This window comes from Phacochoerus africanus, chromosome 7 (assembly GCF_016906955.1).
Source record: "Phacochoerus africanus isolate WHEZ1 chromosome 7, ROS_Pafr_v1, whole genome shotgun sequence".
In the NCBI taxonomy this organism is placed as follows: Eukaryota; Metazoa; Chordata; class Mammalia; order Artiodactyla; family Suidae; genus Phacochoerus; species Phacochoerus africanus.
In genome coordinates, this window is record NC_062550.1 from 86574621 (window position 1) to 86718799 (window position 144179).

At 41.1% G+C, this 144179-nt stretch overlaps 2 protein-coding genes across 4 annotated transcripts in view; one reads left to right on the forward strand and one right to left on the reverse strand.

The window, feature by feature from the left end:
• ARL1 (ADP ribosylation factor like GTPase 1) overlaps positions 1–6121 on the forward strand; it is a 15792-nt gene extending 9671 nt beyond the window's left edge. The window contains exons 5-6 of the mRNA XM_047788185.1: positions 2500–2678; positions 3665–6121. Of these exons, the coding sequence (XP_047644141.1) occupies positions 2500–2678; positions 3665–3695 (210 nt within the window). The 3' untranslated portion in view covers positions 3696–6121. The remainder of the gene's footprint in view (positions 1–2499; positions 2679–3664) is intronic.
• Positions 6122–7686: 1565 nt separating this feature from the next.
• On the reverse strand, positions 7687–107962 carry UTP20 (UTP20 small subunit processome component). 3 transcript variants are annotated; one of them, XM_047788182.1, is made up of 62 exons: positions 107763–107962; positions 106754–106834; positions 103589–103655; positions 103341–103473; positions 102698–102886; positions 98731–98812; positions 97939–98076; positions 97116–97271; positions 96420–96566; positions 96194–96328; positions 94969–95046; positions 92655–92833; positions 86061–86216; positions 85826–85914; positions 84241–84346; positions 80592–80742; positions 79357–79419; positions 78192–78350; positions 76533–76609; positions 75722–75801; positions 75252–75495; positions 71420–71605; positions 67031–67121; positions 65871–65956; positions 64819–64944; positions 61635–61801; positions 58768–58976; positions 53409–53552; positions 52480–52559; positions 49921–50138; positions 49260–49404; positions 47570–47657; positions 46587–46730; positions 46342–46392; positions 46089–46241; positions 43281–43436; positions 42814–42954; positions 41724–41861; positions 38071–38210; positions 37728–37810; positions 35047–35336; positions 33317–33456; positions 32934–33090; positions 29989–30087; positions 29057–29224; positions 27373–27539; positions 26493–26634; positions 24672–24788; positions 22955–23125; positions 22590–22721; positions 22082–22192; positions 20241–20320; positions 19468–19537; positions 19177–19359; positions 17622–17753; positions 17042–17174; positions 14375–14562; positions 13352–13423; positions 11342–11605; positions 11010–11136; positions 8786–8931; positions 7687–8010 (listed from the first exon to the last, which is right to left on the reverse strand). In XM_047788182.1, the coding sequence occupies exons 1-62, from the start codon at positions 107805–107807 to the stop codon at positions 7855–7857; spliced, it is 8346 nt and encodes a 2781-aa protein (XP_047644138.1). In that variant the 5' UTR covers positions 107808–107962; the 3' UTR covers positions 7687–7854. The 3 variants fall into 3 exon arrangements, with proteins under 3 accessions (XP_047644138.1, XP_047644139.1, XP_047644140.1); XM_047788183.1 differs by lacking the exons at positions 98731–98812; positions 103589–103655; positions 106754–106834; positions 107763–107962; XM_047788184.1 differs by lacking the exons at positions 97939–98076; positions 98731–98812; positions 102698–102886; ... (2 more) ...; positions 106754–106834; positions 107763–107962 and adding an exon at positions 97734–97882.
• Positions 107963–144179: the final 36217 nt, after the last annotated feature.

Sequence of the window (144179 nt, forward strand, 5' to 3'; positions counted from 1 at the left end):
TCTGCGACCTACACAGCAGCTCACAGCCACTCTGGATCCTTAACCCACTGAGTGAGGCCAGGGATGAACTTGAATCCTCATGGATACTAGTTGGGTTCGTTACCACTGAGCCACAACAGGAACTGCAAAGTATGAGGAATTTTAAGGGACTGGTTAATTGCCTTGGGTATAACAGATTTTTAAAATAAAATCTTTATTTAGATGTAAATCATGTGGTATAATAGATTTTTATTGTGTAAAATATTGTAATTGTAGAAAAGAAATGGATTTTTAACTTTATTCCACAGTTCTCAAATTGTGCTAGATTGTTGTTAGGTTTTTTGTGGTATTAAGATTTGACTTGTATAATCTGAGGAAGAAAGGACTAAAAATTTTATTCATTCTTTAGAAAGTAACTTAATTCAATCAATAAATAATGATATAATGTACATATGGAGTAGGAGTCAGAACTACTATATTAAAATATATAGGCACAGGAGTTCCCATTGTGGCGCAGTGGAAACGAATCTGACTAGGAACCATGAGGTTGCGGGTACGATCCCTGGCCTTGCTCAGTGGGTTAAGGGTCCAGCATTGCCGTGAGCTGTGGTGTAGGTTGCAGATGCGGCTCGGATCCTGCATTGCTGTGGCTCTGGCGTAGGCCAGCAGCTGTAGCTCTGATTCAATCCCTAGCCTGGTAAACCTCCATATGCCACAGGTGTGGCCCTAAAAAGACAAAAAAAAAAAAAAAATTTATAGGCACAAAATCAATTTGTTTTACCTTTGTACACAAAAATTTTGTATATTTATTTACTTATTTTTATTTTTTTTTTGTTTTCTCAGGGCCACTCCCACAGCATATGGAAGTTCCCAGGCTAGGGGTCAAATTGGAGCTGTAGCTGTTGGCCACAGCTATGCCACATCTGAGCCTCATCTGCAGCCTACACGCAGGTCATGGCAACACCAGATCCTGAACCCACTGAGTAAGACCAGAGATCCAGTGCGTATCCTCATGGATACTAGTCAGGTTCATTACCGCTGAGCTACAATGGGAATTCCCCCAAATTTTAAATGAATTAAAGAACTAAATACAAAAATGGAAATCAGGGGAGTTCCCTGGTGGCTCAGCGGGTTAAATATCCGGTATTGGCATTGCTGTGGCTTGGGTCACTGCTGTGACATGGATTCGATCCCTGGCCAGGGAACTTCCACATGCCATGGGTGTGGCCAGAAAAAGGGAAATCATTATAAGTGTTTAAAATTTCTGAGTTGGGGAGGTCTTTCTGAAGCAAATGATTGGAAACAATTACAAAAGAAGAGATAGATTATATTAATAGAAACCAAAAAACAACCAAAGCTCAGATGCCAAACAATACAAATTAGGGTAACATAGGGAACTGCACAGTTTCATAACTAGTGACACTAGGATTAGTGTTCTTAATCATATAAATACCTTTTGCAAATCAATAGAAAAATGAGCAAGAGGCATGAACTTACAGATTATGGGAGAAAAGTATATTGCAAATAACATTTGCATTTCTAGTACCCTGGTAATAAATAAGTATATAATGATATGCTATGTGTGAAGAAATACAGTGTCCAGTTCTGCCAAAGCTGCATTGAAGACGGGTACTGTCATATGCTGTTTGTGGAGTTGGAATTGTTACAACCTCTCTAATAGCCTGGAAAAAATTTCATACTTTGATCCCATTTTCACAGAATAGTGATAAAGGAAGTAAAGATTTGCAGAAAGCTTTCTATGTAATGATTCTATCACTTGGGTTTCTCTAATACTTGAATGAAAAGAATCTACTAAGAATCTAATACTGGAAAACAGTTCTATCATATATGGCGCACGCATTCATAGTGTAGAGTATATTTAGCCATTAATTAAATTTTTTTTGATGATTTTGAAAAATATTCACAATATGTTTGTTTTTTAAAGGAGGTATGGAACCATATTTAAATGTGATCTTAAATATATGAATATATTTATTAAATAAACTATAAGTATCTGAATTACAGAGCAGTAGAAAACACCCAAAATGTTAAGCAGTGATCATGTTCAGGAGATAGGATTATGGGTGAAGTTTCACTTCTTCATACTTCTCTATAAATCATTATAATGAACATTATATATTAATAATTAGGAAATGTGCTTTTATTTTATTTATTTTTTTGCTTTTTAGGGCTGCACCCACAGCATAGGGAGGTTCCCAGGCCAGAGGTCCAATTGGAGCTGCAGCTGTTGGCTTATGCCACAGCCATAGCATCGCTGGATCCGAGCCGAGTCTACAACCTACACCACAGCTTATGGCGACACTAGATCCTTAACCCACTGAGCAAGGCCAGGGATCGAACCTGCAACCTCATGGGGTTCCTAGTTGGATTCGTTTCTGCTGCACCACAACAGGAACACCTAGGAAATGTGCTTTTAAAGTAATGGATATTTTGGCATTTTTCCTAAACTCAAGGAAGCAAATTGATTAGAAGCAATGAAACATTTTCTATTTTATTTAGGAAGAAGAGCTTAGAAAAGCCATTTTAGTGGTGTTTGCAAATAAGCAGGACATGGAACAGGCCATGACTCCATCAGAGATGGCAAATTCGCTTGGGTTACCTGCCTTGAAGGACCGAAAATGGCAAATATTCAAAACTTCAGCAACCAAAGGCACTGGCCTTGATGAGGCAATGGAGTGGTTAAGTATCATGTTTCTAGAAGTCATTTGCGTATTTGTGTGTACATGCCGCTGTGTACAAATGTGTAATTTCCCTTTAGTCTTGATGAAATTCAGATTACTTAGCTAGCTGTTTATCTATCATATTAAGTTCTTTTGGCCTTTTCTTCCACTGGCCTTCATGTACGTATGCCTTTATTTCACCCACACCTACCTTTTATACTTAGATAAGCCAGCTCTCTGCTCTGTTTCTAGCTTTCTCCCGCCTCACCCCACCCTCCATTTCCTTGTGCTTGCAGTTAAGGTTCTCTTCTCAGTAGCCTTCCCTGATGTGTCTCCATGCCCACTGCCTTGAGCACACACATAGGTGTCCTTGTCACAGGTCAGTGACCTAATAGAACTTGTTCCACTATCTTGTAATTGGTTTGTGCATCTACTCATTAGATCATCATCTCCTTGACGACTGAGACTAGTTTTCCTCCCTGAATTATCTACATCTTACCTGGCTACAGTAGAAGCAGCCTGGAAAGTGGATATTTGGTCTTTTTTGATTATTCATTCAAAGCGTAGGCAAAGTGAAAAACTAGAAAGATCCTCATGGAAATTGAGTCCATCGCCTTATTCTTCTGATATAACTATCTTAGCCTTCATCATTTAAAGTACTTTATTTTATTCTATCTTGTCTTTTTAGGACCGCACCAAAGCACATGGAGGTTCCCAGGCTGGTCTACTCCACAGCCACAGCAACGCCAGATACAAACCATGTCTTTGACCTACACCACAGCTCACTGCAACGCCAGGTCCTTAACCTACTGAGCAAGTCCAGGGATCGAACCCATGTCCTCATGAATACTGGTTGGATTCCTTAACCACTGAGCCATGACAGGAACTCCCATTTAAAGTGCTTCTGGAATCTACTTCCAGTATGAAATTTGTGTTACAAATGACCATGCCCTATACTAAAAATTTGAAGTTAATGTTATGGAACTTCATTTTTCTCTTCACAGGTTAGTTGAAACATTAAAGAGCAGACAATAATTCAGTCACTTCTGTTCCTCTGAAATGAAGACCACATCACGTATCCCTTTGGAAACAGCTAAGTGTGCTTCACACTACAAAATGTTAAAACTGTATGATCGCTGGCATATACCGAACTGACTGCAACATTTGTAATAAATATAACAAATAAGTGTCTGGTTGGAAGGGTAACTCATAGTGATTGAACCCACTGAAAGTCTGTTCTGTATAATGTAAAATACTCCTTCCTTGCTTTCTAGTGTTAAGGTATATAGTTTATTTGTATGGAATTCTTATTTAGATACAGTTCCATTAAAGAATGTACTTATTAAGGAAAAAAACCTTCCAGTTTTTAAATTAGTGGTTGCAGCTTGTTTGTATTAACACTAATAAATATCTTAACTCAGATGTTCCCCCCTAAAATGAATTTAAAAGGTTTTCCAAAGATTAGGAGCCATAGAGTAGGCTAGGAACCTAGTGTGGGTAATTTTAGTCCTTATTTGCTTAATGACCACTTTATTTAAGCTGCTTTATTTAAAAGCTTTCGGTTATAGGCATGAGTTGAAGTGATTATTCTGGTGGTTAACCTCACTGACTTGTCTGTAGTTATCATTTTTTAGTATCTATAGTTATTGGGACAGTTTTACAGATAATGGATCTACGAAGCTAGGACAGGATGTAATGTCTTCATCTTTATAGATGTGGACCCAGGGTTCTAATAGGCTTGTCCAAGGTTACCTGCTAGTGAGGTGAGTCTCAGATGAGACTTCAGGGTCAGAAGCTTGTCCCATAAACTATATCATGAATTCCTAAAAAATGCCAACATTATCAACAGAGCTCCTTATATTAAAATTTATGCTAATTGAAGTAGACACGGCACATTCAAAATAAAGTCTAGTGGAGGTAGTAAAAACAGCCCTGAATGGTTGTATTTGATGGAATTCACAACATACTAAAGAAAATTTCACATTAAAGGATTTTTTTTTTAAAGAGCTATTTTAAGAAGCATTGTAAAGTATGTCTTTTTGATTTCTTTTATCTACCTGTAATTGGACCTTTAAGTTTGATTGGTGAAAAGTCAAACTCTTTTTGGTTCTATAAGGAGAAATTAAGTACTCCTGAAGTTTAAATTTATGCTTACTGCTGCTAGGTATCAAAAACAATTGAACAAAAGTTTTAAGGGAACTTTTCAAACTACCCAGTCTGCTGCAGGATTGGCTACAACATGGCAGGTAAATAGAGTCCTTAGTAATTACTAAAATTAGGGGGAACCTTTTTCATTTTTCAATTTGGACAAGCAGTATTTAAAAAATTAGTTGCCAGTAAAGAGAACTTAATACCATTGTGCCCCTCAGGTCTCAGGAAAACTAGTGGTTCATTTCCTGTCCCTGCCATTGTCCTTCCAGATGTTGGCCTCTGGCCGCTTTCCTTCACTTTTGGTCATTCAGCTCTTCACCCGTGGGACTTATACTCTTATCCCCCAGGACCCTATCCTAATATTATGTTTTCTTGGAAATATTTTTTGGAGACCTTTCTCTAGGGACAAGTGTTCCCAGTGCACCTAATATTACTCACTGAGCATACAACTAAACATTGGTTCATAGTTTCCAAGGCACTCCTGAGGGACAGACTTATTCATATTTATATATTTAGAAACAAGTATGGTGCATGGCGCATTTCGGCACCTCAGAATATGTTCATGGTTGGGTTGGGTGTGTATCTGTTAGCTAGGAAAAGAGTACATCTGTAATTTATACTTGGGTCCCTTTCCGGCCAGTGGCCCACATATCTAGTGCTGGGCTTGTACTCCAATGGCTAAGTACTCCCAAGTAGTTGAGGAGCACTGTGAAAGTGGAGGATGGGGAGGTGCAGCCCTGGCACCAAAGGCGAGCAGTTGGATGATTCTGATCCCTCTGGTTTGTTACAGTGAACAGGCTGGGGTAAATACATAAGGTGTACACTTATTTTAATATGCTATGAATTATAAAGTATTTGTCTAGCAGGAAACAGTTGTACAGGTACGTCACAGGAGTTTGAAGTTCTTATTTATAAAAATCTACGAGTATTGTTTTGTGGGAAGCCTGAAAACAGGAAAAGCACCAAACCAGAAATCAGAACACATGAGTTCTAGGCACAAAGGGCCATTCCATCAGTTTTTTTTTTTTTTGTTTTGGACAAATGATATCAGAGGTTTCTTTTAGCTCTAACATTCTATTTTATAACTCTGGTTGGTAGTTGTGCAGTGTCATGTGATCTATAGAAAAAAATGAGAAATTGAGACTGGTGGAATTCTGTATCAGGATACCTGAGATGCACTTTAAATTGTGGAAATGTAAGCTCCTTGAGGGCAGGGACCACACCTTATTTACTGTTAGAGTCCCTTGCATCTAGTGTGGTGCACCGGGCACATACTAGGCACTCAATAAATATTTACCGATGAAAACAAAGCTGTGCTCAATATACTTGAGAGATTTATTCTTTCTGATTTTTGCCTCTGTATTCTGTTTTTTTGATCTAAAAACTTTTATAAAAGCAGTACATATGCTTTAAGTCACTTAGAATTGAGTCTGCCCTTCCAAGATGCCCTGTTTATCCTTTGGCACATTACAAACTCCTTGGAAGTGTGAGAACTCCTGTTTGAGACAAGACTACATCAAAGCATAGATGCTGAAGTTCATGAGTGTTTGGACACTTGATTACTATGTCATATGCTATAGTAGGCTAACCCCATAATTACAATTATAAACAGCATAGGCTTTCAGTCGGGTTTGAATCTTGACTTTGCCACTTACAACCTATGTCACCCTTAGGTAGGTAATTTAATATGAGATAAGATTCCTCATCTGTAAAATAAGTTTTAGGAAGCTCTCAGGAAGACTGTGAAGGTTAAATAAAACGTATAGGATGGATTCTTCCTCCCTTCTCCCTTCCACATACATTGGGCACTAAAGAATATGCTTCCACATCAAGTGTAGAAAAGAGGCAAAAGATAGCATATGGTTGAACAAGATAATGCCAGGTTATTTTCCAGAGTAATTTATTCGAGTTCCCTCTCTACCATGCTTGCCACCACTTGGTATTGTCAGCCTTATTAATCTGAAGGGTTGAAAGTGGAATTTCATTCTGATGTTAATCTGCATTTTCCTCATTATTAATGAGGTTGAATACAGAAGTGACTCAAAATATTTAGCAACTAAACATAGCTGATGCAGGAAAACCCCTAGTAAGTCCCGGTATTAATCCTTAAATTTCTGGGGTGGGGAGATGTGGAGTCTAGGGAGGCACTTGGGGGTCAGGGTAGTGACTACTTACTAACCAGTATAAGTACTTTAATATTTAAGAACTGGTATAGAATAGTAGCAAAATGTTAAGGTTTAAGGGCTATTTATATTTCTTCTGTGCAATGCCTATTTCTTTTGCTACTTTCTCTGCAGTATTATTTTTGTTGATTCATAGCTATTTGTTATATGGCCTGGGTACTCCTAATCCTTTATCAGTATATGGTACCTACCACATCCCAGTGGTGTCTTTTTATAAGTAGTTCTTAATTTTAATGAAGTGGGGCTTATCCCTCTATAGAGACCACTTTCTGTTTTAGTTTTCATATCCGACAGGGCAACCTTCTTATTCTCCTTTTTTAAGAACATCATGGTTATTTTTGATTTACTATCTTCCATATAAATTTCAGAATAAGCTTGTTAGGATAATATGAAGAACTTTGGGATTTTGCTCAAATATGCATTTAACCAGTGGGATCCAACTTGGGAAGAACTAGCAACTTAGGACACTGAATCTTCCTATCCATGAGCATGGCAGTACCTCTCCATTTGCGCAGACCTTTCTTAATGCCTTTTGATAAAGCTTTATAATTTCTGCCATAAAGGTACTGTAAATCATTTGACTTATTCCTAACTTTTTCTACATTGTTACCTTGCTACTTTAATGTGTATTTAAAAAAACTTTTTTGAACTATCACTAGCGTCACATGCTTTTTAGACAGAAGATACAGGAGTAGTATAAAATATTTTAATTAAAAAATAAGCACAATTATATTAAACTATATAATATACAATCTATGCCAGACCTTAAATAATAAACCTGCTATGATTTTGGATCAGTGGGTACATCAGAAAGTTCACGTTTTGGAGTAAGGTGAGACAGTGTTATAACAGGGAGCACTTTACTCCACCATTGCTAAATTTTTTAGGCTGTGGCTCTTTTGTCTCTTGGCCTTATATCCTGGACGTAGGAACTCTATCTTTCTCTTCTTTGCTTCACTTTTATTTTTGTGTTTCTTTAGTTTTTTCTTTGCAGCAATATCAGGATTAGTCACAAACTTGAAAAAAGAATAGAAATTTTATATTACTTTTAAAGTAAATGTTAAACCAATAAAAAACGGACCATTTTATTCACCTTAAAACATCACAAATGCAATATATGTCCATTGAAGAAAATCTGGTGCCCCAGCTACAAAGTCCCACTTCTCAAACAACCAATTCCTCTTTCCTCCCTGGGTAAGTCTGACACACATTCATGCACACACCCCTGTTTATTTATTTATTTGTCTTTTTAGGGCCGTACCCAAAGCTGTGGAGGTTCTCAGGCTAGGGGTCGAATCAGAGCTACAGCTGCCAGCCTACGCCACAGGCACGGCAATGCAGGATCCTTAACCCACTGAGCGAGGCCAGGAATCAAATCTGAGTCCTCATGGATACTAGTCGGGTTTGTTGTTGTTTTTTTGTTTTGTTTTTTTTTTTGTCTTTTTGCTATGTCTTGGGCCGCTCCCGAGGCATATGGAGGTTCCCAGGCTAGGGGTCTAATCAGAGCCGTAGCCACCAGCCTACACCAGAGCCACAGCAACGCATGATCCGAGCCACATCTGCAACCTGCACCACAGCTCACGGCAACGCCAGATCATCAACCCACTGAGCAAGGGCAGGGACCGAACCCGCAACCTCATGGTTCCTAGTCGGATTCATTAGCCACTGTGCCACGACGGGAACTCCATTAGTCTGGTTTGTTAATCACTCAGCCATAAAGAGAACTCCACACCCCTGTTTAAAAACAGTTAAGCCTAATGAACATGCCATATTTTCAAACAGCAGACCTACCTCTAAAGCTTTCCTCTTTTTCCGGAGTGCCCTTTTCTCATTAGCCTGTTTCTGTACAGAGGCAAAGGCTAATGAGAAGCTCTCAAGCCCAACCAGCTTTTTCAGTATTTCTATGATTTCCTGGGATAGATTCTTCAGTGAAGGATCTAATCACACAGAAGAGCAGTAATCAGAAACCCGTAGTAAAGGACACGTGAATATGTACAAATCAACAACTTGCAAAATTTAAATTCCCGAGGCATCACTTTGGGCACTTCAACATTAAACAGTGATCTGAAACTAGGCTCTGCATTTCTGAGATGGGAGAACAAGCAGAAGTGTTGGACACAGCACTCCAAGCCACCACCTCATCCAGGATGCAGCAAGAGATCAGAGACCATGAGGCAACTTCCCAGCAGAATCCTGGCTCAGAAGACATTAAAGTAATTTGAGAACTTGACAGAAATGTTTTGGGTTACTTTTATTAACCTGCTCAGCTCTGTGCAGCTGAGGGGAAAAAAGGTAAGTGTGTTTCTCTACGTCCTAATTCAGGGGTCATAGAGGCTTAGCTCTGGCTGTATCCTCTTTTTTGATCAAAGAGCCCTGTGAGAAGCTGACAAAAAGGTATGCTCTCCCATCCGTCCCTGCCTCTCCTTCCCAAATACAAATAAACCACAGATTTCTGCATTCAGTTTCAGGAGAGCTCACACCACCTGTTTGAGATTGCAAGTGTCTTGAAGATAGGGACTGTGCCTTTTCCACCACTGAACCCCCAGTGCCTGGCAAATGTTAGGTGCTCAATAAATGTTGGATGCTGAAAACCAATGCCGACCTAACCTTTACAAGGAAGGAAACTCAAGGTTGTAGGACTAAAATAGCTCCTAATTTTTACTTATTTTTTGACTGAAGGGTATAGACTTAATGTGGGATATCAGTTCTCAGACCAGAGACTGAATCTGGGCCCTAGGCAGAAGCACCAAATTCTAACCACTAGACCACCAAGGGAACTCCCAACAGCTCCTGTTTTGACATTTTTAAAACTCTTAACATCCACTTTACATATCCTCTTTCCAATCACTAACTCCCACTCTTCCTATTATCAAAGAGATTAACTTAGGATCAGTGAGGGAAATATACCAGCGTACAAGGCCAAAAAAAAAAAAAGGGAAAAAAACCCTGAAAATACTTGAACTAGAAAACTTTAATGTTTTTGCCTTATAATTTTTTTTTTTTTGCTTTTTAGTTCCTTTGATAGTATGAACTGCCCAAGTCTTAGGAACTGAGAATTGAGAGAATGGAGGAGAAAGTGGAGATGAAATGTAAAGATTAGCTAAGTTTCTCCAGGCTGTTTATGGTTTTATTTCTAAATTTGTCTCAATTTTTGTTTTTGCTTTTTAGAGCCGTAGCTTCAGCATATGGAAGTTCCCAGGCCAGGGGTTGGATTGGAACTATAGCTGCTGGCCTACCCCACAGCCACAGCAACGAGGGGTCCGAGCTGCATCTCTGACCTACACCACGGCTCATGGCAATGCTGGATCCTTAACCCACTAATCGAGGCCAGGGATTGAACCTGCATCCTCAAGGATGCTAGTCAGATTTGTTTGCGTTGCACCACAGTGGGAACTCCTTGCCTTATAGTTCTTTTTTTTTTTTTTTCCTTGCTGTTTTAGAGCTGTACTCACGGCATACGGCATTTCCCAGGTTAGGGGTCGAATCGGAGCTACAGCTGCTGATCTAAACCACAGCCACAGCAACCAGATCTGAGCTGCGTCTTCGACCTACACCACAGCTCACGGCAACGCCGGATCTTAACCCACTGAATGAGGTCAGGGATTGAACCTGCAACCTCATGGATCCTAGTTGGGTCTGTTAACTGCCAAGCCACGAAGGGACCTCCTTGCCTTATAATTCTTAAGAGGATGTAGACATTTTATTTATTATTGTTCATAACACTATAAGGTTTAGAACCACCCCAATTTAGTTTTCTTTGAGTATTAAATCTATGGTTAGGAGTCAAACATCATCTTTTAGGAGAGAAACATTCATTCCTAGACACGAGAAAGCATATGGGAGAAGACGGTCAAAAATAACACAAATATGCCTTATTTGTTTGCTGTTAACTGTCTTGCTACCTAGCACATTTTCATTCTGAAAACTCCGGCGGAGAGAGAGGACAGAAGGGAAGAAGGAGGCATTCAGGAGAGAAGTGAGGAAGGAAGGCTAACGCCCAAGTGTTCAGAATTACCCTGGTCTGAATAGGTGCTGTTCAGCTCCCGGAACAAAGGAGCGATGATCACTGGGAGATACGGCTTCACCTTGTCCACCCCAAGATCCATGGCTACAGCTCCAAGAAACTTAAAGATGCAAGTTCTCTGAAAGTACAGATCATTTCTCATTTAAGGTTTTCTCTGGTAGCTACAACACAGTTAATTTAGAAAACAGGTCTCTTTGGGGGCAAACTGCTGCAGTTTGGGGTTCAAAAGTTTCTAGAGATTTGGGAGGATAACTCATACCATTAAAATACTTAGAAAAAAGAAAAAAAAGACTACTTTCCGTCATTCTGTACATGCATCGCACCTTTAAGGGGTTTCTTGGTGAATAAGCAGCTTCCAGTTTTGCAATTCGGGTCAACTTCTGAATCAACCACAGCAGCGTGGCTGGCTTGCCAAGCTCTTCCTTCTCATCTGCACAGGCCTTGTGCTCTCCCACATCCTCTCTGGTCATGCCGTCACCTAAAACTTCTTGTTCTTCCACGTCGTCTTTTATGTCACCTTGCTTATCTCCAGAACCAGGTTCCAGTAAATACAAGACTTTGGCTACAAACAACAAATTCTTAACAACCTTAAAAGAAAGTTGGGAGGGGGGGGAGGAGTAAGAATTGGACTCTGACTTCAAAATAAGCAGAAGCTAACACAGGTATTCTACAATTAGGAAATAGAAAACTGGGTATTGCTTTATTGATGACTGCTCCATTTTTTTTTGGGGGGGGGGGATAACTCTTCACTTTTCCTTAGAGTGCATCCAAACCCAATGTCCATGTAACTTTCATCCATTTGGCCTATTTCTATTCATTAAGGTTTCATTGAGTAAATAAACAGCTTCATTCTGGCCCATCTATTTACATTTTTAAAGGGAGCTTACATTCTCATATTCCATTAAATTCCTTCATTCATTCTTCACAGAAGCAACAGTTTCCATTTACTGAACACTTAACTAGAACACTAACAGGCCAGGGCTGCTTTTTTAAAGTCTTATTTATGATAATGGGCTTGTTTTATCGAGTCCTAACTCTGTGTCGTCCAGGAAATCTCTGATGTGGGTATTTCACACCCATTATGTGAAGGAGGAAACCAAGTCGGTTTTGAGTTCCTTCATCATCCTGGCTACCTTAAGAGGAGCTGTGCGCCCAGTGTTGCCCTAAATATGGTGCTCAGAATACCACACACATCCAAGGCTAGCCTGGCCTTCAAGAGTTAATTCCAAGATTATCATTTCCTTCTGGAAGCTGGGCCTCCATGAAGACAGTACCAGATTTGGAGGCCTTTTCCCCTTGTAGCAGCTACTTCACACTGTTAACTCACTCTACGATTAAGGTGAACCAAAGTCCATAATTTCTTTCATCCTGAATCAGTACTAATAAATCTTGTCCTGTCCTGAGTTTGTAGGATTTGTCAGCCTCTATTAAAACTAATACCATGTGAGACTCCACTCATTGTCCAGCCTGGCATAAATTCTTTGGCCCCACTTTGCTCGATCCATTCCTTCCCTCCCGAACCCTGTCATATGATGAAGCATGTTATGTGCTCATTTAAAAAAGAGACAGAAGTATCAAAGTTCATGGCAGACCACCTGAGATCACTTGCAGATACAGCAGTCACTTAGTTTTTAGTGCCAAATCCCTTAATCTATCTTGATCCATTGTCTGTAATGGCTCACAACAGATGTGGTCAAGTGCCTTGCTTATATCCAAACACCACATCCATGTCACCTCATCATCTACCAGCCCAACTGTTTTATCAAAAGGGAAAAACTAAAATGGAGCTGTAGACCAACTATTCGAAAGCAATTTATATTTACTGCACATTTACAAGTGCTTTCTTCCCTATATTTTAATTACAGCTATATTTGATAACATGAAAACACAAGAAGCTCTTTAGTATTAAGGATGGACAATTCTTAGACCTTCCTGTAGCATGACCATTATTGCTTTCTCTTTAGCTTCCAGGGATAAGGGAAGGAAATTCGACATCACAGCTTAATATTAAGACAATCAATGTCCTTCAACGCTTTAGTTGCAATGTGGAGTGGATATGTTAAAAGTAAAGATGAAAAAGATTCACAGCCAGCCTCCCACTGCATCATCTTTCTTGGGAATTTTAAATGGAGCCAGGATTAATCTCAATATAGACCTCAGATTCTATTAGATATATACACATAATTGAACATGTATTTGAGTGTTTACTTTTCATTTAATTCCCCAAGCTTTAACTAGGAAAGAGAAAAAACCAAAAACCAAATGTGAACCTATTCCTATAATGTTGGTAGAATAGGTCTCTTCTATTTAACTGGGAGGGTTATAATACTCACCTGCTCTCCTAGAGATTGATCCAAGAATTTGGAATGCAATTGATGGCAAGACGCTAAGGAGATACTTTTCATCTGGGGAAAGAAAATGGACATTGGCAGGCACAATGCAGGGTATTTGTGATTGCTTTTAAAACACCAACTAGCCATAATAATATGTAATAAAGTAGGAGATTTTGCTCTGAATGACCGATTGTGTAGATCTGGAGAAGGAAGGCTCATGATGAGATATTATGTAACAGTTCCCTTCTCTCTGCCACAAGCATTTTAGCTCAAGGACATGGGATATTTGCAAGCTTCGGGGAGACAGAGATCATAATCCTTTAGATTACTGGTAGACAGCTTGGTAACATTCAAATACTTTTCCTTTTCCCTTCCATTCTCCACTCGTTCAATGTTTAGGGAAGTTCCACTCTGAGCCAGATGTTGTACTGAGCACCAGGAAATCAGAGACAGGTATCACACGTCCTTTAACATTTTCATCAACACCATCTCATTTAGTCAACAAGATTATGAAGGAGGCAGGACAGAGGACAGAGGGTGGTAATATTATTTTCCAGTCCCCCCCTTTTTTTTTCTTAAGGGCTGCACCCGCGGCACATGAAAATTCCCAGGCCGGGGATTAAATCTGACCCACATCACAGCTGCGGCAATGCCAGATCTTTTAACACACTGTGCTGGGCCAGGGATCGAACCTGCACCTCTGCGTCAACCTGAGCAGCTGTAGTCGGATTCTTAACTCACTGCACCACAGCGGGAACTCTTTATCTTCTAGTGTTGATAACTTAAACATATAATGTAAGATAAACATGGTAAATAAGCAAATCAAAAGTCTAGATTGATGGTCTAAAAACTATCTTTGAGGGGGACCCCTCTCTAGTTACTAACGCTCCTATGGATCCACAGGGGCATCAGGTTGACCGGAAGGGTTTCTACCAAGGGCTTGACCCCAAGACAGCGACGTGAACCTGGATGAACATCTCACACAGATTACGAGGGAAGGAAAAGGCCTGAGAGAAAACTTACCTTTTGGTCAAGATCATTTGTGAGGAATCTGATTGCTACTGGTTCTGAGAGTTTCTTTTTGGCTTTTTTAACATTCCGTTTTCTGATGAGTTCCTCTGGTTGGCAAGAGGCAAAGAGCAATCCGAAAACCTGGGCTGCGGTGAGCCAGACCCAGTTGTGCGGATGTCTCAGGTGAGAGTGCACGTGGCCTACAGGAACCAGAACACATTCTCAAGATGTCGCAAGGCCTTCTAGACTGGTGGTAAGCATGACGAGTTCTTGAGCATTTTGCTTGGATTTGGAAACCAGAGATGAACAAAGCTGCCCCTCCTTCCCAGGAGCTCAGGAGAAGTTAGGCGGAGGGACAGGAACAACTAGAGGACCCACTCCCACCACAGGAGATGGCAGGAGAGAGGGCGAGTAAGCCTCAGACAGACAGTCTCTTAAGAGCCAGCTTCAGATTCAAGGAGCTAAGGCAGCATTAACAATTACAATTTCTAAATTGAAATTAAGTATGTAGATGGGTACACACTTGTTTCTCATCATCACTGAAATCAGTGGCTCCTAAAAACGATCATTCATGGAGGTGGTTCTATGTGCCAGGCACAGGCCAAGGCTGTGACACGTATTACTTCCCTTAGACCGCACAACAGTCCCGTGAGGCTCGAGCTGTCATCTCCGTTTCACGGTTCCAGAGGGGCTAAGTAACAGGCCAAGCCAATAGGCAGAACCAAGCTTGGACCCCAGCTCAACCTGGCCCCAAAGCTTGTCCTTTTAAATATGACCTCTTAAAATATCTTTAGGATGATCCCTTAAAGCTTATGCTACAGGGCCACTCTCCATATACCACACTTGGAAAGAACAGCAGAAAAGCCTTGTGGTGTCAGGGGACAGCACTGAAATTCTAGATGACCCATGTCATATCTGAGTTACAGTCTATGCTGATCTATTTCATGAAAATGGTGTTGCTTTTTTTTTTTTTTTTTTTTTTTGCTTTTTAGGCCCCCAGGTTAGGGGTCGAATTGGAGCTGTAGCTGCCAGCCTATGCCACAGCCATAGCAACTCGGGATCCAAGCCACATTTGCGACCTACACCAGAACTCATGGTAACGCCAGATCCCCGACCCTCTGAGCGAGGCCAGGGATCGAACCCACATCCTCATGTTTTCTAGTCAGATTCGTTTCCGCTGCGCCACAATGGGCCCTCCCAAGATGGTTTTACTTTTGTTCCACATGAACCTCTGTAATAATCTCAGTGGAGCCGTGTTAGAGTAGGCTCTGCAGTAACTTAGAAAAAGGATTATTTCTCATAAAATCGTGAGTTCTCTTATAAAACAGGTGGGTATTTAAAGCATTCATTGCAATGCCTATTTCCTACTGACTAATCGAAACTAAAATGTTAAATAAAAAATTTCAGGATCTTATTTTCCTTCTTTTTTTTTTGTCTTTTGGCCTTTTCTAGAGCCGCTCCCACGGCATGTGGAGGTTCCCAGGCTAGGAGTCTAATCGGAGCTGTAGCTGCCAGACTACACCACAGCAACAGCCACATCAGATCCGAGCCACATCTGTGACCTACACCACAGCTCATGGCAACGCTGGATCGTTAACCCACTGAGCAAGGGCAGGGATCGAACCCACAACCTCATGGTTCCTAGTCGGATTCGTTAACCACTGTGCCACAACGGGAACTCCTCATTCTTTCTTTTTTATTTTGCTTTTTAAGGCTGCACCCACAACACACAGAAGTTCCCATGCTAGGGGTCTAATTGGAGCTACAGCTACCAGCCTACACCACAGCTCTCACGGCAATGCCAGGGATTGAACCCTCATCCTCATGGATCCTAGCCAGGTTCATTAACTGCTGAGCCATGAAAGGAACTCCGGGGTCTTACTTTTCATTTAGAGTTTATATATAACTTAAATATCCCGCAAAAGTGAAATGGTTGAGTAAGTTATGGCACATTTACATGATGGATTATTTATAGCCATTTAAAAGGATATCTACTAAATATATTATAATATATAATATGCTTACCTGGTATGGAATTACGCAACCTCAAAAAAACCCTATGGCTATTTGACGAAAAGAAGACTGGATGGAAATACGCAACAAATTATCAAGTAGCAAGAAGGACTGGGAAATTTCCTTTCTTTTACTCCCTCATAAGTAATATTCTTTCTTATTTATAAATGAAATACATTACTTATAAGGATGTGTGTGTGTATATATACATACCCTCATATATAACTGTCTATATATATATTTGTTATTTGTTTTTCCCCAGTTGTTATTGTTACTTGTTTTTTTTCCCAGAAAGAAATATTTTCACTGTAATCAATCTGAAAGGGCCTTTTAAATTTCTCATGAACCTTTCCCCTGACATTTTATACATCCAATGTGTTTATTTTTAGATTGATTGACTGATTTTGCTCTTTAGGGCCACACCCATGGCATAGGGAGGTTCCCAGGCTAGAGGTTTAATCAGAGCTACAGCTGCCACAGCCACAAAAACGCCAGATCCGAACCATGTGTGACCTACACCACGGCTCACGGCAACGCCGGATCCTTAACCCACTGAGCAAGGCCAGGGATCGAACCCGCAACCTCATGGTTCCTAGCTGGATTCGTTTTCACTGCGCCATGGCGGGAACTCCTATTTTTAGATTTAAATAAAGAAGAAATACTTACTCCAGATTTTACTTAGAGTCTCAGAGGGCTTGGTAAACTGAACAATATTACATTCCTTGATGAGTTTACTTATCAGTGTAAGAAAACTAAACAGAAGGCGATCTGCAGCTTTTTCTTCAGTCTCTTCCATGATCTAAAAATAGGAGGAATGTTAAATCAATTAGGACAATAATTTCAAAGTATCTGATGGACTTTTTTTACTCTAGCATGTAAATTTACATCAGGGGTTCTCAACCTCAATACTACTGACATTTTGGGTCAGATAATCCTTTGTGTTGGGGGGCTGCCCCGTGCACTTGGCCTCTCCTCACTAGAGGACAATAGCACCTCTCTACCCTCCGGTTGTGACAAGCAAAAATGTCTTCAGATATTGCTAAATGTCCCCTTGGGGACAACACTGTGCTGCTTAGGAAACTTTGATTGTTATGTACTATGGAAGATTACTTTAACCACTGAGTTCTTGTTTTTATTAACAAAAAAACGCTTCTAAAGACAAATAATATTTAACCTGTTAGCTATACCACCTCAAGTAAAAAGAAAAACTATTAAAAAAAGTTTTATTCCTTAGCAAATAACTTACATCTGTAAAGTTTTCAGGATCAATTTCCTTTTCAATCACAGGGAGAACAGTTCCAAGTCTTCTCTCAAAAGTGACTCCTTCGCTTTCCACAAACAATCCACAAATCAGGGCAGCTAGTTGTCTATTTAAGCTCTACACAAAATAAACCAACATAAGACAATATCAGCCCACCCTGGGAAGCTGTCCATTTCTAAAACTATAAAATGAAGAGAGGCATGACTCTGTCCTCAATAGTTCTTTATGATACTAGAAATCCACAGAATGTGGATTTTTGGTGGCTAACATGAAAAACAGAGAGAAATATTCACACCCCAGAACAACTTTTTTTTTTTTTTTTTTGGCTGTACCCGTGGCACGTGTAAGTTCCCGGGCCAGGGACTGAACCTGTGCCACAGTAGTGACCCAAGCCACTGCAGTGACAATGCCAAATCCTTAACCTGGTGCTCCACAAGAGAACTCTCAGAACAACATTTTTTTATTTTTATTTTTTGCTTTTTAGGGCCACACCTGTAGCTATAGAGGTTCCCAGGCTAGGGGCTGAATTGGAGCTACAGCTGCTGGTCTATACCATAGCCACAGCAACACCAGATCTGAGCCATGTGTGTGACCTACACCACAGCTGACGGCCATGCCGGATCCCCAACGCACTGAGTGAGGCCAGGGATGGAACCCGCATCCTCTTGGATACTAGTCAGATCTGTTTCTGCTGCGCCACAACGAGAACTCCTCAGAACAACATTTTTAAAAAGTGGTATTCACCATTATCCACAGACTAACACATTTTTTTCTCATTTTAAATTAAAAAAAAAAAAAGGAAGACGTTTCATGCCCCTTCCCCCCTTTCTGACTTTAATACTTAAAGCCAGTATTAAGATACTATGTATGTTTATATTCCACAAAGATGGGCCCGTGACAATGGGGGCAGAGTCAGCAAGTGGATATAATCACTGGCAAAAATTTACACTCCATAGTTCCCATTGTGGCTCAATAAGTTAAGAACCCGACTAGTATCCATGAGGATGTGGGTCTGATCCGTGGCCTTGCTCAGTGAGTTAAAGGATCTAGTGTTACCATGAGCTGCAGAGGTAGGCTGCAGATGTGGCTTGGATCTGGTGTGGCTGTGGCTGTGGCTGTGGCGTAGGCCGGCAGCTACAGCTGATTTGGCCCTTAGCCTGGGAACTTCCATATGCCGCAGGTGCAGGCATTAAAAAAAAAAAAAAAAAATCACTATAAATCAAATAGCAAAATTGGAAACAAATATATTCATCAATGGGGACTGCCTGAGGAAGTTATAATACCTTCATGTAATGAAGTAACGAGGTGACATGAACCATGCAGTGGGAATACAGGTGATTTTTAGCTACTCTTTTATAACTTCTTAGACTTTCTGAAATCTTACCCTAAGAATATATTATTACCCACAATTAAATACAAACAACACAGCTATTTGGGAAAAATTAATTCAACGATGTATGTATAATACGTATTCTTACTCAAAGCATGAACACTAAAAGCTCAGACTTTTCTTTGAAATATGACTAAAAGCAACTCAAACCTTCTTGGCCCCAAACCAGGTAGTAACCATACTGAAGAGCCAATCTTTCTTCTCAAGGCTGATTTTACTGAGTAAGGATTTGATTGCCATGGATGCCATCTTTTTACACGAGGCAGAGTCATCGTTCACCATCATTAGACAAAGAGGAATAAAGAACATGCCACAGTTCTCGTGGAGCAGTCCCTGAAAGGAGACAGAAGCTCATGAGCACACTCAGATTGGACCGTGGGCTCCCAGGGCTCACGGGAGCCAGAGCCAGCAAACACGGTTTGTCTCTGTGATTTGTGGTACCTGAGGGAATGTGTCAAAGAGATAAGCGATCATTTCCAAGGCGGACTCTCTCCCGGTCTCGTGTTCATAACTAGGGGAAGAAGATTAGAAGGACTTGTTAGTAACTTTAAATTTAGCAATAATTGTTTTTAAGGATTTAAAACACTGTCTCGAGGTGCCAGTGTATTTCTTAAAAAGTGGAAAAAAAAAAAACCCTCCATTTTCCCAATCTTAAAACATGTACTTAATTACTGTTTATTTTATTTTTATTTATTTTTTTGTCTTTTTGCCATTTCTTGGGCCGCTCCGGCAGCATATGGAGGTTCCCAGGCTAGGGGTCGAATCAGAGCTGTAGCCACCGGCCTATGCCAGAGCCACAGCAACTCGGGATCCGAGCCGCATCTGCGACCTGCACCACAGCTCACGGCAATGCTGGATCGTTAACCCACTGAGCAAGGGCAGGGATCGAACCCGCATCCTCATGGTTCCTAGTCAGATTCGTTAACCACTGCGCCACGACGGCAACTCCTATTTTTAAACATAATTTTGTTAAATTTTTACCATACTCCCAAATGGACTCTAATGACAACCAATGGTCATGCTGAATTGAAAAGCAACTTGCAGAACTGCTATATGAAGCCATGCGCAAGGCTCGACAAGTCAGTGATTCATATGACAGCATCCTCGGAGATGGGCCATCGCGGTTCAGCTTTGTTCTTTTCAAGAGAGCCAACACTTTGAAAGGAGCGAAGAACCTACCCCACTGCCCTGTGTAGCTTATGGCTTCAACTTACTTCAGCTGAGCAAGCATGAATTCCAAGTTTGGTCTCAATTTGTCACCCAGAGGATAATCAAGAATGTATTTCAGAAAAACCTAGAAACAGAAGTCACACAGGAGATTATTTGGATCCTGTCTCTCCAGGATTCCTCTTTCCTGAGCTGCTTTCTGGGACGCACAAAGCCCTTTCAGAAAGGTGATCCGTTAGGCGAGGTCTGCCTCCGGAGTCAATAACTGTGCCCTCGGCTCTCTTCCCACTTTGCTTCCTCGGGTCCTAAGAGGCAACTAGCATGGCTGGTTAGGCCTCCGAATCTCAGCCTGCACGCGGGCAGCTCCTCTCTCTGACAGGAGGCTGTGCTGGACTGGGAATGGACTGCAATTCAACCCCGAATTTCCTCTGAAATAAGCATAACAATTATGTGATCATAATACTAACTATTGCACTTCCTAATGGCACTGGGTTAAGTGTTCCCCAGTTGGTTTTTCATGATTTCCTTAGGAAGCAGGTGACATCATCCCATTTTACAGATGACGAGAATGACGCTGGCACAGAGAGTAACTTTGCTCAGGTGACAGGGCCAGAATGTCATGCCTTGTCTCTCTGCATCCAAGGGCTCTGCTTTTAAACTATATTATTCAGCTTCCTTTATTCATAAACGGTCAGTACCAAGCACATCACCAAGCTGTCCAAGGCCTGTTTTTCTCCAACCATAAAATGGTGGTACTATTTCTTTCGAATGATAGTTACAAATAGAAACCAGGTATGTAAATAAAGTCCTGGACGTGCTGCTGATGCTTCATAAATAGCAGCTGGCCCTCCTTCTTCCAAAATAAGTTCACTTTGTCTAAAGACGACCTTGGCAGCCCCAATCCTCCTTTAATTCTGAGTTCATATTTCCAGTTCAGACCCTTCCACCTCCCGGGGTGACATACGCACAGATCAGGGATGGGCACACTTACGAACACAAAGCTGCTAATGTCACTGCTCTGCCTGCTGACTTCAAGAGCTTCTGGTTATTCTTAGATGAAAGCGCTAAATCTGCCACAAGACCACAAGGTCTTGTTTCATCTGGCCCCCTCCCCCACCTCATTCAACTCACTGAACTCCCTCAATAAGCTAAGCTCTTGTCCACCTCAAGGCTTATCTTCCTTAGCCTGTGAAACTAAGCCTTATTCTTCCAAATTTTGCTTACATGCCAACCCTCAGGAAAGCTTTCCCCGACTCTCACACCAAGGTGATTCTCCACCTTGTCATATGCTTCTCCATGTTTTGTCAATTGTAAGGAGCAGTTTTTTATATTTTAACATATCCGAAATTGGGATGTGTCTTATAACTGATGCCATCTTACCACTGTGTCACGGTTTTTTTTCTTTGAGGTATGTAAGTAATGGTGTATTTTCTAAGCGATGAAATGTGACAGTACTTTTTCCTCCAGGCATCCCCAAGTGGATGTCTGTAATTAAATAACCATGTTCGCTTTGCACATACTTGCTAGAGGATAGACAGGCACTATGCAAATTTTGTTAACCACTCTTCCAGCAACACCAGGGACACACTGATATGCATGAAGTGGTCAATGACTGGACGAATGGAAAGAAATCTTTGCTGCAGAAGGGAAACCTATTTCTCCGTCCATCTGAAACATGCCACATATGGGCTACATTTAAAATGCTCCTTACACTCAAAAATGTCCTTACACTCTGGGTATGAATGGGTTCCTGAGTCTCAGGATAAAGCAACATGAGGACACAAAGTCATCCTCAGAATTCAGTCAGTGTTGACATCTTTCTACCTAAAGACCAAACAGAGAAGGCACCGCCCAGCCCTTGCTAAGGGAATACGCTCTGTCTACAAACCTGTCTGCACTGGACTCGGACAGGTTCACTCTGTGCAGAAATTGCCAACTTGGATACCTTCCGCATGACATCATCAATTTCTGGGACCAACAACTTTCTTGATAAAATGGCCTAAAATACAAAAAGAAAAGACATACTCAGGTCATGTTTTACTGCATACGGCCTGATGTTTGCTAAGCTGACCTGATGTCAGCTGTCAGGCAGTTTTCAAATATAATGGAAATATCTCCAAAAGAAAAAGAACATGAACTTTAAAAATGGTTAAAAATTGTTAATTTTATGATACATACGAGTAGAGTGCCTGCATTTGTACAGAATTCTCTGGAAGTTTAATACGGAGCTCACGTTCAAGTATTTTAATAAGATATATTAATGTATAATTAATTAACCCAAATCATAATAATCCTAAAGTCTACAGCTAGTCAAAATACTATATATTCCATGTTATTCTAAACATCTGACATGAGGCTCATAAACAGTACAATCCACCATTCTGGGGACACCATACCTTCAGAAGACCGAATGCGGTGGCTTGTCTTGAAATATCATACATGTCCTCCTCAGCGTATGCAAGTAGAACCTGGAGCTGCTTTTCAGTTATCCGGTACGACTTCACTTTCTTCACAAGTATGGTCACACACTGCAAGTTACAACAGCGAAGTTAACAGGCACGACACCCCGTAAGTCGGCAGCCAGCGGAATGATAAGGACTCAATACAACATCAAGCTTTTCCACATAGCATAATAACACTCTGGCCTTAGCAAATTCATCTGGAAGAAATTTTGACCAAGACCACAAAGGATGCTAAGGAAAATTAACTTTGATGTTAATCTTAGTCCTGCCTTTCCCAAGTGCAAGCAGAAACACCTCACCTTGAAACAGTTTACCACTAAGTGGAAGTTCTGGCCCCTGGCAGCACCCAGTCTGGCATAGTCCTTCAGCAAAAGGAAAAGGTGTTTTGTCAGCTGTTCTGCTTTCGTTTCTATGGAAGGCAGGGGGAACCTCAAGACCCAGATCAGACACTGCAGAGCACCTGTGATCACCTGAAAAACAAAACCCAAACCGATCTACTTGTGAAGTGACCAAACCCAAGAGTCCGGCACCTGAGGCTGTGTGGGCTCTAAGCAGCCCAGGAGACGGGACGCAACGCTCTGCTCAGCCTGCTCAGGAGGAAATGTGCTAAAAGGGTCAGAAGATAGAGGAAAGCTTCCTGGCCCCTGTGGTAGAACTCACGGCTTCTCCATAGCAAGGGAAGGTATTTCCCAAGCGAATGAGACAAGGTGCTCACTAAACACATTCTTTTTTTGTTTGTTTGTTTTCCTTTTTGGGGCCATACCTGTGGCATATGGAAGTTCCTGGGCAAGGGGCTGAATCGGAGCTGCACCTGAGGCCTAAGCCACAGCTATAACACCAGACCTGAGCTACATCTGTGACCTATGCCATAGCTTGGAGCAATGCCGGATTCTGAACCCACTTGAGCAAGGCCAGGGATCGAACCTGAATCCTCATGGAGACTACGCCAGGTTCCTAACCCAATGAGCCAGGTTCCTAACGCCAGGTTCCTAACCCAATGAGCCACAAGCTCTGATTTTCTTAACCTATTAGGATAAATGATTGGATGGGAAGGTTAATTTTAGCATTTGAGAAATAAATGCTAATTATAAATGACTTAAATTTTCTAGAATAGTACCTCAATTTAAACACAAGGCACACACACTACAGAGTATTAGAGATATAACGTTAAAAAGGATGCCATTCCTCATGTAAGGAGCAGACAGGTGACCCAGAAATTAAGCACAGGAACTATGATATAGTTAAATGTTGTGCATTTTTGTGGGGGGGGAAAAATAATAAATAAAAAGCGTCGGCACCAAGTGATAACAAAATAATCCCTGAACCTCCAGGCAGAACCTTCAACACTACCAGCTGCTTCACCTGGTTCAGCTGCACCCAACTGGCCCCGATGGACTGGCTGCTGGGGTGGCCTTATGGGCTGGATTCAGTGAAGACAGGAAAGCACCCAGCAGTCAGTAAGACCAGGGCTTCGATTCCGGCTCTGCAGCTTTATTACCCGTTTGACCACAGAGATGTCCCTTAACCTCTCAGCACCTTCGCTGTAAAACAGGCAACCTGGGAAAGTGGGAAAGGTGTGGGCTTTGGAGTCTGACAGACTGAGGCTCACATCCGAGATCTGTGACATGGGCCAAGTGGCTCGGCCTGAGGCCTGGATCTCTCATCTACGGAAGAGAAGCGGGAATACACGCTTCATGAGTTATGAGGATTCGCAGCTGTGTGCACTGGTGACAAGGATGACGATGATGAGGTGATGATTACTGCCTTGGGGACAGCACCGCTCGCCCTCATGAAGCTGTTATGAAGATCAAATGAAGTAAGTCTTGTACCCAGAAGGGCTTTTACGAATGTTAAGAGCTATCCATGATTGTTAAATTGCTGTGAAGGGAACAATTTGATGCAGGTGGTTCATGATGTTATAAATCTCTCTTAAAAATCATCTTGGGAAGCACAAGCCTAGACAGAAGTTCTAGGTACTCCGCACAGCACATCTCCTGTGAAGGAACAGATACTCACCTTCACGTCCATGGCGCCCAGGCAGTCTATGAGGAGAGACACAAAAGGATCCAACATTTCCAGAACGTGTTCACTTGAAGACTTGACCTTGGAAGTCTTCAAGCTAAGATGCAACAGCTAAAAGATTCAGAAAGAGATACATCACACCAGCTGCCTATAAGAGCAAATGAGTGGGGGAGTTCCCGTCGTGGCGCAGTGGTTAACGAATCTGATTAGCAACCATGAGGTTTCGGGTTCGGTCCCTGCCCTTGCTCAGTGAGTTAAGGATCCGGCGTTGCCATGAGCTGTGGTGTAGGTTGCAGACGCGGCTTGGATCCTGCGTTGCTGTGGCTCTGGCGTAGGCCGGTGGCTACAGCTCTGATTGGACCCCTAGCCTGGGAACCTCCACATGCCGCTGGAGCAGCCCAAGAAATAGCAAAAATAGACGACAAAAAAAAAAAAAGAGCAAATGAGTGAGGTAAAGGTGAGATGATTTTTTAAAGAGACAAATGTGAAAGAGTAAGATACTTCTATTTGAAATTGTAAAATGTTTGAAGAAAGGGGAGCTGCCTGAGTAATCTCAGGAAGTGGAGAAGGTGGGAGCTCACCCTGCAGCTGAGATGAACTGAATTCTAAGTTCATTTACCAAATGGTTACTATTCAGCATCTACTTTGATTCCAGGCACTGGCTTGGCATAAAGAAGTGGCAATAACCAAGACGGGCAGCTCTGATGCATCATAGCCAGGATGACAGACTCTGGGAAATAATTAACTACAAACGCAGGGTGCTTTGAGGGTTCTGTGGGGACCTGGGCAGAGGGAGGAGTGGAGGGTGAGGTCCTGGAAGGGAAAAGTGTGGTGACTTTAGAGAACTGAAGGGAGGGCACTCATGGCTGGGACACAAGTTGGAGTGTCACAGCGTGAGGCCACGCCCTTGTGGAGCAAATGAAAGACGGAGCGCTCTCCTGGAAAATGGGAGCCGATGAAGGATTAGAAGTATATATAAGTGTTTTTTTTTGTGTTGTTTTGTTTTCTTAGGGCCACAACTGTGGCATATGGAGGTTCCCAGGCTAGGGGTCGAATAGGAGCCATAGCTGCTGGCCTATGCCACAGCCACAGCCACGCCAGATCCAAGCCATGTTGACGGCCTATACCACAGCTCACGGCAACACTGGCTCCTTAACCCACTGAGCAAGGCCAGGGGTCGAACCTGCGTTCTAATGGATACTGGTTGGGTTCTTAACCTGCTGAGCCACAAGAGGAACTCCCAAATGCATATTTTTATTTTTTATATTTTTATCTTTTTAGGGCCACACCTCTGGCACAGGGAGGTTCCCAGGTTAGGGGTTGAATTGGAGTTGTAGCCGCTGGCCTACACTACAGCCACGCCAGATCTGAGCTGAGTCTGTGACCTACACCACAGCTCACAGAAACTCCAGGTCCTTAATCCACTGATCAAGGCCAGGGATTGAACCTGCATCCTCATGGCTACTAGTCAGATTCAGCTCCACTGAGCCACAACGGGAACTCCCCAAAATGTGTATTTTTAAAAGCTTACCATCTCTAAAAAAAAATTCAGAGTAGTTCAGATGTGCACACTCATAGTCAAAGCAACAGTGAAAGCAAAGTAAATATCAGAAGAATTCCTTCTGAGACAGTTAAATCACCAAAGTAGTATCAGAGGATAAATAGTAAATGGACAAATGCCCCTTAAAAAAATTCCATACTTTACTTAGGGTAAAGCATTTCCAGTGGAAATGAGCAGCACTGGAAATTCAGCAGAGGATTAACAGGCACAGACTTGCTGTGGGCAGCAAGCCTCACTTCAAGGTTAATTCTTACCCGAAGCCCAGACTCAATAAATATGTGCATGTTGGTTTTCTTGCTCACAACAGCTTTCTGCCCGCCTCGAACTGGAGTTGGGGGAAGCAGAAGACAGCTCTGGGGTGGCAGACGTGGATCTGGAGCAGGGGCTGCGGGATTTCTGTCAATCAAAGGAAATGAAAGCACACTGTGTGCTGCATCCCCGGAAGCTACTGTAGCCCTTTCTGATGAGAGGCCGGCACCAAAAAATGTGCTGTTTGCTGTAGGGCATTTCCTCCCTTAACCACAAGGTACAGAAGAGATGATGAGGTTGCTGAACAAAGTTTCTAGAACCCCAGAAAGAGAGGTCAGGGGGATGAATGCACATTCAAATGAAGATGAACAGCAAGGAAACACTCCTTTCCTTTGATCTCTGAAAACAAATGCCAAGGATCCTTTTTTAGGACGCAAGCAAAATCCAACGGACGTTTACAAATAAGGTACTTAAACATCTTTTGGAGGTCTACGTCTGTTTGATCAGGACAGAAATATCTCTTTTAAGTCAATCCTAACTTTGACTCAACATATACACATCTAAAACAGAACTGGTATCAGAGAAACGTCACAATAATTGGCTGCCTTCACAGCTGCCTCATGCAGTTGACATGTATCATTTAGAAGGACATTAGTTAAGGATAACTTGATCCCCTTGCTGTACAGTGGGAAAAAAAAAAAAAAAACCAAGAAGGACATTAGCCCAAATCCCACAAAGCAGTACCATCTACAACTCAGACAAATATACCTTTTATTTTTTAAACTAATGCAAATTATTAAGTGAACCCACATAAGAATAACTGAGAACTGAATGGCTTATTAGAAGCACACACCTAAAGGATAGTTAATTTTTTCCCAAACTTACTTTTCTTTTTCTGTTAACAGGGGGAGATTTTCGCTGACCAAACCGTAACAAAGCAACAGAATGGATTCTGCCGTCATTTCCTGGTTTACAAGCAATCCTGCTATGATTCGGCGTAAGGTCTCGTGAACTTTCCGGGCCAGTTTTAAACTCGTGGTATTTTGTAAGATCTAAAGGCAAAAACATAAATGCAAACAGAATTGCACTTTGTTAGAGCAGTGGTTTTCTTTTATGTATTTACTTTTTAAAATATGTTTTTCCCTAAATAAAAAAGAAACCCATTCTTATTAAGTTTCAGACATAGATGTAACATATACAGTCACGTTTACTCCTGACCTCAACCCCACAGATTCCCACTGCCAGCAGCATGTGCCTCTGGACTTCTTGTGCCTCTTGGACGATGTGAGCCTTCCAAGTGCATTAAAGGGGGTGGTTTATAGGCAAGTACATCCCCCCTCAACAAAATGCAATCACTCCTCACAGGAAGTAATGTGATGGCCAAGCCTCAGGGTTTGATATTAGTTACTGGGTCAAAGCAGAGGAACTTAATGGGAGCCCAGGACCATCAACCCCACCTCGACCCTCAGCACATCACAGCCGTTCACATAGGACATGGTATTAATAACTTTCATTACTTTGGAGGGACTTGATGACATGCATGGAAAACAGGTGTGCTTTTTCTGACTCTTCCTGATTCTCGACACATAGCTAACATTCTTCTTAGATCAGGCTCAGATAAGCTAAATGCATTCCAGGAACAATTAGGGAGTTGATCTAGCACCAAAACATATGGAATTATAGCTAATTGACATCACTAGATAGGGCTTTTTGATACAGTTTTAGTAATGAATGAATAGTGTTTATTGACTGTCCACTCCTGCGACAGGCACAGAGAACACCATGAACATAGGTAAATTACAGTCCCTGTCCAATAGGGGGCAGAATGAAAACGGTGGAAAGAATATGAGCTTTGGCTCAGAAGGATCTGGAATGAAATCCTGTCTTTTCTCTTTAGCCATGTTTCTTTTTACCTCTGAGCCTGAATTTTCTCATCTGTGAGATGGAAGTACTGTCGATCTCACAGGGTGGTTGTGCAGATTAGAACAGATAATGAAGCACAAAGCATAGCACCAAGAGCATAATATCTATTTAATAAATGCCAGTTCTCTTCCTTCTGAAAATTTGGCACTGCAGGCTGTGTTCTTAGCTGTTGAATGGACACAGCTGTAGAATTCACCCGCAGTTCAATTCTTTTTTTTTTTCTTTTTGTCTTTCTAGGGCCGCACCCACAGCATATGGAGATTCCCAGGCTAGGGGTCGAATCAGAGCTGTAGCCACTGGCCTATGCCAGAGCCACAGCAACGCGGGATCCAAGCCGCATCTGCAACCGACACCACAGCTCACGGCAATGCTTAACCCACTGAGCAAGGCCAGGGATCGAACCCACAACCTCATGGTTCCTAGTCGGATTCGTTAACCACTGAGCCACGACAGGAACTCCAGTTCAATTCTTGTTGCCTTTCCTCGGTTTATGGAGACTCTGATTCTTGGATCAGAATGCACATCTCAGGGCTGCTGGCCACTAGCACATGGTACTGGTGTCCTTAGCACCCAAGGAAATCACGGTGCTTGAGACTCTTCAAGAACTCAGGATGCTATATGGGGATCTCTTGGATTATATCCATACCTCTTTCAGTGGAAGAATAAGTTTTGTAACCTGATCTTTTCCTACAAACTTGCCCAAGATTTCGTAAGAATCATAACTCTTGCTTCTTCGTGCCTCCATGACCTTAGAGAGGATCTGCTTTACTTCTTTCTCTTCAGCGATGGCACCAAACAACTCATGGTTAAAAATCTTTAAAAGAGAAAAGCCGAATGGCAATTACATGCACTGAGCAAAGATATGCCAGCATAAGCAGTCTCTGAAAGGCTGTAGCAGGTCCAAATCAAGGAAAGCATGTTGGACTGGATTCAGATGAGACAGGAGGAACTCCTATTAGATTTCATGTTTTTTTCAAGGTAGTTTAGGGACCAGTTACTAAAACACATGCAGAAACACTTCAAGGTTTATATTAGTGGGAAACAGAAGAGGAATACTCTATAGATTGACTACACATATAACTGCATAATTACACACAGGCACATCTTCTTTACTATTACGAAAGCGTGGCTTAATTTCCCTTGAGGAAATTCTCACGATATTTGCAACTTAATTATCAAAATTAATGCATTTACTTAAAAATGTTAGTGACTACATCGTTAATGAATAAACACAACATGTGCCAAATTTAGTCTTTCTAATCCTACCCCCAAAGTTTTCATATTATTCAAATGTAAGCTTATTGTTATTAATTTTTCACTGTTCATAAATAAAGCTCTGGTGAATATACTCGTGTACAACCCCCAGACCACAACTCTGATTATACCAGCTCAAGACCTACTAGCACAGCAAGGTGCCATGTCACTTCACCTGAGTCTGAGCTTTTTAAACCGCTGTTAGCCTAAAAGATGAGGTAGTATATTACTTTCATTTTTATAGGCTATTATTTCTCATTTTGCGAACCAATTTGTGTTCTTTGACCTCTTTAAAAACTTGGAATTACTTTCTCTGAGTCCTACCTCAATCATTATATCCAAACAAGAGTCCAAATTCCCGACTTGAAGCTTATGGGTGAGGCCTTGCAGCAGCATGTAAACAGTGAAAGTTAGCACATGGACCTAAAATGAAATGTATAAGAATACGGATGGTTAAGAAGAGCATATGAGAAAAAAACAAGGTCTAGAAGTACTGCAAAGGGCACACGCAGACGCTCAGCTTATGTACCTGTCATTACCGCAGGGAGAAGCTCTGACAAGTGACGTGTACTTATACCCCTGTCTAAAATCCTTTAAGTGGTCGCTTCATACAAAAGATGCTCAGAAATGCATCACCATGCTTAGGGTCCATTATTGTGACTAAATCAGGGCATTTATTTATTTATTTGTTTTTTAAATTGTATTTTTTTATTACTCAATGAATTTTATTACATTTATAGTTGTACAACGATCATCACAACCAAATTTATAGCATTTCCATCCCAAACCCTCCGTGCATCCCCTCACCCTCCAAGAACAATGATTTAAAAGGAATAGCTCAAGTCTCTCCCACTGAGTGCAGCTCTACACTCTGAACAGAATACACAGAGCCACGACTCTGGGAACAACACCAGAGCGCAAGTACCACCAAACCTTCAGTGAGGTGACCCCTGTTTTCTAAACAGTTATCCCCCAGCCAACATGGAAACGGATGCTGTCAAGATGCACGGAACTCTGTTAAGAAGCCCCACAGCTGTAAGAATGGGAGAGGGAATTCAGAATGTTCCAAGATAGTAAGGAAATCTTTTTTTCTTTCTTTTCTCCATTTTCCTACACCCCAGTCCCCAGGGATCCTGTGGTGACAGTGGAGGCAGTGGCTTGGAAATGGGGACTGTAGCCACCAAAACTCTGCAGGAGAGACCTTCCTCTCCTTCTGCGGGACTGCAGATCTGAGAAGGTGAGCCAGCGGGCTGTTTTTCCCCTTCGGTCTTGCCACCGCTTGGCCCCTGTGTGGGCACAGCTGTGGCAAGTACATGGCAAAGTGGGAGAAATAAAGTCCCAGCTTTCTAGCTGGAGGTCTGAAATAAGTGCAAAAATAAAGTGTTAGCAAAGAATCAGAAGATATAAGAAACTAAATGGAAAATTTCAGAAATGGAAAAAAAAAACCTGCAATAACTGAAATAGGAAAATTCACTGGATGAATCCAATAGGAGGGTGGGGAAAAAAAAAAAAAGTCTAATGTACATTTCACTGGAGTCCCAGGAAAGCAGAAAGAGTGCAGTGTACAAAAAGCATTTGAAGATGGAAGGGCTGAAAACTCCCCACTGTGGCTGAGAAGTTCAACAGGCCTCAAATGGTAAATCCAAAGAAATCCACACTCAAAATGAAACTGCTGAAAAAAGAAAGTCTTTAAAGCTGCCAGAGAAAAACAATGCATTACTTAAAGTGAAGAATGATTTACTTATTCATCAGAAAGTCCAGAAGGAAGTGGCATGACATTTTTCAAGTGCTGAAAGAAAACTGTCTAAAGACAGAGAGAGAGGAGCTCCCCTCGTGGCACAGTGGAAACGAATCCGACTAGGAACCATGAGGTTGTGGGTTCAATCCCTGGCCTCACTCAGTGGGTTAAGGATCTGGAGTTTCCATGAGCTGTGGTGTAGATCACAGATGTGGCTCGGATCTGGTGTGGCTGTGACTGTGGCTGTGGCTGTGGCGTAGGCCAGCAGGCCAGCAGCTGTAGCTCCAGTTGGATCCCTAGCCTGGGAACCTCCATATGCCGTGGGTGCGGCTCTGAAAAGCCAGAAAGAGAGAAATAGCTGTCAATGCAAAAGTATATATCCAGTGACAATATCCTTCAGGACTGAAGGTAAAATGAAGACATTCACAGGGGAAGGAAACTACCACACTCACTCAGTGAGATCACCAAAGAAAATTCTTTAGAGCGAAAGAAAATGATACCAGAAAGAAAACTGAAAATTCAGAAATGAAGGAAAAGCAGTAGAAATGATAAATATCTGGGCATATTTGAGGATTAAAGCAATAACTAACACTGCCTCGTAGGTTTTCAATACACAGTGATGTGACATGTAAACAACTATTAAACAAAGGAAGGGTGAAGGGGTCTATATGGTGATAAGATTTTTACAGTCCACTTGCAGTGGTAAAATACTAATTCTAAGTAGACTACTAAAAGTTAAGTATGGATATGGCAATCCTTAGAGCAACCACTAAAAACTATATAAATGAACACTGATATTTTTAGTGTGTTAAGACTATAACTTATAGAATAGGAACCTTACGTGTGAACAAAACAGCATACGGAAAGTTAAGCTAACTACTAGGCGTCTTGGCTGGGTACTTGAACAAAACAAGCTGCCAGGTTTCTCAAAGTTCAGATCACTCAGGGACCCTATTAAAACGCAGATTCCATAGGCGGGTGTAGGGCCTGAAGCACCGCATTTCTAACGCGCTCCTTCCAGGGGCTGCTGATGCGGCTTGGCCCAGGGCGCACACTTGCAGTGGTGATAACTTGGAGCTTGACAGCCCTGGAACTACTCAAAGAGCTTTGTATTCCACCTGGCGCTCTTATTAATTTTGTAACATGTCATATCTTTCAACTCTTAAACAAACATGTATGTTCTTTCTTGTTCACATCTGTGGCAATGCATTTAATATACATTCAACACGAATTTTACTTCAAACTCAGAGGATACAAAACTTAATGTCAAGTGATTTGAGAGGAAAAACACAGGCTACGTAATGCAGGCCTACAGGGATCTTTTAAAAAATCAAGTATAAGGGCTTTTTTAAAGACAGATTTTTTTTTTTTTTTTTTACAATGCTGATTAGAAATGTTTGAATATTCTTACTTGCTGTCTTAGTGGATCAACTTTACTGAGGGCAGACCCAAAGTATCATAAACTTGTTTTCAAACTGCCAATGTCTGAATTCCAACCCAATCTGAATATCAAGTATATGATGCAATTTACCTGATAGCCACGGACAAGGGTAGTCTGTAATTCTTTTAAAATATATTGTAGATAATGCACACCCAGATCCTCTATTATTTTTGCAAGAGTGCTGCGTGCAATGTCTCTGATTTCCTGTGCTCTGTTCTTGAGGAGGGCACACACTTTCAGCAAAATACTAGAACATGAGAAATTAGAAATTGATGAATCAAATGAACAGAACCAAATAAAAATATAAATATGCTTTTGTCTCTTATTCATAGCCCAAATTATCCCAATTAGGATGCTAAATCACAGCAAATTTGTGGCAGTGCTTCTCTTCTGACATAAGAGAATCAAAATTCAGGAAGAAAGAACCAATTTTTGAGTCTCATTCAACTTTTCTGATTTGTCACAGAACATACCTTGGCAGATTAGCTTCCATAACTTCTCGTGGAAGGGACTGCATTAGTTTAACCATGGCAAAGGCTAAAGGCACTCGAACCACTTCCTCATCATTCACAACCTTGGATTTTATGAGCTTGTGTTCTTCTTCCCTTTTGGTCTTTAAGAAAAATTTAGGTTATAAAAGAAAATGGATTAGGGACCTATTAACACTACAACCTTGCAGCTCAAAGAGAAGCTCTTTTGATACATCTATGTCCATTTCTAAGTTTAATGTCTTAAAAAATCAAACTCAATTGTGCACTTTGATACCCCTCCAAAAGTTGTAAAGACAATAGGAACAAGAATATACTTTTCAAAGGAGCAACCAACCGACCAACCAATAAATCAATCAAGCCAAGTATTCAATGATATGGGATTAAGACTGATGTGAAGTACTTTAATATTTTTCCTTTTTAGGGCTACACCGGAAGCACATGGAAGTTCTCAGGCTAAGTGCTGATTTGGAGATATAGCGGCCGGCCTACGCCACAGCCACAGCAACACCAGATCCCAGTTGCATCTGCAGCCTACTCCACAGCTTGCAGCAATGCTGGATCCTTGAATCCACTGAGTGAGGCCAGGAATTGAACCTGTATTCTCATGGATACTAGTCAGATTTTTAATCTGCTGAGGCACAACAGGAACGCCAGCTGTGAAATATTTTAAAAATCACATAGAATTTACGTTGAGACTTTCAAGTGTTTAAGTGACATTACTGGTGTATAAAAAATAGAGTGCCTCAAATAAAATTTATTTACAATTATACAAAATGATGAAGTTGGTATTTTACGTCAGGGGTTAGAAAATTTTTTCTGTAACGGGCCAGAGAGTATTTTTGACTGTGTGGCTTCTGTTGAAGCTACTTGATTTTGCCGTTGTAACACAGAAGCAGAATTAGACAAGATATAAATGAATGGGTGTAACTGTGTTCCAATAAAACTTTATTTACAAAGGCAGGCTGTAAGCTAGACTCAGTCCATGGGTCACAGTTTGCTAGCCCAAATTTTACACTGAGACAGAAAGGCTCTGGCTTCATGAGAATGCACTCCTATCTAGATGTGACCACTACTAACCAAGGGAAAGATGCATATATATATATATATTTTTGTCTTTTTGCTATTTCCTGGGCCGCTCCCGGGACATATGGAGGTTCCCAGGCTAGGGGTCCAATCGGAGCCGCAGCCACCAGCCTATGCCAGAGCCACAGCAACGCAGGATCTGAACCGCATCTGCAGCCTACACCACAGCTCACGGCAATGCCGGATCATTAACCCACCGAGCAAGGGCAGGGACTGAACCCGCATCCTCATGGTTCCTAGTCGGATTCGTTAACCACTGGGCCACGACGGGAAACTCCAAAGATGCATTTTTGAATAGTAGAGGTGTGGCCAAGAAGTAGAAAAGGGAAACGTACTCCTATTTTTAATAACCTTTTTTTTGGAAATGGGAGTCATTTTAGTGTCTATGCAGGAGATAAAAAAGTATATATCTACCAGATCAAAATCATATGAAGGAGAACATTAATTACGACTTTAGCTGCAGGATAAGAACCTGAAGATGATAAGAGAAGACAGGTGAACTGTGAAGACGGAGAGATGAAAGAAAACCCCAAAGCTGATGTCAATCCACAGTTCGGAGCTGTAGTCTGACGGGGCCTCCAGACACCCGAGTTCACACAGACCTGTTGGGCCCCAAACAGAATGATTACCGTAGACGCCAGGCATTTATGGAGCCTGGGTAGGATGTCCCCAGTTATGGTTCCTTGGATATTTTTAATCGTTCTCTCTAATTCTTCCTTATTCCGAGGAAGGAAAGAGACGGCCTTTGTGATACACTCGGATTCCTTAGCTGCTGTCCCCTCACAATCCGCTGCGTCGGGGTGTTCCAGCTCCCCACGGTCGTCTGACGAAGTCTTACATTTATCTTCCTTCTTGTCCTCATCCACGTGCTCTACTTCCATGGCTTCACGCTCTGGCAATGCCACCATTTCTATGCCATCTATGTTTAGTAAACAACAAAAGCCACCTTAAGTCTGATAAGGTAACACAGTTGTTTACACAGTTTTTTCTAACAACATCCAATTAAAAAATATCTAGGAGTTCCCATCGTGGCTCAGCAGTAACAAACTCTATCCACGAGGACTTGATCCCTGGCCTTGTTCAGTGGCTTAAGGATCTGGCATTGCTGTGAACTGGGGTGTAGGCTGCAGACGTGGCTCAGATCTGGTGATGCTGTGGCTGTGGCATAGGCTTGCGGCTGTAGCTCCGATTTGACCCCTAGCCTGGGAACTTCCATGTGCCCTGATGTGGCCCTAAAAAAATAAAAAATACCTAATCACCAACTATGGGCAGGCAAGATAAGGGCTGAGGAAACAGAAGTAACGAGAGGGTTATAGTTCTTTGCTTTCTTACAGTTTAGAGACTAATGAGAAGTAGAAACAAGTAAACTAATTTAAAAAGGGGAACACGAGAGACTGGTGGGGGGGGGCCTTAACAAAAAAAAAGCTCTCAAAGCAATGTGGTTGGATATTTCCAAAAGCAAATCTCTGCATTTATGAGCATGAACATCATAATGGCAGCCAACAGTTCCTCTGTAAAAATGCCCCTTATTACAGGATTTAGCTTATTAAAGAAATTAGGCAATATTGTGTGAGCAAGTCCAGACTTGCTTTTGCCAACAAGCCATGTGACTACAGTCAATTAACTCAACCCTCATGGGCTCTGGATTCTTCACCAGTAAAGTGGGTATGGTACCTACAGGCTATTGAAAGGGTTAAATGTGATCAAGTCTATAATGTGCCAAATAAAATATGTTTCTGACACTTCACTGACTTTCAAAAACATGGTAACCATTAGTCTTTATTTTATTTACTGGCTGTGTGGCTTTGGGAAAGCTGCTTTATATTTGAATCTAAATTTCTCATATCAAAAATATGGAGTAACTAACACCTAAGGTTCTTGTAAGGTTCTTATGAGGGCAAATGAGATAATGTCTATAAAAGCCCAGTTCACAGGAGGTACTCAATAACGATTTCAAACTTAAGTCATATCTAAGAAGAAAACAGCTAAGAAAATTATTTTAATTTTTGAATGTTCCTGTTTATACAAAATTTCAAAATATAGATTCCGTTGACTGAAGATAAACTAAGGGGCTTCGGTACATTAATTATTTAAAACAAAAATGGTTCCTACAAATTCAGAACAGTCTTCTCTATTCATTAGTGATCTGACAATGAAACAAAGAATTAGAAAATTCGGAGTAGGAACACTGCAGTAATGCAAACTCAGGGCCAAAACAATTAGGATAAATACCTTGGCCTATATAAGTGTTTATTCTTTTCCTTATTTTTCTGTGATGGCCAAAACCTTTTGAGTTTGATGTTTAATATAAGCAATAATAGTACATATCTTTTACTTCATTCTGGTTTTAGAGCAAAGGCTTTTAATCTTTTACCACTGAGTCCAATGTTTCATTAGATTTTTTAAAAGACATCTTTTAATAGACTAAGGAAATTGCTATCCATTCCATGATAAATAATTGCTTTTATCATGCCTGGATACTGTATTTAATAAAATGTTCCACCTGTGTCCATACAGAGGCTCCTATTTTTTTTTGTATGCTAACGTGTTAAGTTCCATTGAACAAATATACCAATTTCATGAGTTAGTGGGGGCTCCTCTTTCTCAATCATCTGAAATAGCTGATATAAGATTGAAATTATTTACTCCTTGAGTGTAGAATTTGCCTATAAAAGAATCCTGACATGGCATTTCATAAGATTTTTAACCACAGATTCAATTTCCTTAATTGTTACAGATCCAGTCAGATTTACTATTTCTACTAAAGTCAGTTTTTGTTACTTTATTTTTCTAAGAATTTGTACATTTTGCCCAACTGTTCAAATTTTACCCTTTTCATTCAACAGCGATCTTTCAAAATTTCTAATATTTACTAATGCCTTCTATTGTCATTAGTTGATTTTGTCAGAGATTTGACAATTTATGATCTTTTCAAAGACTGATTTGCAGTTTGATGACCCTCTCTGTTGTCCCTACGTTACATTCCATTAATTGTTGCTCTAAGTTTTAATTTATTTACATTCTCTGCTTAATCTTCTTTTTGCACATTAGGGTGATATAACTGGATTTCTGTGTAAATAATCTACAGCTAAGATTTTTTCACCCATACAATTTAGACTGGATTCTCTACTGTTAAATAAGCTTTCACAAAAATACGCAAACCATTTTTAACTTACCCCTGACTCATTCATTGTCACTGCTACAAGAGCAGATAAAGAAAGTAAGTTGAATCTTGCCATCTTTAATTCATGATCATAAGTTATCCGAGGATAGGAAGGAAATCTAATTTAAGAAAAATTTAAAAACTTACTTTCTTCATTCTGAATTTTTCTTACTTGTTCTTCAAGAGTTTTGTGGTCAAAGTGGAATGCTTCTAACACTATCACTAGCAAACTGTTAAAAAAAATTCACAGAAACATTCATTTGGTTAATGATATCACTGGATGATTAAAACGAGAGGAATTTAAAGACGTATAAACATTAAAATTGTTTTTTTCACTAGTTTTAGGTATTTTTTACTCTAACAAGTCTTAGTATTACTTCATTGATACAAGGGGAAGTAAACTGAGATTATAGAAAGGCTATTTCAGAAAATAATCCAAAATTGACATTTTAAAAACAAAACAAAACAAAAATAAGACACTTGATCATACCTGACACCTAACTTTTGATTGATCTGTCCCGTCTGTAAGACATGAATGAAATGTTTCAAGTAATATGTATATGCTGGCCAAGAGAGGTGCTTGCAAATAGCTCCAATAACCTCTGTGGCAGCAATGGTTATATTTTCATGCTGTAAAACAAACCAAGAACATCAATAGAACAGTATTTGCAAATAAAATACATGGCTAACTTGGTAACATTAAAATGCTTATTAGACAGTAGATGATCAGCAATTATAGAATGGGAGGAAAACCCAAACCACATTCCATTTTCCCCTCAGCTCTAAGAAAAGATGCTGTCAGTTAAAGGAATGACACCTTCCTTTCATTAAAAGATGACATTTTGGATTCTATTCTACTCAGACCTTCCTGATGGGTTCTAAGCCTACAGACTGTGAACGAGGTAAATTCAGCGAATAAAAGTTCATACGTGTCAAAGTTAACTATAGATTGTACCACTTAACATTCAAGTACAAGGTCTCAGAGACTCTCTTTCTGACCACGATGAAGAACAGAGGCTGGATTTACTCTCACACCTTAAACTAGAAAAGTAGATAAAGACATATGAAACAGTCTTCTGATTACCGAATAGGTCCCTTTGGGAGAAAAGGGACCAATGAAATGAGACATAATTACTCTAATTCACTGTGTGAGGTGAACTGTCAGGTTAGAGCACAGGAGAAGAAACTCATGTGTCTCCCTGAGTTATGAGGGCAGAGTTGAGGCTGTGGAAGCCAGAGCCCACAGGCAGAGAACCAGCGAGAAGAGAGCTACACAGAGAGATAAGCTGCTCAAAGAAGGAGCCCCTTAAGCTTAAGCTGAGACTGTGTATGTGAGTAAGGAAGAGATGGGGAAAGAACCACTAAGAAGGAAAAGATAGAAGAATTAGAAAAAACCACACATGGACAAGAATGGTTCATGTTCCTATCAGCCAGAATGAAAAGCCTCATGATATATGGGACATGAAGTATTCAGGTACAAAGAAAGGTAGCAGGCTCAAATGAGCTCTAGACTAAAGGCTGTTCCTAACAAAGCTTAAAAGTAAACCTCAAGGAGTTCCTGTCGTGGCGCAGTGGTTAACGAATCCGACTAGGAACCATGAGGTTGTGGGTTCAATCTCTGGCCTTGCTCAGTGAGTTAAGGATCCGGCGTTGCCATGAGCTGTGGTGTAGGTCGCAGACGTGGCTCGGATCCCGCATTGCTGTGGCTCTGGCATAGGCCAGTGGCTACAGCTCCAATTCGACCCCTAGCCTGGGAACTTCCATATGCTGCAAATGCAGCCCTAAAAAGCAAAAAAAAAAAAGAGCCCAAATTGAACTTTTAGAGATGGAAAAGATAATTCTGAGAGGGAAGATATACAGGACAGATTAATGGCAGATTAGACACTGCATTAGAAAAGATTAGTAAACTTAAAGATACAGTAATAGAAAGATGAAACAAAATGAAACCGTAAATTAAAAAAAAAAAAAAGAGCCTCAGTGAGTTATGGAAATAACCTGGAATGGCCTAATACACAATGGAAACTCCGAAGGGGAACCCAAAATATCTTTGAAGAAGTTATAGCCAAAAATTTCAAAGTTTGACAAACATCACAAATACATAGATCCAAGAAGCTCAACAAACCCCAAGCACAAGACACTGAGGCACATGATAATCAAATGGCTTAAAACTAGGAATAAAGAGAAAAATTTAAAAGCCAGGTTAAAAAAAAAAAACCAAAAAACCCAAACCAAAAAACTTCCGCTCAGAGGAACAAAGAATGACTTCTTTTAGAAACAATATAAATCAGAAGTCAGTTGAACAGTACCTTAAAGTACTGGGGAAAAAAAACAAAACCTGTCAAACTAGAATTCCATACCTAGAAACATTATCTTTCAAAAACAAAGATGAGAAAAAACAAACAAATGCTGGAAGAATTCATTACCAGTAGACTTGAGCTACAAAAAATTTTAAGAAAGTGCTCTTGCAACAGTAAAATGAGATAGGATGAGTATCTGGATCTACACAAAGGAGTAAAGAGCGCTGGAAATTATAAAAATGGAAGCAAATACATTAAAAGACATTTTTAAAAATCTTTTTTAAGAGATAATTGATGGTTTAAAGGAAAGCTAACAGTGTATCAGGTGGTTTAAAACTAACATAGAGGTGAAACTTACAAAAAGAAATACCATGGTGATAATTACTAAGCCAATAGAGATGAAATAAAATCATTAAAAATATCCAATTAATCCAATAGAAGAAAGGCAAGAGAGAAAAATGAGACAAATGGAATATAAATAACAAGATCATAGATTTAACCCCAAACTATTAATAATTATATCAATGCAAATGGCCTAAAACCAATTAAAAGGCAGAAACTGTCATATGATAAAAAAGCAAGATTCAACTATATGCTACCTATAAGAAATGAACTTTCAAAAGTAAAACCGCAAATAGGTTCAAAGTAAAAGACTGTATATAGAAACATAGAGCATACTAATATCAACAAAAGCTAAATATAATCTATGTTTTCAATCTACAGGTCTTTCCTATTTTATTGCCATCTAACCCTGAGTTACTGGCTGTGCTTACTGTCTCTTCAAATTAGAATTTAAGGATGCATTCTTTCACCTACTTAGGAAATTCTTTAAACATTTTTTTTTTTGGTCTTTTTAGGGCCGTACTAGCGGCACAAGGAAGTTCCCAGGCTAGAGGTCGAGTAGGAGCTATAGCTGCTGGCCTACGCCACAGCCACAGCAACACAGGATCTGAACAGAGACTGAGACATACCCCATAGCTCACGGCAACACCGGATCATTAACCCACTGAGAGAGGCCAGGGATCGAACCCACATCCTCATGGATACTAGTGGGATTTGTTTCCGCTGCACCACAATGGGAAGTCCTCTTTAAACATTTTTGAATACCCCAAAATAATAGAGGAATCCTATCCCTGAACAAGATCATATAATCAACAGTATAAATGCAAGTCACAAATCCTGATATTATCTTAATTAGATGTAAATATTTATCAAGTCCTTACTGCGTGCCAGGCACTGTTCTAGGCACTATGTAGTATAAAGGTGACGACAGTCCTAAATTTGAATGATGGTTCTGACTCTGAATGTCTCTGAGAAAGTTGCACAACCTCACTTATTCTTAGTTTACTCTCCTGTGAGACAGCATAACAGTCCCTACCACATGGGGTTGAGTTGTGGTAAGGATGAAGTCAGATTATATATTAAAGTACTTAGAATCGTGCCTGTATCTGGTACAGCGCTAAAGAAAAGGGAGCTGTTGCTTTATTTCATTTCTTATGAGACACTTGGAGAAAACAATGAGTCTGCTTATCAGTGGAGTTTATCAAAATTAAGTCCTGTGATAAAAAAATAAAGGCACACCATCTTAGAAGGTGATCATTTCTAAGAGGGGAAATATTTTGTGGTTGGCCTTTATGCATTAGTAATAGTGAAAATGAAAATAACAGCCACCACCTTTAAGAGCATTTACTCTGTGCCAGGCACAATTTGAAGGGCTTTAGAACTATTCTAAGCCTGTAATTATGGTGACAACATCAGTGAGGATGCCGCCAACCCCATCTACATTTGAGAAAAGTGTGTCGTGGTATAGGGAGAGTTTTAGTGATTTCTAGATTTAATGTCCTACCTTGAGCATTTTCTCATCAAAAATGGGAGCCATAGCATAAGGCATGATGTAATTCTGAAGAGATTTAGAAGACAGCACGATTTTGCCTTCCATTAGTTGTTTTGCCAGTTTCTTCAAGGCTCTTGCTCGTCTGTGGATCTATGAGTTAGATAAAATATGAGTTACTAAATAATCTCACCTACAACCAGCTCCACTTCGGTAACCCGTTCCTTTTTCATGAAAAGATTAAAGGAGTGAAACAGAGTCCATGTGCTACATGAGCACACACCCAGGGCCTTGCTCTGCTTCCAGAGACATAATCCTTAGCCTTTCTTTACCAGTGGATCCTAGACATTTAAAATTCTTAGGAAATGGCATGGAAAGGTAACATTATGTTGCGGTTTATGATACCACCAAGGAGATCAGACCCCAGAATTATCTCCTACGCAAATCTTATTTTTTGTTTTTGTTTTTTAATTAATTAATTTATTTATTTATTTTTGCCTTTTCTAGGGCCGCTCCTGCGGCATATGGAGGTTCCCAGGCTAGGGGTCCAATCAGAGCTGTAGCCGCTGGCCTACACCACAGCCACAGCAATGCCAGATCCCAGATCCGAGCCCCATCTGCAACCTACACCACAGCTCACAGTAATGCCAGATCCTTAACCCACTGAGCAAGGCCAGGGATCGAACCCACAATCTCATGGTTTCTAGGAGGATTCGTTAACCACTGAGCCATGACGGGAACTCCTTTCCTATGCAAATCTACGATCCCAAAGACAAAGAAATGAGAAGTTCAAAACTTTTAATTATTTATGTGGCTGTACCTGTGGCAAAGGGGGATTCCTGGGTCAGGGACTGAATCTGAGCCTATGAACGATGTATGCCACAGCATGGGCAGCACTGGATCCTTTAACCCAGGGCTGGAACTCATACCTCCAGTGACTCAAGCCCCTGCAGTCAGGTTCTTAACCCACTGTATCACAGTGGGAACTCCCTCAATACCTTTTAAAAATTTAAAATAAATCTTTCAAAATGAGCCAGAATTGTTTGAAATGCTTGTTTCATGGACAGGAAAACAAACAAACAAAAAAAGCAGATTGGCCTTCTACCTGAATGTGCTTCATATTCTCAAAGAAGTCCATTTCTGGGTCATGGCAATCAGTAAGCTGTACCAAGTCTTTAAATTCTGGTTGATCTGGGAAGGTCTGAATTAAACAGGAAAGCAGTGTGGTATAATCCTGTTGAACACTCTGCAAATACCAAGTTGAGGAAAAAAAAACTTTGTTTTAAAAAGCATTTGCTTCTTAGGTATTATGAAGAAATACCAAAAAAGTCACTGAAATTTCGTTCTTAAAGTAAAACATTCCCACTGTAAAAACAAACTATATAAACTCAGAAGTGATTACTCTCATTTCTATTCCATTCCATTCCCCCTGTTAAAAGTGAATAATTATATAATCAAGTATTTTAATTACATTTACTAAGACCGACTGCTGCTTTGCACAACAAAAGCAGAAGTGGGAAAAAACAAAAGACCAAAACCCACAGAGTGGTACTTAATTGCAAACCCCAATACCTCTGTCTGGCTCTTCAGTCCTTTCCTCAGTTTCTCCAGGAGTGAACGATGAATGATTTCTCTATACTCTTTCTCTGTGACATTCAAGGCAGCAAGCTTTTTGATGATATTCATCAAGCACATGCTCGCATTATCACTTAAAGACATGTCTCCTAACTGGACACAGGAAAAAAAAAAATTATCCCGTACAACAACTATAACATGGAATAAGAGAGTTTGCAATATTTAGCCACTGTTCTGTTTTCTACTAAGAATTATCCCACCAGTACTTCAAACCTAAAGGAAGAACCAAATGAAGGGCTGTGAGGAATATGGCGAGTGACTTTGAAAACTCACGCTGAGAAGTGTCATTTATTTCAGAAAATACTACGAGGTGTTTCTATCGTGGCTCAGCAGAAACAAATGTGACTAGTATACATGAGGACGCAGGTCCAATCACTGGCCTTGGTTAGTGGGTAAGGATCCAGGTTGCTGTGGCTGTGGTGTAGCTCCAGTTCAACCCCAAGCCTGGGAACATCCATATGCTGCAGGTGTGGCCCTAAAAGGACCAAAAAAAAAAAGAAAGAAAATACTAGGAGATGTGCTTTTTAAAATTATTATTACTGATCCTGTCTTGATTTAAAAAGACAGGCATTTAATCCGCCATGGATTTTGTTCTTTTTAAAAAAGTTTTTATTTTTTATTTAAGTATAAATGATGTAGAAATATATTTTTTCATTAGCTTTATTTCTCAAAGCAAATAGTTTTTTCTGTTTTCAACATTAGAATGACAGAGTTGATTGTCTAATTCTGGTTAGCTGCTTCAAGAGTTCCTTGTTTGAGGAACAGAGGTTATGAGGATAGAGAAAGCAGTCCAAACTCTAAATCACCAGGCCGTGATTTAAAATTCCCAATGTTGGAGTTGCCATCGTGGCGCAGCCGAAACGAATCCAGCTAGGAACCATGTGGTTGCAGGTTCGATCCCTGTCCTTGCTCAATGGATTAAGGATCCGGCATTGCCATGAGCTGTGGTGTAGGTCGCAGACGTGGCTTGGATCTGGCATTGCTGTGGCTGTGGTGTAGACTGGCAGCTACAGCTCCGATTAGACCCCTAGCCTGGGAACTTGCATATGCCGCAGGTGCAGCCCTAGAAAAGGCAAAAAGACAAAAATAAAATAAAATAAAAATAAAGATAAAATTCCCAATGTTGAAATTTAATAAGATACATGAAAAATGAAGCTCCAGGGATTACCTTTTCCTACATTAATCCCTAATATCAAATGAATAACTATAAAATGTCACAAAGAGATTACTAATGCCAATATATGGTTAACTATTAACCAAGCGTTTCATTTTCCATGTTTTTGATTTTTAATTCATTTTAACAACATGACACTTAATACAGTTCCAAACCCCTTTTGTTTATACTATATCAGTAAAAGAGGGCAAACTGTCAAAGAAAGAGTCAAGTAACTTTAAAAATTGGTATTTAACTGACACACTATGAAATTCAAACTTTTATTTATTTATTTTGTCTTTTTGTCTATTAGGCCGTAAACGCGGCATATGGAGGTTCCCAGGCTAGGGGCCAATCGGAACTGTAGCCTCTGGCCTACACCACAGTTCACAGCAACGCCAGATCCTTAACTCACTGAGCAGGGCCAGGGATCAAACCTGTGTCCTCATGCTAGTTGGGTTCACTAACTGCTGAGCCACGACAGGAACTCCTGAAACTCAAACTTTTAAATGGTAGCATTCAATGGTTTTCAGTATATTCAGAAGGTTCTACAACCATCACCCCCCAAAGAAACCTCGTACCCATTCAAGTCATTCTCCATACCTCCCTCCCCCCACTGGCCTCTGGTAATCACTCATTCACTTTCTGTCTCTGTGGGTTTCCCTGCTTTTTTTTTTTCAGAACATGGACATGTCGCTTACATGCATATGCTTTTCTGCAGGTCACCACACTTTAATTTTGCGAAAGAAGACGAGCTCTATTGAGGAATTCATCCCCCCCCCCCCAGGGCACTGGTTCAACAGCACAGGCTTCTCTGCTGAAAAGCCTCCTCCGGAAGCTGCACTGCTCTCTGCAGCAGAAAAGAGGGCTGAGGACAAAACCCAGCGGGGACGGCACAAGTCTCTTGTCTTTTCCAGAAAAGAAGAAATCCAATTGGTGGAAAGAAAAATCATCTCCATGCTGGTTCCATCCGAACCCTGCCCATGGTGGGACGCGGTAGGGCCCACGGGACCCAGCCCCAGCCATGGGTGCCTGCTTGGGCACCGGCAGCCGGGCACCTAGCAAGCGGGCGGGTGAAGCAGTACCGAGCGCAGGCCAGAGGTGCGGGTACCGACCCGAGGGCCTGGATTTCCCTATTTTAATACCTTTTTGACTCTGTAAAGTGCTTCCACATTTATTATTTTACTCAAATCATGAGAATAACATGGTCTTTGCCAAACAAAACATTCCATAACTAAAGAAATTTCAGACTAAAAATCCCATTTCCCCCTAAAAAACCAAATTAAGAAATTAGGTTGTGAAAAGAAAAAAAAGTCCTGCTGTGGCTCGGTGGTTAAAGAATCTGACTAGCATCCATGAGGACGTAGGTTCAATCCCTGGCCTTGCTTCGTAGGTTAAGGTTCCTGCGTTGCCATGAGCGATGGTGTAGGCCGGCAGCTACAGTTCAGATTTGACCCCTAGCCTGGGAACCTCCATATGCCGCAAGCACAGCCCCAAAAAGCAAAAAAAAAAAAAAGGAAGAAATTAGGTTGTGTAGTTGTATTAGCCAAATAATAAAAAATAATTCACAAATTTCTGCTATAAAAACTTACCTCCATGTTATAGAAACAATTATGCATAACTGCAATTAGGTAGTTAACATCCACGGTTTGCATCTCTTTCACATAAGCGGTGATGGTTTGAAATGCTGAGAAGCGAACATCGAAGTTGATATCGTCAAGATGTCTTTGATCAAAGGTGTTAAGCTACAGGAAATGCCATTAAACCATATAAATGAAGGCATATAAATCTTAAGAAAAATAACAATACTTTCAAACAAAAGAGACATAAGATGTTCTTTCTTACCTTGACGACATCAGTAATGTATTTCAATCCACTCTCAAAATCAGAAAGGGTCTAAAAGGAACAAAAGCAGTATATTATTAATGAATAAAACCTTAACTTTTCTGCCTCCCTTCCTCTGACTCTGCCCACACTCAAAGGTTATTAAAACATTATATATCGGCATCAAGAAAGTTACAATATGCGTTCCACGTCATAATTATCTTTTGAAAAAAGGGTGATTCGGGGTAAAAATGAGTATTACAGACCTGGAAAACTGTACAAAGCAGTTGCCTTGACAACTTGTTCTTAATAACCGAGAAGAGTTTTGCCAGAGGCCTGAGGAAGCTTGTAGGCTCCAGACAATGTTGTAACAGGTTCTGTACTGTCATCAGAATATCAACCTCTGTATCCTTATGAAGAAATATTGAGAGAAATCATATATTAGTAATGTATAAAGCTGGCCCACTTGGCTTTAACATATTATTACACAGGAAATAAATAGGAATAAGTAAAAGGAACAGTAATCAGAAATTTTATTTCAGTCTTTTAAAAGTTCTTAGCATTTTAACTTCACCAAAAACCCGTAATAATGTCTGTTAACAGTTTCTTCCTTTAATTTTAACAGAAAATATGCATAATTTGGAAACACAATTTCTTCTATTTTCTGGTCGACAGAAGAAAAGGCCAGGAAAAATGAACTTGCTGAGGAGAAACAGACACTTCTGATTATTCACAGATCTGTGGTCTTCTAAACCGAATTACGATGTGGTAAGGGTCGTTCGGTATAAGTAAAGCCTTACAAATGAGTTTGAGAAATGGGGCGACTCTTTTGATGAAGACTGAACTACAATCTGAAAATCATATAAGAAAATCTCAGCTACGTCTGAATATTAAAATAGTCTGACTTTTCATTCAGTTTTGCCCCTGGCATCCATATATACATCTCAGATTCTGAATTTATTACTGATCAAAGTCAGAAAAAAAAAAATCCTGAAATGGTTAGAAGCTAAACAAAGGAAAACGAAGGGGTAACGCTTCTTTACTACAATGGTAGGTGGTGATGTCTTTATTTGTCCCCATTCCTACTTCTGCCCAATTTTTCTCCTCTATTTTCAATTTTCTATTTCTATATAAAGTCTTTTCACAAATACTCTGGGACGAATACATCACAGAATTGAACCAATAAAATTACTGTTCACAATGAAAAGTGCCACTTCAAGGAAAAAAAAAATGTGCTGTGAATTCCTACCTGGGCGACATTGCCATGGTGGAGGAAAGGAAGGAGGAGCGTGATGAGCAGAGAACTTTGCTCTTTGTCCTTCATAAACTTGCTGATCCTAGAGAAGGGAAAAAACGGGATGTGTAAGGAAGACATAGAGGTTAAAACTATTTCTCTAAGAAGTTAAACCACTTTTGCAGAAAAGTGTCAGTGACGGCTTTGAAGTGTGTGTGTGTGTGTGTGCGCGTGCGCGCGCGTGTGTAGTAAGTTTAACACAGTTACTTGGAAGGGCCCCTTTTTATTTCTTTCCAACTTCGGGTTCATGGCTATTATTTTATTATTTTTGTAACATTTGATTGTGCAGGGGGTTACAGTAAACCCCAATGCTATAAGTAGTAATTGGTATTGCTTATTTTATAAGGAAACGATATTTTATAAGTGCCAAGACTTGTAAGCAGGCTTTACATACCGAATTTCAATTTCACTCCCACAATAGCCCTACAATGTAGGAATTATTAACCCTACTTTGCCCAGAGAAAACTGAGGCTCCGGGAAGCTGACGTCATTCAGCAAGAAGTACGAGAGCACGCCTTTCAAACACTGTCTTCCTGGTGCCTAATCACTTACTGTTTTCTCACTATCATGTACTACGATAAAACCTAATGTGTTTGGTGTGCTTTTCCATTCTTTGTAACTTAAAAATATACTACTATAAACAAAACATTTAAAAGTTTCTGAAAGACTCTAATATACTCTTTTTTGCTGTGGTTGAAAGTAAAAGAAAAAATAAACTTCCAACAACTAAGCTCTGTAACAATCTAGAATTTAAGATAGAATCACTGGAGTTCCCAAGGTGGCGCAGTGGTTAACGAATCCAAGAACCATCAGGTTTTGGGTTCGATCCCTGGCCTTGCTCAGTGGGTTAAGGATCCGGCGTTGCCATGAGCTGTGGTGTAGGTTGCAGACTTGGCTCAGATCCTGTGCTGCTTGGCTCTGGCGTAGGCCAGTGGCTACAGCTCCGATGAGACCCCTAGCCTGGGAACCTCCATGTGCCGCGGGAACGGCTCAAGAAAAGGCAAAAAGACAAAAAATAAGATAGAATCATTGTTTGCACTATGATTTACCAACCAGACACTTTATAGAAATCACAATTATATTCTACCAGGTCTATTGCCAAAGAGAATACTTATAAACTCTTACAAGATCTTCCTGACTCTTAAAAAAACAAAGCAAACTGCTCTTTTAGATTATTTTTATGAATTACACTAAAAAAACCATGTAACTCAAAATTTTAATTGAACAAAATATGCAAAGGCTAATAAACATGCAAATCTATTAGTCTTAGAATTTTAAAGTCTGTTATCTTTTATAATTAAATGAAGGCAGATAAAAGGTCTATTCTGGCAGAGAAAGAAAATTCTACATTAACTTAAAAATAGAGTATTTAAAATACTGAAAACCTTTTCAGCTTATTACTCTGTTAAAACAAATGAAAAACCAAATATAATTTTTTATTTTTATTTTTTCTTGGCAGCATCCATGGAATATGGAGGTTCCCAAGCCAGGGATCAAACCTGGACTGCTGTTGTGACCTACGACATAGCTGCCACAATGCCAGATCCTTAACCCACTACACCACAGCAGGATCTCCTATAAATGTTTTAAAAAGTTAAAACTACAGGTGGTAATATTATCTTTTAAGGACCAATACATCACTTACTTTGAAAGAATGCCAAGTTCCTTACTGACTTGTGCTCTATTCTTCTTCTTTTTCACCTTTTCTGCACTTATTGTGGTTTTGCTGAGATACTGGAGAATTGCAGGCACATGAGGTAGAATTAATCGTCCTCCTATTGTGATAGACTCTGAAATAAACATTGACAAATGTACTGATTTTAACTATTCTCTTAAAGGATAATCGTATGGTATCTTCCTTAATGACAGAAAAAGAAATTACTCAATTCCCTTGGAAACTTAATAAATTTCAACTCTAAAGATTAAATAACTTTATTTTTAGTTAAAACATCTATATCATTAGCTAAATTAAAATTTTACACGAGACCCTTGAGGCTTTACTGAAACCACTTTTGGTTGGAGTAAAAGGATTGTTAGGATAATACAGTGTGAAGAAGTCAGAGACGTGACAGTGGAAATCATTTGAAAATGTCCTGGAGGATAGTTGAGATTTCTGGACTATAAATAATTGGAATTTCTACCCACGGCAACGAAAATTCAGTTTCCATCAATCAGTATGAAGTCCTAGAGAAAAGAAACCCTTTTAATAGTATCAAAAGAGTCAGAGTCTATCGAATTTTCCATCCTGAGGGCCCAAACAATACCTCAGAAGTATAAGCATCATTTGCTTTGGACAGCTAACATACCATCTCCACTTTCTGCGTATATACATCCAGTTACCGGCAAGCTGAAAACTGTTTCTGTGGGTTCGAAATCTGGCAGGCTAAGAAGGTCATCAGCTATTTCCATCACAATACTGGCTGTGGCATCTGAGAGATTCTTCGCTGAGAGAATTGCAAAAACATTGGTCAGGATGTCACATTCCGGGTGCCCAGGTTTCTGTTTAGCCAGGAAGGGGAAATATCTGCAAAAAACCCCCCAATGAAATAGTCACCTTCTTTCTCAACATGGTTATTTCTAAAAACATCTTGCATGTGAACTTTCATGTTGTTTAATGAATATTTATGTGTACATATGCTCACTAATAAGACTATTCAAGAGGAAAATTACTTTAAAATCTAAAATTCAATGGGAAATAATTTTAGGTAAAGCACTGTATTATCTGGGCACTTTATGTACATTTCTCATTTAATCCTCATAACATCTCTATGAGGTAGTAACACTGTCCCCACATTACGGATGAAGAAATTGGAGAATCATCCAAAGCCATTGAGCTAATGGCAGAGCTGAGCTCTGAACCACAGTCTAAGCTCCTTCCTAAAAGAAAGGGTGTTTTTCTATCATAAGCCTTCTAGAAGGTGAATGTTTATATGCTCACATAAAGACCAATGCACCACCTTAACGAAAATTAGTGGTGCAGATCAACAGCCCAAACAAAAAATTTGCTGTATCAGGATATGCAACATTCAGAGATTAGGATCATTTGTCAAGGGAGGGGGATAAATCCATTCCCAATAATGTAAGACTCACACAAACGACACCCTCAAAGGGTAGAGAATACAAAGGCTCTCTGGCCACTGGCAAACTAGCAACTGTTTTACAGCCAGAGATGCAAGCCCAACAATTAGGAGGAAGGCCAATCTGAAAAAATTCAAAGTTTGGCTTTAACCAATTCATCGTCCCTGGAGAAAGAGCTCCAACACTTTATCATACTGAAGTCCTGACAAACGGAAAGTTCTAAGAGGTTATATTCACATGTCCAAAAGACACTGGGGGTAAGTATGGGGAGGCACCAAGCAAGACACTTTACATATTTTCATCTCCATTACTGTCAATGAGCAAGAAACTGTAGAAGAGAATGAAGCGGCTGCTGTGGTTCTATATCTTTGAGTATCACAGACCCAGCCTACATCAAATTGAGGCCCCGCGATAAAGTCTTCTTGGAAGAAAGTCCTCATGGCTTATGTGTAGAACAATGATACAACTAGAAAGCACTTCAAGTATGCCTATGAGGTGCTGCCTGTAAATGTCCAATGATAAAACAAGAGATGAAACTGCTTTCTCAAACTGGGAAGTAAATAAAAGGAGCCCTTCTGACCAGTAAAAATAAAACAGGCTTTCCTGAAGAAGACAATGCCAAAGTGTTTGGTTTGTCTTTGAAGACTGTTTAATGACATAAGGAAACGGTCATGACATAATATATATGGGAAAAAAAAATGAAAACCTAGTTATATATAGTATGATGCCTAATTCTGTAAAAAGTGATGCTAAGATTGTAAACATCACTGAATCGATAATAAAGCATTTTCTTTTATTCTTTCATTCTTCAAAAAAGATCAGGGTCAACTTAAGACTGCTTCCATCACGGAGATAAACACATAGGTAAAGTTTCCAGACTCTTCGGTCAATATGCGTTTGGTCTGTAACACAGCATCTTTGAACCATCGGCAGATGAAGGTTCTGTAAGTGGCTTATAATGTCCTCAAAAGGATGTTGATTTATGACCATGAGCAATGAATGCATAGTTAGATGGAGTTTAAAATTAACAAAGAAGATAGTGACCTAGAAAACTTACAAAACCTGTGAAATTTTTCTGATTTTAAGTGGGAACTAGAAAAAAAAAAAAAAGACATAGAATGCCAACTACAAAACAGCTTTTTAAAATTTTTAAGTGATGATATGACTACCTAGTGTGTTTCACATCTGTTTTTCCCCCTGCCAGGTCAAATCAAACTGCTGACACAACTACTACACATTGGAATAACAGCCATATCAGTTCTAATACTATTAATTTTCAAGTTTTAATGAAACTACAAAAACAGCAACAAATGTGTAAGTTTTGATATAATATGTACTCTATAATTTCAATTTATATTAAATTACAAAATGTTATTTTATCTATTTTTTCCTTTTTTATTGTTATAAACAGTTCAAACCCTCCAAAGATGTATCATGAAAAGTAGCCCTTTCCTGCTCTGGCCCACCAAGCCTCCACACGCTACAGTGACACTAATAGTTTCCCATGTTCCCTTTCATAATTTTCTATTTCATGTTATATTTATACACACACATGCACATATAAAAGCATTTTTCCTGGATCACACTGTACCTATCGCTCAGCAACTTATCTTTTTCTTCAAACTATGTACTTTGAGATTTGACTACCTTATTTGACTACCTTATCCTAATAGTTTAACTGCACTAAAAGCAGTTTATTATGCTCTTTCCATGTATTAGTTCCCTTGACTAGTTTTGACTAGATTAGTCTAAATCATTGTCATTTTAGAAGGAAAAAGATTATACACCTTGCGTTTCTGCTCCAGATACTAATTAACTTCAGCAGTGGAGTAGGAGAATACTGACTCTCAGATCCAAGCCTGTTGATCTAGGACACAAAATAAAAACAGAAAACAAAATAAAAACATATACACAAACTGTAGAAAAAAAAACTGAAAAAGCAGAACAAGGATAGCAATCATATCGGAGGATGAGAGAGACAAGGGACAGAGATTACCATTTAAAGGTCAAAGTGAGCAACGATACATCTTTCTTTTTTTTGTTTTTTGTCTTTTTAGGGCTGCACCCGTGGCATATGGAGGTTCCCAGGCTAGGGGTCCAATTGGAGCCACAGCTGCTGGCCTACACCACAGCCACAGCAACACCGGATCTGAGCCTCATCTGTGACCTACACCACAACTCACGGCAATGCTGGATCCTTAACCCACTGAGCAAGGGCAGGGATTGAACCAGCAACCTCACAGCTCCTAATCGGATTCGTTTCCGCTGCACCACGACAGGAACTCCTGAAAAATCTTTCTTAAAATCAAGTCTCTTCTATGGTCTTAGCTGTAACTACAGGAGTTATTGTCACCAAATGGTGATGACCAGAGAAATCAAACAAGGAAATAAGTAACAAAAACCCTGTGTATTTACCCTCATGCTTGTTAAAACCCAGAGGCACATTATGTGAGATGCTACAAAAGTCACCTTTGCTTAAGAGACACAATTGTACTCTAATTAAGTATAAATGTCACGGTATTTTGCACACACTAGCTCTTGAGCTTTAGGTGGTAGTGGAGACAAAGAAAAGTGTTCTGAAACTACAAGAAACAATCTTGACCTGAATGAAAGGACCAATACAGGCATTCCTGTCTGGGTGTAGGCTGTGCTGGTGAAGAAATAACAAAGGAAGAAGCAGAAGGTATCTGGGCAGAATGTAGAAATTGAGGTTCACCTGGGGCCAGACTGCGCCATGGAACACGGCATCAATTTCTTCTGTTCGGAACTGATAGGACTCCCAATCCAAAAAGATATCAGTTACCATTTTGATTGCAAGGCGCCTTAGATTTTTCAGTGGGTTAATAAACCTCAGCTGTATCTGAAAAATAAAGATCTTCCATTTAAAAAAACACTGTTTTTACCTTTGACTCCTCCGGGAGGTACACCTGCTCAGAAGGATAGGAATCAAATGGGAAATCCTGTTATTAAGTCTGTCGACTCTGGTTCTGCTTCACATGGAAACATCAACAGAGCAAGCCATACGGTTTTTCTCATTGAACAAGAAGGGAGAAAAAGAGACTTTGAACACCCTAATTGAAACTTTTCCTGCCATCACAATGCCTCAGATTAGGGGAAAAAAATTTAAACCTTCACTTCAAATGAAATTCACTTTGTTCTTGTTTTCTATTATTATTATTTTCATCTTTTTTTTAAGACTAGGAGTTTTGATTATTCTTGCTAAAATTAGTCTAGTTAAAGAATTTTCGGTCTCTTCATACTTTGTGCAGTAAAAGAGAATGAGGTGACTGAATTAAGGGCTGGAAAGAGCTCAAAATATACAACTCCAAGAAAAATACAATCCGGAAAAAAAAAAAAAAACGGTTTGTCTTTTTAGAGGCATAAAGGCTGGCATGGGCAGATGTCTAAATCAACAGCAAATTTCTTTTAAGAACAGATATTGCTACTTCCACTGGCATCTCCTTCCCTATGAGTTACAAAATTATAAATAATGCAGCCAATCTTTTTCAGTTCATTGTAGAAAAATACACTGAGCTTCTACCAATGGGTTCAATGGCATGCTAGCCAGAGTCCTGGCCTCAAATGAAAATCTTACTGAAGGAAACTTTATCGAATTATATGAGAGATGGAAAATGCCAAAGATATTTGATAGAAGAATTACTATAAATTAGAGAAGGGTAAAACTTCATGAAAGAGGCAGAAGGTCTTCAAGAGATTTAGGCCAGGCAGAGGAAAGAGAAAGGCCTCAAAGAGATTTCTCTCAAGCACAGAATGTTGTAAAAACCAAACAAATCAAGGAAGTCTCGACCCCTAAATGTTCTTTTTTTTTTAATGATCTTTATTTTTTTCATTATACTTGCTTTACAGTGTCCTGTCAATTTTCTACTGTACAGCAAAGCGACCCAGTCACACACACATTCATGTATACATTGTTTTTCTCACATGATCTTCCATCATGCTCCATCACACGTGACTAGATATAGTCCCCAGTGCTATACAGCAGGATCTCATTGCTTATTCATTCCAAAGGCAATAGTCCGCATCTATTAACCCCAGATTCCCAGTCCATCCCATTCTCTCCCCCTCCCCCTTGGCAACCACAACTCTGTTCTCCAAGTCCATGAGTTTCTTTCCTGTGGAAAGGTTCATTTGTGCCACATACTAAATTCTAGATATAAGGGATACCATATGCTATTTGTCTTTCTCTCTCTGACTTATTTCACTTAGTATGAGAGTCTCTAGTTCCATTCTTCCACTTTATTAATATAGTGTGAGCTCTGGATATATTAAGTGGCAACTTATTTTTACACGACCTTAACTGCTGACATTAAAATCTATAAACTTGCTAAAACGTCTGAAAGAAGCGCAAATGCTCTAACATAACGAATGTCAAGTGTTAAGGCCGAGATATCATGAAGAAAACTAATAGGGAAGTTACCTGTCACAACAATCTGACCATCTGATCAACACAAGTATGTGAATCTGAAACGGTACATTTTAAATTCAAAAGAGTAGGAACATAGATGCCATTAATTTGCTGTCCAAGTCTGAGGAATCATGATCGCCCACATACCTATCCAGTTTCTACTGTTTACTTCTGGGTAATTATCTCACTGTACAAGTTATAAAGACAGGAGATGACAGGCAAGCATGAGATACACGTCATTCTCTTCTGCTTCATTTCTACTGGCAATATTTTCAGCTGGATCCTATTTGGTGAAAGACTAAAACTATGATATTTGAAAAAGCATGGTATCCCCTGGAGCAATAAGAAACTAACCTTGGCCAACAGGACACCAAGTCAGACGCCCTCCTTTTCCGCATTCTCATCAGCCCCCTCCCCATCAAGCAGGATCTGTATGTTCTCTTCTCTTTTAGAACTACAGTCTACTCAGTAACTGTTGACTAAACTGGAGAAAAATCCTGAAAATAAGCAACTGCAGACTTTATTTCCTAGAGGAACAGTCCATATGACTGAGTTTATGGATATTAGCAAGTTACTTCACTGCTTAAATGAACCAAAACCCCCCAAACAAAAACAAACCCCCAAATCCAAACCAAAACAACCCTCAAAATCCCTCAAGACACACATTTCAGTGTCAGTCAATGCCTTGGATGATCTGAAAGCAAAAAGTAATAAATATGTAACAGCGCAAACACATAAATGTAGAACTTTAATTCACTTGAGTAATATTACTGTGCCATAATTCATTGCAGAACCTCAAGGAATGCCTTGGACTTGTCCAAGAATTAAACAAAAGAAAGAAAGGAAAAAAAAAAGAAAAGGAAGCTCCTATCTGTCAAGAAGACTAGCACTTCACGACCTAAAGAACTGTGAAATTGCGTAAATGATCTTTTGAGTTACTGATTGTTGACTCAGGAGAAAGACCTCATTACTGAGTAACTTCTAAGTTAACCAAAAAGTCAGAGGACTTATAGAGGGGTTGTAAAACCTCTGACCTTCCGTGATTTAATATATCCGTGTGTAGGTAGTCACTACCACACCGTGAGGCAAAAAGTCAAATTCTCACGGAATTCTCCGTAGGGCCCCGATGCTCTCACGTAACCCAGGGGAAAAGACCTTCCAAGACCTCTTTTCAGCTTCCCCTCCTGCCCCCACCCATGGCCTCTTTTCCAACAAAGCAAAGTGGTAATTTTAAAACATCAAACTGACCTTCTAATTCCCTTGCTTCAAACCTCTCAGAGGTTTCTGAGGACACTTCAGAGTAAATCCAGCTCCCTGCCACGGCCTGCAAGGCCCTACCTATCTCTTGACCTCGTCTTTTTTTTTTTTTTGTCTTTTTTGCTATTTCTTGGGCCCCTCCCGTGGCATATGGAGGTTCCCAGGCTAGGGGTCGAATCGGAGCTGTGGCCGCAAGCCTACGCCAGAGCCACAGCAACGCAGGATCCGAGCCGAGTCTGCAACCTACACCACAGCTCACGGCAACGCTGGATCGTTAACCCACTGAGCAAGGGCAGGGACCGAACCCGCAACCTCATGGTTCCTAGTCGGATTCGTTAACCACTGCGCCACGATGGCAACTCCTTAACCTCGTCTTATACATTGTGCTTTGGCCACCTCCACCTTCTATCTCTTCTTACAATATGTCAAGACTGTTCTGCTTCAGGGACTTGGCAATACTAGTCATTTTCTCTGCCTGAAATGTTCTTCCAATGGCTGGAAAATCTTCCTCTTTCCTTGCATGCCAAGTAATACTTGACTGGATGTCAGACACTGAATTCTAGTTTCGTTTAAACCATCTGGAAGTTTTTTGAGCTTTCCACTGGGATGCAGTTAACTTAACTGGAAAAGGTTTGACCTTTGTAAGCTCTGCTAGATGGTGTCATGGTAGCCTTTCCTCCTGGGATCCCCTGGCTCCACCATGGAACCAACCCCCTTCCAAGGACTCTGCCCGATGCCCCAGGTCTTAACACAGTTTCTGCTCTGGCTGCAGGGAACAGGAGCTGTTCCCAACCCTGTGTGGGTCAGAGGACTGTTCTGCCTGCTTCTTTCCGGTGGTTTTACTGCTTCTAGTCAGGACAAGATTTAACCTCCCCTCTCAAGACACTAATAGACTGAACAGAATACGACACAATGATTTCTGGACGCTGGACAGCAAGCAGCAGAGGACGATAATGCCTGAAGGAGGGGAAACAGGCGAGATGAGCCCTACACCTTCCCCAGCTTCCTGCCTGGAGAGTTTCAGGCCTTGCTGTGGGAAGAAAGAGAGCAGGCAGAATCCAACAACCTTCCTAAAATGAGGAGACAGAGTTGTGTAACTTGGGGAGGCTATGGTGGCCAGAATTCACAAGGCAGGGGATTAGAGAGGAGAGAGTGACACAGAGAATGAGCTTCAGAGATCTGCAGAGGAGCCTGCTGTGTTCATTTTCCTCTTAGAACTTGCCATCTGGCATGATTCTAATTATTTATGTATTTATTTATAATCTTCTCCCCAAGAGATTGAGTCCTTATCATCTCATTCTCCACCTACAACAATGTCTGGCAGATAGCAGGTTTAAGTATTTACTGAATAATTAAATGGACATGAACTTGTGTTTGCTGCTTCATCCTAGTGCTTAGCACAGTGCCTGACACACAGGAGGGGCCCAATTAATATTTGTTGAAGGGATGAGTGAAATAATGATGGAAACAAAATAGTGCCTCCAAAAATGAAGGGTGAATTTTAAATCTCTGGATCTTGGTAATCAGAGGATATTATTTCATTACTAAAGCAAATTAATATCCACGCAGTCTGAAAAAGCAGCATAAAATTTGGCAGTCAATTTTCAGTTATGACTGTATTTGAGAGGCAATTCACCAGGAATATCCATAAATCAAAACAAATGAATTAGAGCAGAGAATCAACAGCAGAGAGCTGAGTCTAGATCTTTATTTACTTCAAGTCCCATTTTCTCCAAGGAGCCTTGAGTCCCTTAAAACATGGTTTTCTTAAACTTCAAAAAGTATACTTATGTCCACATACTGGTTTCAACAGAACATAAATCTATTGTCTCGAATATAATTCAGGAAACATTTCCTAAGCACCACCTATGAAGCTTCTTGGCAGTTAGCTAGCTAGCTTGTCTTGCCCAATCTTGCTACTTACGTTTATTTAAAACATTGCACTTACAGCAGGCAAGCATTTACTTTTAAAAGAGCTCTAGGAAACTCTATCTCAAAATAACAAGGACAATGCTAACATTGTTCTCCAACCATTCTGAATAAATGAGAGTTGAAAGATGTCCTAGACTTCCAGGCTCCTGAAGTTAAAATCTAAGAAACCCAGCTCAACTGTCTCTGACTCTGGTTTCTGAGATGTATATAGAACTAACTCCCTTCCTACCGTCTCATCTCCTTTTAAAATAGATACTTGATATAATCTGCATTTTTAGCTATTCATAAATATTTATAAAGGTAAAGATTCCCATTATAGCAAAAGCCATTTTAAAGAGATGCTTTACATAAGAAAGATTTAACCTAGAAGGATGTTAAATATTCAGGTCCCACCAAATTCTCAAGTAAAACATAGATTTGTATTAGCCCAAGAAATCAGCATCTAAAGTGAATCTCTCACCTTTTCTCGTTGGTCAAGGATGTGTGATGCAGTTGCAGTCATGCAGAGGAGTATCTGCAGAATCTTTGGTAAGTAAGAGCTGATCAAATGGCTAATGTTCTTTAATACTATCTCAAGGCTATTTAGGATACCATGCTGACGACCTAAAGGAAGAACTTTAGATAAATCCAAGTCTTCTACTGCTTGTATGACAGCAGAATGGCATTCTCCTAGTGAAAAAGAGAGAAGCAAAGACAGGAGATGAAGGGAAATATTAGTTTGTTACTACTTGTTTTCATTTTTAAAAATTTTATTTAAGTAGGGTTGATTTACAATGTTGCAATATTTTTCACTGTACCACAAAGTGATTCAGTTATACATGAACACACATCCATTCACTTTTAGATTCTTTTTCTTTTTAGAACATTGGACAGAGTTCTCTGTGCTAAACAGCAGGTCCTATTTGGCCAATCATTTCACTTACCTCAGTGAGCATATGCCAACCCCAAATCCCAAGTCCATCTTATGCTCCCAACTACCTGTCCCCTTTGGTAACTCTAAGTTTTTCAAAGTCTATGAATCTGTTTCTGTTTTGCAAATAAGTTCATTTTTAAATAGATGTCATATAGAAATGATATCATGATATTTGTCTTTCACTGTCTGACTAAATTCACTTAGTATGATAACCTCTAGGTCTATCTATGTTGCTGCAAATGGCACTATTTCATTCTTTTTCATGGCTGAGTAATATTCCACTGTATATATGTACCACATCTTTTTGATCCATTCCTTTGTTGATGGACATTTAGGTTGTTTCCATATCTTGGCTAATGCAAATAGTGCTGCAGTGAATGCTGGAACGCATGTATCTTTTTGAGTCATGGTTTTCTCTAGATACATGTCCAGAAATGGGGTTGCTGGATAATATGGTAATTCTGTCTTTAGTTTTTGAGGAACCTCCATACTGCTTTCCATTGTGGTTGTACCAATTTACTTTCCCACCAACAGTGTAGGAAAGTTCCCTTTTCTCCACACCTTCTCCAGTATTTATTGTTTGTAGACTTTTTGATGGGGGCCATTCTGGCTAGTGTAAGGTGGTATCTCATAGTAGTTTTGATTTGCATTTCTCTAATGTTTGTTGTATTGAACATCTCTTCATGTGTTTTTGGCTGTCTGTATGTTCATTACTATTGATAATTACGGCATCCTTTCACTTTCCCTCAAGAATACAGTATCTTCTATTGTTATGATTTATAGACGATAATGTACTTTACCTATATTTTTCTCCTTTTGATTCTTATCAAACATTCAATAAGCTGGATACAGAAGGTTTTACTATATCACTTTATAGATGAGGCAACTGAGGAATAAAGGAGAGTAACGAAACAGGGAGTGCCCATTGTGGCTCAGTGGAAACGAACCCAACTAGAATCCATGAGGATGCTAGTTCGATCCCTGGCTCAGTCAGTGGATTAAGGATCAAGCACTGCCATGGGCTTGTGGTACAGGCCACAGATGAGGCTCAGATCTTGCAAAGCTGTGGCTGTAGCACAGGCCCGGAGCTGTACCTCTGGTTCAACTTCCTGGCCTGGAAACTTCCATATGCTGCAGGTACAGCCCTAAAAAGCAAAAGAAAAAAAGAAAAAAGAAACTTGTGACAAAACTAAGTTTCTAAGCCCAATTCTCAGTCTATTTATACTATTTCTCAAAACCTGAGGAATTCCATTTTATTCTATCAACTTGCCATACATTTTCTCTTTCACAGCTTTCATGGACTGTGCTAACTTCAATGGTTCCAAAGAAAATGTCTTGCTATATTATAAGCTCCTTTAATGCCGAAAATCAAGTGTTTTATTTATCTTACAGCCCCTGGTAAATAAATAATAGTCCTTTAAAAATAGGTACCATACTGATTTACTAATTTACTTAAAAGACCTGAATTGTTAGTACTTGAGCTTTACTTCAAACCAACTGCCATGAGATCATGAACTTATTGATTCATAGACCTAAATGGTCTATCCACAAGTATCATTTACAGCTACCCTCTTAAAACAGAGGCAATTACTCTGAACAAAACTTCTGCATTCATTACAGTCAGTTTCCTTCATAGGACAATATCACAAAAGCACAGCACATCATCCTACAGATAAACACCTGTGTGCTTAAAGCAAGACAATTAGGTACTATAGTCAGGAAGATCTGGGTTCAAATCCCAGCTTCAGTATGGGCGAAATACTTACCCTTCTAAGCCTCGGTTTCCTTATGTGTAAAATGGAAACAAGTCATGAAACAATGTGGTTATTTTAAAGATCAACTGAGGAGTTTCCGTGGTGGCCCAGGCAAAACGAATCTGACTAGGAACCATGAGGTTGTGGGTTCGATCCCTGGCCTTGCTCAGTGGGTTAAGGATCTGGCATTGCCGTGAGCTGTGGTGTAGGTCACAGATGAGGCCTGAATCCTGCATTGCTGTGGCTGTGGCTGGCAGCCGTAGCTCCGATTGGACCCCTAGCCTGGGAACCTCCATATGCCAGAGGTGGGGCCCTAAAAAGCAAGAAAAAAAAAAAAGATTAATTTTGCAGCATGTTTTAGGAGAAACCTACTCATTGCAAAAGGATAAATACTATTTATCAAGTGGCCTAAATGAACAACAACAACAAAATGTACATTTCCTGATCAGGGGGTTATTATCAGCACAGGGATGATGATAATCCCCAGGATCTCCTAATTCAATCTAGGTCTAAAGTGAATTGCATGGCAGCAAAAAGACCACCACTGAGACTGGGAGAAGCAACCCTGTTAGAAAGATGCTCGAGAATGTGAGAAACAGCCTGAGAGAGCAGATCAAAGCAGACAACACGCATTCAGAGTGGCAGGTAGTTGACAGCTACCATCCTTAAAGTGCTTCACAGGTTCAAAGAGCAGGTCTAAGAATATCTGGATCTCTTCAGGTTGGGTCCCGGCGAGGAATCTCAGAACAATGGACATGCGGGTGCCGGAAGCAGATTTCCCTTGAGTTTTACTCCCAGTCTTATTCTTCATTCGGCCATATAAAATTCTGAAAAGTCCAAAGAACATTATTTGTTTGCACATTACTTCTAACACATCATTTCTTTGCACATTAATCCTAAAACATAGTTGTTTTGTTTTCCTAAGAGGCTAGAGTACCAACAGATTTAAATGGATGTATTCTAAGACAAGGAAGAATGAAAAGAGAAATTAGATACTTAATCTAGAGATTTAAAAACAGCAACGACAAAAACAAGGCTATGAGAAGCAGGAAGAAGGAAATAATAAAGACAATGGCTGGAAGGTGGTTCTGTGGAGGAGGAAAAAAAGCAATAAAATAAGTAAGCCAGAGGGAAGTCTAATCAAGAAGAAAGGAAAGCAAGAATATATAGATTAAAAGGAAATAAAATAAGCGAGTATAACTGTAAGTAACAAGGAAACTGGAAAGATTTCAATTACATGGGTAATTTTCTGGAAAAATATACATATAAATAAGCAAAATAACTTAAGAAAACATGAATAGATCAGTAATCATAAGTAAACTTGGAGCACACTAATTTTTACAGATGAATTTTTCAAACTTTCAAGGAAAAACTTTCACAGCAGAGAAAGAAGAAAACAGTTCTTTTTCATTTATGAATGTAGAATAATTGTGATATCAAGATGCGTTAAGGAACAAACATAAACTATATACCAATTTTGCCTAAAAACACACATTTCTTGCAAATCAAAACTAGAATGAGGAATTACCTCACACTGTCAGAATGGCTATCATCAAAAAGTCTACAAGTAATAAATGCTGCAAAGGGTACAGAGAAAAGGGAACCCTCTTAAACTCTTAGTGTGAATGTAAACTGGTGCAGCCACTATGGACAACAGTATGGAGGCTCCTTAAATCCTTTCTTTTCAGATAATTGTCGATATTCTACTCTGATACTACACCAAACCTCAACAAGAGGCAGCTTCTTTAAAGGCTCGTTGCCAGGTGGAATCTGAAACTGCGTCAGTGACCGTTGTGAACTCTGCTACATGAAAATCTATCTGTCTTGCACTCTGAATAGATCTTTAACCATGAATGATTCTATAATAACATGCATCAGCTATTTGGAAAATATGAAAAAAATTCCATGGGAACTAGTGAGCAGCAGACATGCTTTATGCATACCTCCCACTGTGGCCTATAAAATAATAATAAGACAAGTACTCAAGGCTTGAGATCCATCAATGGCATTGAGTGAAACTAGCTTTTTATTTTATTTTTATTATTTATTTATTTTGTCTTTTCTAGGGCTGCTCCCACGGCATATGGAGGTTCCCAGGCTAGGGGTCGAATTGGAGCTGTAGCCACCAGCCTGCACCACAGCCACAGCAACGCAGGATCCTTAACCCACTGAGCAAGGCCAGGAATCGAACCCACAACCTCATGGTTCTTAGTCGGATTCATTAACCACTGTGCCACAGGAACAGGAACTTGTATTTTATTTTTTTAGAATCCAGGTCTGTGGAAATGAAGAATGGCAACAAAGAATGACCAGCAGTTTGGAGCCACGTCCTAATCATGCTTTTGCCTGGTCAGCACAAATGTTAAGCACAATGAAAAAAGGTAATAACTTAGTAATATTATGAAAATGTTTTAACTTCATGGATCCCCTGAAAGCATCTCTGGGACAGCCTCCACCAAGAAGGAGCAGACCACACTTAAAGGAACGACTGCTTCTAGAAACATTCCTGTTAAATCCAGTAGTAAGACAAAGACAACCACAACCACCACCACCACAGTTAATTAATTCTCCGAGGCTATACAGGGAATGTGTAGATTAAAAAACAGAAAAACGGGGGTGGGGTGTTACATCATAAAAGAGAATACAAAATTCCTGTGACCACTGTTTACTAAGAGCCATGGCGTTTGCCTTCTAGAAGGGAGATAAACAACAAAAGGCCTTGCCGGATGATTAAGTATCAGGAAGAAAGAGGTGGCGTGGGCTCTGAGGGGAGTGGTGAACAGAAGAGGGGTTACAGAGGTCTTTCTGGGCTAGGCCACACCAGGACCTTAAAGGAATAGTAAGGACTCCCTTTGTTGTCCTCGGTAAGATGGGATCTCACAGCGTTTTTCAATGGGACTAACAACTGACTGTTACTCAGAAAATCCTGTTAAAACTATTAAAACTAAAAAGAGTTTTGTAATGCAGATGGTTAAATAATTAACACAAACCAATAGTTTTTACACCTCATTAACTCACTACATACTGAATGAATGAACGAACTATTTTTTACTCATTCTCAATCGTACACCTTAGAGAAATACTGGATTTAATTTTAACAGGTTCTTGTTGTTGTTTTGTTTTGTTTTGCTTTTTGCTTTTTGTTTTTTTTTCCCAAACCTGAGGCATATGGAAGTTCCCAAGCTAGGGTTCCAGTCGGAACGGCAGCTGCTGGCCTCTACCACAGCCACAGCAATGCCGGGATCTTTAACCCACTGAGCGAGGCCTGGGATCGAACCTGCATCCTCATAGATACTAGTTGGGTTCATTACCACAGAGTCACAATGGGCACTCCAAATTTTAACAGTATAATTTTTATTTATTTATTTAGTTTTTGATTTTTGGGGGCTGCACCCACGGCATATGGAGGTTCCCAGGCTAGGGGTCTAATCGGAGCTACAGCTGCCGGCCTATGCCACAGCCACAGCAACTCAGGATCCCAGCCTCTCTGCAACCTACATCACGGCTCACGGCAATGCCGGATCCTTAACCCACTGAGCGAGGCCAGGGATCGAACCCGAAACCTCATGGTTCCTAGTTGGATTCATTTCCACTGCACCACGACAGGAATTCCAACAGTATTATTAAAATAACAGCACGGCAAGGTCTTTCCTCATGTTAGGGAAAAAAATATTCTAAAATAAGTCTCATAACATTTTTACTTCCCCCAAAGTTTCAATTTTAAAAATAAATAAAATTAAAAATGAAATATTCCATTACAATTGTTGAAAGAAACATAATACTATACTCACAACTGTTCTTGTGATCAACTTTTAAAAAAACAGCTCTGAAATGGTATACATACCTCATCAGAATAGGAAACAGATCTGCTCGGTGGGCTGTTTTCACTACCGTATTATCTTCAGAAATGCTAAAATGCACTATCTCTTCTTTAAAGCTTCTGTCTTCAAGCAATCTTTGTAAGTTTTCCCTTTAAAAATAGAATTAAGCACAAATACTTTTTAAAAAATGTAATGAGTAATATATATATATATGTATATATGTGTGTGTGTGTATGTGTGTGTGTGTGTGTGTGTGTGTGTGTGTATGTATATATATATAAATGCAATAGGTTATACTGTGGTTGATATCCACAAAGGAAAGTCTTCACCCAAATACCTTCCAAAATGACAAGTTTTCAAATTATAAAAGGTAAAAGGGATTTTAAGGGGTTAGCCAATAACTCAGCTATTTAAAAAAGCATAATACAATATTTCTCAGAATAATGGATGGCTGTCTTTGTTGACTAATACTAAATACTCTTACGCCAGAGATGGAAAGTTGTTAGTGGAATGATGCTTAAAAGAAAGAAATAACTTGAGGTTTGCTATACTACTGTAAATAGAAGCATGAAGCTTTTGGATAACATAGGATTTATTGTTGAGTGGGTACAAATTGGTCTAACTAATAAGCAGGATTGAGTTAATCAACTGAGTCCATATTATAATAAAAATGCAGTTGTGATTGTAAAGTTACTATATTAAATAGACTGTTTATCAAAAAAGTAAAAATCATAATACAAAAAGCTTTTTGCAGTTCTTGGAGCATGATTATAATGATTCCCTAAGTAATCACCAAGATTTTATGACATTATAAAAGCAAGAAAAAGTGATATAACCTTCTCAACACATACTTATCCATTTATTCTCTCTACTACCTTGTTATCGATGGAGAAGCACCTTTAACAAGTAAATACACTTTCAGTTTTCAGCTGAAAACAGCATTACATTTACCTCTTAGAAAAGAGGGACATTTCCTGGGCCTTTACAAAATTGTTTTAGGAGAGGCTCTCTGGTGGAAAGATAAAAATCAGTCCTTCCCACCCCACGAGTGTTTCTATAGCTTCAAATAACTTACCTGTAAGGGAGGATATGTGGATGTTTATATGTCATTATGCAATCCAGGGTTATCTTTTGCACAGTTTGATCTTGGTGTAGCAACAACTAGGGATGATATTTTATAGAAGAAATTAATGAAGTCATATACACACATACCATGGGATCATAGTTTACTTGTGCTAATTGGCTAAATTAAAATTCTTAGGATCTAAATTTTTAGACGTGGGTTAAAGATGATTCCTGACAACAGCTCTACATTTTCCTGGAGGCAAAGGAATTTGAATAGAATACATGCAAAAAACAAAATCAAAACAAGATTCTGACACCCACATCCCACACACCAGACTCTCAGGCCTACTTGTTTTCTGGCCAAAGCCAATGCTCTACAAGAATCTAGGTTGGCACACCAACTGGGTTGGCCCTGTGATGAGAAAAAGGTCTGATAACCAGAAGGTAACAGCAGTCAATAAGATGCTCCCAGGCTCTCTGATCAGTCAGTTCAGAATTTTGCTTCCTATAGACAGCTGAGAATTTTGAGCTTTGGCTTTATAAACAAGTTATATCCAAATTAAAGGCAAAACAAGGATAAATTCTGCTGAAACAACAGGTTTCATTTTAAAAACACCCACATTAAACAGGTTTCATTTTAAAAACACCCAGATGGTTTAGAATGCACCCAATGCTTACTCCGCTTCTGACATGAAATTTTTTCAGCAACCTTTTCTGGAATTCAAGGTCATGTATTGCGATTGCAGTGCACGATTATTCTATCTGCTTTCATGCAATCTAACATATCCTGAAACACTAGTGCCCCAAAAGGCTAATAACTTGCCTGGCAGTGAAAAGTAGCCAGTTCTCTGGGTACAAGCCCTCCTCCTCTCCCATCCCCACTCCCTGCTAAAGCTGATTCTCATGAGACAACTAGTTCTTTGCTATACTCACTGTTAATACAGATGATCAAGTTTAGTCACCCAAATTCCTTTAAAAGCCACTAAATCGGTACTGTTTAAAACTATTTCTCAAGACAGAAAATATCTATTAATTTTACAAAATTATACCTAAAATGTAGATATGGGTCCTATTCAACAATTACTGAAAACCTAAAAGTTATCTTGGCAAAGAAAATGGTAGGAAAAAAGTTCACATATAACTACGGTGGCAAGAATTTATTTTACTTACCTGAAGATATAGCTCATATAATTTGGATTCCAGATATAAAGCTCGAGGGTTTGAAAATTTAGAGAAAACTTGCAAATGAGCAATTAACTGCCTAAAAAATAAATAACGACACACACAGAGAAACAAACAAAAAACAAAATTAAAGAACAGACGTGATTTTCTTAAGATGACAGTACCTACCAATTTTAGTCTCTACGACAAGTATTCAGAAGACCTTGACTATAGTTTCATTGCTAATTATACAGACAAATTTTAATTATTTGCATTACAAAATAATTCTTCAGAAATTCCAAATCTCAGGAAGGACTTCCCCTAAAATCCAGACTCCCTATCCCAGAAAATCATTCAGGATGTGCTTAGAATGGTTTAAAGTAAACCAAATGTAGAAAGAATCAAAACAGTAATAAATTCCACAACTGAACACACATGATTTCTGGAATGATTCCTCAAGTAGTTTTTATGCAGCAGATAGGAAAGTGGGAAAATAGATGCTTCCTTCCTTCCTTTTGTTTCTCTTTTGTCTCTTTGGGGCTGCACCCATGGCATATGGAAGTTCCCAGGCTAGGGGTTGAATTGGAGCTACAGCTGCTGGCCTACACCACAGCCACAGCAACGCAGGATCCAAGCCACATCTGCGACCTGTGTCACAGCTCACGGTAATGCCAGATCCTTAACCTACTGAACAGGGCCAGGGATTGAACCCATGGCCTCATGGATACTAGTCGGCTTCATTACTGCTGAGCCACAGTGGAAACTCTTTCCTTACTTCCATATAACATAAAAACTGATGTCAGGCAACAGAGGTCCAAGTTTGGGTAACCATGGCCCTTGTTATCAAGAAGGAGGAAGAAAGGGCAATATTTTGTAGTTGGAAGTTAAATCTGAAGATGGGGCTGGCTCCGAGGAAATCCCATTATCTACTAAAACAGAATAAGACAGCTACTCCTGCATTTACACGCTTAGCTTCCTAATTCATAGACCCCACAAGCTTTAAAATGCTTGAGAAAACACTATGTCTCTGTATATAATTTATAAGATGTATTAGGACTTAAGAAAAAGAAAAACCCTGAATGAAAGAACCGTTAAGATTTGGAAAGATTTCATTTGCCTATTTCAAGAACGCAAGCAAGGAGAAGTGAAGAGAAGTGCAAACCAAGCCGCTCTGAGCTGCTGCCTTTGGGGAGAGTCACTAAATGTCTCCTGGTCTCAGGTTCCTCATCTCAATAAAGACAAGACCTTTCCGGTTTTCTGCAAGGACTGAATGAAAGAACACAAATTGTGGTACTTCAGCTCTGAATTTAACAAACAATGCATCTTTCTGCTCCTGGGCAAAAGAAAGCAAAACTTTTAAGTCCTGAGAGTTAATATAGAGAAAAATGGCTGGAAGTTATGATCTCTTCAGATACTGAAGAAAAAGAGTGGTGAAGGAAGCACTCATTTTTATATTTAGCTTAAATGCCTATGTATCAACCTGACTAGGTGACAGTAACCACTTATGTAATAAAACACTAATCTAGGTGTTGTGATGAAAACATTTTGTACACGTTAACATCTATAATCAGTGGACTTAATTTTATTTTTATTTTTTGTCTTTTTAGGGCCGCACCCGCGGCATATGGAGGTTCCCAGGCTAGGGGTCGAATTGGAGCTGCAGCTGCTGGCCTACGACACAGCCACAGCAACGCCAGACCTGAGCCACATCTGCGACCTACACCACAGGTCACAGCGACGCTGGATCCTTAACCCACTGAGCGAGGCCAGGGATCGAACACGCAACCTCATGATTCCTAGTCAGATTCGTTTCCGCTGCGCCACGGCGGGAACTCCAATCAGTGGACTTTAAAGGCAATTACCCTCAATAACATGGATGGGCTTCATCCAACCAAGTGAAAGCTGTAAGAGTGAAAAACTGATGTTTCTCCAAGAAGGATTTCTGCCACGAGACTGTTACATAGAAATCCTACAAACTTCATATTCAAGACTACAGCATTCAAGCTTACTTGAGCTCCCAGCCTGCCATTCTGGACTTGCTGGCTCCTATAAGCACATAAGCCAATTATTTAAAAATAAATATTTTTACACACACATAAAATATCTCCACTTTATTGGTTCTGCTTCTCTGGAAAGTCCTGACTGATACAATCTCCCTATAAGTATTTATCACTGAGCCCTTGCAGTTTTACAAATTTTTAAAATTTGCTGTTGAAATATACACTCCTTCCCTGAACATTTTTTAGATACTGTTTGTGTGCCATGTAGCCTCCAGGAGACAGAGAACAGGAGTGATATATATGTTCTCATTAAATACTTGCCAGCGAGGAGCGGGTTTCATGGATTATAAGACTGGGCTGTGACTATGCTGAGCTGGCACCAAGGATGTGGTCATCCACTTACATTTTCAGTGACGGCGAACGCTAGCAATAATCTAGGTTTGGCTACAGGGCAGAAAAGTTAATTAAGACAAGGAATTTTTCCTTAAAGAGTTTCTAATTTACATGGAAGAGCTACAAAAAATTAACTACTGTCCAAGGCAAGAAGGACAGTAGTTAATTTTAACGGATTAGAAGTAAGAAGAGCTGTTAAGGTTTGAAGTTATGGAGTTCCTGCTGTGGCTCAGTGGGTTGAGGTGCCAGCCCTGCCGCAGCTGTGGTGTAGGTCATAGATGAGGCTCGGATTCCATCCCTGGCCTGGGAACGTCTATGTGCCATGGTGTGCCCCCCGCCAACCCCCCAAAAAGAAGAAGAAAAAAACAACTTAGAAGTTGGGTAAGGTAATGAATTTCCATTTGAAAGACAGAAAGAGCTTCAGTGAAGAAGCGGGAAGTGTGCCTTGAAGAATAACTAGAATTTCACTTGGCAGCAACGAGGCGAGGGCGCTGCAGAAAGAGGGGAGGACACAGCACAGGTCCAGGGGTGAGAGTGGACGAGGGAGGAAAGCATGAAGAGCTTATTTGGTTATTCAGCAAACAAATACAAGCACGAACCTTTGTCTCAGAGGCCGTAGGAGGGGATAGAACACTCAAGAGTTGTGAGAATGCAGAGGCAGAGAAGGGACTAGAGTTTTGTGAAGGCTGGCCATGATTTTTCTTGCTTCAGTCTTTATGTGCTACTGTTATGAGCTGGCAGGTCCTTCCATGACCTGGCTGCCTGGCAGACTTTTGCCTTTCGGCTTTGAAGGTGCCTCCCCTTTGTAAAAGTCTTCCCTTTGTGTTGGAATTAGGTTATCTTTTTACTGTGCTCCTGTAACCCTTTAAAAATATTTCTCCTGTAGGGAGTTCCCATCATGGCTCAGCAGAAACGGACCTGACTAGTATCCCTGGCCTTGCTCAGTGGGTTAAGGATCCAGCATTGCTATGAGCTGTGGTATAGGTTGCTGACCTGGCTCAGATCTGGCGTTGCTGTGGCTGTGGCGCAGGCCAGTGGCTATAGGTCCGATTCGACCCCTAACCTGGGAACTTCCATATGCCGCCAGTGTGGCCCTAAAAAGACAAAATATATACATTTCTCCCATAAAAGTATTTCACCAGGCATTAGCCTGAGCTTCTTGCATTGCAGAGGCTATACATGGTTCACCCCTGCAGCCCAGCACTGAGCAGAAGGCACCTCTTACGGTTGCTGAATGATGAACCCTAAATGGCTCCTGGGAACACTCAACAAGTGGGCATATCAGAATGCGATGCAGGAGTTCCCATCGTGGCTCAGTGGTTAACAAACCTGACTAGCATCCACAAAGATGTGGGTTCGATCCCTGGCCTTGCCCAGTGGGTTAAGGATCCAGCATTGCCGTGAGCTGCGGTGTAGGTCACAGACGTGCCTCGGATCCTGCGTTGCTGTGGCTGTGGCATAGGCCAGCAGCTCTAGCTCCCATTGGACCCCTAGCCTGGGAGCCTCCATATGCATGTGTTCGGCCCTAGAAAAAAAAAAAAATGAGATGTAAAGTGTGAAAATAACACTGCATCAATCCGGTGGAACTCTGAGACCCCAATATGGACAATCTCCAAGTAAGCTGGAGTAACTTCTGAAAGCAGAGTCACTTTTTCTTTCTAAATTCTAACAATTTAGGTAAATGAATTATTCAGAGAATCAGAAAGAGAATGTAACAACCAGAAAAAGGACCTGTGATTAGATGACTCCCAAGCCCCCCCACCAACTCTAACATTCTGTGGCTGAACGAGAAAAAAATAAAACATAAGCAAGCAAACAAAAGCTCAGAACACTGGCAGTTTTCTTTGGTTTGTAAAAGAAAATTCCAGAAAGATGAAGCACTGTGGTGAATAATTATATGAATAATTTCTCTCGGCCCAGGCTGTTTCACGGGAGGCCACAAGAAGTCTCTTCCCACTCGCCCTGGATCTATGGCTGTGTGATCGTTCAGCAATGCTGAACTTACTTTGCTGCAGCTCTTCTTGTCTTTTTCTTCTGGGAGGGTTCATCTTGGGGCTCCAGCTCTTCCTCCAACTCTTCATCGTCTCCAGCTGCAGGTTCCTCTTCCATTTCCTCCACTGCCAGCCCTTTGCCTTTTCTTCGCAGATCCTGGGTTGGGGCAACTTGCAGATCTGCTGGGTAATACTCATTGCTGCAGTGGAAAGAGTGGCATGAGACAGATGAAGCTAAATGTTCTAAATGTTTATGACAGGTGCTACTACGTCCACAGTTCAAGAACTCACACCTTAGTCAAGCATCTTCTACAATATTCAAATTTACCCCTTCTTAAGCACCTTATCCGACAAGTCAGTCACTAAGGGAATTCACATTTGTTCTTGCTGAATTCCATCCCTTTCATTGTGGTCCACTGTTGTAGGTAACTAACATTCTGAAAGCTATCATTCAATGCATTATTTTTGCATCACTTTGGTTCATTCATCCAACAATGACTACTTTGCGGTCTGTTTTGTGCATGACACTGGCCATAGATGTAAGGAAACTGATCATACATAAAGTCCCCCCTCAAAATTACACTGATATATGTGTAAGGAGAGCATCGTTCCAATACACCTAGAAGAAATTCCAGGCTAACAGGCAAACCTGGAAGGCTGAGATGCTACTATACTCAGTTATAGTCTCAGCTAGCAGGATCTTATACTTAACGGATAAAAAAATGAAGTAATGAATGAAATGAGCAAGGCTGCCCGGTCTCTACAAATTGTACTATCATCCACTTAAAAACATGTTTATACTCTCAACCCTCAGTGAACCACATGACATGTTTCACCTCCATGAACAGCATGTTCACTCATCCATTTATTAAACACGATAATTGATACACTACACTTCTAAGAGGTCTAACACACAGCAAGTACTCATACTATAGCACCTATTATTGGCATATTGTTGCTACTGTATGTCCAACAAAGGGAACTCCCCGTCCTTATGTCTTCTTAACTTAGAGACTCAATTTCTATTTCAGGCTCCTCTCTCCACCCCCACCCAACAAAACCTTGCCTTATTAGAGAAAGGGCTTTCCCTTAGGCTAAGGAGTAATTTCTTTTTTCTTTAGGAGAAAACTTGGAAAATTAACATGGTAGGAAATACAGATCCTACTAATGCTTTTAATACTAGCTTGGATCTATACAACCCTTTGTAATTCACAAAAAACTGATGATAAACATTATTTCACACGATCTTCAAAACAAGTCAAGGAAGCTAATTATCACCATTCTCATTCTATAAATAAATTAAAGCCCAAAGTGTTATGTGAATCATTGCTCTTCCATCACCGTTATCTACTGACCTCGGTGCAGCTTTGCTTGTAACCTTTCTCAGAGTGAATTATTCATGTAAACCTTTTTTCTTATGCATGGGATCCTACCTCCTCTTACCTATGCAAAGACAGGGCTCTCGCAATTTTATCCCTTCTGTTTTTATGAATTCTCCCCTCCCTTCGGAATCTTTCCTTTCGCGCCAGCATTACATACACACGAGCTGTTTTAGTTAAAGAGCAACCCCAATAACAGCTCCCTTTCTGCTCCCGCACCCCCCTTCTTAGAAGAAATGTCCACACTTGCTGCATGCATTTTTCTTCTCCATTTTCTCTTACGCCCATTTTAACCACACTTTCATCCCAACTAGGTTAAACAAAACAATTCTCATCAAGATTGCTTCCAAAGCCGACGGTCACTTCTTCTTCTTCTGACTGATGTCTCAGACACATCTGACTCCACTGATTACTCCCTCCCTGGAAAATTTTCTTCAAGGGATACGAGGTGGGCCTTGTTTATCACCCTTTCCCTGCCTCCTCGGCTGATTCCTCATCTCCTCATCTCTAAATATCACTGTCCGTCCTTGACTGTCCTCTCTCTCTACATCTCTCTACACTTACACCTCCAGGAGTGATTTCATTCTCTGACTCATAATTTAAAAAACAAGCCATGTACTGATGAGTCTCAAAACTGATTATCTTTACCAAACGTCTCCTTTGAACTTAAAACGCCATACTCAACTGCACACTTGAAATCTGTAATTAGATGTCTATTCAGGATCCCAAACTTAACTCTAAAAACAATACATTCTTTTAATTTTTCATTTTATTTATTTTTAATTTTTTGGTCTTTTTTAGGGCTGCACCCACGGCATATGGAAGTTCCCAGGCTATGGGTCTCATCGGAGCTGCAGCCGCCGGCCTACACCACAGCCACAGCAACTCGGGATCTGAGCCCCATCTGCAACCTACACCACACCTCACAGCAATGCCGGAGCTTTAACCCACTGAGCCAGGCCAGGGATCGAACGTGCAACCTCATGATTCCTAGTTAGATTTGTTCCTGCTGTGCCACAACAGGAACTCCTTTTTTTTTTTTTTTTTTTTTAAATGGCTGCACCTGCAGCATATGGAACTTCTTACACCAGGGACTGAATCCAAGCCACTGCTGTGGCAATGCTGGATCCTTAGCCCACTGCACCTGCCAGGGATCAAAACTGCACCTCCTCAGTGACCCAAGCCACTGGAGTCAAATTCTTAACCCAGCATGCCACAGTGGGAACTCCTAAAAACAACCAACTCTCGATCTTCCCCACAAACCTGCAAACTTCTGCATTTCTCCCAACCTCAGTAAGTGGTAGTGACTCTCCTCCAGTTGCTCGGGCCGAAACCTTACAGACAACCTTGATTCCTCCCCTTCCTCCTTCCTGCACCCACCTCAATCCCTATTCCACATGTGATCTGTTAGCAAGTCTCACAGGCTAGTCTAGTCGTAATTCGCCAAACATCTGTCTTCTTGAGTCGAAATCCTTCAAAAAGTGTCCAGAATTCAACCGCCTCTGATCATCTGCACTACTCCAGCCTTGGTCGAGTCACCATCGTTTCCTGGCCCAGTATCGTGCAATCTCCTCCCAACTCCACTCCCCGGTCCCTCTACTCTCACCGCTGCCATCCCCCAGCTCATTCCCAATGGAGCAGCCAGGAAAATTCTCAAGAAAACTCAGGTCATGTCGTCCTTCTGTGTAAACGTTCCAATGGCTTTCCATCTCACTGTCAGTAAAAATCAAAGTCCTTACTATCACCTAAAGGCGTCACACAAACCTGGTCTCCTATTACCTTCCCGCCCTCACCTCCAACTGCTTTCTTCCCGGATCACCCTGCTGTAGCTACGCGACTTCCTTGCTGCTCCTTGAACAAGCCTGCCATGCTGTGGTTTGTGGCCTGCCTAGCCTGACCCTACACTCTTTTCCCGTGTATGGAAATGAGAGTCGAAAACGTGCTTCGCTGATGGACCAGTACGGTCCTATGTAACACATCACTTTACAGTTTTAAAGCAATCCGACTCACCCAGCAAATCGGGTCAAAATAAAACAGGGTTTCAGAAAGTTCTGTTAGTCTTTCAGAGCACATTCCTCAGCATCAGGGGAAACATTTAAGAGGCTCCAAACAGTGGCTGGGGTTGAATTAACTGGAAAATACTTTTAAGCCCCAGGCAGGTAAGAAAACAACGAACAACAAGGCAAGAAACAACAAGGCCTTTGTACACTGGCCTAACTCAGTACAGCCTTTCTGATTTTGCAACTTGCAATTTTTTATTAACACCATTTGTGGGTTGGTTAAATTTTGATTTGTTTAAGCAGTGAACGAAACTAGTTCAGTTGTTATCTGATAAAGCCAGGGCTTTAGAGAGGTGCCAGTGATGACAGATGCACAAGGAGAACTCAGCCGATCTGGGGATTTAATCCTTTGCACCTTCTCTTTCTCGCATCCCACCAGGCACATCCTCCTAGAGGAGAACACTTACTTGATAAATCTCAAAAAAAGCGGGGAAAGCTCCCTGGACCGTGGCTCTACCCTTTCGGGGAATTTTGCCAGAGCTCGCCAGAGTAAAAACCGAAAATTGGTATGGTCCAGTCTTTCCTGAAGGTTGGTTTTCAATGCGAACTGCTCGTGATAAAGGGCTCCGACGTGCCCTTCCTGAGTCTGCTCCCAGCACGCATCTCCAATGGCCTTCTCCTCTTGGCCTGTGTCATTCTGCAGTTCCTTCTCTGCAAGAGAAAAGGTCACCATAACAACCAGAGAAATGCGAACTGTCCCATGTGTTTCTTCCAGGAAGGGCATTTCTTTCTCTAGTAACACAAGCAAACAATAAACCATAGCAAAGGTTATGAAATAGAATACCTTTCTTATCTGTTTCTCAATTTCATATGTAATTAAGCAATAAAAATCAAACAAGCAACCATTTTCCCCCAGCCCCCCTCCCTTCTTACATACCAGCATGTGTAGCTGCTCTTTCTAGATGTTCATAGTAGACTTTCCAAAATTGCTTATTTTCCATTTCGTGGGCATGAGAACTAAGAGGAAAGATCACAAAACAAAATATGTGGTGTGGTTCTTATTCTGAGATATCTTACAGGAAAAAAACCAAAGTGAAAGGACATAACTAAAATATGAAGTTGTCCCTAAATGTGGGGTCGTAAACAACTTCTGTAGGTTTTTTTTCTTTTGCTTTTTTAGGGCTACATTTGTGGCATATGGAGGTTCCCAGGCTAGGGGGTGAAATGGAGCTGCAGCTGCCAGCCTACACACAGCCACAGCAGCTCAGGATCTGAGCCACGTCTGCAACCTACACCACAGCTCACAGCAACGCTGGATCCTTAACCCACTGAGCAAGGCCAGGCATCGAACTCATGTCCTCATGGATGCTAGTCAGATTCGTTTCCACTGAGCCACAACGGGAACTCCCTAAGGCCTTATTTTTAAAGTCTGCTTTAATGATTCAATACATATACATAAAAGTTCGATAATACTGATGTATAAAATAAAGTAAAAAGAGAAAGTTTTCCAAAGTTATTTCAAAGTACGGAAAAACTTACATAAAACACCTGAGTTGTCAAAAACTTGGCATCAGATAGAATAATTAATGACTATTTTTTTTTCTTCACTGTGTTCCACAAAAGCTTAAGATAGCTGTAAATACTGTACACTCCCACTCGTTTAAATCACACCCCGGAGTGTTAATATTGGCTCCATCATCCTGCAGTAGGAAAAGCATTATAGCTTCATCCATTTCACCCAGGCTCACCTTATGAGTTCGGTAACAGGATCCCAGAGAGCACTGAAGTTAACATATAACATGCCTAGTAAGTAACGAAGTGGCACCTGCAGACACGGAGGACGAGTTTAGTCAGTGGGTAGGGAGGGAGTAGTGGATCAGCACAGAAATGCAAATATCCTGACTCGGGCAACTTGAGGTTTGGAAAGAAGCTCGTTTTTTTTTTTTCTTTCTTTCTTTTTTCTTTTTACAGCTACCTGTGGCATATGGAAGTTCCTGGACTATGGGTTGAATCGGAGTCTCAGCTGAGGCCTACACCGCAGCTTGTGACAACACTGGATCCTTAACCCATTGAGCGAGGTCAGGGATCGAACCCATATCCTCAGGGATACGAGTCGGGTTCTTAATCCACTGAGCCACAACAGGAATTCCAAGAAGCCTGCGCTTTAAGAAAAAAGTTATGGGTAGCAGTCCAAAATCCAGTGTCAGTACTCTTCCTCCTCTCCTCGAAACGTCATCCTCTAGTTAACAGAGAAGAATGGCTAAAGCAAACACGGCGTTCCAACCCACTGCACATGTTCACGAATAAAGGATAAACCGTCTGAATAGACAGAATGGACTCATGATTAAACTCCATCACCTGGCAAGACAAAATCTGAACAGCAACCAGTAATGCGCAGGTGCCAAAGAACCCAGCAAAGGTTTCTGAATGGCAGCGGCGGCCTCACTAGCAGATGTCCTGAGTTCTCAAAACTATAAGAAGGGTTCGGTGCAGAGGGTCTGAAGCTTTCTCAGTCATTGGAATAGCGTCATTGTTACTAGCATCCCTGCCTGCTGGGGAAGCAGCATGTGAAGTGGCACTTCTATTAGTACCTGGGGGTGGGGTGTTTGTATTCACTTCAAAGGCAGAGCCCTGTTCCCAAATGAAACAGAATACAGGACACTAATACATAAAACAGGTTAAGAACAGAACTGCTCTGATGGATGGGGGAATGCCTCCACTTGGCCTTCTTCCCAAAGCGATCAGGATGCATCAAGGGTTATGGACAGAAAATCCCTGACACAAAAGGTGCAGGGCTGAGGTCCTGCAGCAGGGAACCAATCTGGAGAAGAGCAGCGGGCTATTATGTCGTTCCTCCTGGGGCCACCTAACCACCTACCCTCATATACTCCGCACACACTCCGGAGAAGGGAGGAGAGCCAATTATTTCCACTGGTGAAGAGTCTGGCAGAGCCATTTATTTTATTTTATTTTTGTCTTTTCTAGGGCTACGCCCGCGGCATATGGAGCTTCCCAGGCTAGGGGTCGAATTGGAGCTGCAGCCACTGGCCTAAGCCAGAGCCACAGCAACTCGGGATCCGAGCCTCATCTGCGACCTACACCACAGCTCACAGCAATGCCGGATCCTTAACCCACCGAGCAAGGCCAGGGACCAAACCCGCAACCTCATGGTTCCTAGTCGGATTAGTTAACCACTGGGCCCCAACGGGAACTCCCGGCAGAGCCATTTAACTCAAAGCATTGAACAGAACTGGGGATTTAGTTAGTTTGAAATTCATTTTTTAAACATTCTTATTTTAACAAAAAATTCTCTCTGTTTTGGAATGTGTGTGGGACTACTTGCTGTGCTCCGCTTTTCAAAGCCGGCTAAACAGATCTGGAGTTAAAAAAAAAAACTTTTGTTCTACCTCCTGTAAGGGCCCGTCGGGGACTGCAGTCTGCACCACATCATGTCTCAGCTTCCGCAGGTGAAGCAGCTTCTCTCGGTAGTCATTCACGGTGGCCGGAACAAGCTCTGCCTGGCGCAGTACAGCAAAGACCGACTGACGCTCCGAGAGCCCGTCATCCTGAACAGTGGAGGGAATCGGGAGGCAGGTCAGTATTTTGATTTTCCAAAAGGAACATTAAAGGTGACCAGAAGCCTAAAAAAGAAAAACTGGCAGATGTTACTGTTTTAAATCAAGTAAGCAACACTGTTCTTTTGAGCGAATGATTTATTTTTTGCCTCACACCATTCACTTTTTGATAAATGGTTTTAAATTGAGTGTCCAGCATAGACAGGACAAGTAAAAAAACAGGAAGGAAATTCAACATTTGTAGAAATAAAGAAAATGTATATATACTTCCACTGTATAATCCTACTTCTGGCAGAAGTAATTTCTCATCCTGGAGGGTAGTAATTTGCATATCCGAAATGCTTCCCGGTACAAAGATATCCGTGTAAGGATGTCAGGGCAATGTTGTCAGAAATGCAGAAGACCACAAACAACCCACCTAAGAACTCCACCAAGAGGGCACGTGTTAAAGCGGCTATTTTACTGTGGCACGCTGCTCAGAGACGTGAGGGAGGACCTGAGGTTTTGATATGCAAAGACACCGTTTGCTTCAATTATGTGTGCCTACAACAGGTCTGAGAGAATGGTCACCAACCGACTGGTGGGTTTTCAGTGGTGGCCTGGTTGGGAAGTGGGGTGGGGAAGTTTTTTGTCAATTTTATGTTTACATAGTATTTGAATTTTTTGCAAAATTTTTATTTGGGGAAAAATATATCAAAGTACTTTTTTTTTTTTTTTTGTCTTTTTAGGGCACCTTTGGCCTATGGAAGTTCTCAGGCTAGGGGTCAAATTGGAGCTACAGCTGCCAGCCTACATCGCAGCCACAGCAACACCAGATCCAAGCCACATCTGTGACCTACACCAAAGCTTGTGGCAAGGCCAGACCCTTAACCCACTGAGCAAGGCCAGGGATTGAACTTGAGTGAGTCCTCATGGATACTAGCTGGGTTTGTTACCACTATGGGAACTCCTTAAATTACATTTTTAAAAAGTTACCTGAATGGAACAATTAAAATACCTCCATTAATTCCGGAAGCCGAACCTCAAAGTGGTTTAGGATCCTTATTGTCAAAAGCCGAATCTAGAGAAATCAAAAGGCATATCAAACGCCAAGGTTTTACAAGTAAGAAGAAACTGATGAAGAGTCAGTGAGATCTAAGTTTCATGGGATTATGAAAAATGCACCACCTGTCAGAGTAGTGCTATTATTCTCTTATTTCATATTCAACACCAATCACACCTTACTCAAATGGTCTATGGAACAATTAACAAGACTAGATTGAAAAGATAAGGCTGCCCATAAAATCATGTCGCATCTTTGAACTATAAGCATCTTTATAATAAATGAGAAGCATCTGTATCTTTTTATTTTTTTTATGGCTGTACCCACGGCATGTGGATGTTCCTGGGCCAAGGATCGAACCCGTGCCACAGAAGAGACCCAAGCAGCTGCAGTGACACTGCTAGATCCTTAACCCATCATGCCACAAGAGAACACCCACGAAGAATCTAATTAAGCTAACAATTCCACTGAAATTAGCGATTTCCATTTCTTTTTTTTTTATTTTGACCCAGTGAGTTTATTTGAGTCACAGACTCAGAATCCAACCTTTAAATCATCTAATCAGACATTTCATTTTATAAATGAGGATCTGCAAAGCCTAGATAAATAAAATGACTTGTCCATGGTCCCACAGCCAGTTAGTGGCAAAGCCTACAGAATACAGGCTAACAATGTAAGGCTTGCTCCTGGCAAACGCTGTGCTCATTACAAAAAATGTACAAAATACCAAAAAGGATAAAACCATCCAAATTCCATCACTTAAACATGATGAGTATTTTTACATACGCATATATTTTTTCATTAAATTTTATTTAAAAAATTTAAGCCCTGACTTTTTTCATTTGTAATGCAATTTTCACTTCTAAATAATGCATTTGGGTATTTCTAGATGACTGAATGAGCAGCAGAATCACCTAAAAGGCTTTAAAAAAATCATGCAGACTGTTCACTTCCACCCCATGCCCAGTGAATCAGAATTTTGGGATTGTGGGGACCCAGAACTTATATTTTTAATAAGCTCCCCAATTAACCCTGCTGCAGTCAGTTTGTAGGTCAGTGTTTAGGAATCACTGCTTTACACAGAAATCACCCCATAGCAGTATTTTCTGATTAAGGGGTTCTGACAACCACTGGCAATACATATAGAGACAAAAGATGAGAGAGAAAAAAACACCACAAAACTACAGTACCTTGGATATGCCAGTTGAAATGTTGGCTTGTAACTTGGGATATAATTCCATTAAAGCTTCCTCCGAAAGTGGCCCTCTGCAGCCACATAAGGATAATCTCTGATAATAGAGATCAGCCAACAGCAACACAGATGGCTCTGAAGGAAACGCTCTGCAATGAGATATTTATTAGACCCAAACTGCACCGCAAGCCCCAGAGAATTCAGACTGCAATAGAAACCACAGAAAATGATCACAGATGAGGGAAATGTACAAGGGAGCAGGTGCAAGTTTTATGAGGACATTTAGCATCCCTTCAGAAATGAACTTCAGGCCCAGCAACAGTGCATCACGGGCTCAAGGACAGACACACAGCCAGTTGGAGGCAGAGGCAGGATTATAATACAGGATTTTCACTAAAGTCCAGTGCTGTCTTTTCAGTCCATATACTTGTAAATGACAGGGACATATGGGAGGGTGTATAATAGTCACTGAGTGTTTTTCCATATGCCAGGCATGAGCTACAAGGGAAGCAGTACAGCATAGGCATCTGTGGCCATCTGACCCATCGGCGGGGGTCAGAGCCCAGGTCTGAGCCAGCCCCATCATCATCGGCAGCAGCAGTCTTACCCTGGGCAAGCCGCTCAATGTACTTTCCTCCAACGAATGCTTACTGAGTGTCTACCATGTACCAGAGACTTTTCTAGATACCGTAGATAGCAAGAAACCAAGCTCCTAACCTCCCGGAGCTTAACTCTAACAAGAGAAGAGGAAAGCCCCTAAATAAATAAGCTAGCAAATAGTAAGTATGACAGTAAGATGGTGGAGAAAAAAGTGAATCAGGAGGCGGCTGGACTGATGCAGTGGGGGGGGGGCACTATTTGATATGGGGGTGGTCATGGAAAGCAGAGACTGAGGAGGGAAGAACCGAGCTCCAGGAGCCCTGGAAGGAAAGCAACCAGACAGAGGGAGCAGCGACGTTAAGTCGCAGACAGGCGTGCTCGTCTACATGAGGAGAATCCAGGAGACAGGTCCAGCTGAAACAGAGGGAACAAGGAGCTGGGATGAGGTGCAGCAAGGGCTTAGATCACAGAGCCCCAAAGAACACAGTCGGGACTCCGGAGTTCAGCCCGCATGAGCTGGGCACCGCTAGAGCAGGGTTTCTTCTCAGCGGCCCTGCTGACTGTGCGGGCCAAGGGACTGTCTACTGGGGAGGCAGCCTGTGCCCTGCAGGATGCTCCTCTAGCCACCAGACCCCAGGAGCAGCCAAAAATGGTTCCACCATCTCCCCAGTCATTGGCAAAAGAGTGATGTGACCTCTCTTTCATTTAAAACAATCATCCTGGTTGTTGGGTACAACACAGAGAGCAGCAGAGCAAGGGTGGAAGTTGGGAAACCTGCTAGGAGGCTACTGCCATCATCCAGGTGGGAGACGGTGGTTTAGACCAGGGTGGGCAGCCGGGCTGAGCAGGAGAACCCCAGTTCCCCCTTCTATAATGCGAACAGAACCTATAGTTCAGGCAGCTGTTGTGAGGACTACATTAAACAATGCACGGAAAGTCCTCAGAAGAGTGACCCGCACAGAATCAAAACCCAAGAAATGCAATTCGTATTTTGCTATTACTGCATGCCTGGTGTAATTCCATCTCCTCGAGGGAAGGGGTGCCCTTTCCTTTTGAGAGAGGACAAACTTGGGATTAACTAACTTGCTCCAGGCTATCTAGCTAGTAAGTGCTGGAGACAAGGTTCAAATCCACCTTGTTTTGGCCATGAAACCCGTGGCTGAACTAGTAACTGGCGCAGCACTGAGCCCAGAGGCCTCCATCTACAACTTTTACCAGTGGAAGCTTACAACAACACCCTCCAAGCCAACCCTCTCTTGTTAGAGGCTTCCAGGCCTCCAAGGCTAAGTCGCCTACCTAAGAGGCCAGCTGGCCTTCCCCAGAGGACAAATCCCACTCTGTTCTGTTTCAAAACCTCCACAAATGCCTTACATTGTTCCCACCAAAGAATATGGTGTGAGAAGTTTAAACAAAATGATTTTATTTTATTTATTTATTTTTACTTTTATGTCTTTTTGCCATTTCTTGGGCCGCTCCCGCGGCATGTGGAGCTTCCCAGGCTAGAGGTCGAATTGGAGCTGTAGCCACCGGCCTACGCCACAGCCACAGCAACCTGGGATCCGAGTTGCATCTGCGACCTACACCACAGCTCACGGCAACGCCAGATCCTTAACCCACTGAGCAAGGCCAGGGATCAAACCCACAACCTCACGGTTCCTGGTCAGATTCATTAACCACTGAGCCACGACGGGAACTCCCTAAACAGAATGATTTTAAAAAGGGAGGGGGGTATGTGTACATACACATAAGTAATATGATAAGTAGGATGATAGCAAAGAAAAACTCCTCCTTCAAGGAATTTAAAGCAATTCAATTAACAATGGGGAGGGGGCGGCTTCACGGAGAGACGTGGGAATGTACAGGCACCCTGGATCACGGCAACCGGGCCCCTAATTGGCCTCCTGCCTCCTCCCTCAGTCTCTTCTCGGTGTACTGGCTAGAGTGATCCTGGTTTGGTCTAAGTCACTCCCCGGCCAAAAACCTTCCCGTACCTTCCCCCTTCACTCAGAGAAAAGGCTCAAGGCCATACAAGGACCAAAAGTCAAACACTGCCTGCCACCCCCACCTCCACGTCCTCTTCTACTGCCCGCTCCTCACTCCGCTTGGCTACAATCGTTCCCTGCTGCCCATGCCAGGCACCCGCATCTCCCTCAGGTTTGGAACAGAGCACCCCAGGTCCCAGACACCCCTGGAGCTTAGTGCCATGCTGCTCCCAGGTTTCTGCTCAAACGTTTCCTTCTTGGTGAGGCCTTCCCTAGTTAAAACGCCCACTGTCCCCTGCCTCTACTCTCCCCAGCCCCCGACTCTGCTGTAATATTTTTACTACCATCTCACAGGCTATTTATTTTACTTATTTATTTTGATTAGTGTCTCTTCTTGCTGGTGTGTTAGCTCCATGAAGGCAGGGAATTTTGTTTCATTCACTGTTTCCCAGTGCCTAGAACCAGGCCTGGTACATGAGAAAAGCAAATGAATATTTATAAATGAAATAAATGAGTCAGTCTGTTTTTAAAAGCATAGGAATAGAATGGACTAGACTCCAGAAAGAGAAGCAAACTCAGGTTTTCCAAAGGCCTGACTTTTGGAAAGGGGGCTAAGCTGAGCGGTGATTGGCTATCAGTAACGGCCCTGCACTATGACCCAAACCAAAATAAACTTAAGAAACTGAAAGCTGGATTGTTTTGGTATATAGTAGAAGGACCAGAAGGAAGTTTGGAAAAGTGCGAAATGTGTCAAGCAGAGAAAGACTATGAAGAAGAGGCAGAAATGCGAATGCTAGAATTACCATGCAACATCAAGTGACTTGCATTAAATAGCCACTACGTTCTGTGACACCAATTTGCACGCACAGGGAAAACACTCCTCGGCAAAGATGAATCTGTATTTCAAGACTGTATCTGAAAATGTGCTTATTTTAATTGGATGATTTAAATCAATAATTCCTATGTGAGTACAGCTTCGTTAAAAAACAGATCCCAGGTTCTGCAAACACAGAAGCCTCTATCTTTCCTTCATTATGAAGCTGCATGGAAGACAGGTTTACTCACAACACCAAGTTCTTCACACGTTCCACAGGCACCAGATGAAGGAGTTCAGAAGACTCTTCCAAACTCAGCAGAGTGTTTACAGCTTGACAAAGAACAAATAAGTTTCCTAAAGGCAAAGAAACCAGGAGAAACCTGATTGTTTATTTCTTTGACGTGAATCAGACATCTCATTTATCCAGCACTTGCTACTTACACAGTTCTTAAAGTGAATCTGTGTCTTCTACAGGACTACCTGTCAAATGCCAGAATGTAATAGCACCTGAAAAGAGGCTCCAAGCCTTATGTTTTAACTTTCTCAAGAGAAACGATACTCAGAAACAGAACAGAAGTGTATGTCCCCTTTACCTGAGACGAGGAGAAAATGGGATGGTTCTACTGACTGGTACTATCAGGAGTAGTGGCCTGTGAGAGGAGAATGGACCTAGACTTCTCAAAATCAACTCATGTTGATTTTATGACTACAGTTTATAAGAAGCCACACCTCCAATGGCTACTACCCATAATCCACTCAATTTATATTACTTAGACAATCATTTAATCCTAGAGCAGAGGTCAGAATACCTGCTTTTAAATTGCTGTTCTCCAGACTTACAGTTGCCAAGGGAGAGGGGGAGGAAGTGGGATGGACTGGGAGTGTGGGGTTCATAGATGCAAACCATTGCATTTGGAGTGGATAAGCAATGAGATCCTGCTACTGTATAGCACAGGGAACTATATCCAGTCACTTTGACAGAACATGATGGAGGATAGTGTGAGAAAAAGAACATATATACATCTATGTATGACTGGGTCACTTTGCTATACAGTAGAAATTGACGGAACACTGTAAATCAATTATAATGGAAAAAATAAAAATCATAAAATTAAAACAACTAAATGAATTGCTATTCTCAGCTAGTGGGAGGAAATGGACAAGCAAATGGACAAGGAAATAGTGTTTGGGGCAGGGCAGCCGAATTATTCTGCCTGGATGAGTCATGAAGCCCTCCTAGAGTTTCTGTGCTTGAGCTGGAGGGCTTTTTTGGGGGGGCTAATCACACCACACGGTATGTGATGTGGAAGTTCCCAGGCCAGGAATTGAACCTGCGCCAAAGCAGTATCCCCAAACTGCTGCAGTGACCATACCAGATCCTTCGCCACAAGAGAACTCCTGGAGCTGAGTTTGCAAAGCTAAGTAAAAGTTCACCCAGTGATGAAAGGACTCCAGGCGCAAGAAAGGGCAGCCACGGGGTGTACAAGAGAGCGGGGAAGCGCATGCCTGGAGCACAAATGTACGCCAGGGTCAGCTTGGGCGAGGGAGATGGGGAACAAGACACAAGCTGGGGCTCAAAGTTGAGTCTGAGCTCTCCGACCATGGCAGCCCGCCGATCCTCTGCCTTTGGACTCGGCTAATGTTCAAGCTGTCCCGACCTTGTCACGTTACCAAGTACAAGCACAACGCCTCCATCTTAGCCTTTTTCCCTATTTACAGACGGGCTTTCTGCCAGGACACAATGTTCGGACTATTCTCCAGGATCCGTGTGTTGAGTTACCCTGAGCGTGCCAGAAAAGACAGGCCAGAGAATCAATGGCGACTCTAACTGACCTTTTCCAAAGCTCCCTCTGTCAACAGTCACGAACAGTGACTCAGTGAAGCCGGTGACCAGGGGTATCACCTTCTCCTTCTCCAAGGGTCTGTCCAAGAAATGGGGAGAAAAAGGGAAATGCTCAAACTGGCATTCAATGGCTTCTTCATAAAACAGAAAGAAAAAAAAAAAAAACTACTCTTTTTATCAGCATGCTAAAACACCTTTCAAATAAAACACAGTTGATCTTCTTACCTAATATGAGGTAACACGACAAGGGCTGCCCAAGACCATGAAAGGTAAGTAGTATCATTATTTGGGGGTAACTGAATTATAGACAAAAGATGATCCAATACTGAGATCTGTTCTTTTCCTCCCTTGGACCTGGTCTTCTTCTGTCTTATATAGGATCTGAAGGAAGAAAAGACAAATATTTAAAACAAAAGAATGTAACTGCTCTTTCCCTTTGAAGTTTGAAGTAAAATCGGTTCCTTTCCATAAGTGGAGTATCAGCAGGGAGCAGAGAACTGGGAGTGATGACTGAATACCAATAACTAAACAAATGTGGGTCATTTACTGATTTTTCAGCAAAGACTTTTTCAATCCCGTTGCTTTTACTTTCATCTATGTTCTATTTTAATTTGCTTCATAAACTAAAGAAAGTATCTTCCAGTTTTAGGTACTCTTTCTGCATTTTGTGCTGATGGACACCTTTTTAAGAACTGGAGAGGTAGTTTATTGGCCTGAACTAATACCCTCTACCACCCCCTCCTTTCTGACACGAATTCTACTGCTTCACAAATGCAGAATGATGTTGCAAAGGAATCGTGGTGAGTTTGATAAATGTCACTAAAATGACTATGACTTAAATGTAAATGTAACTTTCTCTGCTGCTTTAATCTGATAAACAGTTACTCACCAATGTTTTCTTTTCTTTTTCTTTTTTATGGCCTCACCTGCAGCATATGGAAGTTTCCAGGCTAGGGGCTGAATCAGAGGTGCAGCTGCAGGCTTACTCCACAGCCACAGTAATACTAGATCCAAGCTGCCTCTGTGACCTACGCCGCAGCTCGCAGCAACGCCAGATCCTTAACCTGCTGAGCGAGGCCAGTTTGAACTCGCATCCTCACAGACACTATGTCAGGTTCTTAACTAGCTGAGCCACAAGAGGAACTGCTCAACCATATTTTCTGATAAAACATTCTGTTTTAGATACCTTTTTCTTTTTTTTTTCTTTTCTTTTCTTTTTTTTTTTCTTTTTTGGCCATGCTTGTGGCATAAGTTCCTGGCCCATGGACTGAACTTGCGCCACAGCAGTGACAACGTCAGATCCTTAACCACCAGACCACCAGGGAACTCCTCCACTTGGGCACTATTCTGGTTTGCCACTTTATTTTTGCCAATGAATTATATACCTCAGTCCTATTTAAAAGACAAATCTAATGGAAAGCAAAGTTATAGAAACAAGGAAAATGATCTGTTCTTAACATTTATCCTCCATGGCCAGTTTGGTGAACTTGCTATGGAACAGAAGTAGAACATCAGGTTTTTATTCCCGTGCTCTACCATTAACCAAAAAAGTTGCCTTCTCTTTTGTTTCACATTTATCAGGATACTGAATGTTCATAAATTTTGTTAGATAATTAAGTTAATTTTATTGTTAATTTCTAAAAGTCACTATACCTTGATACCCAGTGTTTTTAGTATTAACCATGACTCAATAATCTGCAAAAATCTTACAAATAGAATATTGAGATGCTTTATAAAGGTAGGTCATTAGTTGCCATCTCATCCCCCTGCCAATGAGCTCCTCCCATAAAACCCACACTCCTTACCTCATCCTGTAAGGCCTAGTGTGATCTGACTCTCACCCCCTTCACTCACTTCCCCTCATTCCACTCACCTCCTTACTCAGTGCTCTTTACTCGCACAGACACACAGCCTTTCCTCTTGTTCCTTGAACATACCAGGCTCATTCCCATCCCAGAGCCTTTGCAGTAACTTCCCTCTGCCTGAAAAGCTTTTCACTCAGCCTTACCTTGCAAGGCTGGATGCGTCCATCATTACACGGGACCAAGGATCCCCTCTGGACAGACGTAGTGCTGACTCTCTTTTTTTTGGTCTTTTTGTCTGTTTAGGGCCACACCCACTGCATTTGTCTTTTTGTCTGTTTAAGGCCGCACCCACTGCATTTGGAGGTTCCCAGGGTAGGGGTCGAACTGGAGCTGTAGCTGCTGGCCTATGCCACAGCCACAGCAACACCAGATCCAAGCTGCATCTGCAACCTACACCACAGCTCATGGCAACACCAGATCCTTAACCCACTGAGCGAGGCCAGGGATCAAACCTGCATCCTCATGAATGCTAGTCAGATTCATTTCCACTGAGCCATGACGGGAACTCCTGTCTGTCTACTCTCTCTGAATGCCTCGCTTTATTTTTATCACCATCTAAAATTACCTCATTTGTTTATCTGCCTCACATGCCTCCCTCCTCAAGAATGTCATCTCCCCCAAAGAAGAAACTTTTTTCTTTTTCATCATTAAATCCCAGGGCCTAGAACAGTGCCTGATACAATAAATATCTGTCAAATGACATAATACCAAGTGCACCACAAAGGAACTCCTCTATAATCTCCTTTTATTCTCATAACAAATCTGTGAGATGAGTGGATGGACTGTGACCAGGAATATTCAGACAAAGGTGACCATTCATATATGCATTCTTGGGGGTGAGGCAAGTTTTCTCAGAGAAAGAAACACAGAACCTGTGGCACTTGCCCTAGGTTAATATGCCTACGTTTATTTATTTATTCTTATCGTGTCACATTCCTAGGAGGGTTTGAGACAGCTGAGATGGTAAAGCAAGAAGGTTTGACCTGAGCCCCTTGGCCTCACCTCACGGAAGCCGACAAAGCAGTTTCACTCCCACTGCCCAGAACCCAAAACTGTGGCCACTTGCAAGGAACGTGCCTGTTGGAGACTGGCTTGGTATTGCAAACATCAAAAGGAAACGTCCAAGAAAATAATTCTACAGGAGTTACTCATTACCCGTTCCTCAGGAATCAGAGCTTAGCAAAGTCAAAAACCAACAGGGTTCTGTTAATAGGTTTTGCTAGAGAAGCTACTTTGAAAGTGGGCAGAGACCAACAGGTGAAGAATCTTTCCTCCAGAGTCTCATGCTGATCAGAATCAAAAGCCAACTCTGCTGTGTGACCGGGGGACAAGGACACCAACCTTGAGGAATGCTGCTGTGATACTTCAACCTGCGTACTCAGCACAAACTCAAGGAACGCAGCAACACGTCTGACTAACCCAATAGAAATAAGAGTTATTTATTCCTATGCATGTATTCCTATCTATAAACACATAGGAATGATAAGGGAATTGGTTTCTGGATCTTTAATTTCTAGAAGTATGCTCATTAAACTATTTAAAAAATAGTAAGCAGAATCCTATCAAATATTTACATAAACTGTATTTTCAACTTCCAGAGAGTATACACTGTCTTTAATGAAATTCAGAAAGTAATCCATGGCCCTTTTAACAATTCAAACAACGCAAAGGTATATAATCTGAAAGTTAATAGTTGGAGGTCCCATTGTGGCTCAGTAGTAGCAAATCTGACTAGTATTTGACTAGTGTCCATGAGGATGCAGATTTCATCCCTGGCCCTGCTCAGTGGGTTAAGGATCCGACACTGCCATGAGCTGCAGTGTAGGTCAGACGCGGCTCGGATCCCACATAGCTGTGGCTGTGGTGTAGCCCGGCAGCTGCAGCTCCAATTCAACCCCTAGCCTGGGAACTTCCAACATGCTGCGGGTATGGCCCTAAAAAGCAAATAAATAAATAAATAAATAAATAAATAAATGCTAATAGTCATTTCTTTCTTCCCTTACAATCCCGATATAAACAAAGGTAACAGTTTTGTCTATCTTTAGGGAGATGTCGAGTCTCCCCAAATTGACCTGTAGATTCAGTGCAAGTCAAAACAAAAATCCCTGCAAGGTTTTTTTGTAGATATGGACAAGAAGTTTCTTCTAAAATGTATACAGAGGGGCAAAGGACCAGAATAGACGGAACAATTTTGAAAAAGAATACGGTGGAAGAAATTTTTTTCAGGATTTCCAGATTAATTTAAGCTATAGTAATAAAACATAATGATGGTAAGTGTGGTAGTAGAGGAGGACAGACACAGAGATCAATGGAACAGAACCAAGAGCCCAGAAATAGACCCACGCATTTATGTCCGGCTGATTTTTGACAAAGGTGCCAAAGCAGTTCAATGAGAAAGAACAGCTTTCTCAACCACTGTTGCCAGAGCAGTGGACAGTCACAGGCAAAAAAAGAAACTTGGCCTAAACCTCACATCTTACATAAAAATTAAATAAATAGATCATGGACTTAAATGTAAAACATAAAATTACAAAACTGAAAGAAAAACAGGAAAAAATACTCAGAACCTAGAGTTAGGCAAAGTATTATTAAACTTGACATCAAAAACATTATCTAGGAGTTCCCGTCGTGGCTCAGTGGTTAACGAATCCGACTAGGAACCACGAGGTTGCGGGTTCGATCCCTGGCCTTGCTCAGTGGGTTAAGGATCCAGCATTGCTGTGAGCTGCGGTGTAGGTCGCAGACACAGATCGGATCCCATGGTGTAGGCTGGTGGCTATGGCTCCGATTCCACTCCTAGCCTGGGAACCTCCATATGCCGTGGGAGCTGCCCAAGAAAATGGTAAAAAAAAAAAAAAAAAAGACAAAAAAAACCCCCCAAAAACAAAAAAAATTATCCACAAGGAAGAGTTGATAAATTGGACCTCATCAAAATTTAAAATTTTGATCTGTGAAAAATATTTTAAGTGAAGAAAGATAAGCTATAGACTGGGAGAAAATATTTGCAAATCACATATCTGACAGAAGGACCTGTATTAGAATATACAAAGCACTCTCAAAACTTAAAAGTAAAAAGCAATCAAGTTAGAAATTGGGCCAAGGAAATGAACAGATATTTCACTAAAGACAATATGAATATGGCAAATAAGCACATACTTAGCCATTAGGAAAACACAAATTAAAACCTCAATTGAGATATCACTATATCAGACTAGCAAAAACAAAAAACCCTGATAACATCAAATGCTGGTGAGGTTGCAGAGAAACTGAATCACTCATACTGCTGGTGGGAATAGAATATGGCACCACCACTCTGGAAAACCATTTGGTAGTTTCATATAAAACTGAACATGGGGAGTTCCCATCACGGCTCAGCAGTTAATGAACCTGACTAGCATCCACAAAGACACGGGTTCGATCCCTGGCCTCGCTCAGTGGGTTAAGGGTACGGCATTGCCATGAGCTGTGGTGTAGGTCGAAGACATGGCTTGGATCCCAAGTTGCTGTGGCTGGCGTAGGCCAGCAGCTACAGCTCCGACTGGACCCCTAGTCAGTCCATGGCTAGGGAACCTTCTTATGCTGCAGGTGTGGTCCTAAAACAAACAAACAAAACAACAACAACAAAAAACACAACTGAAGATGCACTTAACATATAACTCAACAAGTTCACATTGGGACATTTATCTCAGAAAAATGGAAAGCGATGTGCATGAGTATTTACAACAGCTTTATTCACAATAGGCAAAAACTAGGAATGCCTAAATGTCTTTTAACAAGTGAATGATTAAACAAATTGCTACATCCAATACCATGGAATACTACTCAGTAACAACATACAAAGACGTTTAGCATAAAAAAGAATAGATTACTGATACACACCACAACTTAGATGGGTCTCATGGGAATAAGGTTGGAAGGAAAGGCCAATCTCAAAAGGTGTATTGTATAATTTCATTTTATAATACTCTTGAAGCAACAAAATCACAAAAATGGAGAATAGGATTAGTGGTTACCAGGTGTTAGCGATGGAACAGGGAGTGACAGGGTGAGTGTGGCTATTAAAAGGTAGCACAAGAGACCCTTGCAGGGATGGAAGAGCAATGCATCTTGACTCTGGTGGTGGCTGTGAATAGATGAGATAAAACCGCGCAGAGCTATATACCCATACACATAGACAGAGATGAATGAGGTAAAACTGGTAAATCTGAATAAGGTTGGCGGATTGTACCAACGTCGATTTCCTTGTTGTGATAGTGCAGTAAACTTATGGCAGACATTGCCACTGGGAGAAACCAAGTGAAGGGTGGAACTATGGAACTGCTCTGTACTATTTCTTGCAATCACACGTGAACGTACAATTGTCTAAAAATAAAAGGTTAGGGAGTTCTCATTGTAGCTCAGTGGTTAGTAACGAACCCGACTAGTATCCATGAGGATTTGGGTTTGACCCCTGGCCTTGCTCAGTGGGTTCAGGATCAGGCGTTGCCATGAGCTGTGGTGTAGGTCACACACATGGCTTGGATCCCATGCTGCTGTGGCTGTGGCGCAGGCTGGCAGCTGTAGCTTCCATTGGACCCCTAGCCTGGGAACTTCCACATGCTGACGGTGTGGTCCTAAAACAAACAAAACAAAAACAAAAACAAAAGGTTAAAAAAATTAATCGTAACCTCTTTTTTTTACCTACCACCCTCCTGATATTAACCAGTTTAACCTGTCTGTGGGTCCTTCCACATGTCTTCCTAAGCTTATATGTACATTTGGTTGTAACTGCGCAAAATGGGATGATACTACTTGTACTCTTCTACGACTTGCTTTTTTCACTTAACAATATATGGCAAGACATCTTTCCAGTTAATGCACAGAGATCTTCAGTTTTTACAGTATTCTCAATGCACTGTTTTACATGGAGAAATTCATCACACAACAATACCGGAAATGAAGACGCAGAACTTACCCCACAGTCTGTCGTAAGAAAAGCAGAGGGTACTTCTCAATCGCCATGGAGCCAGCGGTGGGAGGTGCTGCTTTGTTCAGAATAAGCTTGGCCAAAATGGCCAGAGCATCATCTTTGACTGCAGCCTCATCGGTCAGGAAGCAATTCTCAATATATAAGAGAAAGCTGGGTAGGAAAAGCTAAAAATAAGGAAGAAAATATACTTAATAACAGATATACATTTCAGAACACCTAATGAAGGCAAGAGTCTAACATTTGCACAGAGAAAAGAGAGACCATAACCAAAGACTCAGGAATCGCAATAGCACCAGACCTCTCCACACGAACAATGGAGGCCAGAAGACAACGGGGCGATGCCTGAACAACTGAGGGAAAAGGACAGAACCTGGAATACTATACCCTGTGTACTAGCGACATAGTGTGAGGAGAGAATAAAGACACTTCTAGATGCACTAAATCTCAAAATTTTACTTCTATTCACCCTTTCACAGGAACGACTGGAGAATGTGTTCCAGCAAAACAAGAGAGTAAACTACAACAAGAGACAGACACGGGACCCAGGAAACAGGAGAAAGGCACGTCCTAGTATGACATCTATGTGGTAGGCAGAGAAAGTGACCCATTCAGACTTGATTGGCTCAGGGGGAAATGGCTCCAAAACAGAGAAAAGGAAAAAAAAGCTGCTAAGCAGCAATCTGTCAGTTTGCCATGTGAAACACACTCTATGACGCAGCTGGAAGACAGACTCATGGACCAGCTATTCAGGGAAAAAGACTCCAGTTTTTAAAGAATGAGGCAATTGACAACTTCAGGAAAAATGAGAGGGTACACGGAAAAGGAAATGTAATCATAAAATACTCCTTGCTTGTAAGGATTAAGCATATGGTGAACATGAATTCAACCAAAATTTGTGCTATGACTCTACTGAGAAGATGAGAGGTGTAAACGAGCCAGAATCCACCTACCACAGAAGGAAGCCTACAGAGGAGAACTAAAACCAGCCAGTCAAGGAAAAGGCAGTATACTTAGAGGATTTTAAAATATTAAGTAAATACCAGGAAGAAAAAAAAAAAAAAAAAAACAGCTAAAAATCATCAGATGTGGTTGTTCCTTCCTGGTAAGGAAGATGGGAGTGGGACTCAAGCAACTGCTTTTAGCCTGTTTGACCTTTTAAACTACATACATAGGACACTCTGATAAAAACAAGTTGTGTTTTGTTTTTTTGTTTTTAAAAACCAAAGGGAATTGGGAAGAAGGAAAAGATCTAGTTGCTAAGAAAACCAGAGAGTAAAGGGCCTTCACTGGGCAGGAAGGACCATGGCTGGGGTATGTATAAAGAAGTTTGTTTTTTGGAGTTCCCGTTGTGGCTCAGAGGATTATGAATCTGACTCGTATTCATGAGGATGTGGGTGCAGCCTCTGGCCTTGCTCAGTGGGTTAAGGATTTGGCATTGCTATGAGCAGTGGTATAGGTCACAGACTCGGCTCGGATTCCACATGGCTGTGGTATAGGCTGGAGGTTGCAGCTCTGATTCAACCCCTAGCCTGGGAACCTCCATATGCCCTGGGTGTGACCCTAAAAAGCAAAAAAAAAAAAAAAAAAAAAAAAGGGAGAAAGAAAAGTTTATTTCTGAGATGAATGAAAACATGTATTATAAATAACTAAAGGAAAAAATAAGAAGAGATACCAAGATAGATTTCCAAGAAGTATATTATAGGATCACCAATTATCAGGAGGGGCAAAATAAACTTAGGATTTGATGAGAAAGATTTATACCTCATTAAGAATGTGTACATATGTATGTGTGATTGGGTCACTCTGCTGTACAGCAGAAAATGGACAGAACACTATAAACCAACTATAATAGAAAAAATAAAAATCATCATTAAAAGAAAGATTTCTATGTCATTCTATCAGGTGACTATTTGGTAGCAATGAAATGAATCCATGAACTTCCTCCTATGCAAACTGTTTCAGAAACTATTTTCTACGCTTCAAATTCTCATGAAAGTTCCTTAAATCATTTTTTTTCTAATTTATTGCATAGTTCTATAACTTCCTAAGAGATTACTAAAAAAAAAAAAAAAAAATTGGTTAGCCAATACCATTTAAAATGCCTTAGAAGTTTCACTTGTGACCTTGAATTGGAATATAATTGCCTTAAAAAAAAGTAGACTAAAACATCAAATACTTTCTCTACTTCTTTCAAAAAAACCCCAAAAAACAAAAATTACAGGACCTGGAAAATTGATTATTTTATCATGACAGATTCAAAATGAAACAAAACAAATCCAAGACTTAATATCTCACTCACCTGCTCAAACTGCTTCATAGCAAACATGACTTCCGAAAAATCTAAAGTTAAGCATCTTTCAAATCCACTCTCAAAAATCTGTGGGTCACAGGCAAAGAATATTAAAGGAGGTACAAAGAGAGTACTTTCCCACCCCTGAAAATAAAAATATCCAAAACCTTCAAGACCTTCTAACTTGCAAGCAGAAAGTAGTGGGATGCTTGATACAAGTGAATAGAGTCCTGGGAGGCAAAAAGAACTGGATTGCTAACTGTGCCACTGGGCAGAGGGATACGGCAGGTGGGAGACAAAGGACCGGGCCCTCCTCCCCAGGAAAGAAAGTAGAGTTAACGAGTAATGGGCAAGCTTCCCCCTGGATTCTGTCCAAATGCATAGCCTTCTCCAAAGGAACTTAATATAAAGGACACAGTTTCTGTGTGACGCAGGGCTCTGCCTAAGAGCTGCTCCATTCTTTCCCAAATACAGAGAATTACAAAAGGGCCGGCAGCACGGCTTTATCCCATCCTCTGTACATTACGCTGCTGCACTGCACGAAGCGAGGAAGATCTTTGATCTATTTTCAATCCCACTTCCCTCCAATTCATCTCCTAACGTACTACAATGCAAGTCTCATTAAATCTCCACTACTTGGAGGATAAAACTCAACCTTTCAAAGCCGAGCAGAGCCCTTCTTGGATAGATTTTTGAGTACATCTTTGCTCTTCCCTCTCCTAGAGTTTTTAACCCCTTCCCTGACTGAAGACTGCTTTTTAACCTTCAAAGACCATCCAAAATATAAATCCTTTGACAATCTTTCTCTGGTCCTTAACCCAGATACAATTAATCTTTATGTTTCAATGTGTAATCTTCATGTTTCAATGTGCTGTCAATGGATCAGTTAAACAGATTGTAACTACATACTCCCAGGGCCCCACTTCCTTAACAATGGGAAAAAAAAAAAATCACAGCCTTCCCCCTGTCCCAAAAGTGTCCACCCTGTAACATCTATTCCTTTACCCAGCACTTTCTAAGTGAATGTTTGGTGAATATTTGCTGAACAGATTAGCTTTCATCACACTTTAGTTTGCTTATTTCCATTACAACATGCAATTCACATCTCCTTAACAAGATTACAAATTCCCTGAAGGCAGAGCCTTTGCCAAGCTTCATGTGCATTCCCCAGAAGGCTTACTCTATGATAAACATATTATTAACTACTCAATGAGTATTTGCTGAAGTGCATTACTTTTTCTATGGTTTCTTTGATGAGGGTCTCTGGCAAGGAGACGTTGTCACCTAGGATCAAGGCAGAAATTACATCCAAGAGGGTCTTCCGGCAAGAAGTGGAGAGATGGGCTACTTGTAATGTTTGGGACAATACCTGGAAAATAAAAGGAAAAACAGTGCTCACTTAGCAATCAGCTTCTAATGCACAGGCCCTAAACAAATATACCAAAATGTTGGGGTCTCACCTTACAAACATCATCAGGTTTGGTTATCTTTGATCCTTTTCCATGTTTTACAAGTATCAGGTACGTTTCTAACAGCCTTTTAATCTGCTCAGAACTTTCACCACAGTTAGTTTTGGTTACTTTTGTATGGAGATCCAGGAGTGATTCCTGTAAACAGAGAATTTAACAGAGAGAATAACCATCAAATATTAAGCTCATCTGTTAATCCAATAAGGAAAATACTGTGTGAAGCATTCCAAACTTCACATTCTTTTGCTTTGAAAGAAAAAAAAGATGCATTTACTGGGAGTCACAAACAGCTCACACTTCTGGGGGCACTGAGTGTTTTTGTAAGTATTTCCTCACAAGCCTCACAGGCAGGGAATACTATTATTACCCCCATTTTCCAGATGAAAAGACTGAGGACTGGAGACTTAAATAACTCTGCCTTGTCATACTAGCCGTAAGTGACCCAAAGCCAGGATTCAAACAGAGGCCATCTGGCTCCAAAGCCTGTGCCCTTAACCACTGCTCACGACTGCATAAGATGTCAAATCAAATAAACACAGTTCAGGGGGTGGAGGAAAGGAAAACCTTAACAAGTGTGTGAAGGTGTAACGACAACCATTATGAAATACCATCTCTGGAACACCAAGAACACCAACAATCAACCCTTGGGCTCCCAATTACATACAAATCCTTAAAATTAGAACTCACCTGCAAACATTCAAAAAATATACCAAAATGTTCCTTGTGGATGCAGAGTGCAGTGGATTTGACCATGTTTTTGAGTGTTTCTCCAACTAAAATCCATGGAAGTTGAATTTTTGTTTCAGTAACTGGTCCGAGCTTTTGCAAAATTAGTTTCACTGCCTGTGGGAATCAAGAGTCATGAAAATGAACATGTACACTCTCGTTCTTAAGTTATTGTCCCACTCTGATCATTTCCCCACTCCCTTAAAATCCAGTCTGGGATAACCAAGGACATGCAGCGTGGGTGGTCAACCACATGTCCCCAAAGAACTTCCAAATCAGAAAGTGGGATTTTATCAGACAATTGCTCACCCCTCACCATCCTCTCTCACTAATCAATTCATATTATCTTCTAGCATCCAGGATGAAGACAGCAGTGATTTTTTTATTAAGTGAAAAATACCTAATGACCCAGGGCTGACATTAAGTAAGCATTGTCTTCAAAGCCCTAATGCTCCCCATTTAGTGTTTTTTTATTTCTTCCAGGCAATCTTCTTGCCGTGTCATCTGTGTAAATCTTTTATCTATTGTCTTTTGAATCCCTTTCCACATAGACCCTGGGTACTCCTCCTGGTTATTTACCTTCTCTGTACAGGAGTGAAACATATTTCTAACTCCTTTGCACATTTCAAAGAGCAACTGTCCAACTCCTTCTACTTTTCCTGGGTGTTCATCGAGATCAAGGAACATTAAATTGAGAAGTGCATTTTTATCAGAAACCTAAACAAAATGCAAATGGAAAATTCTGTTTACAACATAAACATAACCAAATAAAGAATTATATTACCTTCTCTGTACAGGAGTGAAACATATTTCTAACTCCTTTGCACATTTCAAAGAGCAACTGTCCAACTCCTTCTACTTTTCCTGGGTGTTCATCGAGATCAAGGAACATTAAATTGAGAAGTGCATTTTTATCAGAAACCTAAACAAAATGCAAATGGAAAATTCTGTTTACAACATAAACATAACCAAATAAAGAATGTGTATATTTGCCGTTCTATAGATTCCTATTTAAATGTAATTAGGACAAAATTCTGAAAGGAATAGACACTTGCAATGCCTTCAAACCACTCCAAGAATACACTATCACTTGTAATGTCACACAAAAGATTAATTAATTCATTGGTATAATATGGAGGTATGTACCAAGAAAAACTACATAAGATAATATTCTTTTAAAGTAAATTATATACTTCTATTTTACAAGTATAAAATTTAATAGCAATGATTTTTTTAATTACAAAACCCTCTAAAAACAAATATAAATGACACTATGCAATCCGTTCCTTCCAGGAAATTGTTATAAAAATTCCCATTAATCTCTCTATTCATGTACTTACCGACATGAATTAGAGGATATCCATATTCAATAAATAACAATAAAAGAGTGACCAAAATTGTTTCACATTAATCAGCAAAGACAACCTTATGGTGAGATAAACTCAAAAGAGTAACTGGTTTCTATTCATATATATAAAAAATTTGTCCATAATAATCATATTAAATAGGTATCTGCTTCTGTTCATCCAATTCTTGAGGGTTAATGAGGAATAAACACATAAATTATCAAACTAACCTTTCTCATCAAAAAAGTAAAGCTTTCAGCAGCAAAATTTCTTATATGTAGTTTTTTATGAGCCAGGAGTGTACTATACATTCTATAAATGAGAAAATAAGACATGTTTAATTGATCGACCTTTTAATACAGATATACTACACGTCAACGGTATCTCAACACTGTGCAAGGTATGCAAGGAAGATGTAGCTGGTATAAAATAAGTAGTTTAAACCCTCATTCCATTACAACACCCATGTGTTAAACAGAAGACTGACGGTCATAGACATTAAGGAGCCTAAGATGAGGCGTTTTCATTGTGGTGCAGCAGAAATGAATCCAAATAATATCCATGAAGACACGGGTTCGATTCCTGGCCTCCCTCAGTGGGTTAAGGATTTGGCGTTGCCATGAGCTGTGGTGTAGGTCACAGACACAGCTTGGATCCCAGCTTGCTGTGGCTCTGGTGTAGGCCGGCAGCTGTAGCTCCGATTCGACCCCTAGCCTGGGAACTTCCATATGCTGCGAATGTGGCCATAAAAAGCCAAAAAAAAAAAAAGAAGAATCCTAAGATCAGCTGTGCTGGTCTTACAGGAAAGACGACATGGATGTAAGGTAGAGACTCGTGGTGATCCCTGAAAGACACGACGAACCCAAGCAGGGACTGGAGTGTGTATTACTGATATCAAAGCGAGCGCAGACATGGGGTGGGCAAAAGTGATTCCAGTCAAGAAGTAACAGAGAGGCTGCTCTGTCTAAAGGAAGAAGGGTGATGTGTGTGGGGAGGGCAGCTCTGATAAAGCTGCCCAGGTAAACAGGTAGCTCTGAACACTAAGCAAAGGCATTTGGATTCTAGTTCACATTTAAGTCAACACTTACTATCTAATCAGTACAACAATTCTGCAGGGTAGTTACTATTATTACCCTCATTCTATAATTAAATTTGGGGCAGAAAGGCTAAGCAATCTACTCAAGATCACTGAGCCATATAGCTATGACTAAGTAACTACTTGTATAATCCCATAGTTTAAAGGGGTCTCCCAAATGACAGAAGAGCATGGAATACATCTCTCCCGCTTTTGTTTTGTCTCCACCACCTCATGGTTCCTTACTGATAGCAGGTACTAATAAATGTTGGTTGAATAAGAAATGAATTTCTTCAAAAAAAGAAACTGGGCAGCAGTATACGGTACAAAATAAAAGAAGAAAGAAGCTGACAGTCCAACTAGGAAGTTGCTCAAGTCTCACAAGCTTGAGCAAACAGGAGCATAAAAAAGGCCAATGGTAGGGGGAAATGGCAGAAAAACAGACCCAAGAGACATTTCAAGAGTCCTCATGTGGAGTTCCCACTGTGGCACAGCGAGTTAAGGACCCACTGTTGCTGCAGCTGTGGTGTAGGTCATGGCTCATGAATCAGGGCCTGGATTTGATCCCTGGCCCAGGAACTTCCATAGGCCGTGGGCACAGCCAGAATGGAGAAAAAAAAAAGTCATTGCAATGGAACCAAAGACTTGAGTGTCCACAAGGCCCTTCACGGTCAGAGGCCCCACTACCCTCCCTCTGCTATCTCCCGATGACTCTCTCTCCCCCGTACACGCTGCTCCACCAACTGGGCCTCCTCCCTGTTCCTTGCTCACAGCAGCCACATGCCTAAGATGGTCTCCCCCTGCTAAAATGTAAACTTCATGAGAAGAGGGATTTTTTTTTTACTCGTGACTGCATCCCAAGTGCCTGACACACAGAAAGGGTACAATAAGTAGTCTTTATTGGATTGAGTACGTGAATAACAGCTTCAAGAGGACTTCGAGTCCCTGAAGACAAATGAGCCAAAAATGCCTCTTAAGGCACAGTGGAAATGAATCCGACTAGGAACCATGAGGTTGTGGGTTCGATCCCTGGCCTCGCTTAGTGGGTGGGATCCAGTGTTGCCGTGAGCTGTGGTGTACGTCGCAGACGCGGCTTGGATCCTGAGATGCTGTGGCTCTGGGGTAGGCCGGTAGCTACAGCTCCAATTAGACCCCTAGCCTGGGAAACCTCCATATGCCACAGGTGTGGCCCTAAAAAGACAAAAAGACCAAAAAAAAAAAAAAAATCCTCTTAGGGGCCAGATCTCAGTGATGGGGAGAAGGATGGCACCACTGTTATTATATAGGGTGACCAAGTGACCGAACAAGGCCTGGCACTGAATGCATATTTACTGAACACATGGATGAATGAAAAGAGTTGGCTTGAAGAGCAAGTGTTGACTTTGATTTCAAGTGAAAACATCCAGGCTGCTGAACATGTCATACTGAAAGCAAAGAGATTTAGAACTGGAGAGACTCGGGAGATATCAAAGTAACAGCAGAAGCCATGAAACCAAATAAGCTATGTATCCTCCCAAGATCTTGCTGGTCTTTAACAAAGTAATCTTGGTTTCTAGCAGATTTTATCAAAACCTTCACAGAGAGCTAGTAAAGGGCAGAAAAATATTTTTCTCATTCTTTGTTCAAAGGAAGGCAGGGTGAAGGGAGGTGGCAGAAAAACAAAACCAAAAATCCTACCCTATACCCATACTTAAACTGGGAGAAGGTAAAAGTTTAATCTTAGGCATTCCTGTGGCAATTTAAGTATATAGTAATAATCAGGACACCAAGTGGAAAAGTCCATCTAATCCCAGGTTGAACTAGATTATAAACAATCTTTGCCTTACTTTAAATAAAACACTGCTACAAAATTCATTTTCTTTTCCTGTCCACAGCTACGCACCAACACTGAGTGCTTCTTTTGGCTTAATAAGTATGTTGGGGCTGAGGAAATGCAAATACTTAGGATGGGGTTCTTGAAGAAGAGTCTTTAAGTTTGTAGAGAACACCATTACATTAAAAACGAATGATTATAACAGAAGTTTTATAACATAAGTGGTACACAGAAGGCCGGGGGGGGGTTCGGAATACAAAGCTTTCACTTCTGACCAAGGTGCCTGGCCATATCTGTGGAGCTTATGGAATTCAGGTCAGGCTTTGATGATGCGGGGGCTGGATTTCAATGGCTGGAGATAAGAGAAGGTCAGATCAGGTCAATGCAGACTGCTGGAAGAGACTATGGACCACTAAAGCTGGAGAACCAACTTTATATGTGGAAATGATAAGAGAGGGAGCTGGAAAGGTAGTTTGGCATCAGACTGAAGCCAGGGAAAAGGCAAGTGAAGACCCTATTGAGGTCAGGGAGCCATGTCAGCAGGCACACCTGCCAGGTGTTATGCACATTTTAACTAAAACCAGGTGGGAGTCAGAGAGTCTCTCCTGGTTGTCAGTATCAATAAAAACTGCCCTTGACCAAAAAAAAAAACTTACAAAACTTAAATGCTAAAAAATACCACTGTAGAAGAGAACCATTCTATGTAGGGGCCCCAAGCACACAGTTGTTTCCACAGAGGCGATCCTGACTATTCAACACATATATAATTGCTTCTGCTTTCAAAACTGATGCAGATGGAGTTCCCATGGTGGTGCAGAGGCTAATGAATCCAATCAGGAACTATGAGGTTGCAGGTTCGATTCCTGGCCTTGCTCCGTGGGTTAAGGATCCGGTGTTGCCACGAGCTGTGGTGTAGGTCACAAACATGGCTCGGATCCCAAGTTGCTGTGGCCGTAGCCGTGGCGTAGGCCGGCAGCTACAGCTCCGATTCGACCCCTAGCCTGGGAACCTCCATATGCAGCGGGAGCGGCCCTAGAAAAGGCAAAAAGACAAAAAACAAACAAACAAACAAACAAAAACACAAAAACAAAACTGATGAAGATGGGGAGCAGGACAGACTCTGCAAATAGGCCTGAGAAACCTTTTGGAGACGACAGAAATGTTCTTATACTGGATTGTGGCGATGGTTGCATAGCTTTATAAATTTACTAAACAGCACTAAATTGTACATGAAATAAAATCTTAAAGCCAAAGACAAAGAGAAAGAAAGATAAGAAAAGAAAAACCCACGTGAGAGAGAAAGGGTCACCTGTATATGTTGGACATGTCCTTCGCCATCAGCCTCCACAGGTACTTGTACAGATAGGACAGCGACGTGAAGGCCCATTCTAACAACTCCGTGTCCTGAGTCTCCAGGATTGAGGTGATGGTCAGGAAAAAATCCTGAAAATGGGGATAGAAGTCCATCTGCAGATCACGTGCCAACTGTACCACCAAACTGAATGACAAATAAGGACAGGTTAAGTGACTCTGAGACATGTACAGAAACCAAATACTGCAAATCTATTTCACAAGTGATAATTGATCACTTATGATGAGAAGATTAATTAAACCGATACCAAGTCTCAGGAGTCATGTAAGTTTTTTCACATTTTATGAGTGCAGCAAAGAAATCAAGCGAGAATGAGAAGGTACATTCCATCACAGGTTATGATCAATATTCCTAGGATGTCAAAGAAAAATGGGGTTCTTATAAAGCAAAAAACAAAAGCATAAAGGTATACCCCAAAGATTTTGTCTTACTATAATATATTAATATTTTAGCATAAAAAAAAGGTAAATTCCTGTGTCAAAATTACAAACACCAGATCTAAAGCATACATAGGTATAAAACATAACCTTTCTTAAAATCCAGATAAATATTGACAACTTTTCCTCAATATACTACTTACTCCAAAAGGGGCTGATAGGCATAACTGTTCCTGATTTGCAAGTGAGTCTTCAAACTCTGAACTATCTCATTTTGGTGATAGACCAGCTGATTGAAGGACTGGCATTTGTCAATAACTTCTTTGTAAAACTTCCCTGGGTGGGAAAAGAAAAGGAGTAAGTTCTGCTTTTCCATCACCACTATTTAGCTGTTTTGATCATATACAGTGGAAATGATGGGTGAATAAAATAGAAACAAAATAGAAAATACCAAAGTGTTCCGTAAGGTTCAATTCTCTCCACTTCAGCAGACCTTCAAAAAAGTAGGTTTCAACTTCCTGCCAAGATTAAAGCAGTTCATTAATTAGCCAACTCAAATAAAAACTATGATCTAAGTAAATTTTACTTCCTAAAATCAACAATGAAGTACTTACACAAAATATACCATTTTAATTTATTGATAAAATACATGGAAATTTCCATAATAGTCTAAATAAAACAATCATCCACAAATCAACAAATGAATTAATCGGGAGTTCCCGTCATGGCTCAGTGGTTAACAAATCCGACTAGGAACCATGAGGTTGCAGGTTTGATCTCTGGCCTCGCTCAGTGGGTTAAGGATCCGGCGTTGCCGTGAGCTGTGGTATAGATTGCAGATGCGGCTTGGATCCCGAGTTGCTGTGGCTCTGGTGTAGGCTGGTGCCTACGGTTCCGATTCGACCCCTAGCCTGGGAATCTCCATATGCCGCGGGAGCAGCCCTAGAAGAGGCAAAAAGACAAAAAAAATTTAAAAATAAAAAAGAATTAATCAATGAAAAAAGCAATCAGGTGTACAATATGGGCAGAAGATTTAAACCTATGTAACAGTCACACTAAAATTTTTTTTTCTGTTTTTCACAATTTTAGGCTGAGAAAAATGTGTTGACTCTTACAGTTCTTTCATTCTGCTTTTGGAAATATGAATGCTACAACCTCACAGAGGAGTAATCTGGCATTTCTATTTAAATTAAAATCAGTATGTCCTTTAATCCAGCAATTCCCCTTTTGGAGATACTTTATATAAAATTTGTTTTTGTTTTTGCTTTTTAGGGCCACATTCGTGGCATATGGAAGTTCTCAGGCTAGGGGTCGATTCGGAGCTACAGCCACAGCAATACAGGATCCAAGCCAAGTCTTTGAACTACACCACAGCTCATGGCAACACCAGATCCTTAACCCACTGAGCGAGGCCAGGGATGGAACCCAAATTATTATCATACATGTGTACATATGTATGTGTACGTATATTTGTGTGTGTATGCATACAACCAGCATGTCAAATCTACAATTCCAAAAATGATAAACCCTTAAATTGTGCTTTGGAACTCCTTAAAAAATAAAAATGCAATATAATCAAAAGTTAGAATAGAGAGAAAGGAGAATCCCATTAAATTGTGTTCAGTGACTCATAAGACAGAAGGGAAATACATCTAAGTTTAAAACCTAACCGTAGAAGGCCTTCCTGGCCTAGCACCATGACTGGTACACATCAGCTGTTTGTGATAGACTATGTCCCTGTCCCTTTGCAAAGTGACCTGCAGCCCCACGACAAAGAGATAAAATCTATTTCCTTACCCCTTGAATCTGGCCTGGTCTACTTAGCTCTGACCAGTAACATGCAAGGTAAGTGACCCCAAAAGTGCCAAAGCTAGGCTTTGTAGCTTTTGCTTTCACTGTCTTGGAAAGATTCTGCCATCATGAAAAGAAGCCTACTCTAGCTTATTGGGGAATAAGAGGCCATGAGGACAACCAAGACCAACAAGCCCCAGACAGAGGTGTGATTGAGGCCATTCTGGACCATCCAGCCCAGGATCCTACTCTTGGCTCTCTTCTCTTGCTAACTACACTCCATCCCTCAGTACCTTCCATCTCTCCTGTGCCTTAAACTATAAAGCACATGCCACATGCTAAATCTGTAATGCTAGTTCCAAATCACCTATATTCCTCCAGATCCATACATTCAAACATCGTGTAGACACCATCATCATTTGGATGGCACAGCTATATCGCACTCAAGAAGCCCCAGACAAATCCAACCTGTGCTCTTCTTCCTATAAACCCATCTTGCTGAATGATATCCTCAACCACTAACCCATAAATTTTAACCCATTCCCTTCCTCCCCACATATTCAGCAGGTCATAAGTCATTTCCATTCTGCCTCTTTACTATCTCTGGAATCTTTTCCTTCTCTCCATCTTAACTGCCACGACCATGAACACTTCTTACTTAGATGCCTACTGAATCCTCACGACTGCTTGCCCTGACTCCAGGCCTGCTCTTCCCTCCACACTAAAACCAGCGAGATCTAAAACTTACACCTGATTATGTCATTCACTCCCCTGCCTTATAATCCTAGAATGACTTCCACTAGCTTCAGGATATAATCCAAACTTAGCCTGACATATGGAGCCCTTCATGGTCCTTGATTATTTCTTCAGCTTTATCTCTTACCAGCTACCCTCTCATCCCACCCTCAGTCACCATCAAGACAAACCAACATCCCGCATGCAATTCTAAGCACACTGAAATACTCTGCAGTTTCTTGTTCGTGACATGCATGATTTAGTCTCTGTTCCTTTATAAAGCCTTCTCCTTCAGGCTGAAACATCCTTTCCTGTTCTCTTGCCCATGCTAAAATCCATACAAACCAGACTCAATTCAGGTATCACCTTGTCTACTTCATCTTTTTGACACCCCACCTACATCCCTGAAGAATCTAGATTAGGCTCCATTTACTGTGAGTTCCCAAAGCATTACGTGCCTACCTAGATAACATCATTTAACACGCTGAATTTACTCATTAATAGAAACAAGGCATTCAAAGAGACAGTGAGAAGACTCTGACTAGAGCCAAGAGAAAAACAGTAAAAAACTGAGGTTGAATTTCTAAGTTAAAGGCATGTTATACAGGACCTTAAAAGGCTATAGAAAAATAATGACGATGTAGCAAAAACAAGACTTTTGAGATGAGGTGAGACTGAGTTACAGCATAATTAGCACTGGAAACAATGTGGTTGGGACCCTTTTTATAAAAGAGGAAACTAAGCCCCAAGAAAATGACTTGTTCAAAATCTCCTTAAAATTGTAGTTTCAGCAGTGCTCAGAATGCACATGGGAAAACAAGAGGATGGAATCCAAGAGTCACCTGAGAATTGAGTCAACATCCTAACACCACATCACTCACGCGATAGAAGCAACGAGCCATACACGGCTAGGGAACATTAGAATTTTTACTTTAAATCTAACTTGTCACGTGTGGCTACTGTATGAAACATTATTGGTCTAATGTTATTTCATGTTCATAAAAGAATGGCTTGAGAAACAATTCACTTCTCAGAGACTAAAAAACCAACTATAAATACTTGAAGATAGGCTAATTTAACATTCTCTTACCTCATCGTAGCTTGCAGTTCTATCGATGCGGTGAATAATATCGATATTCACATTTCCCAGTCGTTCAGCAAATGTAAGAAACTGTGGGGGAGGAGCATATTTAAAATACATCATCATTTAATAGTTATCACATCTTGAATATCTGTTTGAGTGCTGGATAATAATCACATGTGGACAATTTCCTCGTGAAAGTAGAAAGTTAAAAGCTTTAACACGCCTCCTCATGTTCTACCATTAGAAATAATGGTATGCTTCGCTTGCAATCTCAGACTTGTATTTTTAATCAATCATAAATGTAGAACTGAGTTCTGAAAATGGAAGCAGACATCACTTATAAATCACAAAAGATAACTTTAAAAACGAACTGAAAGACATAGTCCTAAATAAACGTACCACACTACTATACGAAGAAAATATTTCTATGGATATAGTTGCCAAAGTTGTTTCAGTTATATCATTTCAAATAAAATTTCCATGTTAGACGGTGGTGGATGGACCTAGGTGAAAGTTGGTTATGTGGCCTCGCTAAAACTGCTAGGTTTCATACCCTGCTACATGCACAGGAATCTGGCTAAGTCGTTGCAACAGAAGTGCTTCTGAACGTATACAGACCTATGGTTGTTACAGTAGCAAAGAAACCTTCAAGGAGCAAAGAGATGAAGTGCTGTCCTAGCCAATAGTTGGAAATCACTCACCTCCTTTCACTGGTCCGCCCCCCCCCCCCAATTCGGTCTTCAAGGATAAAGGAACAGGAAAAAATTCCTAAGCGATTAATTAGTCTGTGGTACTGAATTTAACCCTGGACCGAAGAGAAGTCTCAGGCAGGCCAGAACACACAAATCATAGGCGAAATCTGCAGTTCAGGCTTCTTTCCCCATCCCATGTTTACTATACCGGGAGACAGAGACTCTGCCAGAGCTTCTAGGCCTGTGAATCACGCTCAGCCCAGAGCACTGTAGCTCCGGAATCCCGCTAAGAGCCAATCGCACCGCCAAGTTCCCTCGCTCACCCGGTACGTGTTCTCGGTCTTGTGGGAAACGGGCTTTGTCTTCATGGCTGCAGAGGAGCAGGGCCCGCGAGGACCTAAGGAAGGGTCGAAGGGATGCAACCGACGGCAAGGAAGGGAAACTGGCTCACAGACTTGCACTCCGATTCCCACGTACTCAGACTCTTTCACGTGCGTCTGGAGCCCCTGGGTGCCGCCATGTTGGAGGCGGGGAGGAGCCTGAGCGGGTCACGTGGGAGGAAGAAGCAGTCGGAGCAGGCGCGCCCGCGCAGGAGCGCTGTCGGGAGTTGCAGACGCTCAGTGGGTATGTGGTTATGGAGGTTCTTTTTTCAAAAAAACCCACCACTTTTCAGTAAAGCTTTAAAGAAAAATGTGTATTTTATCATGAAGGAAAACACACTCGTCATAATTAAGAGCTAAGAATGGCTACCCCTCACTTTGTACCCTGCACAAAGCAAAGTTCTTTACATTCCTATCACAGAGAAGCGCATTGTGGACGTTGTGTGGAAATAAATAAGGTATATCTTTTTAAGTCCCTGTGGCATAGGAAGAAAGCAGGGATGTGCAGCTGGTGAGTGGTGAATGGTAATCTGACCGAGGCCACTCAGCTCCAAAGACTGATTTTTTTTTTTTTTTTTTCCCTTGCCCTGTCTGTGGCGTGAAGACGTTCCCGGGCCAGGGATCTTAATAGCGCCACAGCAGTGACAACCGCGGGGTCTTTAATCCTTAACCCACAGCCGCCAGGGAACTCCAGATGTGATATTCTCCCCCCTTTTTTCTTTTTCTTTTCTTTCTTTCTTTTTTTTTTTTTTTTTAAGGGCCACACCCATAGCGTATGGAAGTTCCCAAGCTTGGGATCTTTAACCCACTGACTGAGGCCAGGGGTTGAACAGGAGTCCTCATGGATAATTGTTGGGTTCCATACCACTGAGTCACAATGGGAACTGCCCCCCCCCCTTTTTTCCGCTGCTCCCTAGGTATATGGAAGTTCATGGGCCAGGAATGGAAGCCAAGTTGCAGCTGAGACCTAAGCCCACAGCTATGGCAATGACAGAACCTTAACCTGATGCACCACAGCTAGAATATCCAAGAATTCCAAGAGTCTCCAAGTCTGACATTCTTTTTTTGTTGTTGTTGAAATCAATTAATTTTATTATATTTGTAGTTGTGCAGCCATCGTCATAACCTAATTTTACAGCATGTCCATCCCAAACCCCCAGCCCATCCCTCTCCACCAGGTCTGATATTCTTAACCAGTGTTTTTCCATTTAAAATTGTAAGGCATTTTAAAGAAAACTCTTAAGATTTCGTGTACAAATAATTAAAATTTTGGTGTTTATCTACCATTCTTATGTCCTGTTGTTAAATGTAATTCCACAAACATTTGGGTGTGTGTGTGTGTGTGTGTTGACTTACTCATTCAACAAATATTTATTGCTATGGCCTATGCTCTGTTCTGTGAACTGAAAAAGATGGAGACTAATAATAATAATGAGTCTGTTTGAAAATGTTTAGTCTGAAGTGCTTACGTCTTAGTCAAGGAGAGATTTAAGTAGACAATTTGAATACATTCCTGCCTAAGAGCTCAGTGTAGAAGTCAGGGCTGGAGATGTGACTTAAATAAACTTCACTCAAAATGTGAGGTGTTGCAAGCCATGGAACCAGATAAGATGATTTAGGGGAGATTAATGGAAGGATAAAGAAGAGTAGAGGACCTTGGAATGCTCCAACATTTAGCAGTAGCCAGAAAGGTGACTGGGAAAGAGTTAGTAAGGTGAGAAACAGACTAGTCCTGGCCTGGAAGCAGAGTCAATAGCCAGCTGTACTGAAAACTGAAGAAGGGGAAGTAGCTATTAGACCTGACAAGGTAATGGTCACTGGTGACCTTGATAAGTACAGTCCAGTGTGGAGGAAAGGAAGAGAAATATGTATGGATTGAGGCGGGAAGCAGGTGAAGAAGCAAAGTATATATGACAATATCATATTGTATTACCATTACAGCATCCACATTTTCTATGTCATCACAGAGTTGCTGTAAATATTTTTAATGGCCCCGTAGCATTTATGGATTTTATTTTTTTAATAATAAAATATGGTAGTGTCTGATGTTTGGTTGGCTTCCAGGAGCTAATTAGCTTTTTTTTATTATTATTATTTTCTTTAGGTGGTTCTTCACCTTGTTGGATCAGAGATCCTTTAAGAAGGTCTAAGAAAGCTGTAGACCTCTTCAGAAAAATGCTAGTAAACTCATCCACACTAAAATGTGAAGATGATTTCAAAGAGAAGTCTGCAGTTACCTGAGGGTAAGAACCCCTACTCTAAGCAAGGTTCCCAACCTATTGCTAAAATTACCCCCAGATAATTGTGTTTTTTTCCTTCTCTGTTATTTATTTTTGGTTATGGCATTAATTGGGTAATAAGTGGAGAGAAAAATGAAAATCAGGGACACTAAAAGAACTAACACAAGTTATGTATTGCATTGTTACACATTATATGATCTTCCTGTGTTCAACTCTGGTCGAACAATTTATCAACACAGCATGGTGGTCAAGAGCAGAGACACTAGAACTAGATTGCCTGGGTTTGACTCCTAGACCTATCATTTATTAGCAGTGTGTGATTTTGAAGAAATTGCCCTCTCTGAGCATCAATTCCTTTTATATAAAATGGAGATAATGAAAGGACCTACCTCATATGGGGTTTTCATGCAGAGTAAAGAAACTATTGGATGAAAGGTGCCAGGTACCATAACTGCACAACCTTTGACAAGTTACCTAATCTTTCTGAGACCAATTTTCTGATCTATTAAAAGAAGGTGATAATAATACTAATTTGTCAAGGAATTGCGTTGGTACACAGAGCATGGAATAAATATTTGCCGAATGGATACAGGGTCTAGTATCCGGCTACCTGACAAGTTCCTTAAAGACAGAAACAGTGTATTTTTTCCAATGAGTCCCTTGGGCTTGAGTTTAATGAATGTTTGTTGAACTAACAAAGCATACTATACTTAATTTAGCCCTTACAAACTCAAGAGTAGTGTAATTCCTGCAGTGGATGTGGGTTGTGCCACGTGATTTTTAATTTTTCTCCCAAAGCTGTTTCTGAAGTTCTGTGGAATATCCAAAGCAGCCATGAAAAGCACCTCTTTGTACTTACAGATCTCCTTGCCCCCAGGTTCCTCCCCCTGTGCCAAAGCCTTAAATACCCCATATCATCCTCTGCTTCCTTTTACCACAGTGGTTCTGCCTGCCCCATCCATTACAGCCAATTCACCTAGACATATAATTCTTTCATTCCTTCCTTCTTAAGCTTAATTGGGAAGTCTTGAAAGTTAAGTTTTGCTTGTTAACCTTTGTGTCCTTAGTGCATCCTGTTATTTAAAGCCCAGGGGACTACAAGAACACACGAGGATTTGGCCTAGCCTATACATGGAAGTGGGATCCAGAGAAGGCTTCCGGGTGGAGGCAACATCTAACCTGAGATCTGGAAGATGGATAAAAGAAAAGCAGGCAAGGGAGGAGTGTGGACACAAGTGGTGTTATCTAGGTAGAGGGGGAAAGAGAGGGAGCACTATATGAAAATGTTCAACATAGTCAAGTACAAGTTTGGTTATTTTTAGCTCTTAATCCAAAAGCCACATCCTGTCAAGTTAGCACTGGGCATTAGCATCTTCCTTAGTATCCTTGGGCTAAGACAAAGTAAAACATAAAAGAACAGAGTGAAAGACAGGTAGAGAGAGCCTCAGTTTCCTTAACTATAAAATGGGTGCAACAGAGAGTTCCAATGGGGCACAGCAGAAATGAATCCAACTAGGAACCATGAGGTTGCAGGTTCGATCCCTGGTCTCGCTCAGTGGATTAAGTATCCGGCATTGCTGTAAGCTATGGTGTAGGTCGCAGATGTGGCTCGGATCTGGCATTGCTGTGGCTGTGGTATAGGCCAGCAGCTACAGCTCCGATTGGACCCCTAGCTTGGGAACCTCCATATGCTGCGGGTGTGGCACTAAAAAGACAAAATTAAAAAAAAAATAAAATAAAATGGGTACAACAATAATCCAAGGCTGTTGAAAGATTAATAAAATAGTGTACATGATGGTCAGGAAAAGGAGAAGTCTGCCCAGTGGGGCTCAGAGGATGCAATATATCAAACTGGAAATGATCCCGACATAGAACAAGAGACCAAGGAAGGGAGATCTCAAACCAAGTGAGTGAGTGAAGGGAAAAGAAGAAAGAGTGGCCAAGGAGGATATTCTAGAAATGCTTAATTGTAGTAGTAAGAGAAGCTCACCCAAAGATCTGTCTCTTCTTCTGAAAACCGTGTGTTGTTCACTGTTGTGTGTAAACTGGGAGGCAGTAAGAGCATGGCATTTGGATTCAGAAGAACACTGGGATGCCATTCTAGAATCTTCCATACATTAGCTGATAACTGAAATAGTGACTTAATCTTTGAGCCTCAGTTTCATCATCTTTCTTTAAAAGCAATTTATTTATTTTTTAGATAAACAGGTGAATTCTATCAAACATTCAGAGAAGAGTTAACACCTATTCTTCTGAAACTATTCCGAAAAATTGCAGAGCAAGGAACACTACCAAATTCATTCTATGAGGCCACCATCACCCTGATACCAAAACCAGACAAAGATACCACAATAAAAGAAAACTACAGGCCAGTTTCATTGATGAACACAGATGCAAAAATCCTCAACAAAATACTAGCAAACCACATCCAACAATACATTAAAAGGATTGTACATCACGATCAAGTATGATTTATTCCAGGGATGCAAGGATTCTTCAATATCCACAAATCAATCAGTGCGATACACCACATTAATAAACTGAAGAATAAAAACCACATGATTCTCTCAATAGACACAGAAAAAGCCTTTGACAAGATCCAACACCCATTTCTAATAAAAACCTTTTAGAAAATTGGCTTAAAGGGAACCTACCTCAACATAATAAAGGCCATATATGAGAAACCCAGAGCTAACATCATTCTCAATGGTGAAAAGCTAAAAGAATTCCCACTGAGATCAGGAAAAAGACAAGGATGTCTGCTCTTGCCACTACTATTCAACATAGTTTTGGAAGTGCTAGCCACAGCAATCAGAGAAGTAAAAGAAATAAAAGGAATCCAAATTGGAAAGGAAGAAGTAAAACTATCCCTGTTTGCAGATGACATGATCCTATACCTAGAGAATCCTAAAGACTCTACCAGAAAAATGTTAGAGCTCATCCATGAATTTGGCAAAATCGCAGGATACAAAATTAATACACAGAAATCGACTGCATTTCTATATACTAACAATGAAAGGTCAGAAAGAGAAATTAGGGAAGCAATCCTGTTTTCCATCACATCCAAAAGAATAAAATACCTAGGAGTAAACCTAGCTAAAGAGTCAAAAGACCTGTACTCTGAAAACTATAAGACACTGATGAAGGAAATCAAAGATGACACAAACAGATGGAAAGACATACCATGCTCTTACATTGGAAGAATCAATATTAGCAAAATGACTATACTACCTAAGGCAATCTACAGATTCAACTCAATCCCTATCAAATTACCAAGGACATATTTCACAGAACTTGAACAAAATATTTTAACATTTGTTTGGAAGCACAAAAGACCCAGAGTAGCCAAAAACATCCTGAGAAAGAAAAACGGAGCTGGAGGAATCAGGCTCCCTGACTTCAGACTATACTACAAAGCAACAGTCATCAAAACCATATGGTACTGGCACAAAGACAGAAATAAAGATTAGTGGCACAGGATAGAAAGCCCAGAGTTAAACTCATGCACCTACAGCTAACTAATCTATGACAAAGGAGGTAACTCACGCACTTACAGCTAACTAATCTATGACAAAGGAGGTAAGAATATACAGTGGAGAAAAGACAGCCCCTTCAATAAGTGGTGCTGGGAAAACTGGACAGCCACATGTAAAAGAATGAAATTAGAACACTCCCTAACACCATACATAAAAATAAACTCAAAATCAATTAAGGACCTAGATATAAGATCAGACACTATAAAACTCTTAGAGGAAAACACACGCCAAGCGCTCTCCGACATAAACCACAGCAACATCTTCTCAGATCTACCTCTTAGAGTAATGACAGTGAAAACAAAAATACATGGGACCTAATGAAACTTAAAAGTTTCTGCACAGCAAAGGAAACCCTAAACAAAACGAAAAGACAACCCACATAATGAGAGAAAATATTTGCAAATGAAGTGACAGACAAGGGATTAATCTCCAAAATTTATAAACACCTTTTGCAGCTCAATACCAAAAAACAAACAACCCCATCGAAAAATGGGCAGAAGATCTAAACAGACATTTCTCCAAAGAAGACATACAGATGGCCAAAAAACACATGAAAAGATGTTCAACATCACTCATTATCAGAGAAATACAAATCAAAACCACTATGAGGTACCACCTTACACCAGCCAGAAAGGCCATCATCCAAAAGTCTACAAACAATCAGTTCTGTAGAGGGTGTGGAGAAAAAGGAACCCTATGACACTATTGGTTGGATTGTAAATTGGTGCAACCACTGTGAAAAACAGTATAGAGATTCCTCATAAAACTCAGAATAGAACTACCATTTGATCCAGCAGTCCCATTCCTGGGCATCTATCCTGAGAAAACCATGACTTGAAAAGACACAGGTACTCTACCGTTCATTGCAGCACTATTTGCAATTGTAAATCGGACATGGAAACAACATAAATGTCCATCAACAGAGGAGTGGATAAAGAAGTGGTACATATACACAATGGAATATTACTCAGCCATTAAAAAGGAACGAAATACTGGCATTGGCAGCAACACGGATGGACCTAGGAATTATCATGCCAAGTGAAGTCTGTCAGACAATGAGACACCAACATCGAATGCTTTCATTGACATGTGGAATCTGAAAAAAGGACAGAATGAACTTCTTTGCAGAACAGATCCTGACTCACAGACTTTGAAAAACTTATGGTTTCCAAAGGAGACAGGTTGGGGGATGGGGGGATGTGCTGGGGGTTTGGGATGGAAATGCTATAAAATTGGATTGTGATGATCATTGCACAACTGTAAATGTAATAAATCCATTGAGTGATATAAAAAATAAAATAATAAAAAAAGCTCAAAAAATACTAAAACTAGTGAATATAACAAAAAAAGAAGCAGACTCACAGATATAGAGAACAAACGAATGGTTACCATGGGTAGAGGGCTATGTAGGGGTAGGGAGTTGGAGGTATAAACTCTGGGGCTACAAGGATATATTGTACAGCACAGGGAATATAGCCATTGTTTTTGTAATAACTGTAAATGGAGTGTAACCTCCCAAATTCTATAATTTTTTTTTCTAAAAAAAGAACCCCATCTCAACTTTTATCTATGTTCCACACAGACACACACACACACACACACACACACACACACACACACACACACCCATTTTGCATCTGGATATAGTATTGTGACCTAGTTCAGGCCAGCGAGATATGAGAGGGTGTGTTTTGTGTAACTTTCAGGTCATTCACTGAAGGATGAAGCCACTTGCCTTGGACCCTCTCTTTTTCCTTCCAGCTGGCTAGGAGATAGCATTGACCGGAGCACCCTCGGAAGCCAAGTGTGGAAGATGGCACAGCTCCCAGCTTTATTGTTATTATTATTTTTTATTTTATGGCTGCACCTGAAGCATATGGAAGTTCCTGGGCCAGGGATTGAATATGAGCCACAGCTGTGACCTACGCCTCAGCTATGGCAACACAGGATCCTTTAACCCACTGTGTGGGGCTGGGGATCAAACTCATACCTCTGCAGTGACCCTAGTCACTGTGGTCAGATTCTTCTCTTTTTTTCTTTTCTTTTTTTGTTTGTTTGTTTGTTTGTTTTTTTAGGGCCACACCCGAGGCATATGGAAGTTCCCAGGCTAGGGGTCAAGTTGGAGCTGCAGCTGTTAGCCTACACCACAGCCACAGCAATGCCAGATCCAAGCCATGTCTGCAGCCTACACCATAGGTCTCAGCAATGCTGGATCCTTAACCCACTGAGTGGGGCCAGGGATTGAACCTGTGGCCTCATGGATACTAGTTGGGTTTGTTACCACTGAGCCATGGCAGAAACTCCTATAGTCAGATTCTTAACCCACACCAGAGCAGAAACTCCAGAGCCCCCATCTTTATTTTATTTATATAAGTTTATTTATTGAAGTATAGTTAGTTTACAAGGTTGTGATAATTTCTGCTGTACAACACAGTGACCCAGTCATACATACACACATATTCATTTTTCTCAGTTCTTTTCCCAAATAGATTATCACAGAATACTGGGTAGAGTTCTCTGTGCTATACAGCAGGTCCCCATTCCAGGTACCTCAGTGGGCCTCTGCCAATCCCAAATGCCCAGTTCATCCCTCCCACCCTTTGGTAACTGTAAGTTTTTCAAAGTCTGTGAGTCTGTTTCCATTCTGTAAATAAATTCATTTTCTATCCTTTTTTTTTAATATTCAACATATTTGTGATATATGTTTGTCTTCACTAACTTCACTTAGTATGATAGTTTCTAGGTTCATCCATGTTGCTGCAAATGGCATTATTTCATTCTTTTTAATGGCTGAGTAATATTCCATTATATATATGTACCACATCTTCTTTATTCCTTTGTTGATGGACATTTGGGTTGCTTCCATGTCTTGGCTGTTGTAAACAGTGCTGCAATGAACATTGGGGTGCATGTATCTTTTCAAATTATGCTTTTCCCTGGATAGATGCCCAGGAGTGGAATTGCTGGATCATATGGTAGTTCTATTTTTTTATTTTTGAGGAACCTCTGTACTGTTTTCCATAGTGATTGCATCAGTGTACATTCCTACCAACAGTGTAAGAGGAGTGCCCCCAGCTTTAGACTGCTCAGTTCTTGACTGTTACACGGGAGGGAAATAAACATCCATAAGCCACTATAAGCTCTTCTTGTTATCATAGCTTAGCTGGTACTTACTTCAGGGAGCACCAGAGCAAAGTAGGAAGGGTTTGCTATGTTATATAAGCTAATCAGGAAAGCAGAAACCCGAGGAAAGGGAGGGAGGGAGAGAGCTGTGGGGATGAAGATAATTAAGGTGGAAGAACAGCAAGTGCAAAGGGTCTGAAGCAGAATTGAACTCCAGTCTGGTCCAGGAAGAGGCAGGAGTCAGCATGTCTAGAACACAGTGAGTAGGAGAGAAATTCAGAGGATTGGGAGCAGATCACACAGGGTCTTATAGCCCATACTAATAAATTGCTGAAATAGCCTCTCGGAGCTGCTGGGGTCCCAAGGCAAGGACAATGGAAAAAGAGTCCACAGAGGAGGACATCGCCAAGTGTCTTGTGGGACCAGAGTAAGGAAGATTGCTCCCCCCTTATCGATCATCTCTTGGGTTGATTTATGCTTATATTCATGGGGAATTCCAGAGACAGAGACATTGTGATTTCATCATCTACTCTTAGACAGCTAAGTAAGCAAATACATTATTTATAGGAAATGCTGTTGGGGGTGGATGTATTTTCCAGAGATTCAGTGGGGATTTAACCGAAGTGATGAGTAATCCTCCACCAAAAATGACCACAACCCGGTGCCCAGGGACATCTCTGTCACAAGAGCTATGCAGTCATAGCATTCAAAGCATTCCTCATTTTACAGACTAGGCAAACCTAGAGAAATAAAATGGCTCACTTGAGATGACACAGTAAATTAATGGCAGAATTGGGAACTAAAATGTAATCCCCAATTTAATACCCTTTCCATTATAATTAACTTTACTTTGTGCCAGGTACAAAAGGTGATGGTTGATATTTCAAACTACAGGCCAATCCTAATGACACTGGCGCTGGGTTTTGTTGGGGGTATCCATTATTTGTCAGCAGCATATTTTCTTTCCTAATTATTCCTTACGCAAAGCAGAGTGGAATGAAAAACTGCCTTGATAGCACACAATCAGATAACCTAGATGGAAATAATTAGTGTTAATAAGGCCTTTATTTATAAAGGACTTGGAAGTTTTTAAAGACTTTAGCATCCATCATCTGCTCTTGTCCTTATGGCAGCCCTGCAAGGTAAGCAGGGTAGATATACTTTCCTTCATGTAGATAACATAAAATAACCCCAGAGACAATAAATGTCTCAGTTGAGGTCATGCATCTTTGATTGATGGTATCAGACTTCCTTACTCCAGGTTCAAAGGACTTGTTGCCACACGTGTCCTTCCAGATGATTAATAGCTGACATGCTATAGTTCCTCACTGTGTACCAGATTCTGTTCCAAGTGCTTTGCATATAATGATTTGTTTACTCTCTACAATGTAAATTCTATTATTATTATCCCCACTTACTGATGGGTAAACTGAGACACAGGAGACTGAGTAACTTACCCAAAGTCACATCGTTTCATAAAGCAGTCAGAGCTAGAACCTAAACATACACAGACTGTATTCAGAATCTGTGCTTTTGGCCACTGCACTATGCTACCTCTCCAGTTAGGACTTGGAAGCAACTTCATGATTCCGGTGGCTCATGGGCACACTCCAAGAGCCTTTGAAATTAAGTGCAGATACCTCATATTTCGAGTGACTGTCCTAACTAAGCCCTTCCTTTGATGTGTATGGCCACTCGAACTTATCTACTTCATAGATGTGATAAAGATTTGACTTTTTAGAGCATCCATCTGGGCGGGGTGGAAGAAGCATTGTGCATAGCCATAACTACTTTGGCATCGTTATTTAAATGTTTTTACAGGTAGGAGTGAACTGCCTACTGTTCTGCAGAAGAATCAAAGCTGAAAAGTCATTATTCCACTCTCTTTTTCTTTAATTCATGAGTAACATGTAGGAGTGTAGAAGACATACATAGTGTGTATCTATTCCTCTGGTAGCAGTACTTTAATTTCCTTTCAGTGAATCTCCTCTTTATTTATTTTCTGTCCTTGTGGGTTTCTTTTCTTTTCTTTTCTTTTCTTTTTTTTTGTATTTTTGGGGCATTACCTGAGGCATATGGAGATTCCCAGGCTAGGGGTCGAATTGGACCTGCATCTGCAAACTACACCACAGCTCGTGGCAACGCTGGATCCTTAACCCACTGAGCAAGGCCAGGATTGAACCCAAAACCTCATGGTTCCTAGTTGGATTTGTTTCCACTGCACCATGTTGGGAACTCCATCACTGCTTCTTAAAACACAGCATATTTCTTTTTTTTTTATTTTTAATTAATTAATTAATTTTTTATTTTTTAATTTAATTTTTTTATTACTCAAGTGAATTTATCACATCTATAGTTGTATAAAGATCATCGCAATCCAGTTTCACAGGATTTCCATCCCACAACCCAAGCACATCCCCGCACCCCCCAAACTGTCTCCTCTGGAGACCATAAGTTTTTCAATGTCTGTGAGTCAGCATCTGTTTTGCAAAGAAGTTCAGTCTCTCCTTTTTTCAGATTCCACATGTCAGTGAAAGCATCTGATGTTGATGTCTCATTGTATGGCTGACTTCACTTAGCATGATAATTTCTAGGTCCATCCGTGTTGCTAAAAATGCTGGTATTTCGTTCCTTTTAATGGCTGAGTAATATTCCATTGGAAACACAGTATATTTCTATTTGGCTTGTTCCTCTCTGCATTCAGTCTGAGTTTAGAAGTTCAGGAGAACTGAATTTATCATAATTCTTAATATTTAGATGTTAGAGGGTAAATTAATCTTTTAAAATTATGCTGGATTACAATTCCATGTTTTCTTATAAGAGGAGATGCCTGTAGCATGTTTACTTATTAACAAACATTTACTGAGGGTGCACTCGGAGTCTGGTGTTGTATTTGTTTGCTGTTGCTGCAACGTATTACCACAAATTTAGTTCCTTAAAGTGGTGCAGTAAAACAGCTCAGTTCTGGAAGTCAAAGTCAAAAGGGGCCAGCCAGCTGTATTCCTTCTGAAGGCTCCAGGGACAGTCTGTTTCCCTGTCTCTTCCAGTTTCTTAAGGCTGCCAGCCTTCCTTGGCTTATGGTCCACATCACTCCACCCTCTGCTTCCATTATCACCTCTCCTTCTGTCCCTCTCATTGCTTTCTCTGACACTTCTGCCTCCCCTTTAAACCTCTCCATGTGGCTTGTTTTTCCATTCAGCCTGGTAGTCTACAGTATCCAGACTTCTTACATGGTGGCTCAGGGTTTGTAGATTTGTATCTATCAGGATGGAAGACATCAGGAAGGAAGACAATCTTTAAGGCCATTTATGAACAAACCTTAGAAGACACAAAGCTTCATTTTGCCATACTCCTTTGGTGGAAGCAATCATAGGCCTACCTGGATTCAAAGGGAAGGGAGATAGGCCACATGCCTTGATGGAAAGAATTTCAAAGAATTTGTAGTTACATTTTCAAAACATCCAAATGGACTTCCCAAACATGAGGGGTTTTTTTGGGTATGTTTCACCTGCCTTGGCCTGGAGAAGTCTCTGAATTTGGCAGTGGTTTCCTGTAGGCTTCTGAGTTGGATCGTAGCAGATCTCTGGCTCTGTGGCAAAAAGCTAGTGGGGATCCCCATGAACTTTGCTTCTCAATTCTTTCTACTAGTTCTATGAGCACCTAATTTCCTGTATTAAATACCTTCTACTTGAAATACCTAGAGTGACCTCTGTTTTCCTTATAGGAATCTTACAGGTTCAGACTTCCAAGTCTGCTCCCTTAAATGCTGTCTCTTGCAGTATTAACCTTCACCACTTTTCCCATGTTCCCAGACAGCTGCTCCCACCCAGCCCACCACATGCCCACACACCTAGCATGCCCTTGCAAGGGGAGACAGTTCTGCTTCTTTTTGCTCAGACAAAAAAGAATATATTAGGTATGACCTCCCTCAGCTATCCTCTGCACCCAACTGGAGCTGTAGCTACCCTTTTAATTTCTTTCTGCTCCATCTTAAAAGAGTTCTTCTATATTTCTGGGGGGTAGGGAGTAAAGATAAGACTTTTTTATGTGGTACATACCTTTTCAAACTAATTTTCTGACACTTCCGCATATGTACCTGTACAAATTACAGTCAACTAACTATACTAATAAACAAAAATGTGAAATTGTTACTGCAACAAAAGACCCCAAAATCTATAGTGGCTCAAACACAATGAAAGTTTATTTCTTGCTCAACCAGCAGTGCTGGGCAGGTGAATGATCAATGCGGCAGACCCTTTTCTACTTAGGACCCACACTGATGGAGACCCAACCATTTTCAACATGTACTTTCCAAGGTCACCCTTTCTAAGCATCCAGGAGGGGAAAAGCACGTAGGAAATATATATAGGGAGTTTTTATGGGTCAGGCCTGGAAATAGTGCATGTCTTTTCCGCTCACATTCCATTAGCTAGAATTCAGTTGCTTGGCTTCACAGAACTGCAAAGGAGGCTGGGAAATGGAGTCTAGCTCTGTGTCCAAGAAGAAGAAAAAAATATGTTTTTGGTGAATAGCTATCAGTCGCTCTTCAACAGTTCAGCTTTGCCACTTCTAAATTAAGTGTATAAGAGCATCTCCTTCCTTGGACAGAGGGTTAAAGGTGTTGTAATACAAACCTTAGAGCATGGCCTGGCACATAGTCAGCATCCATTCATAACCATCAAAGTTATCTGTTGTTGTTATTATTATTATCATCATCATAATCATCCTTAGAGACTCAGCTTAAGCATTATTTCCTGTGTGAAGCTTTGGTTCTCCCGTTCCCCTCCTGCCCATTATAACTGTCTGTTTTATGATTGGTCCATAGTCTACATGTTTCTTGAGGGAAAGGAATGTGTTTATTTTATTTTTCAAGGGCCTAGCATAGTCCCGGGGATATGATAAGTATTCACTAAATATTTATTGAAGGAGGAAAAGAGGACGTGATGGAGGAAGGAAGGAAGGAAAAGAGGAAGGAAGGGAGGAGGGAGGGAGAGAGGAAGAAAGAAAGGAAGGAAGAAAGGAAAGAAGGAAGGAAAACCATGGAAGGGTCAACATGTTGTCATGGGTGGATTCATCAAAGGGCAGCCTGCTAAACTGCATAGTGGCTTCACTTGACGCCATACCCCAGCTCCCAAAGTGTCTGAGCTCCTCCCAGCTTGGGGACCAAGGCTGTTTGCATCCCTTCATGCTCTGCCTCGGCTGATCCTTGTGCACCACCTCACATCCTCTCAGCCTAGCTTTACTCCAGCCTTTGCTGCAGCCCTGAGCTGCCTCCTCACCTCAGGGGCACTGCCTTATTCTGTCCTGGAACTGCTCTCACTCCACTTCTTTGGACACCTGCAGAAATGTATTTTGACTTTCACATATGCAAACTTGCGGGTTCGAGGGAGTTGGCATCTCAAGGAGCAACTCAACCGCTGAGGGATGGGAGCTGGTAGATAAATATTCCTTTCCTCCTGTGCTTGGGCTTCTGATAGGGTGACCAGCTTGTCCTGATTTTGGCAGGATTTTCCTGGATTTCACACTGAGAGTCCCACATTGCAGGAACTCCCTAATTCTGAAAGGCATTCCACAAGACTCCCCGTGGGGTTCCAGTGGGGCTCAAGTCCCAATTGCCCAGAGTTTGGTAACACACCCAGATTGCCTTTCCCTACTTACCTCCATGCAAGGCCCTGTCCCAGGCTCTGCTTTATGTTGGTCTTGAAATTGGGTGGCCTTGAGCTTCCCTGTGCAGTGACAAGTGTTTCCAGCTCTAAAAAACTTAAAAAGGCAGAGGCAGAGGAAATGAGTCAGGGCCCCAAACAGCCCAATTATCACTTTCCTGATGTTACTACAGTATTAATCTGGAAGATACAGTATCATTTAAAGGTATCATCAAGACATGTTTATTATAAGGTTTAATTGCTCAATCAGCAAAGTATTAAAGAGAATTGCAGACAGACAGGAGACTTAGCTTTATTTCTCCTTCTGGTATTTAAAATTCTATATGATCTTTGTCACTCTTCTTCTCTGTGGGCCTTAGTTCCCCATCTGTAAAATGTGAAGGTTGGACTTGTCCCTTTTGGCTGTGACCAGATGTCTTAGCCTCGGCTGCTGGAATTACTCATGGGGTGGTGTGTGGGGAAGCAGAGGCTGGGGGCAGGGGGAAGGGGGGGAGTGTCAAAAGTTCTAGTGACTATGGAGGGACAGGGGCTGGGGTCCATACCTGCATCAGTAGGTGAGTACATGTTGCAGAAAGATTTTATGAATAGATCTTGGTGGACCATGAAGAACCCCTAATTCATTTCCCAATTATTCTTAAGATTTAACAATTAATCTCAAGCCCTCTGTCCACAATGCCAACTAGACAAGACTTCAGGGCCACGAATATTTGCCTCTAACTTTTAAGAAAAATCTTTGTAATAACTGAGGGACTTGAGCCCATGACCATGACTGCCAGATTGAAAATCCAGTGAGTAGTGTATTGGAATGCCTTGTACCTACTTGTAAGAGCCAAATATTCAAGAATTTTGTGAGCCAAACAACCGGTGGTTTGAAATCAGCCTTGAGAGACATACTGACAACCTAGAAGTTGCCCCCTGAGCTGGTTTACTAGCCCATCACTGCTTTGAGCTTTGACCACCAGTAGCATCTTATCCAAGACTGTGGCTAAATTAAATATGAGTGTCTTCAAAAGAATTTTTTTTCCCCTGCTTTTTGGTTTGTGAACACAATGAGCAGAGTCATGGAAACCTGTCTTTCTCTCTCCCTCAACAGAAGCCTTCCCTACAGATTCTTTGAATCTGAAAGATGCAAATTCCTGCAGAGGCGTTGGGCAGGATTCCATACCCTCAGGCCCTGCAGGTCCTGACAGGGACTGGGCCCTGCCTGGAAACTCTCAGAACCACATCAAGATGTCATGCTGCTGTTTCAAGAGAGTCTGTCCTCATGAATTGCTTCTTTGGGGGACTTTGGGCAAAACTGGAAAGATTTCAGAAGCCTGTTTAGAATCCTTGCTGTGCCACTTGGTTGCTCTGTGATGGGGCAGGTTACTTAACCTCACTGAACTACTTTTTTTTTGCTTTTTAGGCCCACACCCTCGGCATATGGAGGTTCCCAGGCTAGGGATCTAATCGGAGCTGTAGCTGCTAGCCTACGATACAGCCACAGCAATGCTAGATCCGAGCCGTGTCTGCGACCTGCATCACAGCTCACAGCAACAACAGATCCTCAACCCACTGATCCAGGCCAGGGATCGGACCCACAACCTCATGGTTCCTAGTTGGATGCGTTAACCACTGAGCCATGACGGGAACTCTCTCACTGAACTTCTTATATGTAAGACTGAATAATGCCTACTTGAGAGGGTTTATGGGTTTACCAGAAGCTAAGGAAATTGAAGCGTTAAGATACCTCATTTATATGGCCCTTCAGGGGGTGGGGGTGGGTGGGGGGGGTTTGCTAGGCCTGTTGTATTTCTAATCTTATAAGCTAAAAGACCCGCTACCCCCACCCCAAAGTGTATAATCTTCAGAGACTCACACAACTTGGATCAGCTCCTGCTTATGGAGAATGAAACACGTAATTCATGTAAAACGTTTGGCCCAGGGTCTGGCCCATGGTGAGGCCTTCATTAACAGTCCCTGTTGTATAATAATGCAAGTACTTTCGCTCCATCTCCCAACATCTCACCTCATTTTCCTCCACTCCCTAAGTGTCAGCCCCTGTCCATGTTCTGATCATCGTTTGCTCCTCCTCCACCTGCCACCTTGGCTTCTTGCCAATCACTCACCACTGGGCCAAACTTACTCTGTGAGGTGAAGCACGCAGAGCCTCACTGCCTCGACTTTAACGATGGGAAAACAATGTTTAGCCATTACGTTCTTCATCTCCTTGTGATGAGACGGCCAGGAGAGACCATAAATAAATTGCCCCGAAGCTCCTTGGTGTGACGGGGAATCAAGGTCATATTAGTACTTAACAAAACATCCAACAGGACACGAAAACAAAGAGCAATTGAGGCAACGCTGTGATGCTTTGCCAGTTGTTAAAATAAAAGGCCGATTGTCCATCAGTCATGATGTAGAGACGCTTCCCTTAAGAGCATGTGTATCTCAGAATTATCAAAGGGCTCTAAGTCACCCGAATAATGGGCTTCTACCCCAGGCAGAGGGAAGGTAAGCCACATGGAGTCTTAAGAGACGCAGCACGTAGCACTGCAGTTGTAACAAGAATTGCAGGGCCATTAATCTTTTCTCAGGGTGGGTTAAAGGAATGCGTGGCATGCCGTGAGCCTGATGTGTACCCCTTCTCTGAGCTGGAAGAAAGGACCTTGACTCAGATGCACTTAGGTGCAGCCATTGCTGACTGTTGTGTACAAGGCGCCCTGGGTGGTGACAAGTAAAACCGTTTCTCTGGGGCTTTCTATTACACAGTGCTGGAGGCTGTCCAGACAGGTGGAGAGACTATAGCCATTGGGATCAGAGGAACCTGATTTAATACTGGCTCTGTTTTGTACCAGTATATGATTTAGGCTATTTATGCAACCTCCTTGAGCCTCAAGTTTCCTCATCTGTAAAATGGGAATAATACCCCTCACCTTGCAGGATTGCTGAAACATAGCAAGTATGTAATAAATGTTCATTTTCCTACCCCCTTCTGAAAGTATGGAATCCAAGTGCAGTTTTGGTACTCTCAGAAAGTAGCTTTTCTGAATCTTGTATTATTTTAGTAATTGAAACATTATATCTTGTTACAAAAGCAGTATATTTTGGTGGCATGATAATTAGAATATTTAGATAAGCAAAAAGAAAAAACTAAAAAGATTACATGTAATTCTAATATGTAGCTGTAGTGTTCTGTTAAAAATACTTGGGGGGTATCCTTCCAAAACATTTTTTATGCCTTTAAGTACTTGTGTTATTAAAAATTATTATATAGGAGTTCCCTGGTGGCTTAGTGGGTTAAGGATCCATCATCATCACTGCAGTGGCTCTGGTTACTATTGTGGCGTGGGTTCAGTCCCTGGCCTGGGAATTTCCACATGCTGTGGGTGTAGCCAAAATATTTTAAAAAATTATTGTGTAATACATATTATTTTATAAGCTGCTTTTTAAAAAGACAATAGATCTTATTTTTAGGAACCCTTGAGAAAATCTCTCCTGAGAAGCCAGATAACAATTCTTCCTTGTCATGGGAAGCAGTTGAGATTAACTCACTATTACAATTGTCTATTGTTATTAAGTAAGTTATACCAGAATTTCTGCACCTTTTTCCCAGAGGAAGGCCATATAATTGCTTTAATGAAAGAAAACAAGTAATATTTACAAATTTCATTCTCGAAGCCCCTTTGTTGAGAAATCACATTTGTTTGTTTGTTTTTAGCAGTTTTATAAAAACGAGAAAGAGGGAGTTCTCATTGTGGCTCAGTGGATTAAGAACCCAACATAATGTCCATGAGGATGCAGGTTTGATCCCTGGCCTCTCTCGGTGGGTTAAAGGTCCAGTGTTGCCACAAGCTACAGAGTAGTTACAGATACAGCTCGGATCTAGTGTTGCCATGGCTGTGGCGTAGGCCTGCAAGCTGCATGCAGTTCCACTCAACCTCTAGCCTGGAAACTTCCATATGCTGCAGGTGTGCCTGTAAATAGAAAAAAACAAAACAAAAAACCCAAAAAACCCCTCAAAACCTAGAAAGAAACTTATCCCTTTGTATTCACAACAAAGCAAAAAGAGGTTTGTGATTGGATATTGTCTTCGCTCGAGCTGCTATAAGAAAATACCGTAGGCCGGGAGCCTTAAACAGCAGACGCTTGTTTTCTCACAGCTCTGGAGGGTACCTGCAGATTTGGTTCCTGGGGAGAACTCCATTCTTGGCCTGCAGATGCCTGCCTTCCTGCTGTGTCCTCAATGGTAAGAGAGCGTGAGCTTTGATCTCTTCTTCTACTTATAAGGACATTAATCTGATCATGGGGCTCCACCCTCATGACCTCATCTGAACCTAATAACCCCCAATACCATCGCACTGGGAGTTACAGCTTCAACATATGCGTGATGGGGGAGGGTGGGAACATTCAGACCATAACAAATATGGTTCCAGCCCCACAACTTCTGCCCTAGAGAAGACAATACCCCTACCCTCCATCATCCGTCTTCTGGGAAAAAAATAAGTGGATTGATTCAAGCAACCAGGCTATTGTTTGGATGCTTGAGGAATATCACTCCTAACTGAGAGATAGAAGCAGTGCAGATACCATCTGACTATTGCTTAGTGAAGTATTTCATAGAGAACCAAGGCAGAGTGGTGTCTGTGGGAGTCCACCTGCTGTCTCTCGTGCCCTCAATATCGTTCTCACTGGAAGAAAACAAGAATCAAAATAAAATCTTGCCAAGAGAAGAGCTATATTCCTAATTGGGGCAAGCTTTACACTCATCCTGACTATCTTTCCATAACAATAGATATAATGTTTGCAGAGTTTGCAGTTGTACACACTGTGCCTCAGTTTCTCAGATAGAGATGGGGATTAAGAGAGATCTAACTACTTACAAAATGCCTACCCCTCAGGTATTGCATCTTATTATCATCCAACAAAGTATTGTTCAGGTGCCTACTCTGTTCCAGGTACTATTTTATGTACTAAGGATACTCTGGTAAATAAGACAGGTGGGTTTCTCTTCCCATGCCGCTTAAATCCTGTTATTTGCTGACATCAATTACATTTATAAACTAATTGCTGATGACTCTAACACTTCCACTTGGTGATGCATCAGAAGAAAGCTGAGGGGGAATTCCTGTTGTAGCTCGGTGGGTTAAGGGCCTGATGTGGTCTCTATGAGAATTCGGGTTTGATCCCTGGCCTCGCTTAGTGGCTTAAGGATCTGGTATTGCCACAAGCTGTGGCATAGGTCACAGATGCGGCTGTGGATCTGTCATGGCCGTGGCTGTGGTGTAGGCTGCCAGCTGAAGCTCTGATTTGACCCTTAGCCTGGGAACTTCCATATGCTGCAGATATGGCCCTAAAAAGAAAACAAAGAAGAAGCAAGGTGAAGGACCCCACAGCACAAACAGGGAGATCTTTATGGAATGTCATTTTCACTTGTGAATTTAAAGGGGAAAGAGTGTCACTTTTACAAATTAAAACAAGCCTCATGAAATTGCAGCTTAAGTTTTTAACAAAATTATCAAGGAAATGTGAGGCTATACAAATATTTCTTGTGTGCAGCATCTGCTCACCCCTACAGCCCTGATGACATAAGGATGAGAGCTGGCTCTCATCTGTGTGTTAGGGCCATTTTGGTGGAGCTGTTTGAGAACTGCTCTTCAGTTTATATTTCCTCCTTTGTCGAGTTGTTGAGAGGATTAGATGAGGTGACCCATGTGAGATGCCTAACACTGGCCTGACACTTAGGAAATTTTCCATGCGTGCTAGATTCCTTTCCTGCCTTCGTGCCTCATGACAGTGATCTGAAATATCCACACGTTTCAAAGTCAGACAGACCAGGGTCTGAACCCTGGCTGATCACTGATTTTTTGGAGCATCTCCAAGCTTCATTTTAGATATGAGGATGTCTCTTTCTGGGTTGGGGTGCCTATCCTTACTTCCTTTAGGGCTCTGGCTCATACCGCTAGACTTTAGAAGAGAGAGGAGAGAGAGGGAGCAAGTGAGCAAGTCTTTGTTAAGAAGAGCAGAAGTAATTCAGACCAAGTGCACAGCAGATCATCTAAATAGGCCAGTATGAGCAAGTGATCGGTTTTTGTGGCTGTTTTTCTCCAAGGCTTGGGATGAAAGGGCTGTTTCCTTCATCCCCATCACCTAAGAAGAGGATTCCAAGCCCCTTTCTTCCCTACCCAAAGACTGCCCCTGGCTCCACCAAAAGGAAACTGGATGGCTCCTATTTGCTAATCGCCTGAGTCCTAGGCTGGAAAGTGAGACCTTGAAGTGCAACAGAGGGATGAAAAGACTTACGAGACTTTGGGAGAAGGAGGAGAGAAAGCATCCAGAGGGAAAGGTTCCCTGATCCCAGCTGATGGGGGTGGGGCAAGGACTGGTATAGGGAGTTCAGGGGAAAACCTCTGTGTGGGCTCGATGAGAGTAGTCCAAGGTAAGAACCCAGGGAGGATGAGGTCCCATGCTGGATGGAATATAACCGCCCCCCATCCCCCTACCCCCTGCCTCCACTCTCCTCTCCTTTCTTTCTTTCTTTCTTTCTTTTTTAGGGCCACACCTGAAGCATATGGAGGTTCCCAGGCTAGGGGTCGATTTGGAGCTAAAGCTGCAAGCCACGCTACCACCACAGCAACTCGGGATCCGAGCCACATCTGCATCTGTGACCTATACCACAGCTCATGGCAGTGCCAGTTCCTTAACCCATTGAGCAAGGCCAGGGATCGAACCCACATCCTCATGGATCCTAGTCGCGTTCGTTAACTGCTGAGCCATGAAGGGAACTGCCTCATCTCCCTTCTTAAAGGTTCAGGACCTAAGCACTGAGAGTACTCTGTTGCCATTCGTTAACTGCTGAGCCATGAAGGGAACTGCCTCATCTCCCTTCTTAAAGGTTCAGGACCTAAGCACTGAGAGTACTCTGTTGCCACTCCACCCACCACTTCTGTAATTTGTCTAGTTTACTGAATGGGCTGAATTTGGTGGCATACAACTTCTTCTAGCCAACATCATGCTCTAGTAAATTCAGTAATAATTATGACTGCCTTGAACATGCATTCCTCTAGCTCGAATGCTCTCTTACCCTACTCTTCGTGATTAGCTCTTATTAATCCCTCTACAGTCAGATGTGGCATCATCTCCAGGAAACTTTCCTTGACCCTCCCTTGAGCTTCTGTAAGGCATCTCTGCCCTATAGCTGCATGAGTATGTTACGCTCCTTGAAGGGGAGGAATAGTCTTATTTATCTTTTTATCCTCGGGATCTAGTCCAGACCCAGCCTAATAGATAGTAGATATTCTGACTTTGGCATTTATTATCCTTCTTATCTTTGGTCAAAAATGATAGTACAAGCACCCCCAGTTATGCATATTTGCAGATGGAGTTCCCTGGGAAGCAGACACAAAGACAGAGTTGTATGTGCAGAAGGTTTATTGGGGAAGGCTGCTATGATCATTACCTCTAGAGTAATAGATGAAGCAAGATGTGGCAGAGGATGAAATTGGGCTACAGGGCTGCTACAACAAAGGCCAGGATGGCCCTGCAGAGTTATTCTGAGTTGTCTTGCATTGGAGCAAAGGACCAAGCCTTTTTGCTACAGTGTCAATCTGTCAAAACATGCAGGCTGCCCCTGAGAAGGGGGCATGGTCTTTAATGAAGAGGCTCTCTTCGGCTGACCATCTTGGCCTTCATGGCTGAGGGAAGGCGAGCTTCAGTCCTGCAGGGGAGGTGGGGTGGTGCACGCCAGTGTCCATCATCGTGCACATCTGGCACTGTCTGGATTCACCTGCTTTATATAAAGGGGCTCTCCCAAATGGCAAACTTGAGTATACACTTCACTAAAAGGTCTATACCCCACCATGGGTAAAGGTCTTGACATTCTGGTTTATACATCAGTCTTTTATCACCTTGGTGAGCATGAGTTTTGTTTAGGTAGGTTTCAGGACCTAAAATCTGAGGACCAGACTGGAATCTTAGACAGCCTGCCAAGATATTTAGAAGCCCTTGGACGGCATCTATAACATTCTCTCCAGTCAGCTCTCTCTCCATAAATATGGCATTTCCTGAACAACAGCAGTTTCTTAGGAATGTAGTTATCAGAGAAAATTTAAAATGAATGTGCAGAAAACTGAGGTTGCAAGTTTTGTCATTTCAACTCCTGCAAAGTAGATCCTAGACTAGGGACCCCCTCTTCCTCCTACCTCTGGCCCTGAAAGTAACTTCCAAAGTCCTGTCTGAAAAGTAGCCTCTCCTTCACTGATGTCTTCAATAGTTTTGAAATCATTGATATCTAAAATAGTTATAAATCAAAGATGGTGACTAAACAAAGTGAAGCATTGTGATTTAGAAATGCAGCCTCTAAGGTCTGAGGGGGTTTTTGAAGAACCTTGATGTTTCAGTGGGCGGTGAGATAAGCAAAGAGGTTTAAACCAAATTTCTGTGTCTAGCTCTGTAATGAAATTAACACCAAACCATTGGCAAAGTTTTATTCGGCCTTGAATCCCAGCCTTATTCTGAAAACAAGATGGGGGCCTCTACCAAAAATAACCTGCCTTTTGTTTGACCATTGGTTATATGCTTTTGCGAAAGTCGTAGGACGTCTTGTCTCAGATGGGTCTCCTACTGTTATGGGTTGAATTGTGGTCTCTTTAAAATGTATGTGTTGAATATATTGAGGTTTCCCTAACCCTCAGTGCCTTAGAATGTGACCCTACAAAAAGCTTGTAAAAAAGAAAAATTGGAGACGGACATGCATACAGAGAGAATTCCAAATACACATGAAAATGGCCGTCTACACACAACAGAGAAAGGCCTGGAACAGATCCTTCCCTGGCAGACCTCAGAAGGGCCATTCTTGCCAACTTGGACTTCTAGCCTCATCGGGTTTGTGGTACTTTGTTACAGCTGCCCTAACAAACTAGTATATCTACCGAGATGGACTCTTTCCTATTTCCCACAGAAGCAATTATAAACTGTATTGGTAGCATATGGATTATAATTGCTTCTGGTTGCAGGTAATAGAATTTAATGAAAAGTGGGAGTCTAGTATGATGGCAGAGGGTCGTCTTAGAAATCCAAGGCCAAAGGTGTGGGCTGGGCCTCAACCAGTGACAAATTGGAACCAGGGATGTATTTATTACCAGGGCTGGTCATATCTCTGCAGATGAACTGGCTTTGAGTCTCTAGACCTTGTCAGAGGAAGACCGACAGGTTCCCAGGTTTACATAGTTGAGGTCTAATTACCATTGAACCACCAAAACAAACTGGGGCAAGGGACGTTGGCTCAGCTGCCATCACTGGTTTTACTCCTGGTGTCTCTGCCTCAGAGCAATCGTATACCAGCATCTCTGCTGAAAGCATCCTCTGTAACCAGGCAGATTGTGAAGGGAAACAGGCCAATCGGTTTCCTATGGCATTGTCACCTAGGTCTGCTATAACAAAAAACCACAAACAGAAATGTGTCCTTTCACAGTTCTGGAGGCTAGAAGTCCAAGATCAAGGTGTCAGCAAGGCCACACTCCCTCTGAAAGCTCTAGAGCAGAATCCTTCACTACCTCTTCCTAGCCTCTGCTGGTGGCCAGTGATCCTTGGCATTCTTTAGCTTGTAGCTGCCTCACTCTAATCTTTGCCTACATCTGTACATGGCATTCTCCTCTCTGTGTCTCTGAGTTCAAATTTCCTTCTTATGAAAATACCAGTCATTAGATTAGGGCTCACCATAATCCAGTATGACTTGACTTGGTTACATCTGCAAAAACCGTGTTTCCAAATAAGATCACATTCATAGGAACGGAGACTTTTGGGGGAGGAGGCAATTCAACTCATAACCAATCAGTATCCATTACACAAACTTCTAACACTTTTACCAGTTCCCTTCCTGCTTTTCTACCTCCTAAGATTCACCAGAGACCTTCCTGAATCAACAGCCTAACTTCGCAGCTCCACTGTTATACATTTGATATATGTTTAAATGACTCTAATTTTACAACCCAGGATACCAAAGGAAACCAGTAAGTGAAATAGGAATTCAGGAGGAAAGGGGGTTATAGGGGAAAGTGGCACTGTTATACTTGGACATGCTGGGTTTGGGATATCCTTAGATGCTGGGTTTGGCTGTGGGATGCTCAGGAACTGAAGACGTAAATTTAGAGCTAGAATCATGTGGGTAGTAGCTGAGATGTCCTACAGAGAAACTATGATATTAGAAGCAAATAAAACCCTGTGGAAGACCAATATTTAAAGTGAACAGTGGAAGGAATCCAGCAAGGAAACAGACGTGGTTAGCAAATAAATGAATCAGAGTCAGCAGTTTGGGCTGGGTTCAGGGGGATGGTACTTCTTCTGGCCTCACCTGGGCTTACTGCATCTACAGTCGACTGCCGCTCAGTTAGGTGCTCTTCTTCTGCAAATGCTTTCTAGGTATCTGTCACATTTGATGTTGCATCGTGTCCACCATTGTTGCATTGGCCAAAACTAGTCACCTGAATCGAGGGGTAGAGAAACAGATTTCACCTCCTGTTGGGAGTATCTATAAGATATCTGGCAAAGGCATAGATGAAAGGAGGGGAAGAATTTGTGTCCAACTTTACAATCTTACAGGATGGTTTTATTACCTCCATTTTTTTAGAAGGGAAAACTGAAGCAGAGCAAGTTTAAATGACTTGACTTAGGCTCACAAGGCTCCAAAGTGGTAGAACCAAGAATTGAACCCAAATAGTCTATCCCTGGTCTATACCCTTAACTGTTACATCACTTCTCATAATAAAACCTGACAATACTCAACAAAAATTGCCTCTTCTTTTCATAACATAAAAGGCATCATGAAAAAGGGCCTCAGGAGTTCTCATTGTGGCTGAGCAGGTTAAGAACCTGACATGGTGTCAGTGAGGATGCAGGTTTAATCCCTGGCCTCACTCAGTGGGGTAAGAATCTGGCATTGCTGCAAGCTGCAGCATAGGTCATAGCTCCAATTCGTCCCCTAGCCTGGGAGCTTCCATATGCCACAGGTGCAGCCATAAAAGAAAAAGAAGGGCCTCAGAAACCATTATTAATAGAATAGCAAATGCTTGTGGTGAAGTATTATGTATTTCTATCAATGGGGTGACCGTCATTGATATTGATTTTGTTTTTAAGAACCGGGGATAATTGTTATAAACTTTATTTGGCCAAATGTATAGCAACACATGTTGCTCTCAAAGTCACAGAGTTGGTTAAAAATATAGAGCAGAAATTGACTGAAACAAAATTGAGAGAAACAAAGCCAGTAACATTTTGAAGGAAGTTTGTCATTTATTTGTCCAGTGATAGTTTGTTAGCTGTTCCTCAGACATTAACTTGGAACTTGAAAACTGGCTGAATAATAAATCAGTTAATGTGAAATTAAAGCCTAAGTAAACACCGTATCCTGAGACACAGAACACGGTTCAGAGTTCAGATGTATGTTTTACTTCTAAGTTATAACAAAACACCAAGAGGGAAGACAGTGCTCTAAGTGAATTTATGGAAGGTAAATACTTCAGGGATTCAGAGGAGGGAGTTCATGCCGTAAAAGGGGGCTTCAAGGGTATAGGTGGGATCAGCCACAGTAAGTGTTTTGTGTGCATATGAATTATGACTGAGGGAGGAGGCAGTTGTCAAAATGCAGGTTCCCAGGCCCCATCCCCAGATATTCTGATTCATCAGGTCTGGAATGGGTTACAGGAGGCCATGTTCTCACCCTCACTTGCAGGTGATTCTTTTCTTTTCTTTCTTTTTTTTTTGTCTTTTGTCTTTTTTTAGGGCCGCACCTGTGACACATGGAGGTTCCCAGGCTCGGAGTTGAATAGGAGCTACAGCTGCTGGGCTACACCACAGCCACAGCAACCAGGTCCTTAACCCACTGAGCCCAGGGATCAAACCCACATCCTCATGGATACTAGTCGGATTTGCTAACCCCTGAGCCATGAAGGGAACTCCCACTTGCAGGTGATTCTGATACAGATAAGGCACAGAGCACATTTTAAGAATAGATGACGATAGTAGCCATTCAGCCCTGAGGGAATTGAACAACAGGAGTGTAGAAAAGGATGAGACCATTCCAGATGGGGACTTGATTACAAAGTTCTTTCAGTAGGGTCTATACATTATCAAAGATATTTCTTTATTTGAATGGAGGTCTTTGTTTATTAGCTGTTAATATTCATCAGTAAGTTCTCCTTACACAAGTAAAATGATGAATGGCCGCCTTATACACTGTAACATTGTATTAAATAAGAAAATAACACGTTAGACATAAATATTGATCAATAAGGCACTGGCCAAATATGTTTTGCAATAACTATACAGTGGAATACTTCCCAGCTGTGCAAAGAATGAGGAGGCTTTTTACATACTGATGTGGAGGAAACTCAAACACACATGAAGTGAAGAAAGCAAGGAACAGAGAGTTGTCTATAGTATGTTGTGAATTTAGGCATAAAGGAGGGCAGAGATATCTGTATGTACAGAAAAACAATCTCTGGAATGTTATTCAAGGAACTAGTGAGAGTGGCCATTTACTGGGGGAAGGTGAGAACTGGCTGAGTAAGGGGGGTAGAGGTTGGAGAGAGAATTTTGTCTGTAATTATTTTTAGACTTTTAGTTTTTTTTTTTTTTGTCTTTTTGCAATTTCTGGGCCGCTCTCTCGGCATATGGAGGTTCCCAGACCAGGGGTCTAATCGGAGCTGTAGCTGCCGGCCTACACCACAGCCACAGCAACTCGGGATCCGAGCCACGTCTGCAACCTACACCACACCTCACAGCAATGCCGGATCCTTAACCCACTGAGAAAGGGCAGGGATCAAACCCACAACCTCATGGTTCCTAATCGGATTCGTTAACCACTGCGCCATGACAGGAACTCTGAGACTTTTAGATTTTTAAATCCATTGTACACATACCGATATATACTGTCTTTGAAATGTGTGTGTACTTTTTTTTTTTTTTTTCTTTTTAGGGCCACACCTGTGGCATACGAAGGTTCCCAGGCTAAGGGTCTAGTGGGAGCTACAGCTGCCGGCCTAGACCACAGCCACAGCAATGCAGGATCCAAGCTGTGTCTGCAACCTACACCACAGCTCACGGCAATGCCAGATCCTTAACCCACTGATCGAGGCAAGGGATCGAACCTGCAACCTCATGGTTCCTAGTCAGATTCAGTTTTGCTGCACCACAATGGAACTCCAAGAGAACTTAGCTTGGCCTGTATGGGGATCGAACCTGTGGCCTTAGCATTACCAGCACCACACTCTAACCAACTGAGCTAATTGGCCCCCTGAAATGCTCAATGAACAAAAGAAAGGAAGGAAAAGAGGGGCATCTGTAGACTCCAGCAGCATCTGCCACATGGTGCTAGAAAGGCCATTTAGCTCAGAGCATGATATTCAAGAAGAGTCTCAAAGTTCTACCTCCAAGTGAGATTTTATGCACATTCACAAAGATTGCATTTACCAGCAAATTTAAACTTATGTTTCATTACCAAGTCACATCTTCTGTAGTGTATTTTTTTTTTTTTTGTTTGTTTTTAAGGGCCATACCTGAGGCATATGGAGTTTCCCAGGCTGGGGCATGGGGGAGTCCAATCAGCACTACAGCAGCTGGCCTACACCAAAGCCACAGCAATGCCAGATCTGAGCCACATCTGCAACCTATGCCACAGCTCACAGTAATGCCAGATCCTTAACCCACTGAGCAAGGCCAGGGATTGAACCAGCAACCTCGTGGTTCCTAGTCGGATTGGTTTCCACCGAGCCATAACAGGAACTCCTTCTGTAGTGTATTTTGAATTAATATTTTAATAAATTCTTTAACATCCTTTTAAATAGCATGATTTGTACTCCATATTATGTTCTATTTAAAAATTAACTTGTTAAATTATTAACTAAGTAGTTAAGAAAACCCACACATCAAGTAACCATGTGTTTGCATTTCTTTACTTCTTTATCCTGTTGGGTGCTTCAGGATGTAATAGTAACTTGGACTTCTTTCTATGTGGCTCTGTATCAGCCCTTAACTGTTTGGAGTTAATGATTCCACTCAGGAAGTCAATCTAGGGTCTTCTGTAAGATGATTATTTGTCGTGGTAGGATCTCAGACTAAAGTCTGGTTCATGAAGTTCCGTATGTGATTGATATGCAAAGGTGTGTGTTAAACAATTATTTATTTTGAATGTGAGGTTTTTCCCCGCAATCCAATTGAAAGAGTCTATGTATTTTTTATTTTTTTTCTAAATTATTTATTTATTTATTTAATTTTCTTGAAGTGTAGTGGGTTTGCAATAGACTATACATTTGTCAATTCTTTGGCCCTCCCTAGATAGAAGAAAGTTCAGGATTTCAGATTGTGCTACCTTCACAGGACACAGGTGTGTGTTTACTAAAACACACATGGTCATGCATATGTTCACGTGTCTCTTTGTAAGAAGAGTATGGTGTAAGTGGACACTTGGCTTCTGCTGTTCTTGTGAGGCATACAGCTTAGTGACTATGAGCGCTGATTCCAGAGTTAGACTTCCTGAGCTTAAATTCAACTTCCCCCACTGTTAGCTGGCAATCTTAGGCAAGTTAGTTAATTGTTATGAGTCTTTATTTTCCCAACTGTATTTTAAAAATTTTTTGTTTGTTTGTTTTGCTTTTTAGGGCCACACCCGCAGCATATGGAAGGTCCCAGGCTAGGGGTTGAATTAGAACTGCAGCTGCCAGCCTATACCACAGCCGAAGCAACGTGGGATCCGAGCCATGTCTGCAGCCTACACCACAGCTCATGGCAATGCTGGATCCTTAACCTGCTGAGCGAGGTCAGGGATCAAACCCATGTTCTCATGGATACTAGTTGGATTCTTAATCCACTGAGCCACAACAGAAACTCCTATTTTCCCATCTGTAGAGTGAGTATAATGGTTGTTCCCATCAGTAATTATATATACCTCATAAGGTTGTTGCAAGGGTTAAAAGTATATATAGGGAGTTCCCGTCATGGCACAGTGGTTAACGAATCCGACTAGGAACCATGAGGTTGCGGGTTCGGTCCCTGGCCTTGCTCAGTGGGTTAACGATCTGGCATTGCCGTGAGCTGTGGTGTAGGTTGCAGACGCGGCTCGGATCCCGCATTGCTGTGGCTCTGGCATAGGCCGGTGGCTGCAGCTCCGATTGGACCCCTAGCCTGGGAACCTCCATATGCCGCGGGAGCGGCCCAAGAAATAGCAACAACAACAACAACAACAACAACAGCAACAACAACAAAAAGTATATATAATAACTTCAAGGACTTAGGACAGTGTCTAGCATATAATAGAAAGTAAGCAAGTATTATCTATTACCACTCCGAGTACTAACAGAACGGGCAATTTCTCAAGTAACACTTTGAGTTCATTCATCATTCAAATAATACATGATATCCTGATGCCTAGATAATGTCATGCATTAGGGTAGGTTCTGGGCAACTAGAAAATGCCCATTTTCCATTTCCCTAAAAAAATAAAAGCCGACTATTACTGTCTTCTGAAAATCCTTGTGACTAGGAGTTCTCTCTAACTAGATTCCCATCCTGGGGTTGTGACCAGGCTCTGTGGCTCATCTCCAAAGAACTCTATCACTTTGCAAGAATGAATAATGTGAGATGTGTACTGGGATTCCCCAGTGCCAGCTCTTCCTGAATTTGCACCTGTATCAGCCCTGCAGACGTCAGAACTGCCAGCACTGGCAATGTAGGGTGACATCAGATTGGGGCTTGGTGTGAGGACACATGGTTCCTGGAATTTTCCCTGTTGGCCTCCCATGAGGTAGCCTCTGTCCTCATTTTTAAAAGCTTTCCTCCAGCTAGTCTAAAGCCAGAATAATGAGGCTACAAATGATTTACTCTGAAAATTCTGACTCTATTCCAGTTAAATCTTTTGTACGTGTTAAATGACTTGCATTATTAGAAGGGCCAAGGGACTCTGGCAGTGCATTTCTTTTCATTTTATTTAAGAGGAATCCATGGGGTCCTTTCATTTTGCATTAAGGATGAGAATGTGGAAAGGGGGGATTGGGGAAGAGAACTAAGTGTTTATTTAGCACTTGCTCGGTGCCAGAAAGTTTATATATGTTGTCTTTTGGGGACTTAGACTCAGCTAAACTCTGCAAGTCAGACGCCATGTCTCTACTTATATGTTTTGTTTGTTTTTGCTACCCCATGGCATCTGGAGTTGTGCCATGGGATCAGATCCCAGCTGTAGTTGCCACAGCTGCAGAATCGCCAGATCCTTAACCCACTGTGCTGGGGCAGGATTGAATCTGTGTCCCAGGGCTCCAGAGACGCTGCGGACCCTGTTGTCCCACAGCAGGGACTCCTTCACTCATCTGTATATACATTACAGCAACTGTCTTATCTGTAGTAGGTGTCTCATGTTATTAAATGAAATGAATATATTTAGAGGTAGATGTTATATGCGTCTATCTGTCTAGTCTTTGCTAAAGCTAATGTCATTTAAAATTACAATGACTTTGTCAACCAAAACACCCCCGCACAGTGTGAGAGCTGTGAGTTCAGTTTTATTTGGGGCTTACTGAGGACTATTGCCTTAGATAATTCTGAGAACTGTTCTAAAGAGGTGGTGGGGGGAGGTGTGTGTACACACACACACGTGGTTTTGGTGAATGAGGTATGTACCATCAAATATACATCTTAGTAGAGGTTGCTATTAGTCACAAGACATGTATTTCTAGTCATGAGAAGATCTCTCCATTAATGATTGTAGTGTCTTACTAGGTATAACAAGATGCAAGAAATTGGATTCATGAAATTTTCTCCTGAAAATATCTAATTATCTGAAAGCGTGTTGTGCCTATTTTTCCCGAAGCTCGGAGTGCCGCATTCCTGACCTTGGCCCCGAACACCTTTCCGGGTGTATTAAAGGTCGGCAGCTGCGGTAGCTGGTGACTTCATTCTTTTAGAACTAGATGGTGACGCTCTTTAGTTTGTACCTTTGTCTGAACTGAAGACCCTCCCATAATTTCCATATCTGACAGTTGATTTTATACTTAAATCATGATAACTGCATAGCTAATTAATTTATTATTGTGTACTCTTTCAAACTTGAAGATGTTTTCAAAAGTGTAAATTGAATGCATCTGTGGGTTTGATGAAACTATTACTTTTTATTAAAATGGCTACCTTATTTTCATTACTCATAAAACAGCACTCCCCTGTCTTCTTATGGTGGAATTTTGGCTTTAAAAAGCAGTTGAAAATGAAGCCTGGGAATTCCCGTTGTGGCACAGCAGAAATGAATCTGACTAGGACCCATGAGGTTGCAGGTTCGATGCCTGGCCTCCCTCAGTGGGTTAGGGATCCAGTGTTGCCGTGAGCTGTGGTGTAGCTCGCAGATGTTGTTTGGATCCTGTGTTGCTGTGGCTGTGGTGTAAGCCAGCAGCTGTAGCTCCAATTAGATCCCTAGTCTGGAAATCTCAATATGCCATGGGTGTGGCCCTAAAAAGCGAAAAAGAAAAAGAAAAAAATGAAGCCTGTATATTGGAAAGTTGGATGGGGAGGGAGAGAGAAAGTGGAGTCAGGGGGTGGCAAGTTGGCATCTCAGCTTTCGCCCTTCCCTACATTTCTTAACTATTTCAGACAAATATACAGTACTGTATAAGAGAGATGATCAATAAGAACTTATTGTATAGCTCAGTAAAATCAGCTCAATAGTTTGCAATAACCTATGTGGGAAAAAGAATGGATACATATATATGTGATTCACTTTGCTGTACACCTGAAACTAATACAACATTATAAGTCAACTATACTCCAATAAAAATTTTTTTTAAAGGATTTAGAATTAAGATGGGGAGTTCCCATTGTGGCACAGTGGAAAATGAATCCAACTAGTAACTGTGAGGTTGCAGGTTTGATCCCTGGCCTTGCTAACTGGGTTAAGGATCTGGCATTGCTTTGAGCTGTGGTGTGGGTTGCAGACGTGGCTCCGATCCTGTGTTGCTGTGGCTGTGATGTAGGCTGGCAGCTGTAGCTCAGATTCAATCCCTAGCCTGGGAACCTCCATATGCTGCGGGTGTGGCCCTAAAAAGGGAAAAAAAAATTAAAAAAAAAAAAGAATTAGGATGAACTTGGGAGTTCCCTTGTGGCTCACTGGGTTAAGGATCTAGCATTTTCACTGGTTCAGGTTCGATTCCTGGCTTGGGAACTTCGCGTGCCTCAGGCACGGCCAAAGAAAAATCTCTAGAATTAAGATGAATTAATTAGAGACATCAGTCTGGGAATTGTTTGTGTCTTGTAATACTTTAAATATATATTAGCAAGTGATTCCCAAAGTTTAATTATTCTGCACTGCAGAATGACTAAATTCATAATGTTTGCTTTACCCTTGTATCGCCTGTTCTAGTATTGATTTGATTTTTGAATCAACTCACTTTTTTTAAACTTTATTTTATTTTTTAGGTTAAGAGATAGAAATATCTTTTTTAATAATGATTTTTATTTTTTCCATTAAAGCTGGTTTACAGTGTTCTGTCAATTTTCTACTTTATAGCAAGGTGACCCAGTCACACATACATGTATACATTCTTTTTTTTCACATTATCATGCTTCATCATAAGTGACTAGTATAGTTTCCAGGGCTATACAGCAGGATCTCATTGCTTATCCATTCCAAAGGCAGTAGTTTGCATCTATTAACCCCAAATTCTCAGTCCATCACACTCCCTCCCCATCCCCCTTAGCAACCACAAGTCTGTTCTCCGTGTCCATGATTTTCTTTTCTGTGGAAGGGTTCATTTGTGCCATATATTAGATTCCAGATATAAGTGATAGCATATGGTATTTGTCTTTCTCTTTCTGACTTACTTCACTTAGTGTGAGAGTCTCTAGTTCCATCCATGCTGCTGCAAATGGCATCATTTTGTTCTTTTTTATGGCTAAGTAGTATTCCATTGTGTGTACTTTATTTTATTTTTAATTGAAGTACAGTTGATTTACAATGTTATGTTAATTTCTGCTATACAACAAAGTGATTCAATTATATATATATGCACTTTTTTAATGTTCTTTTCCATTATGGTTTATCATAGGACATTGAATATAGTTCTCTGTGCTGTATAGTAGGACCTGGTTGTTTATCCCTCCCTATATAATAGCTTACATCTGCTAACTCCAACCTCTTGCTCCATCCCTCTCCCACCCACTCCTCCATCCTTCTCCTACCCTCCTTGCCCTTGGCGATCACAAGTCTGTTCTTGTCAACTCATTTTCTTAAAATTAATTTTTTTTTTGGAAAGGGGACTCCATATCATTACCATAAAATTGGAGATAGGCATCATTTGCTAAAAATTGAATGTAACTGTAAAATTAAATCTAATGGGAGTTCCCTTCATGGCTCAGTGGTTAACAAATCCGACTCATATCCATGAGGATGCAGGTTTGATCCCTGGCCTTGGGTTAAGGATCCAGTGTTGCCATGGGCTGTGGTGTAGGTGAGATCCTGTGTTGCTGTGGTTGTGGAATCGGCAGCTGTAGCTCTGATTCGTCTGACCCTTAGCCTGAGAACCTCCATTTGCCATGGGTGTGGCCCTAAAAAGACAAAAGACCAAAAAAAAAAATTAAATCTAATGAAAACAAAGAAAACGTCATAAAAAATTCTAACTGAACCTGTCTTTCTTGTTCTCTAGGCTCTAGGCATGCTCCTTGTTTAGAGAGCCACTGAAATCCCAGCAGCAAACTGAGTCTGCCGTGGAAGTAATCAGAAGGATTGAGATGAATATTAAAAGGAATAACTTTGTTCCCATATAATTCAATTTTTTGATGCCTATCTGAGCCACCACCTAAAATGATCTCCCATAATACACATCATTCTACACATTGAAAAACATTCTATCAGAAGAGAAGCTTCATGATTTTGACATTTGCTTCATGTACACAAGGTTTTGTTTTGTTTTGTTTTTTGGTTAGAAACATCAGTTATGGAGTTCCTGCTGTGGTGCAGCAGAAATGAATCCAACTAGTATCCATGAGGATGCAAGTTTGATCTTTGCCCTCATTCAGTGGGTTAAGGATCTGGTGTTGCCACAAACTATGGTGTAGGTTGCAGATGTATCTTGGATCCTGAGATGCTGTGGCTGTGGTATAGGCTAGTGGCTACAGCTCCAATTTGGCCCCTAGCCTGGGAACTTACATATGCCAGGAGTGTGGCCATAAAAAGTAAAAGAAAAAAAAAAGAAAAGAAACACCAGTCATGAAAAATGGCAGAAGTAGTCTTCCAGAGGTTTAGACACTTCAATTTAATGTGCCTGGTTCAAAATTTCCAACTAAAAGTGCATTAACCACAATGTCACATCCTCCCTCAGGTGAGGGTTCCCACATAGGGGTGGAACTTCCTACCTGAACCAAGAGGGAGCACCTGGGCTTTCTTATCAGTTTTCCCAGAAGAAGGACAGAGGGAGGAAAAGGAGGGGTGAGGCTTAAAAGCTGTCTGTAGTCAAACATCCGAAAATGGAATCAGATTCTTTATTATACCCATTTTACTAATGAAGAAATTGAGGACCTAAGATCTTATGTTTTGAATGAGGCATAACTTTAGATCAGTGTTTCTATGTATCATTTAGCCCACATTGTTCTGTGGTCACATTCTAGGTACCCTTCTTGAAAATACACACCCCTGATCATTGAAGGGGCTCGAGAGACAGAGGAAGGCCAAAATATCATCGCAGTCTGTCTCTACTGGAGAGACAAAAAAAGCAATGTAGTTTGGCATGGTGGAAGGCACATGGTCTTTAGAACCAGAAGTTATTGGTTATTATTTGGCTTTACCACTTACCACCTGTGGATCTTGGGCAATTTACTTGGCTTTGCTGTGTCCTAGTGATACAGAACATGAGAACATCTCCAGTGACATGGAACGTTCCAAGATGTCCCCTTCAATTTTGGGGAGCTCTGTTGAAAAATTCTTTCTTAAATAATGGATATCACAATGCTAAGTTTGTTTCTCTGTACACTGGCATATCAAGGTAGGTTATCAGGAATTCTAGGGTATAAAGACACAACTAACCATCTCGAATAAGTATTAAAAAGGACTTTGGGAAGCAGAGATTAGATCTAGGGACAGTAAGGTCAAGCTCCTTAGCAAAGGTGAGATGAAGGTCATCCTCAGCCTTGGGAGTAGGCAAAGGACACCACCATAAGTGAGGAGAAGGTTGAAGTTCCTAGCATATCCTTTCATGACTAACAATCATAGGGGTGCAACACTGGGGTTTGCTACTCAAATATTGTTTCAGCCTTGTCCTAGGAGAGTTTAATTCTCAGGCTGGCTCTACATCCTACCATTTTGCAAGCCCCAAAGCAAATGCCTCTTTAGGAATTGCTTTGGCAAAAGTCCTAGGGCTGACTCATAGATCCAGATTGGGTCACGTGCCCACAAACCCATCCATGAACCAATTACTGTGACTGATTTGTTCAGTCTGAGTCATTCATCTGTATACCCTGATGTGTTGTGAACTGCATGGACTAAGAATGTGGGACAATAGATCCAAGAAAAACTGAAGTGCTGTTATTGAAGGAGTGAGGAAGTGATGCTGGGCAAGCAAATCAACAGATGTTTATTACGGGTCTCCTTCACCATCCAAAATGACTTCATTCTGTTACTTCTCTTGTTTTTCTCACTGCTTTTCATTTTTTTCTAATTTTATTGAAGTATAGTTGATTTAAAATGTGTTAATTTCTGCTATACAGAAAAGTGACAGTTATACATATATATTTATCATCTTTCATATTCTTTTCCATTTTGGTTTATCATAGGATATTGAATATAGTTCATTGAGC

Bases quoted from the DNA above. Each gene is read 5' to 3' on its own strand.
- UTP20 (XM_047788182.1), bottom strand. From the start codon at position 107,807: ATGAAGACAAAGCCCGTTTCCCACAAGACCGAGAACACGTACCGG. The intron at 64,945-65,870 runs GTAAGTTATTTG...CTATTTTTAAAG, and splicing joins CCACATATCCTCCCTTACAG to GGAAAACTTACAAAGATTGC. The intron at 8,932-11,009 runs GTAATTCTGAAC...CTGTGTGATTAG, and splicing joins CAGCACCTATTCAGACCAGG to ATCCTTCACTGAAGAATCTA.